This window comes from Malaclemys terrapin, chromosome 20 (genome assembly GCF_027887155.1).
Source record: "Malaclemys terrapin pileata isolate rMalTer1 chromosome 20, rMalTer1.hap1, whole genome shotgun sequence".
NCBI classification, from domain to species: domain Eukaryota; kingdom Metazoa; phylum Chordata; order Testudines; family Emydidae; genus Malaclemys; species Malaclemys terrapin.
Window position 1 is genome coordinate 3,008,129 of NC_071524.1, and position 131,511 is coordinate 3,139,639.

A 131,511-nucleotide genomic window follows, 5' to 3' on the forward strand; every position below is an offset into this window, starting at 1 on the left:
GAGAGAGGCAGTCCCCAGCTCTAGGGGGCGGGATACATTGCAGGCTGAGCCCCAGATGCTCTCACACCCATTGGGAGCTGGCGCTTTCCCCAGCCAAGCTCAGAACCACAAGGTGGGTCCCATTCTCGTCCCCCAACCCTGTCCCCTAATTATTATTGTTTGACAAATCTGATTTTTTCAGCCAGGCACCGGAGCTTGGCTCCCAGACGCCTCTTCCTGGGGGCGTGATTGTTGCCAGTCCCCGGTGTGTGGCTCAGCAAGGGGGCAGCTGGCATGCCCACGGGCCACGCTGTGGGATAGAACTTGCATCCCGACTGGCTTGGCCATGACCTCACGGGACTGTCCCAGGCCACGCCGGGCCCCACTGCATCCGCTGCGTCTCGGGGCTGCCATGCTCTCCTCTCCGATGGAGGCTGCCCGGGGGATACTGGGGTTCATGCCCGGTCACCATCCCCTTGCTCCTTACAACACGGCACCCGCTGCACCTGGCACAGAGAGGAAGGAGGGGCCGATTGCTGAGGACAGGCTCTGTCACGTTGCCATGGGGCGGGGACATGCGGGGGCGTGGGGAGACGTGCAGTGCTGGGGACTTTACCATGTTCATCTTCGGTAGATTGTATTGTTAGTGGCTCCACACCAGTGCCAGGGGTACGGCGGGCGACTGGCTGAAATGGAGTGGCCTCCCAGGGCTCCCTCCCTTTCCCACACCCGCCCCCCGTTTTCCTGGTGCGGTGTTTTTCGGGGGTTGTCCTCTATTTTCTAATCGTGCTAACGATGTCTGTCTCAATCTGAAATAAATGCTCTTTGCCCTACCTGCCTCATAGCCCCATCGTCTTTCCCACAATCCCCAGGCCTGCTGCCCCATGGGCATCACTCAACGTAGCTCCTCCAGCAGAGCTGTCGGCTGAAACCTCCCAATGCTACAGCACCAGAGCTGCTGAGAAATTCAGCAGGCCGCCCGGGAAACGGGGGATTTCCCGCAGGAGGAGGCGAGGTGCCGCAGATGCCGATGGATGGTGGCGTCTCCAGTCCAGTTTGGTGGCAATGGATTAGGGGTGGGGGGATGAACATGCACTAGCCCGGCTGGCTCTACTTACCCCTCCCCACTCCACAACTAGCCCGTCTGGAAAGCAACACTCCACTGGCTTGAGAGGGTTTACATGTGGACGGGGGCTGTCCAGCTGGCTGTCCAGGACTGGAGTAGAAGCAGCCTGGAAGAGCTACCAGGGTACAGGGGAACGTTTCCCCCACACACTGCTAAGTGACCCTGGGTTGATGATGGAGCTCATCTGAGAAGGACGGGTAGGGCTGGTATAAAGCCAGGAAGCTGCCAGCAGAAACAGGCTGCAGTCACCCCGTGGGAGCTTGAGTTGGACCCCAGGGCTGGGCCAGAACACCGAGAAAGAGAAAAAGAAGGACATAGGAAGGAGCACAGGGAAATAGCAACGGGGTCTGGGAGTGAGCTGACCGGGGATGCTGGATAGAGGGTCCCTGGGCTGGACTCGTGTCATGTGTGGGCCCGGGTTCCCCTGCCCGCTGCTGGGAAAGGGGCATAGTCTTAGGTTAGAGAGCAGCCTGGAAAGGCAGCCGGATAGTTGGTCCGGAGAGATTTGGTACCCTGGAAGGGGGAAAACACATAGTAGCCCAGAGGGCCAAGCCAGGATGAGGGAGCAGCCAAGCCCAGATGAGGCCAAGCCCCCAAATCTCAGCACGACACAGGGCCCAGCAAGGCCGGGGCAAAGTCTGCAGGGCCCGGATGCCCCCCCATGGACAGGAGCGACCCCCAGCACGGCTAATCCCCCCACAGCCTCAGCCCTGTGACCCGGATAGGGAGCAGTTCACAGGGCTTTTGTCTCAGGCTCTCGGCAAACTCAGGCAGCGTCGCTGCGTCAGTTACACTTGGTGCAGCTCCGCCCCTCCCAGCAATGGGGCTCAGACTCGCTGCAGACTTAGGCAGCGTTGCTGCATCGCTTACATGCAGGGCAGCTCCCCCCACTCCCAGTGACAGGCTCTGGCTCTCGGCAGACCCAGGCAGCATCGCTGGATTGCCCACACCCAGAGCAACTCCTGCTCTCCCACCAACAGACTCAGGCTCTCGGCAGACCCAGGCAGCATCGCTGTGTTGGTCAAACTTGGGAAGATTCCTCCCCCACACACACACACACAGTGATGGGCTCAGGCTCTCTGCAGACCCAGGCAGTGCCGCTGCATCGGCTCACTTTTTGTAGATTTCCTTCCCAGCCTTAACAAGAGGTAAAGACTGACACCCCCGCCCCCTCCAACGCAAAGAAAGCTGAGCCTCTGGAGAGCAATGGGGAGCCCTGTCCAACCTGCTCACCCGCCCCCTCTGGTGGCTTTGGGAAACCCTGAGATTATGTGTGTCAAGAGGCCTTGGGGATCAGCTGTCCGCAGGCCCATTCTTAGGCATACGCAGTATATGCAGCTGCATAGGGCACCATGAAATTTGGACAATTGCCCCAAATTTCATGGTGCCCTAGGCCAGCTGCGTGCTCCATACACGGCAGCGGCAGCCCCAGCGACCAGCCCTATCCCTCGGCCGGCCCCCCCAGGGGTGTGTGGGGCCCCCGACAACTTCCTCTGCCCTGCCTCTTACCCTTCCCCCCTGCTCTGCCCCCGGCCCACCCCCATTCCACCTCTTCCCCCAGTGACCCCGCACTCACCGGCAGCTGCGGGAAGTGGAGCAACCCAGTTCCAGCCCGCTCTACTCTGCCAGCTCCCAACCGCGGCGCTCCGCTTCCCACTGCCGGTGAGTGCGGGGATAGGATCGCCCCCCGCACTCACCGGCGGCGGGGAGCGGAGAGACGCGGCCGCAGCCCACTCCGCTTCCATTGCCCCGGCCCCAGCCATGTCGCTCGGTTGGGGAAAGGACCGCTCCCAGCTCTCACCGGCAGCGGGAAGCGGAGCACGGCAGCTGGGAGCTGGCAGAGTAGAGCGGGCTGGAGCCGGGCTGCTCCGCTTCCCGCCTCTGCCGGTGAGTCTGGGGGGGATCCATTCCTGTAATAAGATCCATTGCCTGGACCCACAAGCCCCCTTCACCCACCTGGCTTGCCTGGGGGGAGCTGTGGGGGAGAGGCCACGGACACTCATGTGATGGGGGGGGCAAGGGCAGAGATGGATGGAGAGGAGTCATAGATTGACAGAGCTGGGAGTAATCTATGCCTGGGGAGGGAGCAAAACGGGGCCTCCCGCCACATCCATCATCAGGGCAGGGGAGGGTGGCAGCATCGCTTCGGGGCGAAGCCTGTGGGGCATTTACCTCCAGGCCTTCTGCCAGCGCCTGTTCATGCCCCATCCCCCAAGGGCCTCAGAGCTGAAACAAGAGCTTCCGAGTCCCAGCCCCCGCTCTAACCACTAGATCCCATTCCCCTCCCAGAGCCAGGGAGAGAACCCAGGAGTCCTGGCTCCCAGCCTGCCTGCTCTAACCACTAGATCACATTCCACTTCCAGAGACAGGGAGAGAACCCAGGAGTCCTGGCTCCCAACCTGCCTGCTCTAACCACTAGATCACATTCCACTTCCAGAGACGGAGAGAACCCAGGAGTCCTGGCTTCCAGCCCCTTCCCCGTTCAAACCACTAGATCAGCACCCGCCCAGCCCTGCGCCGAGTGTGTCAGGGCTCTGTGCTTGGCCAGATCACCCCTCCATCTATCCAACCCCATATACCCCATCTATCTATCTATCTATCTATCTATCTATCTAACTGCAGTCTGTTTCAGAATCAAAGCCAACTCCTTCCCCACTGGTCTCCAGTTCACCTGGCTCCGGCAGCTCCGGCCTCCAGGTCCTTGTCTCTGGAGAAGGGAGGGAATTTCTGGGGTTTGAGAGACATCCTCAGGAAAGAGACTCCCCGTCCCCCCAGCCTGCAGGAGAAGGGATCCCCCCAATCCCCTGAGGCCTGGTGGGGCCCTCGGGCTGGGGGCACAGGGGATTCCTATGGGGGGCAGTTACTGCCTGTTGCAGACCTTCCCCCCAATTTCCCCGTGTCTCCAAGTGAGGTGAAACTTGGGGGTACGCAAGACAAATCAGACTCCTGACAGGGTTAGAGTAGCCTGGAAAGGTTGAGAGCCACTGTCCTAGAGCAAGGCGCTCAGAGGGCAGACATCCAGCCGGGTCAAGTCTCAGTAGGGGCTTTCCCAGACAGTGGCAGGAAGCCCAGCCTGACAGGGACGGGACTGATCTCCACAGACTCCAGGACAGGATTCTACCCCGGCAGCAGCCAGAGACCTGACCCCAGGAGTCGAGAGAACCCCGGGGAAGAGTCTGGACGCAGGCGAGCCGTGGACGCAGAGTGGGGGCAGCGGATGGAGTGGGACTGGCTTGCTCTCCCAGCTAGGATGCTGGGAGGCAGCTTTCGCTGATATTTTATGTTGACCTTTTCTATTAATAAACGAGCCCCTCCACAGTGGGGTGCTCTTTAATACCGGAAAGCCTGCTTGGATCTGTATATATGCCAGGTGAGGGGGAAATCGAGGCAGGGCTCACCTGCGGCACCATGCCTTCCCACAAGGGGGCGCATGAAAGGGTGAGAGACCCGGAGACAAGGTTTCTGTGGTTCATTGCAGGCTTTCTGTCCAGAGCCAAGGAAGATATTAGCTGTTACAAACAAGCCTCAACTATCTGCAGTCACTGTGACTAGTTCTCTAAAAACATCCTCTCAATGTGCAGCCGCAGCCAAAAAACCTAATAGAGTGTTAGGAACCATTAGGAAAGGGCTAGATGATAAGACAGAAAAGGTCATAATGCCACTATATAACTCCATGGTACGACTACATCATGAATACTGCGTGCAGATCTGGTCGCTCCATCTCAAAAAAGATATATTGGAATTGGAAAAGGTACGGACAAGGGCAACAAAAATGATTAGGGGTATGGAACAGCTTCTGTATGAGGAGAGATTTATAAGACAGACTGTTCAACTTGGAAAAGAGATGGCTCAGAGGGGTTATGATCAAGGTCTATAAAATCATGACTGGTGTGAAGAAAGTGAATAAGGAAGTGTTATTTACTCCTTGTCATAACACCAGAACTAAGGATCATCTGATGAAATTAACAGGCAGCAGGTTTAAAACAGACACAAGGAAGTATTTCTTCACCCAACACACAGTCAACCTGTGGAACTCCTTGCCAGGGGATGTTGTGATGGCCAAAACTATGATGGGGTTCAAAAAAAAAATTAGATAAATTCCTAGAAGCTAAGTCCATCAATGGCTATTAGCCAAGCTGGTCAGGGATGCAACCCCATGCTCTGAGAGTCCGTAGCCTCTGATTGCCAGAAGCAAGGTGTGGACAACAGGGGATGGATGACTCAATAATCACCCTATTCTGTTCAGCCACTGTCAGAAGGCAGGATACCGGGCTGGAAGGATCATTGCTCTTACCCAGTCTGGCTGCTTTTATATACTTTTGCAGCAGATACCAAGCAAAGGATTTTCACAAGGAACTACAACACGTCAACCAAACAGGATTCCTTTCTTAGAGTCATAGATTCCCAGGCCAAAAGGGATCGTTGTGATTATCTAGTCCGGGATCTTCCAGGGGGTACATCAACCCATCTAGATATTTGCCTAGTTTGACAACAGGCCACATAAAAAGCCCTAGCGAAATCAGGACAAACTAACATTTCATACAGACACTCTGTCAGGTCTAGTGGGCCGTGACACGTTTGTATTTTTATGTCTGATTTTGGAAGCAAGGAGTTTTTAAGGGAGGTGAAACTTGGGGTACACAAGACACAAATCAACCTCCTGAAAGGGGTCTAATTGCCAGGAAAGGTTGAGTGCCACTGATCTAGTTCAATCCCCTGTATAAGACAGGCCTTAGAACCTCCCCAATGTGGTATTCATCCAGAGCAAGGACTTGTGGTTGAAAGACATCCAGTCTTGAGTTAAAGATTTCAATCCACCCCCTGCCTTTGTGTAACAGATAAATGGCTTTTACAGATAGACACATGATCCAAATGGACATTTATAGGTGCTAGACCTCGGTACTGATGCAGAAATGGCTGTTCATACAATTATTATAATGTATTCTGATGTTAGGCCATTCCAAACATGCCGGAGCCTTAATTTTAAGAGATACCTACAATTATTTTTATATCAACAATGCTTGCAGGATATAAGTGTCATAGACTCACAGGTCGTGCCCACTCTTGGCCTGTACGGTCCCTGGAGGAACCCCCTTCAGTGTGACAACCCTTCTCGGAGGTTCACTCTCTCTCGGGGGTTAAGCCCCTCCACCTCATGGAACTGCACCTCTCTGAGCCATAGCACGCCTGTCTCTCGCTGTGGGCCCCCTCAGGGAGTCCACTCGCTCTGGACCCCCGGGGCCTCCACTCCCAGAGACAATAATGCAACCCCGTTATCTAGCCCGGAGTGACTCTCAGTCAGCATAAAACAGGAGGGTTTATTGAGTGTCTGAACACAGCACAGGAAACTCTCAGGGCCTCAGGCCTGGCCTCCCTCAGCCCAGCACATCTAAGTCTCGACTGCATCCAGGTGGGCTCTGCCTGCTCTCTCTCCTCAGTCCCGAGACCCCCCCACTTTCCAGCTGGGCATCTGATATCACCTGTCCCCAAGCCCCACCTCTGTCCTCTGTCTTCTATCCAGGTAAACAGGGTCGCCTGGTCCTCCTCTCCTCTCAGCCGTCCGTTGTACTCCTCTGGATGGAACCGGCTGGTCAGGTCACCAGGGTCCTCTCTTCGCAGCACATTGTCCTCTCAGTGGCCAGAATCAGTTGTGACTCCCGAGCTGGGCCTCCCGGTCACCAGGTCACCAGTCACTGGAGTATCCATTCTCCAGGCCATTGGCTGGGGGTCCGGTCCTCTGTAAGAACAAACTCCCTCTCCCATCACCTCATTAAACCAGTAACACCCAGGGAAACTGCATCCCACCCCCTCTGCATGCAAACCATTGAAAAAAACAAGAAAAAAACAAGAACCCCCACCTCTTCGTCACAATAACCACACAGGTTTTCAGTTGCTTACTTAATTATATGAAATGTTCAAGCTAAGGTGATTCTTAAGAAATCTGCCTTCTTTCAACCTTCCTGAGCCGTAAAACCTCAGAGCATTAAATGCAGTCTTTATAACTTCTCCCTTGATCCAACTTTTCTATACTGTTTTCTTTTATGCCAGGGGTTCTCAAACTGGGGGTTGGGACCCCTCAAGGAGTCACGAGGTTATTACATGGGGGGTCGCGAGCTGTCAGTCTCCACCCCAAACCCTGCTTTGCATCCAGCATTTATAATGGTGTTAAATATATTCAAAAGCGTTTTTAATTTATAAGGGTAGTCACACTCGGAGGTTTGCTATGTGAAAGGGGTCACCAGTACAAAAGTTTGAGAACCGCTGTTTTACGCTGTGTGGTTTGAAAGCTGTATAAATGCATCGGTTATTGCAATCTGCACTTTGTATAACATATTTAACGGATGATGTTGTAATTGCAAGTCGTAAGGTTTGTAATCTACGGCAGAATGGTTAAAAAAAAAAGAAGAAGAAAAGACCAACAAGTTGGTTTTATCAAAACCCACACCACAGTTGCCTGTGATAAGCTATCAAGGTTTTATCTCAAGCAACAGCCTTTGCAAAATGTTTGTTTTAGAAAAGTCCTACCTTTAGAAGAATGTAAATATGCAGTAAGGAGTGATGCGGATGAATGCTACCAGAGCCATAAACTCGGTTGTAAAATAGTTTCATTTTACCCTCTTTGCACGAAAAAGCCTCTGGTTTAAACCTATCCAGTTTAGTCTCCTGAGCAGGGCAGTGCTTTAGACTGACTCAGATGGTACGGACAGAGACGGAGGGCAGGGTCATGTACCCATAGAGGATCACCAAAGTAGAAATACAAGGCCAACTCTGTCTCCGCAGCTGTCCTTTCTGAAAGGCCACCAAAGAGCAGGTGTCCTCAAGGGAAGATCCAAATACACAGATGCCGGGGCCAGCAGGGACTACTGTGATCAGCTAGTCTGATCCCCTGTATAACCCAGGCTTCCCCAAAGTACGGGTCTGTTGCATAGAGACCATCCATCGGGTCAAGCCAGATCAATCCACCAGTCCAGCTGGGATGGATTCCGTCTTTGGCTCTATCTCAGCCACGCGTCTGAAAAGTGGGGGGAGGACCTGCCCCGTCTCTCCTCTTCCCCTAGAAGCCCCACCCCCAGCCAAGCCAGAGCAGGGCTGGGGAGCCCAGCCCGCCCGGGAGGGGCCAAAAGCAGCCCCCTGCCCATGTCCCCGCCCCCCGGGCCTCCCGCCCAGGGCAGGTGGAGGATCTGTGCCGCGGCTCCCCACAGCTGCCCACATGGCTTTTACCATGGCCGGGCTGCAGCTCTGAGCTCCCCGCACTGGCCGGAGCCGGCACGGCCAGGGGCTGCTCTCAGAATGCCTGGGCAGAAGGAGGGAAAGGTGCGAGGTCCGCCACAGCAAAATGTGGATGGGCCAGGCCCACCCCCACTTTCAAAAAGTAGGAGGGTTATGGCCCCCCCTGGTTCCGGCGCCTCTGCTCTATCTCCTTCTGACCTCTTAGCCAGGGGCGTGCGGCCAGCTTCAGACACCCACGTTTTACCCTCTGCCAGTCACCCCTCAGGCCTTTTTTCTCCAGCCAGGGCCCTGCAGAGACCATAACGCCCCTGACTGGGGCTTCCCACTGTTTAATGTCGGTTGTTATCCTTGGCGCTTGCCTTGTCTCGCTGGCCCCGTTGTTGATCTGGGTCTGGTTTCCACCCTTTCTTAATGACCCTGTCCATGGCGGCCCAGAAACACCCCTCCTGCCCTCCACTGCACCCAAGAATAGACTGAACCCTTCCCCTCCCCCCGTGGGGTAGCAATGCAAAGTACAGAGGGAAACTGAGGCGCACAGGGCGTCAAAAATATTACAAAAAAATTCCCACTTTATCACAATACATCTACACTGCAGTGTAAACCCAGGTCTGCCTGCGGACTGGGAGTTTTCCGGCCCCTGCCCGCAGGGCACTGAGAATACATCTACACTGCACTATAAACCCGGGTCTGTGGGACCGGAGCTTGTGGACTTGGTGTTTCCAAGCCCACACTTAACCCGGGTTTACAATTGTTGGACCCGGGTCTCACAGCTGTGGTAACCCATCCACACTGCACTTCACAGACCTTCTGACTTGAGTCTGTGGCTTGAGCCACGTCCACACTGCAAAATGACAGGGCTTGGACCCGAATCACAGCAGAACTCGGGCTCTGACCCATCCCTCCCCAGCATGGTCCTAGAACCTGGATCCTGAAGGCTTCCCGATCTGTGTCAGGAGGATTCGTGTGTGGACAGCAGGGGGACTCAAACCTGAGTCAGTGCCAGAGCTTAGTGTGTAGTGTAAACGTTCCCGAAGGGTCCAGCCAGAGCTTACGGTCAAAAAGGAACCCTAATGACTCCGGTGAGCACCGCTGACTGGGCCATTAACAGTCCCATTGGTGATGCTGCAGCGCTAAGGCAGGCTACTCCCTACTTGTCCTGGCACCGCGCTGCACCCTGAAAGCGGCCAGCAGGTTCGGCTCCTAGGCGGGGAGGCCACGGGGCTCCGCGCGCTGCCCCCGCCCCAAACACTGGCTCTACACTCCCATTGGCCAGGAACTGCGGCCAATGGGAGCTGCAGGGGTGGTGCCTGCGGGCGAGAGCAGCACGCAGAGCCGCCTGCTACACCACTGCCTAGGAGCCAGACCTGCCGGCCACTTCTGGAGTGCAGCGCGGAGCCAGGACAGGCAGGGAGCCTGCTTTAGCCCCGCTGCGACGCTGACCGGGAGCCGCCCGAGGTAAGCCCGCGCCCCAAACCCCAGCCCCAAACCACAGCCCTGAGCCCCATCAAACCCAGAGCCCCCTCCTGCACCCCAAACCCCTCATCCCTGGCCCCACCCGAGCCTGCACCCCCAGACAGAGCCCTTACCCCGTCCCACACCTCAACCCCCTGCCTCAGCCCAGTGTAAGTGAGTGAGGGTGGGGAAGAGCGACCACCGAGGGAGGGGGAATGTAGTGAGTGGGGGGCAGAGCCTCGGGGAAGGGGTGAGGCAGGGGGCGTGGCCTCAGGGAAGGGGCATGGCTAGGGTGTTCTATTTTGTGTGATTAGAAAATTGGCAAGCCTACCCCACACCTCCCTCTGCCCCACATTCCCTGACCCATATGGCCCTCCATACTTCCCATTCCCCTCCCCTCCCCCACCCCTCTATATACTCCTGCCCCCCCATTCCCAGCCCCCCAATACCCTTTCCTCCCCCCATTTCTCTGCTCCCCACACTTTGCTATGTAGCCCCCCACACCCTTAGTGGGTCTGAGCTGTGCGGGGGCCAGGATTGTTTCCTACCCCTGCTGAGCTGGGCAGGCAGAGGGAGACGGTACGGGGGTGCCCCAAGTTGCCGTAGGGCGGGTTCAGCCTGAAACACACATGGGGGGACCCCACTGACCCTAAACCTCCCTCCCCCACCCCGTCACTGTCCTGCCCCCAGACCCTCCTCAGCTCCTGCCCCCTCAGTCCCTCAGACAGATGCCCAGCTGGGAAGCAGGGGGGCTCAGGACTGGAGAGAGGGAGCAGGCAGAGCCCACCTGGATGCAGGGAGATTTAGATGTGCTGCGCTGAGGGAGGCAGGCCTGAGGCCCTGAGAGTTTCCTGTACTAGGGTTACCATACGTCCGGATTTTCCCGGACATGTCCGGCTTTTGGGGGCTCAAATCCCCGTCCGGGGGGAAATCCCCCAAAGCCGGGCATGTCCGGGAAAATCGGGAGGCTCGGCCGGGGCCTTTGTGCGGGGCCGGGGGCATGGTGCCCGGCCGGGAGCCGGGCCGGGGTCGCAGTGCCGGGCCAGTCTGGGCCCGCGGGGCCAGGGAGCCGGGCCGGGCCCGCGGGGCTGGGAGCCGAGCCGCGGGGCTGGGAGCCGGGGGCCGGGCCCGCGGGGCTGGGAGCTGGGCGCCGGGCCCGCGGGGCTGGGAGCCGGGAGCCGGGGCCGGGGTCAGGGAGCCGGGAGCCGGGCCCGCGGGGCCGGGAGCCGGGCCGGGGTCGGGGAGCCGGGCCCGCGGGGCTGGGAGCTGGGAGCCGGGCCCGCGGGGCTGGGAGCCGGGAGCCGGGCCGGGGTCGGGGAGCCGGGAGCCGGGCCCGCGGGGCCGGGAGCCGGGCCGGGGTCGGGGAGCCGGGAGCCGGCCCGCGGGGCTGGGAGCCGGGGGGTGCGCCGGGGGTGGTTGGCCAGGGCCCGAGCCGACCCAGGCTGGAGCCGCCGGGGGGCCAGCCTGGGCCGCGCCTCCTCCCCCCCCACACTCCCCCTTACCTGCTTCAGGCTTCAAGCAGGGGAGGGGGCGGAGACTTTGGGAGGGGGCGGAGTTGGGGCGGGGGCGGGGCCGGGGCCCCCGGGAGTGTCCTCCATTAGGAGGCACAAAATATGGTAACCCTACCTGTACTGTGTTCAAACGCTCAGTAAACACTCCTGTTTTACTCTGGCTGAGTTTTCACTCCGGGCTAGAGAACAGGGTTGTATTATTCCCTCTGGGAGTGGAGGCCCTGGGGGTCCAGAGTAAGTGGACTCCCTGAGGGAGCCCACAGCAAGAAACAAGTGTGCTAAGGCTCCGAGAGGTGCAGCTCCAGGAGGTAGAGGGGCTTAACCCCCGAGAGAGAGTGGACCCCCGAGAAGGGATTCTCACTGAAGGGGGTTCCCCCTCCGGACCGCACGGGGCCAAGAGTGGGCCCGACCTGTGAGTCCATGACAGACCCCACTCCCCTCCCAGAACCAGGGACAGAACCAAGGGGTCCTGTCTCCAAACTCTCCCAGCAGAGAAGCCAGGGAGTGAATGGACCCTGGAGACTGAACTGCCCTGTCATCGCTAGGGAGCAGAGCTCTGGGCCCCCAGGGGCTGGGGTTGCTCCGTGTCTCATGCTGTTAGCCCAGGGCTCAGAGGAAACTCTGGCCCCTGTGGAGAGGCATCCAGGAGCCCGTCCCCAGGGCTGCCAGGTCTGACCCACCACTGAGGCCGCGTGGTGAGGACGGGCCCCAGGACTGAGTGACGGGGCCTGTGTCTCACGGCCTGTCTGCTTCCCACTGCAGAGCCCAGCTACCCCAAACCCCACATCTCTCTGCTGAGCCCCAGTGGGGGGGTCTCCCTGTGGGGAGCCGTGACCATCTGGTGTCGGGGGCAGCGCCGGAGCGTGCGGTTCATGCTGAATAAAGAGGGACGTCATTTCCCACCTGTGGATTCGAACGGGTTTGAGGTTGTGTTTCCCATCAGCAACGTGCGCCGGGAGCACGGCGGGAGCTACAGCTGCTCCTATCACAGCAGATCGGAGTCGTTCGCTGTGTCCTACCCCAGCGACCCCGTGGAGCTGGTGATGAGAGGTGAGGGGCCTGGCTCTGTGTCCGCGCTCCAAGCCCTGCACCCAGCTGAACCCTCGGGAGGGGCTCGGTGCCAATGGGATGCTCAGAGCCAGGCTCCACCCTGAGCCCAGCAGAGGGGATGCCGGCCAGGGAGCAGGGACGGAGTCATTCGCCAGCCAGGGGGGAGCAGCAGCGGCTGCTGGAGGTTCAGGGCTGCGGGAGGGGGAGAACAGGGCTGAGGGAGCTGCAGAACAGGGGTGATTTCCCAGGGGGATGCTCCCCAGGCTGCCCCCGCTCTGGGGATGCACAGAGGAGTCGGAGCCCAAGGGCTGCTGAACTGGCACCGTCCCCCAGCCATGAAATCCCCTCCCCCGAGAATGACAGTGATGATCGACGTGGGGGTGGAAGTGGGATCACTGAGTCGCTCTTTCAGCCCTGCCCCCAACGGACGCTGGTTCTATTCCCGCAGGGGGAACCGACTCGACCCTGCCGGCTCCCACCTGCTCGGGCAGCGCGTGGCCAGGTACCGAGGCCGGGGGTGGGGGAATCTATTGAGTCACAGATACAGGGCAGCTTCCCCCAGTGGTTGTCCAGGGGGAGGGACGGAGGCTGTTCTCAGGGGCAGTGACCCCCCTTACCAAGGGATTTGGGCGGGGAGCAAAGCCTCCTGCTTCAGACACAAACCCACCCCTAGATGCAGCCGGAGATTTCCTCAAGGGGCAGCTGGGCCCATCAGTGGCTGGCGGGGGGGTGGCCCTGGGCATCCCCATGAAGCAGCCAGGAGCAGCCAGCCTGGGAGGCGGGATACCAGGCTAGATGGGCCCATTGGCCTGAGGTGGTGTGGCCAGGCCTGGCTGGTGCCATGGCACTGAGTGTGGGGGTGGACAGGGCGGGGGCTGGAAATGCCTTAGACAGACAGACAGACGCTGGAGGAGCCTGGGACCAGTCAGCTTGGATCAGAGCCAGTGTCCACATAGTGTCCACACAGAGCAGTCGCCAGTCGCTGTGGATGGATGGATGGATGGATGGATGGATATAGAGGTGTATGAGTGGCGCAATAGATAGATTGATAGATAGTGGATGGGCCTATGGGTCTGTGGTGATTTTCTGCTCTGGGGGGCAGAAAAGGGGGTGGGTGTCCCTGTGGATCTAGCTGGACGGTGACTCCTTGCCCCACCCTCTGAGATCAGCTGCTGATGCCCCCCTCCCTATTTGTCACCCCCAGATTACATCCGGGGCAACATCGTTCTGCTGGCACTGGCGCTGATCCTGGCTGAGGCTGCCCATGGAGGGAGGAGGGGCAGATGCTAGGTGAGGTGACCCCCCCCCCAAGTATCCTCCCCCCACTCTAACCTGGTGGCCCCAATGTGAGTGAAGCGACATGACGCTGCATCATCAGGATGGAACTGGAAGGACCAGTGCAGCCGAACCCATCTGAGCCGGCCCTGCTGAGCGGCCCCCAGGGTGTCTGGATGGGCCCGGCTTGGCGTGGGGCTGGGGGAGGGGCTGTGCCAAGGCCTCTGTCTGGGGGTGGCGGAAATGGCTAATGACAACGGGATGGGGAACCCGCGCCACGGGGCACCCTTGGGGAGAGCTCAGGGCCCTACAAGGCAGCTGGAGCCGTGGGGACACGGGGTGTCCTATAGGAGAGCTCTGGGCCCTACAAGGCGGCTGGGGCCATGGGGACACAGGGCGCCCTAGGGGCCATGGCTTGTGGCCAGCACCCCCCCGTGCCCGTGGCCTCTGGGACATGCTCCGACACAGCCACGCCTGAGACGTTGGCTCGACCCCCAAGCCTGAGCCGCCTGGGGGTCGTTCACACTGTTGTGGCTGCTGAGTCTGCGAAGCGGCCCGGCTGCGAGCTCACATGTAAAACCCACGGGCAAGTTCCCCAGCTGTGCCAAGGCCCGAGAACCAGGGGAAACTGGGGACGACGCTGAACGTTGTAACCCGGGCGAGAGAACCAGCCACAGACGCTGGGTTGGTCTGAGCTGAAAAGCCCCCTGGCTGCAGCCCCAGGACTGCTGACATCGTGCTGGGGGAAGACAGAAGCTGGAACCAGCAGTCAATAGCCCCAAATTGGCGGGAGGGACTTTGGGCCTAACTGGGGGTAAAATAATGATGGGGGAGGACTAGGCTGACCACTTGCCCCTCGCTGGGTTCCTTAAAAAGGGGAGGGGAGCCCGGCCGAGGTCAGAGCAGGGGGAGGGACAGAGGATTGAGGGGAGACCAGATGGGAGCAGGGGAGCAGGGGTTTGAGGGGAGACAGGCTGAGTTTGGCATGGGGGGAGTTGAGGGGAGACGGACTGAGATCAGGGCATTGTGGGTGGGGGGGAGACAGGGGGTTGAGGGGAGACAGGAGGGTGCAGGGGGTGATGGGGGTGGGTGGGGATGGGCTCCCCTTTCACAGAGTCAGGGTCAGCGGATGGGGTGTGGGTGGGGATTTGTTTTCCCACCAAATTTCCAGCTGAGCTGGGGCACCTCTGCCCAGCTTGGGGTTGGGGTGGAGTGAGGGGCAGGTGACACCCCCCAGCCCCCCATGGCCAAGGGGCAGATTCACCCCGAAATGCTCATGAGGGGGGAACCCAGTTGCCCCCCAAACACTGGGGGAAGCTTCCATTGTCCCCCCTCCCCCACCACTTCCCCTGGCCCCCAGCTCCTGCCCCCTCAGCCCCCCAATGCTCCCCCCACGTTCTCCCACCCCCCATATTCCGCTGCCCCCCGCACTTCCCCCCCTCCCCCCCGCCCAGATGGCCGCCATTTCCCAGAGGGCAGCCTGGCGCCAAGCCCACTGGGGACACTGGGAGATGGCGGCTGTGGCTAGATGTTTAACCTGGTTCATTTTTTCTTCTTTTATTTTTAAGTTATTTTTTATTCACTCCCCTGCGATTGAGTCTGGGTCCCGATTTAGGTTTTACCAGAACCCGGCTATTCTTATATGGTGGTGGTTGCAATGCAGTGGAACCCATTTTATCTTTTAATTTTGCTAGGGCCAAAATTAGTCAGAGGTCACCAATGTAGTTAGAAGTTTGGCTGCATGTGTGTGTTCGTCCTGTGTGCTGCCCCAGCTCTGCGCAGACAGCCGGCACAGCAGACCTCAAGCAATCCGCCCAATGACCACAAGGTTTGTTAAGGAATGAAGGCACCAGGCCAGGTTTATTGTCAATGAAGCACAGTAATAGCACCTGGCAGATTCTACGAGGATACTAAGACATGGATGCCCCTGACAATGGACACAGCTCAGTTAGTGGCGAGACTGTCTATTCCTCCCTCAGCTGGACAAAGATACTCCGTCTGCGATACATCTTTATACCCTGATGCAAACAAGTTAGTACGGCCCCCTGACGTGGCTAGTTATTACCCATTACCTTGTACATGTTAGTTTGATTAAAACATCTTTATTACGTACTGTCATTCTGACCTTATTTTTTAGGAGGGGTCAGTGTGTTCTTGTTATCCTTGGAGAATGTTTTTGCACCATCCTTAATATCGGGATGTTCTGGTATCACTTGATATCGGGATGTGTTTGCATGAGCACTCTGTGACTAGCACTTCTTAGGAATGTGTATTTCTGCATTATTAGCCCCGTTCTTGCCAGATTCTGTGAACAGAGCTCCCTGACCCTCCTGTCCATTAGCCCCAGCGGGGTGATCGCCCTGGGTGGAGGCATCACCCTCCGCTGTATAAAGATGGAATCCAAATCCGGGAGCTGGATGCTCCTGGGGACGGGGCTGAATTCACCATCCCCAGGGCCAGACGGGCAGACGGAAGGGTCTATAGCTGCCGATCTCACTCCAGATCCGAGCCGCCCAACTGGTCGGATCCCAGTGACATTGGGCAAATCGTTGTAGCAGGTGAGGGGCCTGGCTCAGTGTCCTCGCTCCCAGCCCCACCTCCAGCCAGACCCTAGGGTGGTCCCTGTGCTGATGGGATGTTCAGAGCCAGGCTCTGCCCTGAGCCTTGGGGCCCAGCAGAGGGGATGCCTGGCTGGGGCGTGGGGATAGTCAGTGGGAAGTTTCCCAGCGGGGAGGAGGGGAGGGGAAGTGAAGTGGCTGGAGCTTTTGGGGCCAAGGGAGGGGGGATCCCTACCCCCGGGGGGAACTGCAGAGCAGGGGGCCTTTCCCAGGGGGTGCTGCCCCCGCTCTGGGGACATTCCCACCTTTTCCCAGCGGGATGCTCTGGGGATGCACAGAGGAGTTGGGACAGGAGTGTTGGAGGGGGAAGCTGCTGAAGGGTGGAAATCGCAGCCCCTTCCTGGGGGGCACTGTCTGCCCCTTCCCTCTCAGACTCTCCAACAATCCTGTCACCCCAGCCCAACCCCAGCTCTGACTTTCTGTGGAGGAGCCTGTCTGCCTTCAAATTCCTGTCCCCCATCCTGGCCCCTATCCCTTCTGCCCCCCTCCCGACACCCCAACCTATTTCCCTCAAACTCCCAGTTCCCCTAAATCACTCTGCGCCCTGTTGTGTTCATGGAGACGCAATAAAGGGCCCAAGGTGTGACATGCCCCAGCCCCTGCCCCACACTGAACAGGGTTAAACATGGGTCAGGCGGGGTCCAGAGCCCGCAGCTTGCTCAGCCCCACGGCAAACCCCCCACTGACCCCTTGGACCGGCTGTTACAGACCCAGCAGAGCAGGAACCAGGGAAGCTGTGGCAGGCGCCGTGTGAAACGAGGGGTTTGTTCCAGCTCCGGCCCTGGTCCCGTTCGCCGGAGTGAGTCTCTAGCCGGAAAATCCCCCGGTGTCTCCCTGCTGGCCCTGGAGACACTAGTGACTGTCCTGGGGGGCAGAGGAGCCGGTGGAGCTGGGCTGGAGCCGGCGTTGCCGCGGCTGCTGTTAAAGTCCGACCCCGTTTCCTCCCGGGTTGGGGGTTCAGCCGGGGGAGGGGTGATGGTGTCGGGGTCCCTCTCTCCGGACGCTCTGCTCAGGACGTCTCAGTGGAGCAGGGTCCGGATGGCCCAGGGGGGCCAGGAGACGGGGGATGGCAGCCAGGATGGTGAAGCCAATTTCTCTCCCCTCTTGTGGCAGGCGGCACCTGGCTGGGCGTTGGGGCTAATCAGCTCTGAATTGATGCTGCTGCCGGGCTGGGTGAGGGGCAGGCTGAGCTGCTGTAAAAGCGGGAGCTAGACGGGGGCCCTCACATGCCCTCTGCACCCCAACCCCTTGCCCCAGCCCAGAACCTCCTCCCACACGCTGAACCCCTCATCCCCAGCCCCACCCCAGAGCCCACACCCCAGCTGGAGCCCTTACCCCCCCCCCCCGCACCACAATCCCCTTCCCCAGCCTGAAGCACCCCCCACTCCAAATCCCTCAGCCCCACCCTAGAGCTCGCACTCCCAGCAGGAGCCCTCACCCCCTTCTGCACCCCAACCCACTGTCCCAGCCCAATGAAAATGAGCGAGTGAGCGAGGGTGGGGGAGAGCGAGGGACGGGGCTGGAGTGAGCAAGGGAGGGACCTCAGAGAAGTGGCGGGGTCTCAGGGCAGGGGTAGGGGGCGGGGCAAGGGTGTTTGGTTTTCTGCAATCAGAAAGTTGGCAACCCTAGGTGTCCTCAAGTGCAAACTTCCCCACGCAGCTTCAGAGAGCCACAGACCCATTGCTGTGAAGGGGCAGTTTCCCAGTTATCATTAGCGAGTCTGACCTCCTGTATAACACAGGCCAGCCACCCTCCTGAAACGGGGCGGGAAGCCCAGCACTTCTGGTTGAGCTAAAGTATAACTTTATAGAAAGACCTTTGGTCTCTATTTAAAGACGCCAGATGATGGAGAACGCCCCACACCCCCCGGTGAAGCTTCATAGAATCGTAGGACTGGAAGGGACCTCGAGAGGTCATCTAGTCCAGTCCCCTGCACTCATGGCAGGATTAAGTATTATCTAGACCACCCCTGACAGGTGTTTGTCTAACCTGCTTTTAAAAATCTCCAATGACGAAGATTCCACAACCTCCCTAGGCAATTTATTCCACTGCTTAACAATCCTGACAGTTAGGAAGTTTTTCCTAATGTGCAACCTAAACTTCCCTTGCTGCAATTTAAGCCCATTGCTTCTTGTCCTATTCTCAGAGGTTAAGGAGAACAATTTTTCTCCCTCCTCCTTGTAACAACCTTTTATGTACTTGAAAACTGTTGTCATGTCCTCTCTCAGTCGTCTCTTCTCCAGACTAGACATACCCATTTTTTTCAATCTTTCCTCACAGGTTTTCTAGACCTCTAATCATTTTTGTTGCTCTTATCTGGACTTTCTCCAATTTGTCCACATCTTTCCTTAAGTGTGGCGCCCAGAACTGGACACAATACTCCAGTTGAGGCCTAATCAGCGCGGAGTATTGGGAGAAAGCAGTTCATTTAGGGCCCTTCTGCGCTTGGGAATTTACCAAAACAGCTATTTCACGACAGTTATTTCAGTACAAGCCCCCATGTGATCGCTCTTATTCCGAGGCATATAACTATTCTGGAAGAACTATTTGGGTAAATTTCCAAGCGTAGACAAGCCCTTACTATAATAACAACACTTCTCTCACTCTTCCGTAGCACTTGTCATCCGTAGATTGAAAGCACTTTACAAAGAAGATCAGTTTCATTATCCCCGTTATACGGAAAGGGGAAACTGAGGCACAGAGCGGCATTGACTGGATTTTGGGATTCTGGATTCCAGCCCTACTCTCCTACTGGGAGAGAGATTCTGCAAGAGTCCTGTGTCCACTTTAAGGGGCAGGAGAACGTTTGAAAGCACCTGAGATACGTGACTTCCATAAAGCTCGAGGCCTGATTCCTTAGGGTTGCCAGTTTTGGTTGGACGTACTCCTGGAGGTTTCATCACATGATATAGTCTTGAATTAAAGATTCATCTTTAATTCCCAGAGACTCCAGGACAATCCTGGAGGGTGGGCAACCCTATGATTCTTGTGTGCACCTTTTGACAGTCCCAACCCTACAGCTCGGCCTCGCCACCACAATGTGGAAGCAATCCTGGGCTGAACATATGCAGCAATGCCAGATGCTGAGAATGGGCACTGGCAGGGGCACTCCAAAGCCCTGCCTGTCAGACAGAGGGGTGATCAGTGGGAGACAAGAATGTCCTATAAATGCTCCATGCACGAACCATAGGCAGCCTGGCCTGGAACAAGCCTCCCCCTGCCCTGCTAAGGGATCAAAACTAGGGTGACCAGACGTCCCGATTTTATCGGGACTGTCCCGATATTTGCTTGTTTGTCCCGCATCCCAAACAATGTTAGGTCAGGACACTGGACAAACAAGCAAGGCTCCCGCACACAGGCGGAGCCTGGAAGGGCTCGCACCCCCCCGCCCCGACTCCGACCCCTCCTGGCCAGTCGCTTCTGGGCTGGCTGCCCAGCTGGTGCAATCCCGCAGCCGGCCCTGGGGCGGAGGCATCGGCAGCCCCGTTCGTTCCCCTGCAGGACCCGAGCGGGATGGGGGGGCTGGGGCCTGCTGCCCCCACTCCGGGGCCGCCTGCGGGATTGCACCAGCTGGGCAGCCAGCCCAGACACAACTGGCCAGGGGCTGGGTGCGCGCAGCGTGTGCGCTGGGTCCCCGTAGCAGGCCCGGGCTCGGGGGGTTCGCGGGCGCCAGAGCCGCAGCCGCTGAGCACCACGTGCTTGGCCAGCGGCTGCTTCCTCCCCCCGTGGCAGTAGGAGCTGCAGCAGTGGCTGCTCCTGAGTCCCGCTGCCCAGGTGGGGAGAACAGTCGCCGCCTGGCCCCGCGGGCTGCCCCCCTACTCTCCCTCCAGGTACCGCGCCCGAGTCCTGCCTGCTCGGGGCCAGGCCGGACTCACACTCACCCTGGCCCCGCGCTCCCCTGCATCTCCCGGGCCTCCCTCCAGCACTTGCGGAGGGAGGAGGAATGGGGGGTGTGTGTGTTGGTGTTGTTTTTTGCTCTGCCGCCGTTTTTTCCCCCCTCCCCGCATCCCGATATTTGACCTGGGTGATCTGGTCACCCTAATCAAAACCTGCACCCTGCCAGCTTCTCTCTCTCTTCCCAAACCCAGAGAGCAGAGTATGCTGGGAGTTGTAGTCCAGCATACTGAGCAACCCCATGTGCTTGGAAACCAGTTCTGAAAGAAACCCACAGGATGGGCCCATAAAAACCACATGCAGTTTTTTCCTAATAAACGCTGGGTTCTTTGCCTTCTGCTTTCTGAGCCTTTAGGGTTATAACCGGATCACCTCTTAAGCTATTCTCTGCAGACCTGAGGGCTAGATATTTCTTTTTCTTTTTAAATGAAAGCGCATTCTCTCATGATTGCAACAGCTGGGGGTTGAAGGACACTGCTAAATCTGGCAAGACTCGTGATAAAGTCACAGGAGTTGGCAACAATGAAAAGGCAGAGAATGTCTAGGTTTTTTGTGGGGGGTGCGTTGGTGTAAAATTTCAGCAGAAAATGTTGACTTTCTGTTGAAAAACTACAATCAACAAGTTCACACCCAGGACCAGGGACTGTGGTACTCCCAACTCAACTGGGCTTCCACTCCTGCCTCTTATGGGGGCAGGGAAATCACTGTCATCCCACCCAGCTCTATCTGCCCCTTTGCCACTGCTGGCAGAGAAAAACCACATTTCTTCTGACAGAGAAGATGGTTTGCTTACATCAAAGGCATGGGCAGCGGGTGAATCCCCTCTTTGGGGAGGCTAGTCTGCTGGCCTCGCCCCTTCCGCCCCAGGGCCCCCCATGCTATTGGCAGGGCTCAAAACTTCCTCTCAAGTGGAGGATTAAAGCTGATTTCTTTAGGCTTCCTCCCCAAACCACACTGGGGCGAGTGTCTCTTGGGGTGATCTCAGCCTGTTGGCTACGGACAATGCTTCACTCGTCCATCTGGCCTCCGTCCCTAATCTGGCTTCCTCTGGGATGAGATGGGGAGCTGAGGTGCTGGCATGGCATGGAAACTGGCATTTTGGGAAGTGAAAATGGAATGCCCCTGGGCACTGGCTATGGGTCATGCGTCTGGGGCTGATGCTGCTGGTGATTTTTGTCCCTCTGAGACATGGTGAGTAAGACTGAATGAGGAGATTGCATATCTAGGCCAAGTATAGACGCTGGGTCCTTTCCTCCAGCAGTGAGATGGGTTAAAACCCAGCTTCAGCCGGATGCCACTTTAGCTGGGAGTTTGCACACTTACATAGTTACATTAGTGCAGACATCCTCAACGTAGTTAGGACAACGGTCCCCAAACTTTTTCCTGGCATGACCTCATTTCCTGCGACTCCAGACAACACGGAGGATTCTCTGCACAGCATGACCTGCACGTATGGTGCGGCTGAGGTCATGCTGTGTGGAGGATGCTGGTTTGCCATGACCCACCATTTGGGAGCTGCTGAGTTAGGACCTTAGACTGCGGAGACCCTCTTGCGTCTGTCCCACCCTGAACGGAGGATCACTGGCCTGGCAGAAGCACTGCTGAGAAGGATCTGGGAGTTATGATGGATCACAACCTCCACATGAGTCAACAATGCGATGCTGTTGCCAACTCTCATGATTTTGTCGTGAATCTCACGATAATCACTGTTTTCCTTAAAGCCCCAGCTCCTGGAGTCAAGTGGATATGTGCTGATTTCAGCCTTCCTTCTTAAAGAAAAATGAAGTTTCTAGTCTTTGTTGCTGTGGGGAAAGCTTTAAAATGAGACCCCCAATGCATCCAAAAGGCTCAGAAAGCAGAAGGCAAATAAAAAGAACACCACATCTATTATTTTTATATAATCTCATGATTTTAAAGCCAATCGCATGATTTCTGGGGAGCCTGACTCATGATTTTTGAACCTTTGGGGTTGGCAGTACCACAAAAGCAAATGCAGTTTTGGGTTGCGTTAACAGATGCATAGCATGCAAGTCATGGGAGATGATAGTACCCCTCCACTCGGCTCTGGGTAGGCCTCGGCTGGAGGACTGTGACCAATTTTGGTCCCCAGTGTACAGAAAGGATGTAGCGAAACTGGGAAGGATCCAGAGGCGAGTGACAAAGATGATCAAAGGGATGGAATGCCAGCCATAGAGCAAAGGAATTGGGTATATTTAATTTGGAATAGAGGTGACTGAGGGAGGGCACAAGAACCGTCTTCAAATACTTGAAAGGCTGCCACTGAAAAGATGGAGAAAAGTTAGTCTCTCTTGCCACAGAGGGCAGGACAAGAGGCACTGGGTTCAAATTAGAGCACAACAGATTTAGATTAAATCTCAGGAAAAACCTTCTAACCATAAGTATAGTAGGACAATGGAACAGACGCCTAGGGAGGTCCTGAAAGCTCCTTCACTGGAGGTTTTCCAAAGGAGGCTGGAGCCATCTGTCTTGGATGCTTTAGACCCAACAAATCCTGCCTCTTGGCAGGGGGCTAGACTAGATGACCCTTGTGGTCCCTTCTCACTCCATGATCCTATGAATCTAAGAGGGGGACATTTCCACCCCTAAGCATACTGTGTTCATAACTTCCCACTGAGTCCTGGAGATCTTGGCTGTCACTGCTCAAAAGCCCCACAGCCCCAGCACGTTTACAGGGGACAGGTCATAAAAGCCACTTTCTCCCCTTACAAAATAGTGTGGGCCTGTCTCCTCTTTATGTCTGCTCCTCCTCCTGGAGTGCAGGGGTCGTCCTGTGAAAGGTGCTTGTTGAAAAGACAAGCCAGGCCCAGCCCTGACATTGTGCAAACACTGGGATGGGGGTGGGTGGTGTGCGAACTTGCTGTACAGGAGCAGAACTGATCTGGGTGTGATAGCTTATTTCTGCTGGGCCTGGCTCAGCGGAGACCTTCCCCCGCCCCTCAGTGATCCCTCTTTTATAGAGCGGAAGCTGCTCTCCTGCTCAAATTTCTGCCAAGAGATGGATCACCCTGGGGCGTGGCGTCCCTCTGTCCCTCGCACTCACGAGACATAGCCATGTCCCCAAAGCTCGATGCAGACTTCAGCTCTGGTCTTAGTGTAGACGGGGAATTGGACAGCAGCTCCCCTGAACCCCACATTCGACAAGGGGCCTGAATCCCAGGGGCTTCACCCCGGGCAGCGCCTGGATTACTAGCCTCCACCAGGAATGGCTTTCCATGTGCCCACCTCGCTGCACGCCAGCCGGGCTCAAGCACATCAGGGCCAGGTCAGAATCCTTTCAGCCAGCCGGGTGTTTCCTGGCTGGCTCCGTGAATGCACCCGTTACTTGCTGGATGAACTGAATTCTCATTACCAGACTGCTGCATGGGGGGAGATGGCTCCACTTGGGGGTTTCTTCCCCTCCTCTCCGTGGGCATGGGGCGTGCAGCCCACCCCATGAGTCCGACTTGCCCTGAACGAGCCGTGCTTCACTGGAGCTGCGCGTTGTGCTCCCAGCGGAGCCTCCTCTGTCTGTCTCTTTGGGATGGGATGTCCACCCCGCACAAGGCCGAGCGGGTTAAGTTAGGTCAGTTAACCCTGTAGGCTGCACCAGGGGGAGAGCCAGGGCTCCGTAAAGCCTAATGGAAGATGACAATAGATAATGGATTATGCAGGGTGGCCTTTTACTCCAGGTCTGGGGGTTATCCGAACCCTGGTCAGGGATTCATGGTCGGCAGGATGCTGGAGGGTCAGGCCCAAGCTGCCGGGACAATAAGCCAGTGACTTTGCAGGTCCACAGGCAATTAGCCAAGGTTCTTTCTCAGCTCTGCCATTTGTCAGGGTGAAGCTGTACTCTTCAAGGCAGCCTTTCTCTTGGCTTTCTTCTGGGTCAGTGAGCTGGTGCCTTTAGCCCCGGGGGGGCTCTTTGGGGCAGGCTCTCGAACTACAGGACGTGCTCCGCTCCGGTGAGATGAGCCCGTGTCCTGAACGGGCACCGCGGACGTACGTTGCTGCCCGGGGACTGTTCCTTCCTAACCAAATTTCAGTTTCTGGCAGTGCTTAGGAAGGGGCTGTCACTCGGGCTGGCCACGAGGAGAACATGGCTCCTGTTCACGGCCACCCAGCTGGCCTGGGGACGTCCGAGGTCCAGGCGACAGGACGCAGGCGATTGAGGGCCTATAAGTGGTATGTGGAGCCACCTGAGGGGAGGCGTGGCAGGTGGTGGGCCGTAAGCACTGCAGGTTTTAACCACGTCTGCTTCTATCTCCATGTCGATATGGAATGCATCAGAGCACGCCCGCAGCCGGGGATGTGGATTTGCAGGCTCAGCATCGTGCATTGGGCTTGCAAGACAGCGTCTACTTCAGCCGGGGGCTTGCAGCTGGGTCCAGGGCGGGATGTGATTTTGCCTCGGCACAGCAGACGGGGAGGGAACTGGGGGCAGCTCATGCCCTGCTCTAGGGGGACTGCTCTGCCAATGCATCTGATAGCAGTGCTGGCGGGGGGGTCGAGGCCCGCTCTCACCTCAACCCCCGGAAGGCAGGTGGGGAGAGGTGCCTGGAGAACCTCCCAATGTGATGATTGGCTCCCCCCTGCTGTGGGAGCCCCCCAAGAACAGGCAAAGGATCAGTGGGGTGCGAGTGACTGCACTGGGCTGTCCCGCGATGCAGCCCCTTTGAGTAACAAAATCACGGCCTGGTTAAAATGCATCCTACGGGTCCTTGCCTTCTTCCCTGCGGTGAGCACACCCAGCGGCTGAGTTGGGGCAGAGAGCTGCCAGCAGCACAGAGGTCCTGGGTCAAGGGGAGAGCTGCAGGAAGCAGGGTCACTCCAGGGCTCGTGGCCTGTAGCCAGAGCCGGCTCCAGGCACCAGGCACCCAAGCACATGCTTGGGGCGGCACCTGGTAAGGGGCGGCGGGGGGAGCGCTCCGGCGGCGCGGCGCTAGGGGGGCGGGCTCCGGTTGTGCGGGGCTCAGTGAGGGGGCGGCGCGTGCGCGGCGCTGGAAGGGGGTTCCAGCGGCGCTCGGCGGGGGGCAGGGCAGGCTCTGGCGGCGCGGCGCTCGGCGGGGGGCGGGGGCAGGGCGGGGCTCAGTGCTCGGTGGGGGTGCGGCGCTGGAGGGGGATTCCGGCAGCGCTTGGCAGGGGGCGGGGGTGGGCTCTGGCGGCGCGGCGCTCGGCGGGGGGGGGAGGGTGTCGCGGGGCGCGGCGCTCGGGGGGGGGGGGTCCGGCGGCGCTCGGCGCAGGGGGGGCTCCAGCGCGCGGCGCTCGGCGGGTGGGTGGCACGGGGGGCGGCGCTCTGGGGGGGGGGTTCTGGCGGCGCTCGGCGGGGGGGCGGCATGGTGCTCGGCTGGGGGGGCGGCACGGCGCTCAGCGGGGGATCTGGGGGGCGGCGCTTTTTTTTTGCTGCTTGGGGCAGCAAAAAAGCTAGAGCCGGCCCTGCCTGTAGCAGGGGGATCTGTAGAGAACAGAAGACTCGAGATTGAGGGGAAGAGGGGGTTGACATGCTGATTTTGTGCCAGATGGAGGAAATAAAGCTGAAGCCCCGAGAAAAAGGGTACGACCCAACCTCAAGATGAGGTGTCAGACTTGCCTGGTCTGGGGGGGCAGGCCGCTTACAGCTGCAACTCAGCGGAGCTGGGTAACAGGCTCAATTCCTACCACTGGCCAAGAGGCTGCCTTTCCCTGTGCCTCAGTTTCCCCATCTGACCCCCACTTTGGAAAGTGCTTTGGGATTTAAGAGGAAAAGTTCTACCTGTTGTTATTAAATAGAGGGAAGATGACTGACTCCAGTTACTCAATGACTCAGTCAAAGCAATGCCTTGCATTTGTATGGGGGCAGGTTGCCTTGCAAACTGGTACGACACAACAAGGGCTGGGCAGAGATTGTGGTTTCAATTTAGGGTCACTGGATCAAGGGGTTCTCACTACATAGCCTGCTGTGTTAAGAGCAATCCTGAAAATCTAGGGGCCTAGTGGGATTCTCTTGAACATTGGCATGCCACAAGAGGGGCTGGGGGAGACTTCTCGGGGCTACTGTGAAGTTAGTTGGTCAAGGGCTCCTCAGATCCTGCTACGGAGCTGATTTTAATTTTCAAATTGCTCTAAACCCCAGAGTCTCAAAAAAACTGTCATGAAATCTAGTGCGCCACCCAAGGTGTGGGGTAGAGACTAGGGGAGGAGAGCACTCACAGAGAGGAATGGAGCAGTTCACACCCCTCCAAGCTCTTTTGTCAGGCTGTATATGGGGTGTTGTCATCCAGTTGAGAACACCACATTTTGCTGAATGGGCCACTTCACAGCTCTGCCTTCCTCCTAAGAAGCACAGTCCCTTCCCCCTTCGCTAATTTCGCCTTCCAGATGTGCTGCTCACAGCCCTTTGGTTACCCCCTCTATTCTAGCAACGTTGCCTCGTGGATAGAGGATCAGCTCAACCTGGGGCACGGAGGAGCGAAGAGGAGGGCACAGATGGTAGCTTAGTGGTGATGAGATATTCCCAGGAACCCTCCTTGCGCCTCCCCCTACTGCCAACTGCTTCCTCCAAAAACAATGGAAATTCTCTGCCCCAAAACTTTGTTAATGTAGTTAAGTGCTAGCAGCAGGGGCCCTGTGTCCTTCCAGAATGGCGAGTGCACCTTGATTCCTGGGCTTAATATAAGGGTATCTGGGGTCAAGTTTAATGGCCTGTGAGGTGCTGGAGCTCAGACTAGATCATCATATAGTCCCTTCTGGCCTTAAACTCTATGGCTTGGATCCTCAGAGGCTGAAATCAATAGAAATTAGCAGCCTACAATATCACGGAGGGTCTGGGCCTGTGAAACCATGGAATCCAGGACAGGCAGAGCTACGGTAAAACGCATTGAAGGCTAGGAAATGCACAGCTAAGACGTCTGCCGGCCCTGCCCCACAGCCTAATCTCTGTGCTCTTTGAATGGTATTCCAGCCTGCCCTCGACAGACATCACAGCCCTCTACCCCCTTCCAGGTGACATGGGAAGCTGTGGGGGCGGGCGGGCGGGGGGGGGGGGGATACAGCACATGGGATGTGACACTGGGTGGTCCCATGAGAGTCCTTTCCAATCTCAGTAACTGATCACACCCACTCTACACCCTGCTTTATCAGACATTATATTTGCAGTCTGTAGCCAGTTTCCCAGCCCAGCTGGCATCTGGGGAAGGCTGCAGCAGGCCCTGCCTGCAGCTACCCTCCTTCTGGCTCCCTACTCTTCCCCCAACCCCCCAGGACTTCCTTCCTGTTTGCTTACACAATCCTAGCGGCTGGGGATAACCCCCCACACTGTATCTCCCCTCCGTTAACTGGCCTCCTCTGCCAACTGCCTGACCAATGTGGTCCCAGTGAATAGATACTGGTGGAGAGGGTGCTGAGTTAGCCTGACAGGAGACAATGTCAGACCATGTCGTCACTAAAATGCAGTGGCTTCTAGAATTGGCTTAGGGAACCCCAGCTGGCTATGTCTGGCCTACATTTGACCCACCTCACCATCAAGTTGACCGACGTTCCCACCCTTACCCTAAAGCTTCCCAGTAGCGCACCCCGGTGTGCTGGCACGGCTGCAGATCCCTGCAGCAAGACTAGAGCGCTGACTAGAGAAGTGTTGCCTAGCAAATAGAGGACAGGACTCAGGAGGCTGGAGTTCTCCTCCTGGATCTGCTGCTGTGTGCCCTGGGGCGAGTCCGATCCCGTCTGTGTGCCTCAGTTTCTCCAGCTGCGCAATGGCGATCGTGAGACTGAGCTGCTTTGTGAAGTGCTTTGAGATCTAGAGATGATGAGAGCTAGGAGTTATTATTTGCAGTGTGTTGCTGTAGCCGTGTCAGTCCCAGGGTATGAGAGAGACAAGGCGGGTGAGGTAATATAATTTTATTGGACCAACTTCTGTGGGTGAGAGAGACAAGCTTTCAAGCTTACACAGAACTTGTCTTCAAGTCCGGGAAAGGTTCTCAGAGTGTCAGCTTGTCTCCTTCACCCACAGAAGCTGGTCCAACAAAAGGGGATTATTGCATCAGTTTAAATTCACTCTCAGGTTATACCAAAAAACACTTTCCCATGTAGAGCAGGCCTGAATGGAAGTTGAGCCATTAGGAAAATGAGACCCATGGAGTCTGGCTTTCAAGTGCTCAGCACCTTTGAGGCTGGATGCTCCATGAAGTCAACTAGGCATTTTGCTGTTGCTAGCGATTTTTACATGGGAGATGTTCAGATGTTACAGTGATGAGTGGGAGGAGATGATGCTAAGGTAAGGAGGTAAACAGATGTGTGTGGGAATGGGGGGCATGGATGGAGGGGTGGAGAGGTGGTAGGTAGGTAAGTGGGGATGGGTAAATGGAAGGAGTGGTGCGTGTGGACAGGGATGTCTGAATGAATTGGTGGATAGATATGTGTGGGAGTGGATGACAGGTAGGTAGATAGATATGCATGTGGATGGAGGGGGTGGAGATAAGAGAGTGGATGAAGCAGGGTGAGGATGGAGGGAGGGAGGGAAGGAAGGAGGGAGGGCATGGGGACAGGGGGTGGGCGGACGAGGGGATGGGAATTGGGGGATGGATGGACAGGGTGGGGGTGGATATGGGAGGGGTGGACAGAGACTCTGAGATGGATGGGCTAGATTGCTCCGCACTCAGCATTCTGGGCCACTTGTGCAAATCTGGCCCCTCAGCAGGTGCTGAGCCCTTTGGAACAGTCCAGCCCGGCTGTTGGGGGCTGCAGCACGAACATAAAAATGGCCACACTAGGTCAGACCAATGGTCCATCTAGCTCAGTATCCTGTTTTCTGACAGTGGCCAGTGCCAGGTGCTTCAGAAGGAATGAGCAGAACAGGGCAATTATCCAGTGATCCATCCCCTGTTGTCCAGTCCTGGCTTCTGGCCATCAGAACTTTAGGGACACCCAGAGCACGGGGTTGTACCCTGTCCATCTTGGCTAATAGCTATCGATGGAGCTATCCTCCATTTTGTGAACTCCGTTGCTCTCCGTTATAGTTTTGGTCTTCAAAACATCCCCTGGCAATAAGTTCCACAGGTTGACTGTGCGTTATATGAAGTATTTCCTTTTGTTTGTTTTGAACCTGCTGCCTATTAATTTCATTGGGTGACCCCTGGTTCTTGTGTTATGAGAAGGAGTAAATAACACTTCCTTATTCACTTTCTCCTCACCAGTCATAATTTTATAGACCTCCATAATATGCCCTCTTATTCATCTCTTTTCCAAGCTGAAAAGTCCCAGTCTTATTATATTAATCTCTCCTTATAAACATGTTGTTCCAAACCCCTAATCATTTTTGCTGCCTTTCTCCGTACCTTTTCCAATTCTAATATATCTTTTTTGAGATGAGGCAACCAGATCTTCACTCAGTATTCACCATGTGAGCATACCATAGATTAATATAGTGGCATTATGCTATTTTCTGTTATATTATCTATCCCTTTCCTAATGGTTCCTAACATTTTGTTAGCTTTTTTGACTGTCACTGCAGATTGAGTGGATGTTTTCAGAGAACTATCCACAATGATTCCAAGATCTCCTTCTTGTGTGGTAACAGCTAATTTAGACCCCATCATTTTGTATGTACAGTTGGGATTATGTTTTCCAATGTGCAGTGCTTTGCATTTATCAACATTCAATTTCATCAGCCCTTTTGTTGCCCAGTCACCCAGTTTTGTGAGATCCCTTTGTAACTCTTTGGAGTCTGCTTTGGACTTAGCTGTCTTGACACGAATTTTGTATTATCTGGAAACTTTGCCATCTCATTATTTATCCCTTTCCCCAGATCGTGGATGAATATATTGAACAGCACTGGTCCCCCCAGTACAGATCCCTGGGGGACTCTGCTATTTACCCCCCTCCCCTGTGAAAAATGACCATTTATTCATACCCTTTGCTTCCTGTCTTTTAACCAGTTATTTATCCATGAAAGGACCTTCCCTCTTATCTCTGACTGTTTATAATGGCACACATCACTTCTGATTGCTCTCCTCCCTTCCTCAGAGGAGAGTTTACTAGAGAAGAGAGGCGGACAGGGCGGGGTGCAGGAGCAGAGGGATGCCAGGCCAGGGACCCTGGGGCTATGACACAGCGGAGAGGGAAGGGGGGTTGGGGTGGAGACAGATGAATGCCTTTGTCTGGGATTGCTCCACTTAACTGCGTTAGCATCCAAATGGGCTGTGCCCTTAGCATTTCTCTCAGCTGGATGGGGCCCATTGTTCCTTATAGGGCTGGGATGATCCAACCCCTCCCCAGAAGTCAATGGGAATCTGGGATTCAATGAGGAATCTCCCATTGACTTTAATTAGTTTTGGATGTTCTGCACCTTGAGTTGGCAAGGCCAAGGGCTAGGAAGCCAGGGGAGTCACATACACCAGGAATCACATGCTTCATAGCTTGTGCAGGCCAAGCTCCTTGCAGCCCCAGTGGCTTCTTGCATCCTTCCATCCACCCCCATACCAGCTCTTTTGGTGCCACTCCCCCCGCCCGCATGCATCTGACGAAGTGGGTATTCACCCACGAAAGCTTATGCTCCAATACGTCTGTTAGTCTATAAGATGCCACAGGACTCTTTGTTGCTTTTTAAAGGCTCCCAGGATTTCAGGGATTCTCTGCATCCCCCCTACTCCTTGCCAGTAGCTGTGTGTGCTCCCCATTCCCACCTTTCCCTCACCACCCCGGGGCTCTATGTGCCGCCTCATTCCTCCCATACCAGGGTCCCCCATTCTCCCCCAATGGCAGAGGCCATGTGTGCCCCCTAGTCCCCACATACCCGCATCCCCCATTGTCCCTACCCCTCAGGGTCTCTGTGTGCCCCCCATTTCCCTTATCTGCAGCAGTCTCCCCCATTCTTTTCCCATGGCAGGGGTTGCGTTTGCACCCTTATTTTCCCATATCAGCGTCCCCCTGTTCTCCCCACCCTCCAATGGCTATGTATGCCCCCCATTTCCCTTGTCTCCCCTATCAGGGTTGCCCATTCTTCCCCCATGGCAGTAGCTGTGTGTGCCCGTCATTCCCCCATTACCAGGGTCCCCCATTTTTACCTTCCATGCCAGAACATTAAAAACAAAGCACAAGGCCCCTAATCCTGGAGAAATATGCTTAATTTTACTACTCTCTGTGTGTATGTGAAAGAGAGAGCCTGAATTAAGCACGTGCATAAGAGACCCTCACCCTGGATATTTTTCTGAAAGCTTCAGCACCTGGAGTCCTGGGATTCAGTCAGACTCTCAACTTGAATTTTTTTAGAAAGTAATTTTTTTACCCCTTAGAGTTGCTGAGAAAGGCTTAAAAATGTAACCCAAAGTGCCCACTAAGGGCTCAGACCAGGAAGCAAATAAAATGAGCCCCAAACTCATTGTTGTTGTTGTTGTTGTTTAAATCATGAGTTTAAGCCTGTCCCATAACTTCTTTGAGGCCTGACTCCTGATTTTTCAATGTTTGGCATTTGTGGCACTACTAGTGTTAGCAGGTGTGATGCCTTTGTTTGGATTTAACCATCCCCTAAGAGCCTGGATGCTGGCGGTACATCTACACTGCAATAAAAAGACCTGATTCCAGGTCAGCTGATTCAGGCTTGCATCTCGGACTACAGATGTAAAATTGCAATGTAAACGTTCAGAGTGAGGAACCCGTACCCCAGCCCAAGCCTCACTGTCTACAGTTACACAGCAATGTTATAGCCCTGCATGCCGAGTCAGCTCACCTGGGCCAGCTCTGTGTCTTTTATTGCAGTGATGTGCCCTGGGAATCAGGGAGTGAAACAAGTTAAACTGACTTATCTTTTTGTGTTGTACAGAAATCAAAGGGCAGAAATGAGGGGAGGGGGTGTGTCGGGGGGGAGATCACCAAGATTTTAAAAAGCCCCATTAGCTTTAATAATTGCAGAGGCTGTAGGGAACCCAGGGACAGAGTTTTGTTTTGGAAAATATGATTGCTCCTAGATTTCAAGGCCACAGAGGACCATTCTGATCATCTAGTCTGACTTCCAGTATAGCAAATCAGTGGTGCCTGCATCCAGCACATGCTTTCTGGCTGAGCTAGGGCAGATCTGTTAGAAAGAGACACCCGGTCTGGGTTTAAAGACTCCAAGTGATGAAGACCCCATCTCTCACCTCCTCGTGAGATGTTTCTGTGGTTAATGACACTCCCTGTTAGAAACCCAAGCATTATTTCTTGTCTCAATTTATCTAGATTTCTCTTCCAGTTGTTGGATCTTGTTAAACTTTTGTGAGTGAGACTGAAGAACCAGAAATCTCCCGGGTAGACTGTATTGCCAATCCAAAATTGGGGGGAGGGATAGCTCAGTGGTTTGAGCTATTGGCCTCCTAAACCCAGGCTTGTGAGTTCAATCCTTGAGGGGGCCACTTAGGAATCTGGGGCAAAATCAGTACTTCATCCTACTAGTGAAGGCAGGGAGCTGGACTTGATGACCTTTCAAGGTCCAGTCCAGTTCTAGGAAATAGGGTATCTCCACTAATTCACTTTTATTTATTTTATAAAATGTTCAAAAATCATGAGTCAGGCTCATGAGATTGGCTTTACAATCATGAGATTATGTACAAATAATAAATATTGGTGTTCTTTTAATTTGCCTTCTGCTTTTTGAGTCTTTAGGGTGCACTGGGGTCACATTTTGAAGCTTTGTCCACAACCATGAGGGCTAGAAACTTCATTTTTCTTTAAGAAGGAATGCTGAAATCATCACGTATCCACTTGACTCTAGGAGCTGGGGCTTTAAGGAAAACAATCATTATTGTGAGACTCATGACAAAATCATGAGAGTTGGCCACACTGGTAGGTACATATAGGCCATGATCAAGTCACCCTCACCTGGTACCCTTCCCTAAAGTTAGTTAAATAGATCAAACATCTTTAATCTCTCACAGTGAGACAGCTTTTAAAAACCTAGAATTGTTCTTGTGGCTTTCTTTGAATGATCACTGATGCTCTGTTTCACAGCCACCCTTTCATTATTTGCTACGGGCTAGGCAGCAGTTCTGTAGACAAGGACCTAGGAGTTACAATGGACGAGAAGCTGGATATGAGTCGACAGTGTGCCCTTGTTGCCAAGAAGGCTAATGGCATTTTGGGTTGTATAAGTAGGGGCATTACCAGCAGATCGAGGGATGTGATCATTCCCCTCTATTCAACAATCGTGAGGCCTCATCTGGAGTACTGTGTCCAGTTTTGGGCCCCACACTACAAGAAGGATGTGGAAAAATTGGAAAGAGTCCAGCGGAAGGCGACAAAAATGATTAGGGGGCTGAAGCACATGACTTATGAGGAGAGGCTGAGGGAACTGGGATTGTTTAGTCTGCAGAAGAGAAGAATGAAGGAGGATTTTATAGCTGCTTTCAACTACCTGAAAGGGGGTTTCAAAGAGGATGGATCTAGACTGTTCTCAGTGGTACCAGATGACAGAACAAGGAGCAATGGTCTCACGTTGCAGTGGGGGAGGTTTAGATTGGATATTAGGAAAAACTTTTTCACTAGGAGAGTGGTGAAGCACTGGAATGGTTCCCTAGGGAGGTGGTGGAATCTCCTTCCTTAGAGGTTTTTAAGGTCAGGCTTGACTAAGCCCTGGCTGGGATGATTTAGTTGGGGATTGGTTCTGCTTTGAGCAGGGGGTTGGACTAGATACCTCCAGAGGGCTCTTCCAACCCTGATATTCTATGATTCTATGAAATGGAAGTTCTGTTTTTGGAGAGAGTGTTGACTTCAAGGGGGCCTAGACTTTAGTCTGGGTGAATCTGGAGTGAATCAGGAATGACTCCAGTGAGCTCAACAGGGCCAGCCCCTGCTCTGGGTCAAACCAGAGTGAATCCAGAGTGACTCCACTGAGCTCAGTGGGGTGGGACTCTGTGTTGAGTCAGAGTGGACTGATTCCGGAGTGACTCCACTGACCTCAGCGGGCAGGACCCTGCGCTGGGTCAGTCTGGAGTGATTCCAGAGTGACCCCACTGACTTCAGCAGATTCATTAGAGTCACTCTGGAGTCACTCCGGACTGACTCATTATTTGTCCCGTGAGGGAACTGGGTTTCGCTTTCTGTTACAGCCAGCAAGGGAGCCCTCAAGTTTTTTGGGAGTGGGGGGATGGAGCCCCTCCCGCCTCCGGGAGGAGAAAGGAGCAGGGCAGCGGGAATTTAGGAGAAGGTAATTGGCCTCATCTCCTGCCAGTCATTGAGTAGCTGCTAAGGTAATTCATAAACTGATTGGTTCTCTCTCCTGTCTGTCCCACAATTCCTCCCGCCTCCTTTCGAAGCTTGGAAACCTACAGGGCCTACCCTATGTTAATCAAATAAGTTCCCGCCCTCAGGGATGGCTTCGGTGGATGATTGGCCTCCAGATCCGTCAATCACTGACTGTTGCCGTTAGCATGCGGAGGGGCGGAACCTTATTAACGGATCATTCTCAAGCGCCTTTCATGCTCTACCCAGGCGGGCAGGCCTCGCCGAAAGCGGATTCGCTCCCATCTCCTGTCAGTCTCTGCCTATCCCGCCGTCATCGGGCAAACGAGGGAGCGGATTGGCCTGTCTTCCTGTCATTTCCACGCCTCCCCTCTCCGCCCCACCGGCGCTCCGAGTCCCGCGATTGGTGCAACCCCCAGTCGATCGTCCTTTCTCCCGCCCTACGCAGAATCTTAAGGTGACGTCCTCCGCCCCCCTCGCCTCCCAAAGGCGGGTGGATTGGTCGGTTTGACTGACCCTCCCCGTGCCAGAACCGCCCACGGGGATTATTTGAGCGCTGATTGGTTCGAATGCAGCGGCCATTTTTCCCCCCCAGTAGGAGGAGCGACGGCGAAGGACGCGCAGGAGGCGGGGGCCTTATCCCTCTCCCTCTCTCTCGCAGCGTGCGTGTGCGCGCGCAGCTCCCCTTGTCTCTCAGGCTTTGTGCAGCGGGGCCCCGAACGCTCCATCGCCGTTAGCAGCAGCGGCGCGCGCGCGCGGCCCTCCCGGCGAACGTTCCGTCCTCAGCGGCGCGCGCGGCCCTCCCGGGGAACGTTCCACCAGCGGCGCGCGGGCCCCGCGTGCAGCTGGAGCCGGGAGAAGCGGGAAGCGGGAAAGGGGGAGCGGCCGCCATGTCGGGCTCGGCGGCCTCGGCCGAGGCGGGCGGCCCCGGCGGGGAGAAGCGGCCCGAGGCGCTGGAGCTGCTGGAGAAGTGCGGCGTGTGCCGCGAGCGGCTGCGGGCCGAGCGGGAGCCCCGCCTGCTGCCCTGCCTCCACTCCGTCTGCCGGGAGTGCCTGCGGGCCGAGCCGGCCCCCGCCGCCGACGGGGAGGCCGCCAACAACAAAGAGGGACAAGGTGAGCGGGGCGGGCGGGGGCGTGTATGGGATGCCTTGGACCCTGGGTGCCGGGCCGGCGGGAGCGGGCATGGGGGGGCTGTGCAATGGGGGGAGGGGTGCAGGGCCGGCGGGAGCGGGCATGGGGGGGCTGTGCAATGGGGGGAGGGGTACAGGGCCGGCGGGAGCGGGCATGGGGGGGGCTGTGCAATGGGGGGAGGGGTGCAGGGCCGGCGGGAGCGGGCATGGGGGGGGCTGTGCAATGGGGGGAGGGGTGCAGGGCCGGCGGGAGCGGGCATGGGGGGGGCTGTGCAATGGGGGGAGGGGTGCAGGGCCGGCGGGAGCGGGCATGGGGGGGGCTGTGCAATGGGGGGAGGGGTACAGGGCCGGCGGGAGCGGGCATGGGGGGGGCTGTGCAATGGGGGGAGGGGTGCAGGGCCGGCGGGAGCGGGCATGGGGGGGCTGTGCATTGGGGGGAGGGGTGCAGGGCCGGCGGGAGCGGGCATGGGGGGGGCTGTGCATTGGGGGGAGGAGTGCCGGGCCGGCGGGAGCGGGCATGGGGGGGCTGTGCAATGGGGGGAGGGTGCCGGGCCGGCGGGAGCGGGCATGGGGGGGGGCTGTGCATTGGGGGGAGGAGTGCCGGGCCGGCGGGAGCGGGCATGGGGGGGCTGTGCAATGGGGGGAGGGGTGCAGGGCCGGCGGGAGCGGGCATGGGGGGGGCTGTGCATTGGGGGAGGGGTGCAGGGCCGGCGGGAGCGGGCATGGGGGGGCTGTGCATTGGGGGGAGGGGTGCCGGGCCGGCGGGAGCGGGCATGGGGGGGGGTGTGCAATGGGGGGAGGGGTGCCGGGCCGGCGGGAGCGGGCATGGGGGGGGGCTGGGCAATGGGGGAGGGGTGTCGGGCGTGGGGGATGTGTGCAATGGGGGGAGGGATGTAGGGCGAGGCAGGAGGGGCGCCGGGCCCGCGGGGGTAGGCGCAGTGGGGAGGGGCGCAGTGGAGCGCAAAACCAGTTTTGTACACGCGGTGACCAGGCTGGATGTGTAGTTGCCGGGGGGGGGGGGGGGGGGAGGGGACACGCTGCTTATCCATAGGGAGGGGGAGGGGCTGTGCATTGGGGTCAAGGCCTAGGCTGTATGGCGCCCATGCAAGAGGGGGTGGGAGTGCGTGAGGCCAGGCTGGTGGGCGTGTGAATGGAGGGGCGGAGTGAGTCCAGGAGACCTGTGTAGTGGGTGGGGGTGTGACCTCTTCTTCCAGCCTAGGAAGGCCCCTGGAGTGAGCTGGGTGGGGATGGGAGGCCTGCCAGAGGGACCTGCCTGTGGCAGCCCCACCTATCCACTCTTCAATTCCCTCCCTAGGATAGTGTCTTCCCTCAACCCACTGCATGAGCAGAATGCCTGCCCGGCCCCCAGCAGCCCCCTCATTCTTGCCCCCAAAATGCCCTCAGTGCCCCCACCCTGACCACAGCCAGCCCCCATAGTGCCTTAGAACAGCACCCCCAGTCTGTCCCCTCAGTGCCAGAGGAGTGCCCCTGAACCTGTTCCCTCACTGACTCCCAGTCCCCCTCAGTGCCCTTGAGCTGTGGCCCCGCCCCAAATCACCCTCTCAGTGCCTCCACACTGGCCCTCAGCTCCGCCACCCCTACCCTATGGCTGTTTGAGCTGCTTCTACTGTTGCTTCTGGACCTCCCTAGCCCTATTCCCCCCCTCATGCCACTTATCCCAGTGCTTACAGGATTCAGACTAGACAGTGTGAGGCAAGGACATGGGGGATGGTCAGTGTGAAGTGGCTGGGCCTTGGCATTTGGACACAGGTGCCCTCAGGTAAGTGCTGGGTGAAAAAAGTACAGCACCAGAGGGGTTCACACTTCCCTGCTCTTGGGGAGGGAGCCAGGGCTTGCCCTGCCCCTTGTGCTCTGAGAACTTCTTCCAGCAGCACACGGTGACTCAAGTAGATTTCCATGAAGGAGGGAGAGGTTTTCCAAAATTCTAAAAAGATTTAGAAGCTCAAATCCCATAAGTTTTCAGGCCTAGTCTACATTGGGAAGGGTTGGCTAGTATAGCTATACAGTAGAACCTCAGTTATGAACACCTGGGGAATGGAGATTGTTCCTAACTCTGAACAAAACGTTATGATTCTTTCAAAAGTTTACAACTGAACATTGACTTAATGCAGCTTTGAAACTTTACTATGCAGAAGAAAGATGCTGACTTTAGCCATCTTAATTTAAATGAAACAAGCACAGAAACAGTTTCCTAACCTTCTCAAATCTCTTTTTAAAAACTTTTTTTGGGAAGTTTACATTTAACACAGTACTGTACTGTATTTGTTTTTTTTGGTCTGCTGCTGCCACCTGATTGCATACTTCTGGTTCTGAATGAGGTGTGTGGTTGACTGGTGTTTGTAACTCTGAGGTTCTATTGTACTGGCAAACCCTCCTAATATAGATGTAATTGATACCCATTATAACTAAAACTGCACCAGGGGTTTTGCTAGTACAGAAATCCTACCCCCTAACCAACATTACTATACTGCTAAAGGTTTCTAGTGTGGATGTGGGACTGGAGATTGCACCCGAAATGTGCTAGCCACTCTGCTGTAGACAGTGGAAAGGAAAAGTTCAACATCTCTTCTTTGAATCCATTCTCCAAGGAGATTGCCTGTATTTATGGGAAGAGGTGATTTAGGCCTGATGTATGCACATGTTTTGTATCAGAGTAACTTGGGGTGGTGATGATTCTGAAATAAATAACACTGGCACAATTCCCTGGTCTGGATACAGTTATACAAGTATAATGGTGTCTTATCCTGCCACAGTGTGTTCACTTTCATGAATGGGAATAAGCTGTGCTGGTAAAGAATATTCACACTGGGTATAACTGCATCCACATCATGGGGATTATATTGTTTTGTAGTGGCATGATGTCGTGGTTACGTTTCTGGCCCCTTTTTGGCATCTGAGTGCACCTGTTGTATTAATTCGGACAGAATAAATGGCCCCAGCGTGTTAAAGGTATTAAAATGATCCTATCACTGTCCAACTGTAAACACGGTTTGGGGGGTTGTCTAGAAAGACCCTGGCACAGCTTATTCCTATGGCAAACACTCCATTACATTCTTTTTAAGCAGGAGGAGGAAAAACTACTAAATGTAAAGTATTAAGTCTGTACTAACAAAATTCCTTGTTCCTTAAGCTGTAGAGTTTTTATAATGAAAACCCTCTGTTTGACCATCTTTTAGATGGTATTAAAGATGGTAACTGTCCTTGGGGGCAATTGTTTGCTAGGTTGGAGCTGTTGGTAAAGTCTGATCCTGTTTCCTTTAATACAAGATAAACCCATGGGAGAGGAGAACAGCAAAGATTGAAAATGCAGCTTCTCTTTGGGGCTGACTTTTATTTGCAACCTCACTGCTGGAGAAACACAGGCCTGCTCTGCGCAATAAGAACTGGCAAACTTGTATCAGCATCAGGCTAGTTAGTTAGGACATGGCATTGCTTTTGACTGCTTCTCTGGTCACAGGCCTACAGCAGTGTTGCAAAATATGTAGCTTTGGCTAAGCCAGATTTACTAAACAGAGGGCAAAAGGAAAAAATACGGTGGGGAAGGAAAAGGACACATGAGTGGGAAGGTGGACAGCAATAACCAAAGTCTTACAACTCAAATGGTGCTTGGGTTGAAATAGTTGGAGGTGGGGATGTCATTTTGGTGTCGCTCTCTGGCCTGGTCTGGTGAGGGCATTGAAGGCCCAATGGTATCAGAATGGGTCCTGGGGCCCAGGAGACAGTGTGGGAGTAGCAGATATGATGATAAAGTTTGCCCCTTCCATTCCATCTCTCTCAGCTAGCTAGCTGACTTCTCCCTCCCCAAAGTCTTTTTTAAGGATCCCAAAATGGAATGAATGATGAATGTAATATCCTATCTTCTCTCTGTTTTGTCACTAGTTAAGCCTGAGTTCCAACATGCCAATTTTGGTCTGATTTTCAGTCCATGCTACTTGTTTATCTAAGGTGATCTTTAACACAGTCTTTGAGTTACAGCAGTAGACCATCTCACTTTAGTACCTTTTCCCATCAACATTTGTTGCAAGTTTATAAATTGTTCCAATCCGCTATTTCTACTTTCTACTGTCAGGCTCACACTTAGGGGTAGGTCTGTGAGACCCCGATTATTACAACACCCCCTTTCAGGTTACTTATCTTGGGATGGAGTTTTGCAGTGCTCCCCTCCTGGATCGGGCCCTGGGCTGCAGTAACCCTGTGTGTCTACCATTCTTACCCTCAGTTATTTTATTGGTACGATTGGTAGTCCAGGCTCAATTCGTTTATTGATCAGAGATAAGCACAATACAGAAAGGCCAGTACGTTACCAACAAGCCTGGAAGACAGTCATAGAAGCATTGATGCAGTGTTGTAGTCGTGTTGGTCCCTGGATATTAGAGAGACAAAGTGAGGTATTAGCTTTTTTCTGTCACCAACAGAAGCTGGTCCAATAAAAGATTTAGTTTATACTCTTGTGTGACAGCTCAAAAGTTTCTCTCTCAACAGAGGTTGGTCCAATAAAATATATTACCTCACCTATCATGTCTCTCATCTAAGTGTTCAGTGTGTCCCAAAATGTGAGCACAATCTGTGTATATGTATGTAGAGTGTGTCTCATACTGGTAGAACACTCCATCCAGAGTACCCAAGGTTCCAATTCTTACCAGTTTACCTTCTTTTAACATAGTACACCTCTACCCCGATATAATGCGACCCGATATAACATGAATTTGGATATAATGCAGTAAAGCAGCGCTCCAGAGGGGTGGGGCTGCGCACTCCGGTGGTTCAAAGCAAGTTCGATATAACGCGGTTTCACCTATAACCCGGTAAGATTTTTTTGGGCTCCGGAGGACAGCGTTAAATCTGGGTAGAAGTGTATACCAGGAGTCAGCAAAGCTTAGGTGGCCTTTTTGAAACCAATTTTGTAGGTTGGCTGGAGGCAAAATCATCAAAGCTAATTGTTCTGGCATTGTCCCATAACAACTCTGAAGCATTTGCTGAGAGGTGGCTTATCTTGAGCAGTTCTTTTCTTTCCTGCTTGTTTTTCCAGACAGACTCCTTTTGAGTTAAACTAATGTAGTCCTTCAGAAAGTGTCCCAGTAACCAGTCTAGCATACACTGCACATAAATAATTTCAGAGCAGCTCCATGTCCACCAAATAGCTAAAGCAGCACCACTCTTGTGTGCAGATGAAGCCTTGGTCTTAGATATCCCTAGACATCCATTTTTGACCATAAATTAGCCTCCCAAGTCTGTATTTGGGTGCCTAAGGCCTAGGCTTTCAGAAGCAAAATAGTGATTTAGATGTTTTAAAATCTTGAGTGTCTAACTTGATGACACATTTCTGAAGGTGCATGGTTTCCAGAGGGTGGGAGATTTCCAGAGGCCTCTAAAGTGTCCAAAGGAGCTCACAAGCATCATGAATCAGCTAGTTGCTTTTGAAAATGCAGGCTTTAAGTGGCCTTTCTAAAGTACAAATCATTCTTTTATTGAATCATTTTGGGGTCATTTACCTGTTTCCTCCCTCTATTTAACACAAGTGAGCAGTGCATATGTACATGCCAATACTCCTGCATATCTGGATGCTGAGTGGAGTACTCAGTAATAGTTCTTATCCTCTTCTATGGCTGTTTTGAGTTGGTTTCTGTCACGGAGTATTGGGGGACTCAGGGCCCTGCACCCCCGGCTTCCTGCGATTCACCATGACTCTCAGCCAGCCAGTAAAGCAGAAGGTTTATTTGGATGACAGGAATACAGTCCAAGACAGGTCTTGCAGGCACAGACAACAGGGCCCCCCTCAGTTAGGTCCAGCTTGGGGTCCCAGGGCATCCCAGCCCTCCTTGGGAGGTCAGAGCAATCTCTGCCTCCCAGCCATCTCACCAGCCAGCTTCCAAGACTCTGCCTTCAGCGACCCCTCCCACAGCCTTTGTTCAGTTTCCCGGGTCAAGGTGTCACCTGGCCTCCAACCCCTTCCTGGGTTCTCATGTTACATGCTCAGGTATTCTCCTTCGGGCAGTCTACCATCCCCCAATGCAGACTATCCTAGCCACACTCCCCTGTCAGCATTCACAGACCACAGTAAGAACAGTCCCAGTTCGTCACAGTTTCCTTTGCAAGTTTCAAGTCCTAGGTATACAGGATTGAGTGTTTACTGTTAACAGGTCTGGATGGAGTCCTTTGAAGGTGAATTGATTTGTGGATATTGTTGCAAAGCCCCCAAGCTGTTAGGTCAAAACCAACAATATTAGGGCTTCTTTCTCTGTACTGTATAAAGAATGAGGCTATCTTAACTCTCCCTTATATCTGATGGCATATATCCTTCTTGATCAGTGCTTGGGTGGTGAGTAGGGATGTAAAATATTAACCGGTTAACCAATAAGTATTAGTCTTAGTGTTAATATATTGCAGTTAACAGATTGGCGGCAGCCCTGACCAGGACCCCTATCATGTTAAACGGTTAACCAATATAACTTTAATAGTTTAAACAGGTTCTTTTTTAAACTCTATTTACAGCCCACTGGTGAGTGGGTGTTGTCAAAGGACATAGGCTGAATAAAGCAACAGAGGGTCCTGTGGCACCTTTGAGACGAACAGAAGTATTGGGAGCATAAGCTTTCTTGGGTAAGATCCTCACTTCTTCAGATGCAAGTGAAGAAGTGAGGTTCTTACCCATGAAAGCTTATGCTCCCAATACTTCTGTTAGTCTCAAAGGTGCCACAGGACCCTCTGTTGCTTTTTACAGATTCAGACTAACGGCTACCCCTCTGATAATAGACTGAATAGCAAGTGGAGTTTCCAACTATGCATTCATTCAACAAAAGGCCCTCTTAGGCACTGGTGCAAAGGCAAGGTGTTAGTTTAGTTGAGAGGTGGGGGGCTAGTGCTTCTGAGAAATAGCTGGTGTGGGTCCTGTGACTGGTGTTGACTGATTCATGCCTAAATGTCCTGGTACAGCTTTTTTTTGTATAGGGGAAGCTTCATTGGTGCAACTTTCACCCTGCCTGTAGTATTCACGTGCTGCTGTGCAGACCAGGTAAGCTACTGGTAGCATCCCATTGGCAGGGTTTGAAGCATTTCTGTACTGGTCTGGCAAGATAATCCCCTTGAAATTTGAACCAAATGCAAATTGGTGAATTGTTTACTTGTGCTTCCTGCATAAGTTACAAGGCTTCAAAATGGGATTTCCGGCACACAGGAAAACGCTACCTTAAAGCGGTGGTAAAGGAAGGATTGCTGGGGGGGGGGAGAGTGTAATGTAATGGCGAGCTATTTGAGTCCTCCATTCTCTACTGAAGTCAGGTGGGGATAGTGTGACCAGATGTCCCAATTTTATAGGGACAGTCCCGAAATGTGGGGCTGTGTCTTATATAGGTGCCTATAACCCCCCCACCCCGTCCTGATTTTTCACCCTTGCTATCTGGTGACCCTAGGTGGGGATGATGATGGGCCATTCTTTCTTACCCCACAGAGGTCATGCTTTATGTGGAGAAAAGTCTCAATGTTAATACTGGGAGGGTGTCAGTCTGAGCAGGGCATGTTCAGGGATGTCCTGTAATAGTCAAGGGTTGGTCTGTATTTCTTCTTTCTTCTTCTTCCATCCAGTAGTCAGATGGAGTAGCAGTCTCCTTCCTGAGAAGAGGCCAGTAGGGTGTAATCATATCAAATCTAATCCAAGATTTAAGCCAGTTATGGTGAAAATCCAAACCTTGGGTTAACAGGAAAGAATAGCGATCATGTTTAGGAAGTGGGTAAGTGACTGAAGGGCAGGCTTACATTTTTGCTTTGCTTCGGAGATCATAGCTATGAGAGTAGCAAAAGAAGCTTGGAGAAAGGAGATAAGGTAACAGGATATTGCTTTGGTTCACAGGGAAATTGTGCAGACTCAGGGAGTCTTTCTCTACTCCTGGCAGCTCTCTGAAGCTGTACTGCTACTGAAATACTGTTTCTGATTACAATCCTGCAGTTGTCCAGCATGTTACCATGTTTTTTTGAAACTTTTAAACATGGTTAAAGCTATCTGAGATGAGAATTTGTGTGCCTTCAAACTTGCCGAAAGGAAATGCTTTTTGGTGGGGTGAAGATTGTGTTGAAATCTTGAGGGAGATAAGGCAGAAAGAATGGCTTGAGGAGGAGTTAGAGAAATGTGGCTTTAGTGCATGGAGTGGCTTTTGCAACATAAACTGTAGAACACAGGGGCAAGAGTGAAGGTTGAAGGGGAGGAGGGATGGTGGCATATGAGCACATGGAGTTAAATACATTGGCACCATTTTTTAAAGCTGATATGCCAAGAAAGCTGTGATGGCTGCGCTCTGTGTTGCTTATTAAAATAGCCTTGAATGCATTTAAAAAAAAAAAAACCCTACAATTCAGGTATCTTGTCTACTTTTGTGTCTCACTATTTAGATCCAGTAAAGCCCTGATCTCTTTCCAGTTGTTCAAGGTCAGCTAGGGTGACCAGACAGCAAATGTGAAAAATCGGGACGGGGGTGGGGGGTAATAGGAGCCTATATAAGAGAGACCCAAAAATCAGGATTGCCCCTATAGAATTGGGACATCTGGTCACCCTAAGGCCAGCACCAGTATAACTAAAGCTGTTACCAAACTTCTGTATTGGTGACCCCTTTCACGCAGCAACCCTCTGAGTGTGACCCCCCCCTATAAATATTTTAAAAAGTGTTTTTAATTTATAACACTATTATAAATGCTGGAGGCAGAGCAGGGTGTGGAGGTGGAGAGCTTGTGACCCCCATGTAATAACCTCATGAGCTCCTGAGGGGTCAACCCCCAGTTTGAGAACCCCTGAACTAAAGGCATGTTTAAATCAATGTAGTTAAACCTATAACTATGTGGACACTTAAATCTATTCAAACATGGTTTAGCTTGTTTGGTAAACTACAACCAACAATCAATCCAGTTATCCTTGCAGCAGGTGGCACTGTTTTAACTGAGTCAGGATTTAAACCTGTTTAACCATAACCAATAGGACTTCTGTGTGAATAAAGCCCTTAAACTTCCCAAGTCTTAGTTTTTTGCCTTTTTAATGTAAACAATAAGCAAATGGTTCATAGAAACTCTCAGCTCAGGGCTGAGGGAGCGCCATATCAGACCTTATTCCTGATGCCCAACCTTTTTTCAAAATATGAATTTAATGTTTTAAAACCATATTCTTGCAGCTAGATAGAAGTGGCCTGTTTTGTCTGACCCCTTTCCCTGAGGTGCTGAGCATCTTCAGCTTTCTGCTTCAGGGGAGGTATGGTCTCTTGAATTTCAGATTTCTTGTGTTTTAGGAGCCTAACTTGAGGAATCCATGAGTGGGGAAGCTTGGCTAGTTCTAACAGAACAAGTAGACTAAACACTTAAAATAGAACACCACATCTTGAGGCCTTTGTGCATCATAAAATCATTTTTGTCACCTTTTAAAGTGCTGGGGTGGGTGGGCTTGTGGGGGAGGGGGATTTGAGAGGGTCTGGAAGAGCGAAGGGAGTAGTAGTAAACTGTTGCTGGGTTACAACTACTTTTATTTACGGTGCCTTGCTGTCTTTGTTCCCTGTGAGGGGGTGTGTAGTGCTCAACTGGACAAGAAAAACGGAACTTGACCAAGTCCCAATGACTTGATTGTGCTCACATTCAGCAGTTCCTGGCAGTGCTGCATGTGCTGCTTGGGTACAGATAAGAGGGATTCAAGCATATTTTGGTTATACAGAGGAGATTAATAGATTGCCTCTCCTGGGCTGTGATGCAATTCCTCCAAGGTCCCCAAAGCAACTCTTCTGATATCCTGTGGCCTCCATGCCTTTATGGAGGAGAGGCCGGCTTCATTCCTCACTTGGGAGCAGATGTCTCCTGCTAATTACTCCTCTGTTTTTGGAGATGTAGAGGGGAGGAGATAGTAGCTGATTGATGTACCTGGCAGAGTGGAATGGGCTAAGATAAGAGGAAGAATTAACAATCCTCTTTTGAAGTGTTTAGCAACCTTGTACACCCTCCCTCAAAAGGGCGCTTTAGATTGAAACGGTCAGCTTCCCACTCTGAGCTGGAAAATAGCTAGAGATTGTAAAGCTTGATTCCAGCAAGGGCCCTGGCTGGTGAGCAGTCCTTCAAACTCCACCAGTAGTTTTTATGTTTACAAGTCCATAAAGTGTGAACTCTTTTGCTCAGCACAAGAATCTCCCATGAATCTGAGAGCTGCTCCTTATGCTGCTTGGGCCTTTTGATCTTGAGAGTAGGTAATTTGTAGACACAGGTTTCCATGGAGTGAAAAGATCAGGCCTGGAGGTGGGAATTGGCATTCCCTTCCCAAGTATTTCCTGGGAAACCTACTCAACAGTATATTGTTTTAGATGATTGTTTCAAGGAGTCCTATGAAGCTCAGTGCTTTCCCATGGTTTACATTAGTCATGTCTCCTAGACCAGTTGCATACAGTCCCACAATAACACACAAACATCTGTGTTAATACTGTGGGCTCCTAAATTACTTCGCCCTGATCTACACTACAGAATTACTTCAGTGAATTTGCCTTTGAGTGATAGTTGTACCGACATAAGTGCTTCTCCCACTGATAGCTACTGCTTCTGACAAAGATGTATTAACTAAGTGGCCAGGAGACCTCTCTCTCATTGGCTTAGAGCAGTGATACTCAGACTGCATCTCATGGCAAGTAGCTCTTTACTGTCTCCTGCAGCTCTTTGCAGCACATTAAAACACTAATTATTAACCAATCAGGATGCTTGAGCTGTTAATCATTTAAGTTATTAATTTGTTTACTGAGAATAATATCTAAATAAAAACTAAATATTTCCCCTGTCACACTGTTTAAATAATTTGTACTATAGTAAATGAAACTGAATTCATACTATTGGGACTCTTTTGGGTCATGTTGATCGCTAATTTGACTCCTGAGTATCCTTGGCTTAGAGAGTTTTCATTAAAGTACTTCAGCGACTGTGTCAATAGTGTTTTAAGTACAGACATGCCCGTAAACTGAATTCAGTAACGTATGTCCAGGAAATTACCACATCTATCTCACAACTATCCTAAAGTGAATGCAGTTATATCAGCATAAAGGCACAGTATTCTGGTATAGCTACACATTTAAGGAAAGAGAATAAGCTCTACAGGGGATAAGGCACCCGTATACAGATAGACCTGCATCCACACTAAGGGCTATACAGATTTAACTGGTAAGAAAATCACACCCAAACAGTTAAACTGGGGTGAAAAATTATGTAGACAAGGCCTTAGTTAAAACAATGCAAATCCCTAATTTGACTTAAAACTGGCTTTCTGTTGGTTTATCCCTGAGTTGAGAGAAATCAATGCGAGCCAAGTTTAAATTGATTTAGGAGGTATTTTGGTCCGATTTTCATTGGTTTAATTAGATGTTTAACTTTGAATACAAAATAGATAAGGCCTCTGAGCCCCCTTGGTGATTTTTTTTGGTGACCCTGGAATCACACTTGCCTATTAAAATGTTTTTTGTTCCCTTTGTTGCTGTTTGACAGTCCCACACAAATGGGAAACTCTGAAAGTTTCTACACAGTGATGTCAAATGAACAAAGTCTACACACTGGGAAAAATAGGAAAGTATTGCATTTTTCCAACTTTTCAGTCCTGGTAAATGTTTCTTTTAACAACAAGTAGTGAAAAATGTTCAGAATCTGAAGATCAAGTTGTAGAGGAAATACCCTGATTTGTATTTTGTGGCAGGTAGGGGAGGAGGGAAAAACAAGGTCCCCTGCATGAAGTGAACATGAAAGGGCTAGACTTGGTGGAAAGTCATTTAGTCCAGTTTTGTTACATGTAAACCTTTCCCGCAAGTCTGTAGCAGTTATGGAATAAGTTTTGAAGATCTTGTATGTTGACATGTAATTGCTTGTCTGGCTGCAAGTGTCAATGTGTATTCTGGTAACTCCTAGATCCAGAATTAGGATTGTGACTTGCTTTGTAACTGTGTAGATTAGCTGTTCTGGTGATTACCCTAGAGCAGGGTTTCTTAACTGTGGCCTGTAAGGGGGCACTGGCTGTGTTGTATCCCATGGGTTTAGGGGAAAAAATGCAGTTGTGCTGAGCTGGGAAAGGAGCAATATGTCTCCGCAAGCTCTACCTGCCCGCAGACCTCGGGGGGGGGGGGGGGCAGTATCTGTGCTGTAGAGTTTGTTTTGGTGTCCTCGTGCACTGCTGCTGTAGAGTCTGAACTGTGATATGAGGCAAGATGGCTGTGTTAAGGGAAGCTACCCCGTATATTGGCAGTGCCAAACTCAGAACACCATCATCCAGAAATTACCTGTGATGCCCTACCATGATGACAAACCTTTGCAAGTATTATGGGATTAGGGTGAATTGCCATTAAAAAACCAGAGGGTTTTTTCAGTTCCTGGTGGGGAAAATTCTAAACACTGATCTAGACGTATAGAGCCCTGCGTGGATACAAAAATCTGTATCCGCATCCGATCCGCATTTGCAGGGCTGGGCTGAGGCTCCAAGGCACACTCCTCTGCCCCTTCCCCCGCCGGCGCCTGGTCAGGTGGATGGTCTGCCGCGGCTCCCTGGCATGGGCTCCATGCTGGCCTGGGCAGAGGGGTGACCTCTGGGGCTGCTCAGGCCTCCTGCCCAGGACAGATAGTGTCCCCCAAGGCTCCCCACAGCTGACTGCCTGGCTCTTATATCTACATCCACGCTATCCACAAGATGCGGATATCCGCAGATATAAAGCAGATCCCTGCAGATTTGCAGGGTTCTATACGTTTATTTTTTTAAATTAGTGTTGCAGTGGCAGTTTGTCTTCAAACTATTTGTGTGTAAAGTCATCCTTGGTGCTGAAGCGCGGAGCAGACTTAGAACAGACTGACTTGGTTTTACATTGTCAGAGCATGAATAGGCAAAGGATTTTGATGCTTTTAAAAAATGTCAGGTATCTCTCTCCACATTTCCTCCTGCCCATCCTAAGAGGTTTTTTTTTAAAAAGCTCACCTTGTGGATATGTATAACCTTTAATGAGGAAGGTGCACTTTGCTGAGGTTGGGAAGAAAATCTAGGCATTAGTCTAGTTTGAAAACTTGCTATGATCATAGAAAGTGCTGGATTGGATCAGATCCAGGGTCCATTTTATAAGTTCCTGTCTGACAGTAGCTGGCAGAAGATGTTTCAGAGGAAGGTGTGAAGCTTCCTAATCCCTGATAGTTAGAGATGAGCTTAAACCTTGAAGCATGAGGCTTAATATCTCTTCACAAATGTGTTAAATAGTCTAACTGGGTATTCTTAATCATCTAGATGTCCACTCCCTCCTGAATCTTGCCTAAGTTTTTGCCTCAACGAGCGCTCTAGGATTCTGCATTGCAACTACCAATGGTGTCCAGTCTTGCTTTCCTGTAGTTGCTGCTGCAATATGTATGTGGAAGGTTCCTGATTGGAAGTAGTTAAAAATTACAACTTCTATAGGCCCGGTGCGTTTGGCATTGGAGAGAGGTCATTGGCCCCATGCATGCGGTCACCCAGATACACTATAATGGAGGTCTTCCTTTGTCATTGAACAGACTTCCAGATACATGGACTGTGCAATTTTTTCTATACTAAAAAAAACATAGTAAATATTTGCTGCTTACAGTAGTGCAGTCTCAGCTCTGCACCTATATCATCTTCCACTGAAATAGATACATGTGTTATGATCTCAGCAGTGTGCAATTGGATTCCTCCCTTAAATACTTGAGCAAAAATGTTAATGCAACAGTAAGTTTGCAAGTTTAAGGGCAGAAGGCCTGAAAATTCCAACTTTCATGTTTGGACAGACAAGTCGAGTGAGGTAATATCTCTATTGGATCAGCTTCTGCCGGTGAAAGATGTTTTCGAGCTTGCACAGAATTCAAGTCTGGGAAACGTACTCAAAAGGTATGTCTACACTGCAGTTGGCATGTGCCAGCTGACTTGGGCGAAGGGGCTGTTGTGTAGATATTCGGGTTTGGCTTGGAGCTAGGCTCTAGGACCTGGCGAGGTAGGAGGGTCCCAGAGCTCTTGAGCCCAAACATCTACACTGCAATTAAAGAGCCTCATAGCCCGGGGTCAGCTGGCACCGGCCATCTGTGGGTGTCTAATAGCAGTGTAAACATACAGTGGCAAGGCACCTGTTTTCTCTCACCAGACTGTTTCCCCCTCTGGCAATGGGGGGTCTGGGGTAATCAGCCCCACTCAGGCAGGGTTTGCCTTCCCCCTTCTGTCCCCTTTGGTCATATTTTCAGGGTACCCCTGAGGGTCGGTCTAAGGAGTGATCCTCCACCAAACAAAAAGGAAACCATCTTATAAACCCAGGGGGTACCTTTCGCTGCCCCCTCACTGGAGCAAGGTGTCATCCGGTTGGTTGTCCTGGAGTGTCAGTCCTTCCCTAGCAGGCACTCAGGTTTGGCTGTTGCCCTTATGGGAAGGAACAGCCTATTTCTCTGCTGCCACTAGCCTGGCAGCAGCTTGTCTGTCCCCCCTTTGCTCTCCCCAGGAGCGGGGTTTGTAAAGGCCTCAGGCAGCCCTTAATTGGATGCAGGTGTCCCTAATTGACCTGAGGTAACCTCTTCTCAGCTTGTAGGAAAAAGGGCCTTTAACATTCTAGGACTAATATATTGGCCTTCCAGGACCCTCTTGCAGCTATCCGGCCTGATTTTGTCACATATCTCCTCTTCCTGCTCAACACCATGGGGTTGGGCTGCTTTGGTTGAAAAACAGTGCACCCTTGACAGGCAATCAGTATTGCCATGCCTGGTCCCTGACCTGTTGCACTCTGAAGTGGAAGGGTTTTAATGACAGGAACCATCTCGTTACCCTTGCATTTATTTTTGCTTGGTGCATCTGTTTCAGGGGGGCATGATCAGTGATGAGGGTAAGCATCTGTCAGAGAAGGTTGTAATGGAGGGTTTCCATGGCCCACTTTACCACAAGGCATTCTTTCTCTACCACAGCATACTTTTGTTCTATGGGCAGGAGTTTCTTACTAAGGAACAGGATTGTGGGTGTTCTTCCTCTCCTACCATTTGAGAAAGCACAGCTCCCAACCCAACCTCAGAGGCATTGATTTGCAGTATAAACTCCTTCTCAAAGTCTGGGGCTACTAGCACCGGGTTACTGTAGAGGGTGGTTCTCAGGTCTGTAAAAGCTGCTTCAGCTGCACCAGTGCTTTTCACTGTTTGGGCTGTGGGCTTTCATCAGATCCATCAACGAGTATGCTCTGGTAGCAAAGTAGGGAATGAATTGCCTATAGTACCCAACTATTCTCAGGTATGCGCTGAGCTGTTTCTTCCAGATCAGTTAGGGCCAACTTTGTATCACCTCTAACTTGTTCAGTTGGGGCTTTACTATGCCCCTCCCCATGTTGTACCTGATATATTTGGCTTCTGCTAGCCCTATTGCACATTTGGAGGGATTCAAGTGAGACTTGCCTTCCTCAGGGTATCCAATACTGCTTCTACCTTTTCTAGGTGCGTCTCCTAGTCTGGGCTGTGGATGATATCATCCAGGTAAGCAGCTGCATACTTGCCATGTGGACGCAACAGACGTTCCATGAGCTGCTGGAAGATTGCAAAAGGGAGGAGGACCGTGTACTGGTAAAATCCTTCTGGTGTAGAAAATGCAGTCTTCTCTTTGGCTTTGTTGGCCAGAGGGATTTGCCAATAACCTTTGGTCAGGTCAAGGGTGGACAAAAATCTGGCTTTTCCCAATTAGCTTGTCTGTACGAGGTATGGGGTAAGCATCGAACTGGGACACCTTGTTTAATTTTCGGAAGTCATTGCAGAACCTCATGCTGCTATCTGGTTTAGGTACAAGGATGATTGGACTGGACCATTGACTATGGGATTCCTCAATGACTCCTAGCTCTAGCATTCTCCTAACTTTAGTCCTGATCTCCTCTTTTTGCCTCAGGGATCTGGTAGGGCTTAATGTTCACCTTTACTCCAGCATCTGTCATGATATAATGATCAACTTCTGTGATCCTGCTTGGCTTCTCTGAGAACACATCCGTTCATATTGATAACTTCTTGTTGTTCAGGGGTCAATTCAGAGGATATTCCCACCTGTCCCTGATGTTTATTTTCTTGGGGTGGCATCTCCAGGTTGAACAGAGGAACCAACCTACGTCTCTTGCCAGGGCGTCAATAGGTTCATGGCTATCCTCTCAAATGGGACTTCAATAATTGGCAGCGGTACTATAGGGGCCCTCAAGTGTGGTCGGGGCCGTGTAATTGGCACTCTGGGCAGGAGGCACAATATCGTCTGACCTCCATAGGATTTAATGGAGGGTCTTACCTATCCCTAGGTGTACTCCAAACAGATGACTGTGATCTAGGTCCAACGCTGCCCTTTGATGCCTTCGCGGTACCAAGAGTTGCTTCATTTCTTGCTCTTGCATTTGAACTACTCTATATAATAGGTCCCTTTTTTATCATGGAGTATAGCCCTAGGCCTTTGGTTTTCCCCTCCACTGGGACCCCATTCACTGGCCTGATCCTGCCCAAAATTCTCCAATGAGGGTCTAATGTGCCCAAACTCAAAGGGCTACTTTTGTTTCCCCCTCAGGGTTGGTCTCTCAGCTTCTGGCTCATCAACCCTCTGCATCATTCCCCTGCCAGCCGGACATGATTTCTTCCCTACAAGTGCAGCCTTTTGGTTCTGGGCCAGAATCCTGGCTCCCAACCTCTTGTGTGCCCTCCTTTCTCACCTAGTCTTCCAGGGCTAGAGAACAAGTCCTGGGCTAATGCACAGAAGACGGCTAGTTCCTGGGGTCATTGTATCAATAATCCCAGGGTTACTACCCTCTTCTGACTCATCTCTGGGGAGTAGGCCTTCAAACCCTGGGAAGTCTTGTCTTATAAGGACCGCATATGGGAGTTCTGGAACCACCCCCACTGTCACCCTTGTGGTATTATTCTCCTGGACCTCAATTTGTACAGGGATGGTTGGATAATTGACAGCACCATGTACACAGGTTATTCTGGTGTGCTACAGCTGGATCCATCCCACTAGTTTCCTTGAGACCAGTGAGACGGCACTTCCGGAGTCTGCTAATGCAATGGTCTATGTCATTCATCCTAACTGGCCACATGTATCTGTGGGGCCATCGCCACTCCCACAAGGTTTATCAAGCCCCGAAGATCTTCATGATCTCATAGATTGCACTTCATGGGTTCCTCCACATTAGGGCACTGGGCAGCTATATGCCCTACTTCCCCACAAGCATAACATCTATATCCTGCTCAAAGGAAAACCCTGCACAACACCTTCAGAAGACCAGCCTGGGAGCTTAAATTCGTAACTTTTAGACAATCATGAACTTAGACTCTGGTTTTATGGCTCAGTACAACAATCTATAACCCACTAATCCAGTGGCTCTCAACCCTTCCAGACTATAGTACCCCTTTCAGGAGTTTTATTAGTCTTGCGGACACCCAATTTTCATTTACTGAAAAACTATTTGCTTACAATATCAGAAATAAAAATGTAAGTCTCACAGTGCACCATTACTGAAAAACTGATGACTTTAAATATTGTACTTGCATGTCAGTGTATAGAGACATATAAACAAGACATGTGAAATTTTAGTTTGTGCTGACTTCGCTAGTGCATTTGATGTAGCCTGTTATAAAACTACACATGTATCTAGATAAGTTGATGTACCCCGGGGGTACATGTACCCCTGGTTGAGAACCACTGACCCTCCCTGTGCCCTACAACTGTAGGGGTGTAACAATCTCTGTTCAACTTTGTGTTTAGCTGTGGCACTCCAAGTACCATTCCCAGACCCGAAGAAGAGTTCTGTGTAAGGTCTAAAGCTTCTCTCAGCAACAGAGGTTCGTCCAATAAAAGATGTTACCTCTCCCACCTTTTCTCTCATTTCATGGGACTGACACTACAAACTGTTGTCAAGCTGTTGAAAATCTGCCCTTTTCGCTTTGATGTCTGCTCAACTCTCTGCAAACACCATAAATGCAGCTCTAAAACACTTGATTTATAGAGCCTTGCCTGGGAACTATTTTTAATCCTGTTCCTATCCCACCCTGCAATACCTACTCCTACATTTTTTTTCTTGCATTTTTATCCTGCTCCCACCCACAAAAACTTTAGATCCCGCAACAGATTCCCCGGTGCTACTAAAAAACAAAGGTCGGTTAGTAAATTTTATATATAAACTGAATTCAGGCACAATTTTTACCAGTAAAAATAAAACGGCGTAATAAATAAATAGTTTCCCTGTTAGGCTCATCTTGATAAACTGAGAGATTTTGTTTTCCCACAAGTACTGCAGTCTGGGTTTTTTTGGTCCACCCAATCCGTACCACCACAAAGGAAGTTTTACCTGTTCCCGCTAATATGGCAGCCAGTCCTATGGGACCTGCGGGATTCCAGTCCTGTGTTGCTCTATGCCAGGGGTGGGCAAACTTTCTGGCCCAAGGGCCACAATGGGGAATAGAAATTGTATGGCGAGCTATGAATTGTCACAAAGTTGGGGTGTGGGCTCTGGGGTGTGGCTGGGGATGAGTGTAGGAGGGTGCTTTGGGCTAGGACTGAGGGGTTCAGAGGGTGGGATGCGGGAAGGGGTGCAGGTTCTGGCTGGAGGTGCAGGCTCTGGAGTGGGGCTGGGAATGAGGTTTGGGGTGCAGTTGGGTATTCCAGGCTGGGATTGAGGGGTTAGGAGAGCGGGGGGGGGGAGAGAATCAGGACAGGGCGTTGAGGCATAGGAAGAGGCTCAGGGGATGCAGCGCTTTACCTCTAGCGGCTCCCGGGAGCAGTGGCATGTCCATTCTCCGGCTGTTATGCGGCGGTGTGGCCAGGCAGGTCTGCATGGTGCCCCATCCGCAGGCACTGCCCCTGCAGCTCACATTGGGGCGTGTAGGAGCCGGAGCGGAGCCATGCGGTAGCTTCCGACCCTGTGCCCCATCTGGAGCACCAGAACTAGGCCGAGCCGCGTGGTCTGGCCTATGCCCCAGTGTCCCGGCCGGAGTGGGGGCCAGCTTAAAACCACTGAGCCGTAGTTTGCCCACCCCTGCTCTATGCACTTATGATAACAGTTGATGGGTGATTCTTAAATTCAAAATTAAATTACTTTATCAAAATTTTCACAGCTAAAGTCACGTGAACATAGATTTTTTTGATTTTTCTTTTTTGTTTATATGTAACTATGAAATGCCTGCATGCGGTTATGATCACCAGTAGTATTGAACAAAATTATTGGTTGCAGTTGGATTTTAGGATGAAATCTGAACAGCTGTGTCCCCATAGTTCTCCAACCTGGGGTGCCTTAACACTGCTTTGCTGTGAGAATAACAACTTAGTCTGCTCTCTCAACCTCCAGCATGTAAAGGATTCCCAGCTGTACTTTGAGTGCTGTGGCCAGCCACTCTTGAATTACACCAGCAAATTCCCAGTCCCAGACTTTCCCCCTGTAATGTCTATCTTGTACTGCCCAGCCCTCTCCTGGACAACACAAGCTCATAAAGTCTGTCATTTTCTTAATAGAAAATGATATGCACAAATCCTGTTATCCCAAATGGAGTTTCGCAAACACTTCAGTCCAAGAATACTGGTTTAGATAAAACAATTAAACAAGTTTAACTACAGAAAATAGAATTGGTGATTACAAGTAATGAGGTATAAAAGTCAGAATTAGCTGCATTTTACCTTTTATTTCTTTGTAACCAACATCTAACTTAACAAGCTAAGTGATTTCAAAGCAAAAGTCTCTCACCACATGTTTTAGCAGACTTACCGGATGAATTCCTTTCTGCCAGGATCCCTCCAGAATCCAGTATACCTTCAGGTGTTGCCTGAGTGCCGTGAGTAGAAATGAAGGGAGAGTTCTTTTGGTGTCTGTTCCCTTATAGTTTTTTCTTTGAAAATCATTTCCAGCTGAGGTTCTGGAGACAGCAAGGGTGGGGGTGGGGGATGGGAACCTCCACTGTTTCTTTGCCAAAATGTAGGTTTCTCGCTCACACCCTTTTTCCTGCCAAAGAATGACTGCTTAACAGGTGATAATCCATTTGATTTTGTTTACACCTACCTGAGGCATTTGTTTGCCTTTTGTCTCTGAGGAACTGGTTTGTGCCTGTTGGAACGTCTCAGCAATGTAACTTTACAGTGTTGCCCTGCTATCAGGACGATCAGCAAATTTGAGTTTTTCAAATTATACCTCACAAGGCATCCTTAGTACAAAATTTCAGTCTTGTAACACGGATGACTTAAGTTTAGACACCAAATGAGTCACATGGAGCAGGGCACCGCTAGATTTTAAATATGGGTGCAAAAAGGCAATGTCAAAGCCAGAAAGGAAGGACCACTGTCATTTAGGGCAAGTCTACACTTAAAATACTACATTGGGTGATGTAGTGCTTAAGTGAATATGCTCCTGTGCTATTGGGGGAGAGCTCCTTAATCAATCCTCCTGCCCCCTGAGGTGGTAGGTTTGTTGGCAGACTGACACAGGTCTGTAGTACAGAATTGGCCTTAGCCTGATCTCTTGCATAACAGGCTGGAGAACCTCTCAGTGGTTTTGAGCCCAGTAACCAGTGATTGGCTAGATTGAATCTCTTAGAACTTGTGTATAAGTGTGTGCGCGCGTTTACTTAATTGAAGATCCTGTTAATATCAGTATGGGCACAGTAACCTTTGCATCTATTTTGGATGGTTAAATTATAGCCTAGATCAGTTGATACTCAGACCTCAGTGGTTCAGGAGCCAAATTAGCATTACTTACACAAAAGAGCCACGGTCGTGTGAATTCATTGTTTCATTTACACTATTACTATTTTATCACATTGGTTAATAATTAAATCAGTGTTTTAATATCGTGCTGCAGAGAGTTGCAGGAGACACATTAAAGAGCTGCTTGTGAGCCTCAGTCTGAGTATCACTGGCCTAGGTCCTTCCCTACGCTCTAACTCCACAAATGTAGCCTGGATGCTGTTTCTTTGCTTGGACTACTTAGGGCATGTGTATACTCGGGAAAGTTTAGTGCTCTTCAGGGAGTCACACAACTTGGCAGTTCTTTACCCTATCCTGAAGTCAGCTGTGAATGTCTGCTTTAGCTGCTGGGTGAAGGATAAGGTGGGGGTTGCTGGTGGAGTTGAATAGGTTGAGTGAGCGGCACCAACATCTGCAGTTGTTGCTTAATCTGTATAAATGAGTTTGCAGATGAGGTGCAGCCCTCCAGCTTTGGACAGCCAAACTGAACACCACATGGATGCATGCCTCTCCTCCATTCAGTGTGTGTTCCCCCAGGTTTCCTACAGCGACTTATTGGTGCACTGGGTTTATTTTTGCACTATTGTAGCTGTACTAGTGGAAACCATTTGTTTAGACATGGTGCATCAGTGTAAAAGGCTTGTACCCATGCAGCTTACCGTGGCTTGAGTCACTAGTTGCACTGGTGCTGCACATGTACATGGGGGGGGGGGGGAAGGGAGTTTGTTCCAGTGCAGTTACAGCAATGCCCTGAGCCATACTCTGCTGTTACTTGGATGCATTTCCTTGGGGAAAAGTCTGGAAGCCAAATGCTACATGGCTTTTCAGCTTGTCTTAATGTCTCTTTTCAGGCTGGAGTGGGTAATAGGTGCTCATCTGGCTACCTATAGGGATGGAAATAGTTTTGTGGTGTTGAGACTGGAAGAGTCTGGGGACATACTGAATTCTTGCTGAGAGGTGGGAGGCTGTTTTAAGGTGCTTTGTGCACTAAAGATCTGTTAAATGCACTGACTCTAGCACTCAGCCACCTCTTCTGGCTGGCTTTTGTGACTGCTTCCTTGTGCTGGGTTTTGGAATGATTTTGTATACTTGGGGTAAATAGAAGGCCGGCCTAAGGCCTTATCTTCATTCACAGTTCTACTGGTTAGACTACAGGGGTGATTCTAAACCAATTTAGTTAAACTGGTGCAAAGCACTGTAGGGACTCTTAATCTGATTTAAACTTATTTATATTGACTTAGCTTCAGGATCTACTTAAACTAACTCAATACAGGCCTGGTTGAAATCGGATTAAGTGTCTACACCCTGCTCTGTGCTGGCGTGAGTAAATCTGTTTAAAACCACCACTGTCATCAAACGGATGCAGCACTGATTATAGATGAGGCTTAAGGCCTGAGGAGGGGGGAGTGCATTTCAAGCCAGCTCTTTCCCATTTGCTGCTGGGCCTCAATTTCAGTGAGGGGGACTTCCAGATACAAGCAGAGTCTGGAGGTCTAACTCAATGCAGGGGGCTGCAATGGCAGCCCGGCATCTGGCTTAACCATCCCATTGAACAGCTTTGCTAATGGGCTAGAACAGGCTCCTCTTCTGAGAGGGGTTTAGGAGGGACAGGTCTTCTGGGGGAAACATCCAGACACCTGTCGCTGAGTGTATCCTGTAACTTGTAGATCTTTTTATAATTTGCATATTTTTTGGGCGGCTCTCCCCAGGAGTGTTGCTGATAGCTCCTAGGCTGCATAGTGTACTTTGGGGGGAAAGGGGGGGAGAGCGCAGAGGTAACTGCCATTTTAAGTACAACCATAAACGTTTCTCCCCCATCCCCCTTCTCCATGGAAAGCTTCCACTCTTCTCTCTGAACCTAGAGCGGGAATTCTGGCAGAGCTGTAAGTGTGAAGGGATCAGTCTCCAGTAGCTAGCATCCCTATTCCTCTAGTGCAGCCTGTGCTCTCAAATCTGTTAGCTCCCGGAGCCGCCTGCTAGCCTGGGCGACTGGCCTGCTTCGTCCTGATAACTCAGTTGCTGTGGCTGAGCAACATCCCTGCATGGCTGCAGGCAGGAAGTTCGCCATACCACTGGAAACTGGCCCTTCCACATACCCCGCGGTCTCTTCCGTTAAACCCTCTCCATCTCCATCTACAGTAATGCCACAGTAGGCAACTTGATGTGTTTAATTCCCAATCCCACTTTCCCAGTAAAAGTCTGGCTCCTTCCTTCCCAAAAATCTTTTGCTTCTTCCTTGCAAGTCTAAAATGAGGGGTGGGGGAGGAAGGGAAAGGGGGAGTGAGGCAATACAGAGTCTACTGTCCAAGCTTGACTGGCTATCAGTGGATGCTGTGATCAGGGTGAGAGCAGTGTCTGGGAAGTTCAGGGTAACTCCTCCCTAGAGTGCAGAGCACTTCTTACATGGCAGCTGGCTCAGTGCCACAGTCCACGTGCTCCCTTTCTGTCTTCTGGCTCTCTATTGTCTGCAGTAACCATGCTCCCTTTGCGTTGAGAAGCGGTGTGGCAGGCAGTTCTGCTGACACCACGTATTTCCTCTGGGGGCCTTGGTCATGCTGCAGCTGATCTTGGGATCACAGGGAGCTGCTGATACACACCCAGGCGGCATCTTCCCCTCCCTGTTTACAGCAGGGTAACACCTGTTAGCGGTCTCTGTAAAATCATAGTGGAGAGACAGCACTGTAGTGCTTAATGTCCCTGCCTGTTAAACTTGCAGTGTTACTAGTAGCACATAGGAGCCCCTGTCATGGACCAGGGCCCCACTGCGCTGGGCACTGTACAAACCTAGAACAGAGTCCCTGTCCCTAAGAGCTGATATAGTGTTGTCACCTAGCTGTGGCAGTTGTCTCCACTAGGACTACACAGCGAGATGGCTAATGGGAATTAATTATCCTGCTGTAAACACACCTTTTTATGGCAGTGAAGACAGCCACAGATGCAGATGAACAGGCTGTAGGCTGTTCCCAAGTTGGTGATGACCCCTGAGAGGAGATGCAAGTGAAAGTGGAGCAATGTGGGGAAACTGGGGTGCAGGTGAGTCAGCGGCCTGGAGAACACTGGTGAGGCAGAAGCTGGCCTAGATCCTAATGGTGGAAGGTTTAATTGAGTGGGAGACTTTCAGTGAGCCCCTGGCTTGTCCTAAAGGGGTAAAATGTAAACACTTCCTACGTGTCAATGCCAAAGCTGATCTGGGAGGGGGACACCAATATCCATATTTTGCAGAGGGGTAATTGTGGCAGGGTCTCCTGACTCCCAATTCTTGAACTGCAGTGCTTCCCCCACCCTTATCACCACACTGACCAGAGGGCAAGAATGTGAACCTAATCTGGGCCACAGCCACAGGTGTTGCTTAGCAGTGGGAGTTGCAATGAGGCACACCTGGTTACCTTGATCACCTACTTGTCAGTCCCATTGTACTCCCAGGGTAGTGCCCTTAAACAAGCAAATGCCTTGGGGCCCTTTTTGTCAAGATCTTAACATCTGCCTTTGGGCTCGCAGCAGGAAATGCTCCTTAAACAGTGATAACGCTTCTGCTGGTGGGCGTGTTGCAGAGGAAACAGCACAAATTCCTAGGGCACTAGTGATGCTGGGGCTTCCTGCATGACACTTTTTTTCTAATGGAGAACTGGATTTGTTCAAATACTTGAGCTTTCAAGTCTATTTTAATGCTAAAACCAAGCAGACTTGGTGTGTTGCTGTCCTCTGAGCCTGTCTGCTACCTTGTACTGAAGGAAGTGATTTATTTTCTTCCCCTGCTTTGTAAGGGTGGTTCAAGTTTCTGCTTGTCTTTTATTCCCAGTGTCTTTAGTGTCTGAACTAAAATAACTTTCTCCTCCTGTAACTAATGCGTGAGGATGCTTAGCGTGTGTGTCTCAATGAAACCTGTTAAGGGATATGATGGATTCTGTCCCTTGAAACCAGACGTCTTAATAATAAAAAAGCCTCTGATTCAACCATGCGAATGAGCTCAATTTAGTGAACACTGGGAGAGATACAGTTACACAAAGGCTCAGACTAGATGATCCATTTTAGCCTTGAGACCTGTGAAGACAGACACGGTTCCCCTCATAGTGCCTTTATACCTCCCAACATTTAAGAATTTTTCAGACTGGGCCATCTTAATTAACTAAAAACCCCAAAGCCCCATACTCTTATACATCAAGGAAACAAGAGGGCACAAATCCATCTGGTCATATCTTCTATGGATCACATCTTAATATAGCTAAAGTGGCTCTTAATTTCACTGTTTTTAAAGAACGTCAAGATCTTTGGATGAAAGGCGAAATGTAGTTGAGATGCGAGGCGCTGGTGCTGAAGAACTGCTCTAGAATTTGATGACCCTGGTACTTGCATGGTTTAGTTTAACGCAGTGAAAACAAGCGGGAAGGGAAGAATTGCTCTAGATGAACCACTTCTCAGGAAACACTTAAGATGTCAAGCCTGGGAAATCCAAAAGACTGCAGCAGTTTGAAAAAGCAACACACTGGAGAGGGAGGGAAGTTCGAGGAAACAAGACTGGCAAACAGGACCTCACTGAAGTGACTGAAGAGGTTAGGCCTGCCTAGTTCAGGGTGGCAGGATTAATAGGGCTTGGGGTAGGATGTCTTTTTTTTAATTTTTTTTAAATGGTCTTGCTCTGAAGTTCCTGCTATTAAAATGAACAGTTGGTATGTTTCTTCACTGGATGCTGCTGTTCCCTGTGTCCAGAATGGAAGAAGTATAGATGTCCAAGCCCAGTTGGACATGTGATAAGCATGGTTGATATATAGGATGTGGTGGCCTAGGGACTGAGTGATAGAATTGTGGAATCCCACTCCAGAGGAGATAAAGGCATGAGGCCAGAAGGATCTGCTCTAGGAATTACACTGCTCTACAGCCAAAATGCTTCTGAAATAAATGTAGTCAAACTTTACTAATTCTGGGTCACTGAGAACGAAAATGATGCTTAAAATTGTTGATTGGCTCTAGTTTTCAAGATATGCTATTGGGTCAGTATATATGACCCTTGACTTGGGAATGGTGGAGGATAAGTGAGTTATAAAGGGAAGGGATCTCAATTTAAACCAGAAATGACTAAAATACATCTTTGACTGGATCTATGAATAAATCTATGACTGGGTTTGGACAGTACTTGCTTTTTAGGCAAAATAATGAATGGTGCAATCTGAAGCTGCTATTGGGTCATACATGAATTGCATCATGTTATTCCTAGAAGTCATGGATGATGCAATCATAACGAAGCTTACATGACTCTGCGGAACAAATTGCCCTATATCAGCTCTAGAAATCATACGGTGTCGGGCTCTTATTTGTCAGTGTTTGATTTTTCAAAGGGACACATTTCTGTTTAGCCAAAGTGAGCAGAGGCCTCGTACTTGTGTGAACAGTGCAGATAACTTCTGCTATGTTTGTGGTGAAGTGACTTTTGCATCACAGAAGCACAGTATAACCACTATGGTTAAGAAAGCCTATCACCTTTATTTTGGCTGCAAAATTGGAGATCAGGACAAGAGGTGGGCCCCACACATATGCAACGCTTGTGCAACAAATCTTCGCCAGTGGTTGAACAGGAAAAGGAAATCTCTGCCTTTTGCAGTGCCAATGATTTGGAGAGAGCCAACAGATCATACCAGCAATTGTTACTTCTGCATGGTGCCTCCAGTTGGGAAAGGGGTGTCAAAGAAAAAGTGGACTGTGCATTATCCAAACATTCCATCAGCTATATGCCCAGTACCCCACGGAGAAGGACTGCCAGTTCCTGATGCACCAGAATCATTCTCACTTGAGTCAGAAGAGGATGAAACTTCTGGTCCTGAACCATCAATGTCACAGGACCCACATTTTCTCCCATCCTCCTCCTCTGAACCATACCTCATAACACAAGGTGAACTGAATGACCTTGTCAGGGATTTGGAACTACCCAAGAGTAAGGCAGAGCTGTTGGGCTCCAGACTACAGCAGTGGAATCTCCTGGCAGGTGATGTTAGGGTTTCCATGTTCTGTGACCGTCAAAAGGATCTTGTCCCATTCTTCTTCATGGAAGGTGATCTTGTAGCCTGCAACAACATCGATGGTGTGATGGCAGCCCTCAACATCGTTCACGATCCAGATGAGTGGAGACTGTTCATTGATTCATCGAAGACAAGTCTTAAAGCTGTTTTAATGCATAATGGCAATGTTTTGCCATCAATTCCAGTTGGTCATGCAGTCCATATGAAGGAAACCTATGACAACATGAAACAACTTTTGAGGTGCATAAACTATGACCAACATCAGTGACAGCTTTGTGATGATTTGAAGGTTGTTGCTCTCTTGCTTGGTCTGCAGACTGGATACACAAAGTACTGCTGTTTTCTCTGCGAATGGGATAGTCGTGCAAGAGATTCCCACTACATCAAGAAAGATTGGCCACTCCGACAGTCCTTGGAGCCTGGGAGGAAGTGTTCAGCATCCACCACTTGTTGAATCAAGGAAGATTTTGTTACCACCCTTACACATCAAGCTGGGTCTGATGAAGAACTTTGTCAAGGCCATTGACAAAACACAAGCAGCTTTCAAGTACCTCCGTGGAAAATTTCCAAGGTTAAGTGAAGCGAAGATAAAGGAAGGTGTCTTTGTTGGTCCTCAGATTAACGCTATCAGGGCAAATGGAGCCCATCAATGCTTGCAGACTATTGCTGGACAGTCTCTGAGAGTTTCTATTGTATGCGGTTTCCAGGGTAATCCTTGTGCTTGGGCGCATTTCCTCAATAAGCCATTAACATTGTTTGGCCTTTTTACTGTTGTACCTGAAAGGCTGCTTGTGGGTGTTTTCATCCTACATGTTTCAGTAACACATACGTAGCCAAACTTCATACGATAGCACATACAATCCAACAAGATATTCATGTCTAGCAGATAAGACTTTTAGAATACTTCAAAGCATACTTTGTACAAAACGTATCCTAATTACAGGACCATGGGGACTATTGGAGTGCCAGGGTGTCTCAGGTTCCTTCTGGTCTTGGAATCTATGAATGAATGAAAAGGGATAGGGTGCAGCTGGCCTTGCCACTGTAGTACTGGCAGCTGACTCTCACGTGATTATTAGAGACCCCAGGTGGGTAAGAGCGGTTGGACCATCTTCTGTTGGTGAGACGAGCTTACACAGCTCTTCAGTAAACTCCAAAGCTTGTTTCTCACCCATAGAAGTTGGTCCAATAAAAGATGTTACCTCACCCACCTTGTGTCTCAACATCCTGGGACTCACATGGCTACAACAACTTGGTTAGTGGCTAAACACTCTCATGTAGCATTGTACAAGTTTGAGGATTCAGATTTTAAAAAGTGGTTGAATTCCTCTTCTGCCATTATCTTTAGCAAGTTAATGAGTTTGCTTTGCGCACATAGACCCCATGTGATCCTAAGATCGAATGGTCTGGGGGAAACTCAATAGTAGGGGCAGCTCCTTGTATGAGCAGGGGATAAAACTTCAACTGGTTCTGACATGCATGAAAAATCGAACTAAAATCATGGAAAAGCCGAATGGCATTGGCTTTGGTTCCATGCTCCACAATCTAAAACAAGTTGAATGCTGTGTTTCAGAATGGGAGTTGGGCATGTTATCACTGGCAGCTCCCAGACTTGGAAATGGGATGTTGACAAATTTATTGTCAAATTGCTTTGTCAGAAGTCTTGTGTATAGACTTTCTGCTCTAGTTTAATACTTAGAAGTGTCTTGAAATGGGGAATTTCAGGTCTATAGTGGGGGAGATGTTTCAGCTTTAACACCTGCCCACACTTTTGAATGCAACTTTGTAAGGAAAAGGAAGCTTTTTGGGTTGCGCTGCTTACAAAGGACCCTGTACAAATTGCCACATTCAGTCTGTTTCTATGACTATCGTGGGACAAGATGATGACCACTTTGCTTTGGCTGCTCTGAAGGGTTTGTCTTGTTCCTGGTTGGCATTACTGCTGTTGTATAGTTCTCAGCCACAATCATTCCCTTCAGAATCTAGAGACTGAATTTAAGGCCTTCTTCCCACCTGAATTTCTCTGGAGCTGCGTCTCCATGGCTGCCACATCCACAGCTCATGCCCAGGTGGCTACATACAGCATGATTTGTTTTGCTGAGCTGCGCAGGTCTCCTGGAAGTTTCCCATCCCACCCAGGATGTGCCAAGCTGAAGTTATCCTTCTACTGTGGTAGCTAGATAAAATGGGGGAAGGATTAGCCAGGATACCTTACTATATACTCCAATTGCTGTGTCTGCGTTACACAGCACCTGTAACCTTCACGGTTTTAACATAAATGCACTGAGGAATTCTGCCTCTTGACATCTTTATTTGGTGACTCTTCCTCAGTGTCCTTTCCCATCAGGGGCACTTTTCTAGATAAACTAGGAACTGAGTGTTCTGGATGGGTACTTCCCAAGCCATCGGATTCATGCCAGATACTGAGTTGATTGTGGCAGACGAGCTGTTCCTTCATCCAATTCAGCCACCCACGCCGGGCTGGCTATGCAGCAGAGCCAAACAGAATAATGCACAGGCTGGAAAATAGTTGTAATGGACGTGCCACTGCTGTTGGGTAGTTCTCACCACTCCTTTCTCCTTAATCTTGGCACTGCCTTCCTGTCGTCTCCCCAAAGGGGGGAAGTTATGCTGCTCAGTGGAGGAGCTCCTGTTATAGGACAAGGTGTGATGCTGAGAAGTTGAGGCTTGGTGCCTTTTCAGTTGGTGCAGGCTTAGCATGTGTTAAATGGGTAGGCAACCTATGGCATGTGTGCTGAAGGTGGCACGCGAGCTGATTTTCAGTGGCACTCACACTGCCCGGGTCCTGGCCACCGGTCTGGGGGGCTCTGCATTTTAATTTAATTTAAAATGAAGTTTCATAAACACTTTAAAAACCTTATTTACTTTACATACAACAATAGTTTAGTGATATATTATAGACTTATAGAAAGAGACCTTCTAAAAACATTAAAATGTATTAGTGGCACGCGAAACCTTAAATGGGAGTGAATAAATGAAGACTCGGCACACCACTTCTGAAAGGTTGCTGACCCCTGGTGTAGACTCTAGACTCTTCAGGCATGTTAACACCTGCTTCTAGCTAACATGTTCTAATGTTCACCTGTAAATCCTGCTGTGGATGGGCTCCAAAGGGCATGCTGAGGTATGCATAGGAAGCTTTGGAGCCTTTACTGGGCTAAGTAGCAGAATGGCTGCTTGTGGGGTTGGCTGTGTAGCAGGTTGGGGTTGGTTGTGGAGTGGCCCATAGTAGATCCAGGCACAGGAGCGTTTAGGCTGTCTGCCTGTTCCCATGGAAACCTGCCTGGGGCACTTGGCTTGCTATGTGGATGCAGTCAATGGAGATGGCTGAGATTAGAATCTTGCAGCCGACTGTAACTATGCAAAGAGCATGGCTCTTAAATACTTTGTTAGGCAGAAGGGTCTGGCCAGGTGCCCCATTGCAGTGTGGTGGTGTTGAGAGCTGGGTTTTCAGCTCTCACACGAAAGATGCAGGATTCCTTAGCTAAAAGGGCTTAGCATCTGCTTAGACTGGAAACCTGTAGAGTTTGAGAGTTTATCTATTAGCTGTATTGTGGGAAATCTGTTTGCATAAATCTGGGAGTATGGTTTGGCTAACATGTTCCTGCTTGTTTTCCCTGATAACCCCCATTACATTAAACAGCTTCGTACCATAAACATTCCAATAAGCAGGTCAACGCTGTTCATAACCCACTATAGGTGCTTAGATGCTGTGATGATGGGTGCTGTGGAAAACAGTGGCATAGTGTAGACACAAATTTTTTTTGTGCCTCTGCAGTTTTGAAAATGGGCATATCCATGCATCTCAATTGCCGATAATGCTTTGTACTCATGCTAAATGTTGTGGAAACTTACTAGTATAATTATGTTGCTGTAACCTGTTTTGTACATGCAGAATGTATATGATGTATATTCTGGTGAGGTTTGCCAAACGTATTGTGCACTAAATAGATGTCTCTGGTCTACTAATATCTGGAATGTTTCTGCAGAGATAGGTGTGTAAGGGCTGTGGAATTTAATGTGCTGTAAGGAAGGGGAATATAAATATGAGCAACAGTGAGGATATAACAGCTGCAAGACTGTTTCCCAGATTGGTAATGTAGTCAGCTTTCTGTGCTGTGCTGGTTATCTGACATCAGCTCGATAAAGGAACTGAGCCCTTAATACAGAAGCACCTCAATGTTCCATGAGCCCAAACTCCAGGCAGAACCAAAAGTACCAGCTTGCCAGTTCCTCATGAGTAACCCTATAACCTCTCCATTTTAATGGCTGCTCCCCCACGGGGAGGTGGAGACTCATGGGGGGTCATCTTGCTCGCTGGGGGCAAATTCTGCTGAGTTCTGGGCATTTGAAAGGAGGCTGGCCTGCCTCTACCAGTCACATTGTGCTTCCCCCGTTGTCTTCTGCTCAGGTGCTGTGGGCACAGAGACTGTGCCCTCTGACATGACAGTTGGGAGACTTTTTGGGGAAGGGAAATGGCTCCATCTCCAAGTACTCTGGCTGTAAGATGTCTAGGATCCCTGTGGCTGGTGTTTGGCGAGGATGGAGGCCCCTAATGTTGCGGCGCTTTTGGGCTGGAGGAACCTAACTAGTGGGGGGAGGGGGAGGAGTGCCTAGTGACTGTTCTGCTCATGGAGCATGAGCAGCTGCAGAAGATTTTCCGTGTATGATTCAGAGATCCCACCAGACAGCCCGTACATCCCACATCCATGCCTGCAGTGGCCATTGAGAGATGGTGCTAAGTTTTGGTATCTTTAGCGTTACCATATTTCCACAAGCAAAAAAGAGGACACTGGCGGGGGTGTGTGTAGAGGAGGCACCGCGCCCCGCCCCATCCACTCCCTCCCACTTCCCACCCCCTGATTGCCCCCCTCAGAAGCCCCCCCGTTCCTTGTCCCCTGACTGCCCCCTCCTGGGACCACTGCCACTAACTGCCCCATAGGACCCCACCCCCTATCTAAGCCGCCCTGCTTCTTGTCCCAACTGCCCTCTCCTGAGAACGCCCTACGACCCTACCTGTCCCCTGACTGCCCCGACCCTTATCCACACCCCCACCCCCAGACAGACCCCCGGGGACTCCCATGCTCTATCCAACTGCTCCCCGCCCCCTGACAGGATCCCCAGAACTCCTGATCCATCCAACCCCCTCTACCTGCCTTCCTCGACCCCTCTCCACACCCCTGCATCCCTGACAGCCCCCCCACAAACTTCTGACCTATCCAACCCCCCCTCCCTGTCCCCTGACCAGGGCTGGCTTTAAAGAGCCCAGGAATTGGGCTGCACTCTGGCCGGAGCTCCGGCTGGGGTTGCGGGGCTTGGGGTTGGGCCGGCGCGCTTGGCCAGAACCAGGGCCCTGTGCTGCTGGCGCCGGCACTGGGCCGGGGCGGGCCCGGAGCTGGACCTCTCCTCCTCACGCCCCCCAACTTACCTGCTGCTGCCTCCCACTTGCCCCTGCTTCTTTTCAGACTTCCCACGAAGATCTGATTCGCAGGGGAGGGGGAGGAATTAATCGCAGGGGTGGGTGGAGCATTCAGGGGAGTGGCGGAGGGGGAAGACAGCTGCGGGGCCGGACAGCGTGGTAAGGCTGCAGGGGATACGGGGAGCCGGGAAGGGGCTTTGGGTGCCCAGCGGCGCTTGGCTGCTGCTTTTCTGTCTATAAATAGCTGACCGGGGGGAATCCCGGACACTTTTAGATTTTTAAAAATGCCCCCCGGATGGCTATTTATAGACGGAAAAGCCGGACATGTCGGGGAAAGCCCTAGGTATCTTAGCCCCAGTCTACTGTACAGACGTGTGTTGGTATATAACTAGGTCACTCAAGGGTGTGGATTTTCAGGGGTGACTGACAGTTGTATCAACCGAACTCCCAGTGTAGACAGCGTTCTGTTGACAGGAGGGCTTCTCTCCCCTCAACATAGCTACCACCTTTCAGGGAGGAGGATTAACTACACCAGGAGTGGCACCCCTAGGATTAGCTACATATCTGCTGCCGCTTCCTGAGTACGTGACGCTTTCTTCTGCTCCCCTTACCTTGCAGTGGTGGACTGCCCTGTGTGCAAACACCAGTGTTACCTCAAGGACATCGTGGAGAACTACTTCCTGAGAGACAGCGGGGCGGAGGCAGCCACAGACAGCAAGGATGCCAACCAGGTAGGAGTGCAACCTTCTACCCCTTCCTCCCCAGAAGGGCTCTGACTGACCCCCTCAACAGAACACAGTTCTGCTCCCCACCCTCTTATTCCCAACTTGCCATGCAGACCAGGCTGTGGTGGGGGTAGCTTGCAGTCCCTCTGGCCATAGATCAGCTCAGTTCTCCTGGTAAAAGGAAGCCGTGCAGAGCACCTGGCCCTTCCTTTCCTGACACCGTGCTCCACGCTGCTCCTGGCTGCCGGGGTCGGAAGGGGCTGTCTCATTGGGGATGTTGAGGTATCTCCAGTGTATGCCCTGCCCAAGGCAGGCAGTGCACTCGTCGGTGCTTTGTCAGGCCCCTTTTGGAGGTGGCAATTTGTTACAGTAGCACCTATAGACTGCTGTGCTGGGAGCTGTGCAGACACAGTAAAGATACAAGCTCGGCCCTCAGCATTTAATTATAAATAGACCAGACGGGTAGGGAGGGGACAGGATGGGAGACTTTTGGTGTGTCACAGCAGGACTTGGCTGTGAGCAGAGCCCTTGGTCCTGGGCCTTGATTCTTTGACACTCACTCCCTCTGAGATGACCCATGATCACTGTTACCTGTCTAGCTGCCCCTGGATCCCCTCTCTGAGAGCACCCCCTCGGGCATCCAGCCTCAGGATTGATCTCCCTGACTTCCCCACTCCTAGATGGTCTCCTTGTGCACCAGCCGTGCTTACCCAGCAGGTCCAAACAGACCAGTGCCTGCGGTTCTTCAGTTTGCGTGGTGAATAGTGACCCGAAGCAAACAGCTGCTTTAGAACAAAGTGCATCAGTGGGAACGTGGCAAAGCATGAGTCTGTTTAAGTGCATGTCTGTCTTAAATAAAAGATCAGGCCAGGCCTGTCTTACCCTGACCTCTGCTCTCTGAGGGCTTGTCTGCCCCGTCATTGAGGGCCTGTCTTTTTATCCAGCCGAAGGCAGTTCAGCTTGGCCAGCTCCTCAGGTGGTGGAAACCAGAACTTCAAAGTAAATAGCCTAGGGGTTACCTGGAGCAGTAGTCAGGCCATTACCCAGGGTTTTCAGAACTCAAAACTGTGGTAACTTAATTGGTTTTCTCCAGCCGGTGTCAGGATTAAATTGATGGGGACACAGCTCCTCTGTCAGCTGAATGATTGGTACAAACGAATGCTTTCATCCAAAGCTCCCTTTTTGTGTCTCAGGCACTCACGCATATGCCATAGCAATGGTTTTAGAGCACACCAAGTAGTTTACCCAAAGTCTGAGATGGTTTTGAGTGATCAGTAGCTGGGGTTCCGGGGGCCCTCCTTCCATCCAGCTTAGGGTTGCCAGTTTTGGTTGGACATATTCCTGGAGGTTTCATTACCTGACATAATCTTTAATTCTTGGAGACTCCAGGACAATCCTGAAGGGTTGGTAACCCTAGTCCAGCTGCTGGGGAGAAGATGTCAGTCACTGCTCAAAGAAAAGCTCCTTCGAACTGCTCCAAAGTGTGTTCTCTTATAACCTTTGATAACCTTTTATAGCTGCTAACTTAAACAAAGCACAAACTCAGTGACTCCTAATGGGTCACCATTGTAACCCCCTAGTGGGTCACCAATTCTTCTAGCTTCAGTAAATTGCTCATTATCCCTTATCAGCAAAGCATTTCTAGTCATAACAATAAAACTTATGTCAGGGGCACTCAGAACCGAGGTCGGTTATTTCTTCCGTTCTCATAGTCCATTAACTCTGTCCCATCCTCCCATTCTGCTGAGCAAAACTGCAAACGTGCAGCTGTTTGGCCTTGCCTCTGAGTCTTATCTGTGGTGTATTTGCTTTTCAACTAAAGGTGGCTAGCCACACAAAATAGCTGCAGTTAGGTCAAGTTCAATTCTCTCATTACAAGAGCTGCCTGCTTGAATGAAGCCCTTGTGTTCATACAATCATCCTCTTAAACTATAAAACTAACACGGCTGCTACTCTGAAACCTCTTAAACTATGTCGACACTACAAATGTCCACATCCCCGAGTGGCGTAAGTTATCCCGACCTAAGGGCCAGTGTAGACAGTGCTCTCTCAGCCCTTTGCAGATGGGAGAGCCGCTCTCCTGTCAGCTTACAACCTCTTCACCCGAAGCACTACAGTGGTGCAGCTGTGCCTCTATAAACAATGTAGTGTAGAAAGGTTTGGCGCTAGCCTTGACTATAACTTTTCTCTGCCTTAAGCCTATTGCACAGCTGCAGCTCATCTCCTTCCATTCAGTCTGAGTTGGAGGACTCCAGAGCTGTGCTCCCAGGGTCATCTGCTCCATGCAATACCACGGGTGCCCATAACTGCACTGGGAGCCAGGAACGCTGAACACCCTTGGAAACGAGCCCCAGTGTCTATCCTTGCCCTGTGCCTAGGCTTGTCTCTCCAAGGTTGTGGCGTAATTTGTGGGGCTGGTGTGTTCCTTGGTGCTCACCCTTTCTCCTGTCCCCCAGTGCTGCACCAGCTGTGATGACAACGCCCCTGCTACCAGCTACTGTGTGGAGTGCTCAGAGCCGCTGTGCGAGACGTGTGTGGAAGCCCACCAGAGGGTGAAGTATACCAAGGACCACACGGTCAGATCCACAGGTCAGTACCCTGCCCCACTCCTGGCAGGGGAATGCTGCGCTAGCCTGGTACTGCCTGCCCCTTGAAGAGGGATAGGGTGGTGATTGGGGTCATGGAGTGGAACCACTTCTCCTTTCCCACCCAGAGTGCCGCATTTGGGTGTCTATACGAGAGCTGGTTTAAACCGGTTTGAAACTGATTTGGCTAAATCTGTGCAAACCCTTGTTTAGGCGATCTATGTTCTGTTCAGCTTAACCTGTTGTTGGGTGATACAGTCCACTCTTCAGAGGGAATGAGAGCATCCATCTGGGATTGTACTGCTTTAACTGAATCGGTTTGAATTCTCCCCTTTGGGAAGTGTGCAACTTCCTCATGTAGACAAGGCTGCAGAGGCAGAAAGCTAAGTTCCCACTGGTGAGGGCGAGGACTTTAATCTGATAGGCCCCATGCAGTGCCCACTCCCTGGCAGCATGGGCTCTGCTGCCCATGGCCTGCACTGGAAGCCTTGAAGAGGGGATCTGGGAAACAGGAGAGATCTGGACATGCAGGCTGTAGTTGGGCATGTTGCACGTGATGGCTGAGCAGGCTTCCCCTTCAGCTCTGCCCCTTAACCTAGACCTGCAGCCCCCCTGGATCCACTCCAATGCACAGCTCTGCCACTATCCCTCAGTCCCCCCCATCCGCCTCCCCTCACTGTCCTGCACTGCTGGTGCCCCTCACTCCCGACCTGCAGGCCACTCTAGGCTGGCTGCTGTGGTTGGGGTGCCCCTGGGGCCCTGGCTGGAGGAGAAGAGTAATGCTCGCGTTCTGTTCTAGGCCCGTCAAAGTCAAAGGAGGGTGAGCGCACAGTCTACTGCTCCGTGCACAAGCATGAGCCCCTGGTGCTGTTCTGTGATACCTGTGACACTCTGACCTGTAGGGACTGCCAGCTCAACGCCCACAAGGATCACCAGTAAGCATGCACGCCCGCTGACTGTACTCTGCTGTGAGCGAGTAGGCCGCTCTCCGCTACCCCTTCCCCGTCCGCTCTGGGACAGGGTTGCGCTGCCCCTACCTCTGCCTGGGATACTAATGGTGTGGCTGGCCTGGCCCATGCTCTCTCCCCAGCTGAGCTGGAGATGTGGGCACCCACTGCCAGTCTGTGCCGTGCTTTCTTCCAGATGGGACAGCTGTAGCAGACCTCTCTGCCAGCCTGTGCATCCTTTCTCCTGGATGGGATGGCTGTGCCAGACCTCTCCGCTAGGCACTGCTCTCCTCTGCCACGTTTCCTGGCTGCTGCTGGGGTTGAGGCAGCTAGACCAGCCCTTTGTCCTGTGGGTAGGTTGGGTTCTGGTGTTCCTTGACCTGTTCTCACCTGGGCCCCTGTGATGGTTCTCAGAGTAGCCAGAACGGAGTCATTTTACACCCCTGCCTCATCTGTTACCATCAGCCTGTCAGCCACCCAAGCAGTCTCCTCTGGGCTGTACCCACCTGCACTTAGTGCAGTAGGGGTACCCCGGCTTGTGTGATTCAACTCAGGATCAGTGCCTTACATAGTTCTGCAGCCCTGAGATGTTTCTAGTGAAAACAAATTTATTATCAGAGTCAGGAGATAGTGAGGAAATAAACACACAAGGCTACACACCCAGCAAAATACAAACACGCTTCCTAGAGACTCGACTTAACAGGCTAACTTCCTGTCTTAAAGTTCATCTTGCCCCAGACTTCTGTTCCAACCGAGGTGGGCAGGGTGTCCATTTTCATGAAAGTGAACACAGTGCCCGGTTACTTCCTGTGGAAGACAAGATGTGTGTGTGTGGGGGGGGGGGGAGGTTGTCTTCTGTTTCCCAAATGTAGCCCAGCAAACCTTTGCCCTGTATCAAGATGAGGTTCTCTTTCCCTGCTGTTTTCTTCCCTGTTGACTGCCTATGTAAGCATGTCTGTGTTTTTTTTAGCTTACAGTGATTAATTTACTTGCTGGTCAAGACAGCCAATTAAGGTCCCTTGTCTAGCAGGAAACCTGCTTCTTTGCTGTTGCTGTGATACAGAATATAACATATTTTAAGGGTGTATGTACATTTCACAACACTAATAACCAGTCAGTGTGGCCCTGGCTTTCGTTTGAGACTTCCTGTGAGGTACTTAAGTGAGCCAAAATGTGCACACCAGAACCAGGAGATTGTTCCAACCCCTTGGCCCGCTGGCATTGAGGGGTTCATGGGTCACAGCCCCTGCACCTGCTCATAGCTGGCCAAGCAGAGAACATCACTCTCCATTTCCATCCCCACAGATACCAGTTCTTGGAGGATGCTGTCAGGAATCAGCGCAAGATGCTGGCTGCACTGGTGAAGCGCCTGGGGGACAAGCACGCCAACCTGCAGAAATCCACCAAGGAAGTGCGCACCTCGTATGTAGCCATACTGAGCGTCCCGACCTTGGGGAGGGGTCCCTGCCCATGCTGCTGAGCCCCAAGGAGGGATTTCTCCCACCCCCAAAGATGTGCAGGGAAACCCTTTCTTGTGACGGGGGAGGAGGGGATTGAGAGAGCTTTTCTGAGTGCTGGTCCCTATGTGTATGCATGTGCCTAGTGTCACGGAGTATTGGGGAACTCAGGGCCCTGCATCCCCGGCTTCCTGCGATTCACCATGACTCTCAGCCAGCCAGTAAAGCAGAAGGTTTATTTGGATGACAGGAATACAGTCCAAGACAGGTCTTGCAGGCACAGACAACAGGGCCCCCCTCAGTTAGGTCCAGCTTGGGGTCCCAGGGCATCCCAGCCCCCCCCCTTTGGGGGGGTCAGAGCCATCTCTGCCTCCCAGCCATCTCTCCAGCCCGCTTCCAACACTCTGCCTTCAGTGACCCCTCCCACAGCCTTTGTTCAGTTTCCCGGGCCAAGGTGTCACCTGGCCTCCAACCCCTTCCTGGGTTCTCATGTTACACGCTCAGGTATTCGCCTTCGGGCAGTCTCCCATCCCCCAATGCAGACTATCCTAGCCACACTCCCCTGTCAGCATTCACAGACCACAGTAAGAACAGTCCCAGTTCGTCACATCTCCCCCCTTCGAGACCGAACTGAGCAGGGTCACTTTAGCCAGTGACCCGGGGAAGTTCGAACCTGCCCCCGCATCCCTCCCATTCCTTGGTGAGAATTACACCAGGCTCCTCCAGTTTCACGCCCCCCCTTAGGTCGGGGGTGCTTGATGGCACTCGCAGTTCGCATGTGGGAAGGTTGATGCGGCCTGTGCCCTTTTCCCACCCCCATACCTCTGGGGTTCCAACTGGGCTGTGGTCTTCTCCCAGCGCTCCAGTCTGGAGGTCTGTGCTTTGGGCTCTCTTGGTTTAGAGCCGCCCTTTTAACCTTGGCCACCCTCCAGAAAGGATCCTTTATGCTGGGCAAGGGTCCTAAAGCTGTTTTCCCCTTGTCCCAGGCCTTCCTCCCCCTCTGACAGGGGTCACAGGATCCGCAGTACTGTCGGACAGTAACAAAGACCCCAGGCCAGTAAAAGCTCCGTAGCAGCCTCTGCTGGGTACGCCAGGTTCCCTGGTGCCCTGAGAGGAATGTCATGGGCCCGGCACAGCAGCTGGCGGCGATACTTCTGGGGTACCACCAGCTGCCTCCTGATCGCCCCTGACTCCATTTTCCCTGGGGGAGCCCATTCTCGGTACAGGAACCCCTTCTCCCACAGGAACCTTTTCCGGCCACCTCGTCCCATGGTCTGTACCGCATTGAGGTCGGCCAGGTCCCTTATCTTCCGCAAGGAGGGGTCTCTCTGCAACTCGGCCTGGAACTCAGCAGCTGGGACAGGGATTGCCACCTGCTCTTTCTCGCCCGCTGGGTCTGAAGCTGCAGCCTCCCTGAGCCATGTCCCTGGGCGTTCCCTCCCGACCAGGTTAGGGTCCTGCGCCTCAGGCAAGGCACCCTCCCCAAGGCCAGGGCGCAGTGCCCCTCGCCGGCTCTGACTGCGGGTCACAACCAGTGCCCTTTGGGGGTTGCTTGGCAAGTTCTCCAGGTCCCCCCCATCAATACCTCAGTGGGCAAATTCGGGTGTACCCCCACATCCTTGGGGCCCTCCTTGGCCCCCCACTTCAGGTGTACCCTTGCCACGGGCACTTTGACTGGTGTTCCGCCCACCCCCGTCAGGGTCAGGTAGGTGTTGGGCACCACCTGACCTGGGGCCACCACCTCGGGCCGGGCCAGCGTCACCTCTGCGCCCGTATCCCAGTATCCATTGACCTTCCTCCCATCCACCTCCAGGGGAACAAAGTTCTCTCTCCGGAGGGACAGCCCCGCGCCTACCGTATAAACCAAAAACTCTGAGTCTGGAGCATCCAGCCCCCTAGAGGAGCTGGCCTGGAGCTCTCCTCCCTCCTTAGCAGGTGGTACTCTGCCAGCCCCCCTTCCTGGGAATGCTGCCTCTTGCCCGGCTGGGTCTCTACCCAGTCAACCCTCTGTGGGCTTGGTCTGCTCAGTCTGTCCCTGAGCCTGGGGCACTGGGCCCGTATGTGGCCTTTTTGGCCACAGTGGTAGCAGCCCATGTCCCATGGGTCCCCTTGAGTGGGTCGGATGGTCCTGACGCTAGATGTTCCCCTTTGGTGGGGTTTTTCTGTATTTTCCCACGGGGAGGTCCCAGGGTGACTCTCTCTGCGTTGTGGTGGGACTGTTCCTTTGGAACTCCTCCCTGTTATCTCCTGACTGACTCTTTACAAACTCATCGGCCAACCGGCCTGCATGTCGCAGGTTCTCTGGCTTTCTGTCCACCATCCACAGCCTCAGGTCGGATGGGCACCGCTCATACAGTTGCTCCAGTACCAGCAGTTTGACCAGGTCCTCCTTCGTCTGGGCCCCATCAGCCCACTTGATGGCGTATCCTTCCATGCGGACGGCTAGTTGCAGATATGAGATCTCAGGGGTTTTATCCTGACTCCGGAACCTTTCCCGGTACATCTCAGGAGTCAGCCCAAACTCACGTAGCAGGGCCTTTTTGAATAGTTCGTAGTCCCCTTTCTCTGCCTCTTCCAGTTGGCGGTACAATGCCACGGCTTTGGGGTCCAGTAAGGGGGTAAGGACCCGGAGTCTGTCCGCGGGATCAACCCGGTGCAGCTCGCAGGCAGTCTCAAAGGCCTCCAGGAAGTCATCCATGTCCTCCCCCCTCCTTGCGTGGGGCCAGGATGCACTTATCAAAGCTCCGTGCAGTCCTGGGTCCCCCCTCACTCACCGCAGCCGGGGGTTCGCTGCCCTTCAATCTTGCCAGTTCCAGTTCATGCTGTCGCTGTCTCTCTTCATGCTGTCGCTGTTGTTCACGATCCTCCAGCTCTCTGTTTTAGTTCTTTCTCCCATTCCAGCCAATTCCGCTCCACGGATGCCGAACGTCGCTGGGAGGATCCTCTGCTGGCCGGCGAGCTTCGCCGGGAGGATCCTCTGCTGGCCGGGGGGGTCACGGCGCCCTCGGTATTTGCTGGGCTCCTCCCCACCCTTCCCGTAGGCATAGGAAGGAGGGGTCTCGGGAAGCCCTCAGCAGCCGGCTGACCACTCCCAGCTGGGACAGACACTGGTGCCTGTGCTGCATTTGCCAGGCTGCTTCCCTGAGACACAGGGATCAGTTCATTCGCGCGATCTTCCGCCTCCAGCCGGGCAATGAGCTGTTTTTTGGTGAGCCTCCCACTGCGCAGCCCCCTCTGCTTGCACAGCTCCACCAGGTCGCTCTTAAGCCGCTTGGCATACATCTTCCTGCTGGCCACTCACGGGCCTGTGTGCTCACAGCTCCCCACAGTTCCCAGGGGGACCCCTAGTGTGCCAGCCCTTCTCGAGGTCACCACCTCTCTGCCAGGGTCGAGTTGCAGACTCCTCCGCCCCTGTGACCACTCGCTGCGATCCCCCTGGGGGACCCTGTTACTGCAAAAGTCCTTCTCGCTGGTCACACACTCCCAGGGGTAATAACAGTCTCTCTCACTCTTCAGCACGCCTGGTCCCCGTCAATCCCCCTTCGTTTTACTGCTCCCCAGTCACTTACTGCAGGAAGCGCCGTCCACGGGGTGCAGTAGATCCCACCACTGCCACCAGTTGTCACGGAGTATTGGGGAACTCAGGGCCCTGCACCCCCGGCTTCCTGCGATTCACCATGACTCTCAGCCAGCCAGTAAAGCAGAAGGTTTATTTGGATGACAGGAATACAGTCCAAGACAGGTCTTGCAGGCACAGACAACAGGGCCCCCCTCAGTTAGGTCCAGCTTGGGGTCCCAGGGCATCCCAGCCCCCCCCCCCCCTTTTGGGGGGTCAGAGCCATCTCTGCCTCCCAGCCATCTCTCCAGCCCGCTTCCAACACTCTGCCTTCAGTGACCCCTCCCACAGCCTTTGTTCAGTTTCCCGGGCCAAGGTGTCACCTGGCCTCCAACCCCTTCCTGGGTTCTCATGTTACACGCTCAGGTATTCGCCTTCGGGCAATCTCCCATCCCCCAATGCAGACTATCCTAGCCACACTCCCCTGTCAGCATTCACACACCACAGTAAGAACAGTCCCAGTTCGTCACACCTAGGACCAGAGTATCTTTGCCAGCAATGTCCATGTCTGCGTCGCCGAACAGACTCCTGTTGACTTCCTGCATCCCCTGTGAGCCAAAGAGGGGGTCGTAACTGGCAGGCAAGGTCAAGACAGAGGCCTCCACGGCTGCTGTTAAGCTGGGGAGGAAGCAGTTAGGATTGACAGAAGGGTGCCCACTTCCAGAGGGCAGTTTGGGCCCAGGCCTGTGTCAGAGGCACTCCAAAGGGATGGGACGGGAAGCTGTGCTATTGCAGAACCTCTCCCAGCCTTGGCTGGCTGAGATGCAGAAAGCCCTGGGGAGGGGAGCGGGTGTGGGTGTATGGTATACTCAGCGTGTGGCTCTGGCTGGCTACGCAGGATCCGGCAGGTGACGGATGTGCAGAAGCGGGTGCAGGTGGACGTGAAGATGGCCATCCTGCAAATCATGAAGGAACTCAACAAGCGGGGCAAGGTGCTCGTCAATGACGCACAGGTGAGTGCATATTGTGGAAGGCCCTCCCAACCCACCTCTGGAGCAGACCCCTGACTCGCCCTCCTGCTGCCCTTGCAGGGGCCTTGAACACAGGTGTGCAAGGAGTTCCTCTGAGTGCATGTGGATCTTAGCACTGAAACCTGCTCACTCCCTAGGAGTAGGGAGTCAAGGAGCTGTCCCCCTTGGCTCCCCCTCATTGTCACGGATCAGTAGGATCTGTGCTCCATCTCCGCTTTTAAACAGTCCTTTGGAGGAACTCTTCCATTGTGCCAGCCCCCAAGGGGTCCGACTCTCACCCTCTGGCCCACCCCATGAGCTGTGCCCAGCGCATTCAGCTGAGAAGTTTCCGAGCAGGAATCTGTCCTGCATTGGCACCAATCCCTACTCAGTTCACAACCGTGCATATCCTTCATTAAAATATCAGGCCGTTCCCACTTCTCCACACAGGCTGCACTGCAGCCCGGGGCATGTGGCAGCATTCTTCTGGGGGGGGGGGGTGGAGAGAAGGTCTCTGTGCTGTTGCTGATGGGGTGCTGGCACCTGGCTGTGTTGCAGAAAGTGACTGAGGGGCAGCAAGAGAAGCTGGAGCGCCAGCACTGGGCCATGACCAAGCTGCAGCGCCATCAGGAGCACATCCTGCGTTTCGCCTCCTGGGCCCTGGAGAGTGACAACAACACTGCCCTGCTGCTTTCCAAGAAACTGGTGAGTGACTAGACGGGCAGGGGGATGGGGTGCAACACAATGGGGCCCCATCTAGTGGCAGGTCAGACCCTGATCTCTGGCTCAGCTGTAGTCGCTGCAGGGTGCTCTCCAGGCTCGGTTCCAGTGGAGATCTTCTCTCCACTTGGCTTTCTGAAAGGGGTGAGGCTCCTGCAGGTGTTGGGCAACATGTCACAGCTTAGGCGCTGCACCTGCATTCCTCCTCTGTGGTCCCGCAAGGGGACACCCACTTCAGGCTCCACAGCTGTCTGCTCTTGTGGGCGGAGACCCACTTCTTTCCCTCCTGCCCAGGGTATTGCCAGGCTGGGCAATTCCCTGCCTACACTGTAAATCCCCCTGGCAAGTCATAGAATCATAGAATATCAGGGTTGGAAGGGACCTCAGGAGGTCATCTAGTCCAACCCCCTGCTCAAAGCAGGACCAATTCCCAACTAAATCATCCCAATGCCCTAAGCAGGCCAATGCCTGCACTTTATCCTCAGTGTGGTTGTCCCTGGTTAGTTACCACTCAGCTCTGAGGAAGCACACTTATTCCTAAGGTGAAAGCATTGTAGAAAACCTATGAAAGAAATACAAAAACCTGCATGTGTGCTGATAAGCTTTAGAAGCGATCATCTGGGAAGGCTTCTTGCTGATGATCAGTCTTTCAAACCCCAGCAAGGTCCGTGTCTCCTCCCCCCCCCCCCCCCCCCCGGGGTTACAAGTTCATAACTGCTTCTGCTGAGAACAGGCACCCCTATGAATAACTTGCTGTCCTTTATATAGCTATGGTCTTTGACCCGAGATTCCATGAGCAGACAATCAATAGACTTGTACTTTCCTCAGGGCATAGCTAGATAAGTTGTCAGGGTGATTAAGCACTGGAATAAATTGCCCAGGGGGAAGTTGTGGAATCTCCATCATTGGAGACTTTTAAGAGCAGGTTAGACAAACCCATGTCAGGGATGGTCTAGATAATACCTACTCCTGCCATGAGTGCAGGGGACTGGACTAGATGACCTCTCACCCTTTCCAGCCAAGATGGTCAGAGACGCAACCCCATGCACTGGGTGCCCCAAGCCTCTGATTGCCAGAAACTGGGACGGAATGATAGATGATCACTCATTAATTGTCTGTTCTGTTCATTCTGAAGCACCTGGCATTGACCACTGGCAGAAGGCAGGCTACTGGGCTAGATGGACCATTGGTCTGATCCATCTGGCCCCCCTTATGTTCAGAAGGCTGGGTATTTGCATAACTGCAGGAGCTCATGACTAAGGCTAAGATTGTGTCTCAGAGGTCATGGAAGGCATGAAAACTGGGACTTACAGAACTGACCTTTTCTGCTTCCGCCACTGGGGCGGTGGCCCTGGAGCTCCGAGCTGCTGTGGGAGGGTGGGTGCAGGCTAGGGAGGTGGCTGTTTTAGGTGCTTCTCTTTAAATGCACCCTGGCCTGTCAGTCTTCTGTCAGTTCTTGGATTGAGTGGATAACCCTCTCTTCAGCACAGAGCTGATTGCTTGGTCTGACCTGGCTCAGAACTGCTCAGCTGAGGGTTACCTGCATTGTTGCAGGGGTGGGAGTGGCATTAATTACCCTTGTTGACTCCTCCTATGGGAGGAAACATCCCTATCTGACCCATTCACCCAGAACCATTGAAGCTTCCCTGTTTCCATAGCATTGTCTCACTGGTGAACAAACCTGTGACGATTAGTGGGAGGTTGCGACCAGCATGCCCTCTTCTCCCCCCCCCCCCCAAGCTTCCGAGAGTGGGATCTCCTGGACACTGCATGGAGATCCAGAGTCCAATCACTTTGAGATGTCTGGGTTTCCTGGCCGCACCAGGGTTACATGGGAGGAGAGGACAGGAGGAGTGGACCCAGGTTCCTGGGTTTCAGCAGCATCGTTACCCTGGGTGTGACCATCTGTTCTCCCCCCCCCTCCCCCCAGATCTACTTCCAGCTGCATCGTGCCCTCAAGATGATCGTAGACCCCGTGGAGCCCCAGGGGGACATGAAGTTCCAGTGGGATCTTAACGCCTGGACCAAGAGTGCGGAGACCTTCGGTAAGCCGTGGGGCTGGGGGTCTCTGGGAGACTCACTGGCTTTGAGACGGTGCGGGCATGTGACGTGGAGGGAAGGGGATTGCAGAGATCCCAGACTGTGTTGACCTTTGTATTTCCCCCCCCCAAAGTTGTGCGCTATCTGTGCTGGGAGCCCAGTGCCCCGGCTGTCCCTCCTCCCCGGGGGCTGGGTCTTGGCTGGTGAGTGGCTTGTGGCAGGACAGCAGGGGACCACTGTGTATGCAGGTCCCAAGCCCAATGACATGAGCCCTCCTGTCCCATAATGTAAGAGCCAGGGATGGTGTAGAAGTGGCTGATTGTGGGCGGTTGCCACTGCACCTGGGGAGCCTGGCATCCGGGTTCAGCCAACACCCAGGTACTACCCCTGCCCTGTTGGGCACAGCTGAGTGGATCCCGTGTGGAGGGGAGTCAGGCAGAGCAGCTCTTGACCACGCTTCTTGTAGCTGAGCTGTGGGGCCCAGTCCTGCAGCTGCTTTCTGAGCATTGGGATCCACCTGAAATGTTTCTCTCCCCCCTTCTCCCCCCCGGCACAGCTGGGCCAGCCAAGGGTGGGGAGTGCTGTGGTGCGATGTGGGCATTAAACCAACGCACGGGGCGCCCCCGCTGTGCCATGGGAGCAGATCCCAAATGGCTAGCTTGCCTCAATGGCTCCTTATGCCATCAGTATTTCCAGGAGCTGTCATGGGACACACCCTGCTTGTTGTAGCTTAGACATGTGTGGCTGGGACTGGGTACGCAAAGGACTCTGGAAACCCAGAGGTGGACCTAACTCAGGCCTGGGTGCCCTGTTCCCTGATCGTGTGCTTGTTTAAATGCCCCCTAACAATGCCCATCCTCTCTCCAGGAACAATAGTCTCAGAGCGGAGCGGCACCCTGCAGGCCGCGGCCCCCAACGCGCAGATCCAGCGTGCCAATGCCACCGGCCCGGCAGCGGCAGGAGGAGGGGTGAAACAGGTCTCCGGCACTCCCCAGGTACTGGCTCCTCTTAAGAATGTCCCTCTCATGGTCCCGAACCGGCCCGAGGCTGCTGTCTCCCAGAGCCAGCCTCCGCCTCTGCAGCCACCAGTGCAGCCCGCCCGGATCCTCACGGCCCCCGTGGTTAAGAGTGGTGCCGGCACCACCTACGTACAGCCCATGCAGCTCCACTTGGTGCAGCCCCGCGGCCTCCTACAGATGAACGGCCAGCAGCAAGTCATGGGCCAGCTGGTACTCCTGCCCCAGGTCAATGGGACTCAGGTGGGTGCCACGCTCCAGCAGCTACCTGGCAGATGGTGGGGGAGCCTCTCTCCAATGGTAGCAGCAGTGGGGTGGCCCATGCACCAGGCTGCGCCCTTTCCATGGGGGTAACAGGCACTTCTCCCTCTCCCTGCAGGGTGTGCAGCAAGTCTCGATGCAGTCCACCATTGTCAGCAAGGGACAGCTGGCCCCAGGAGCCCTACTGCAGCCCATTGTCTCTTCCAACAGCCAGGCAGACTGCTTCATCAGTGAGGGTAGCGCCCTGGCATCCTCCGCTGTGCAGGTGAGCAGGGCCAGGAGAAGCCAGACGGGCACGGCAAGGGGTGTGTCAGGGCCTGTGCCTACGCTGGCTCCACCGTCACTCTGCAGGCTTGTGCTAAGCACATTACAACCCTCCCCCAAGGTTCTTGGAGGGTGTCTTGACAGTAAAGTAAACCCCGCAGCTGGCCCATGCCAGCCAACTTGGGCTGTTTCATTGCTGTGTAGACTTCCAGGTTTGGGCTGGAGCCTGGGTTCTAGGATCTTCTGTGTTGGGCGTATCCCAAAGCTCAGGCTCCAGTGCAAGCCTGTACATCTACACTGCAAGGAAACAGCCCTGTGAGCCCAAGTCTGCTGGCCCTGGCCAGCTGTGGGTTTTTCTTGTCTGTGTAGACAGACCTACCCTGAGGGTCCCCCTTCGGTGTCCTGCCACTGCTCCACTGGACACTCACAGAATTTCTGGAGCCTCTATTCCCAAAGGCACAGTACACCACAACTTCGAAGGCAGCTGTGCTTAACACACAGCAACTAAATTTGTGTTTAGAGAAAGCAAGTACCAGTTCATTTGACACAAGTGATACAAATGCTAGAGAACTATGGGAAATGAAGGGTTACATATGAAGTAAAAATCACAACACACATTCTAGGGCCTAAACTTAACAAGATGAAGTTTATTAGACAGGAGGGTCTCTCTCCCAAGTTCTTCTCCCAGCATTTAACAGCTTGATGCTGTGATCTTTGTTTTCCCAGAAGCTGGCAGTGGGCTTGCTTACTTCCTAGGTGAAGGATGCAAAGTGAGTCTTACAGTGCAAAAATCCATGGTCATCCCTTGCAAATAGGGTAACCCCAGCTGCTTGTATTTTCCAGTCTAAAATCTCCCCCCAAGTTTGCAATTAACTTTTTTCTTAGATGGTAAATAAGCATTCATTGTGCAGTGTGCAACAAACCAGTTAACTTATGTGTAGGCAGATGGAGACAAACATTTTCAGCTTGTTTATCAACTTCTAGTGACAAGCCCCCACTCAGACCGTAAGACCATAATTTTACTCCTTAGGAACATCTGCACCAAAAATTTCAAAATTCTGCACACAATCTTTGAAAAGTTTGCAAAATTCTGCATATTTTTTGTCAAAATAACACAATATAATCATGCCAGTTAGTTATTTTGGTAATTTATTTCAAAATATCTGAGCAAGTATGTCTGTAATACAGACAAAAAAAAGATTCAGGAAATGTTTTTTTGACAAATAGATTCCTTACTAGGCATATTATTACAGAATTTTGTGTAATTCATTTAAATTACAATACAGAAGTGTTTTTTTTTTTTTTTCTTCAAGCAGTGTCCCTGTGGATGCTCCACTTTAGGTGTTTGTGCACCCCTGCACTTCTAGACTTGTAGGGGACTATTCCCATTCCTTCTTTGTGAACAGCCTCTCTGACATGCCTGGTTCTCAAGGTTTTAAATGCTGTCTGATCTGTAGATTGTCAATACCAGTCTCAGATGGTCACTCAGTGTGTTTGTTGTCTGGGAGAGGCCCACATTGCCCAGAAGTGCCACCACTGCAGAAAGCGGACAGCAAGAACTAGAAAAGCTAGGGATCTCCAATTAAAACTTATGATGCTGGAGAAATCCCTTCGACCGGCTTCTGATCCTGAGCACAGGACCCCTCCCCGCCAACACACCCATGGTGGCATTGGACATTGGATCCTCTTCCAAAACAGCTGCTAAGGACCCAGTTCTGCAGAAACCCATGAAATAGCGGTCTCATGCCTTGCCTCAGAAAAGGCAATCTCCGGCCACCAAATCTGGGTACCATTGGCACCCAGAGCCATGGAGCAGCACGATGGCACCACCTGTTGCAACCAATACATTTAATCAAGTCTACAGCACTAGCAGCAATCACAATGATTTCTAATCAAAAGCCTGCCTCCTCCGTCGACACCAAGCATGCCTGTGCTGCAGCAATTTGTTTGCCAGGCAGACCTCTTCACATCACATCCACTCCAGGAGCGCCTCTCTTCGGTACTGACGGTAGCCCCCAGAAGCCCTTGAGGAGGAAGCAGAAGCAATTGAAGAGCCACCACAGGGTGGCACCATCCCATCCACCCACATCTTTGTCGCCTGACAAAACAATAATGCTGCCTCCTCCGACATCAGGCGATGACTTTAAATCCTTCCAGGAATTATTTAAAGGAGTGGCTGACTCCCTCAACATTTCCTTGTCAGAGCTGCTGGAGAGACAGCATGAGCAGACATATTCTCCATACATCTCCTCCTGCTAAGATTGCACTACCCATCAATGCTGCCATCATGGACCCAGCCATAACTGTCTGGCAGATGCCAGCTACAGCTCCACGTTGTGAAAGATCAGACAAGAAGTATTATGTCCCAGCTAAGGGAGCCAAGTTTTTGTTCACTCCCCCTCCCCCCACCCCTAATTCATTGGTGGTGGCAGTTAATCAAAGGGGAGAGCAATGTCTAACTAGGACCACCCCTTATGATAAAGATTGGAAGTGCCTAGACCTCTTTGGCAGAAAGGCCTATTCCTCAGCAACCCTCCAGTTTCGCATAGAAAACTCTTCTGCATTACAGGCAAAGTACACACATTTTTGCACAAATGACAACTTGTATTGAACATCTTCCAACAGGTAAAGAACAATATAAAGCTAACCTAACAGAAGGCTTCCCCAGAATGGCCTTACAGGCTTCCTTGGACTCCACTGACATGGTGGCCCGCTCTGTTGCCACCTCCATAGTCATGCAGCGGGCATCCTGGCTCCACCTTTCAGGCTGCCCCAAGGAAGTTGAGGCGACGGTAGAGGACTTACCTTTCAAAGGTCAAAAACTGGTCGCAGAAGGCACAGATGCAACCACACACACACACACACACACACACACACTCTCCTGTGACACATTGAAAACCCTAGGAATATATGCCCCTGTGAACAAAAAGAAACAGGGCAGATTTTATACCCAGTGCTTCTGCACTGCCCTATCTGCCCAACCTCAGATGACATGACCAGCACCACAAACATCAGACGAGACGCCAACAAGCCCCAAAGCAGTCAGCAGTCTCTCAACCATCCACTTCCAGACAAGCATTTTGAAGTATTGGTCGAGGGCACGAGAGCCTCACATACTCCACTGCCAAAGTTCCTCATCTCTTGCCCATTTGGGGACTACCCAACACCCTTCTACCTGGTCTGGGCAACCATTACATCAGACAAGTGGGTTCTGGAAATTATATGCAAGGGCTCTTCTATCCCTTCTCCTCTATCCCGCCTACCCACCCCCTGGCCCATCTCATGAGCACCTGTTAAAGCAGGAAGTAAACCACTTCCTACAACTAGGTGCTGTAGAAGCTGTACTTACAGGGGGAGCAGGTTTTATTCATACTACTCTCACTCAGAAGAAAACAAGTGGATGGAGGCCCACCTTGGACTTGCGCAAGCTAAACCATTTGTCAGAACACAGCACTTCAAGATGATAACCCTAGCAACCATAAATCCAGCATTGGAGAAAGGAGATGGGCTGTCGGCCCTCGACCTACAAGCTGCCTATTTTCATGTCACTATTCATCCCACGCCCAGAAGGTTCTTTCAATTCACGCTTGGGAACCTCCACTACCAGTACAGAGTGCTGCCATTCGGATTATCCACAGGTATTCAAGGTCCTTGCCGTCATGCAGCATGCCTTCTCAGACAAGGTGTGATATTTCCCTTCTTAGATGACTGCCTCCTAAAAGCTTCCACGTACCAGGCTGCAGTCAAAGGCTCCTTCACCTCACAACAACCTTATTTACAAAATTAGAATTACAAATCAACATTCAGAAATCTACCCCACTTGCCTCCAGCATTTATAATAATAAATTAAACACACCTTTTTATATATTTATTAGGGGCGTTGCACTCAGAGGCTTGCTATGTGAAATGGGTCACCAGTAAAAAAGTTTGAGACCCACTGTCCTAGGGCATATGCCGGGCCACCACGTTTGTTGTGAAGCATGCCAGGCTTCATATGAGGTGTCTAGACAGTATGAAGCCAGGTTTGTATACTCCCCCACAAGCACTCCATCCACAGACTGACAGTGCCCAGTGGGGTAAAAAGACTCATTCACATGGTGGACAAAAAAACATTTGTACAGGTGTTCCATTCTGACACACCCCATCGGTAATGATCACCAAGGACGCCTCCCTTGTGGGATGGAGGAGCACACTTGTCCAAGAATACCATCCAAGGCTGGTGGTCCCTTGCGGAATCCACCCTCCACATAAATCTATTGGAACTCAGGGCGTTTCGAAATGCATGCTGCCACTGATATGCAACAACTGTCCAGATCCTCATGAACAACTTGGCCACTATGTTCTACATAAATTGCCAAGGCGGGGCCCCATCTTACCTGCTCTGTGCAGAAGCAGTTCACTTTTGGGAATGGTGCATCTCCAAAAGCATAGATCTCAGTGCAGTCTACTTACTGGGAAGCCAGAATGTCACAGCAGACAACCTAAGCAGACACTTCTCGCAAATGCACGAATGGGAACTGGCCCCTGGAATCCTGAAAACTATATTCCTCCAATGGGGTTTTCCCTCAATAGACCTTTTTGCAACATATCACAATGCCAAATGGCCCCAATACTGCTCCCAGGCAGGGCTTGGACCCAATTCCCTGGGGGATGCCTTCCTCATGAAATGGGAAGCCCCCTTGATGTATGCCTCCCCCCAACTCCACTATTGAGCCGTGTACTTCTCAAGATAAAAAAGGACAAATCCAGAGTAATCCTCAAGTGCATCAACATGGCCCCAGACAAACATGATTCCTATACCTTAATCAGATGGCCACAAGACCACCATGAACCCTTCCCCTTGTGCATTACCTGCTGACGCAGGACATGGGACGCCTCCGCCACCCCAATATTCTGATTCTCCGGCTCAAGGCATGACTAATCCATGAATGACAAACCAGGGAAGTACAGGATATCTTACTGAACAGCTGGCGACTGACACGGAAAACATAGGTGCACAAGTGGAAACGTTTTTCCATATCGTGCAGGGACATACAAGTTTCTCCACAATGAGCATCACTACCCACAATACTGGAATACATGCTGATGCTCAAAAAATCTGGTCTTTCCGTTAGTTTACTCAGGCCTTGTGTACGTTAAAGGGAAAAGTCTAAGCTATGCAATTTGAGTTGTGAATAGCATAACTCAAATTGACGTAGCTTAGATCTACATACCGTGGGGTCCACACTACGCTCTCCTGTCAACTCCCCTTACTCTTCTCAATCCAGTGGAATACAGGAGTCGACAGGAGAGCAATTGGTGGTTGATTTAGTGGGTCTTCACTAGACCTGCTAAATCGTCCATCAATGCATCTGATCACCGCTCTGGTAAGTATAGACAAGGCCTCAACGTGCATTTATCTGCCATTACCACTTACCACTCTAAGATAGATGAACTCACTGTCTTCGCCCACCCTCTAACTAAACGCTTTCTCAAAGACCTACAGAATACTTAACCCACACTAAGACTCCCCCAACCCTTATGGGGGACCTCAACCGTCTTCTCGGTACTCTCATGGGCAAACCCTTCGAGCCATTAGCTACCTGCTCGCTGTTACACTTATCCATGAACGTCGCCTTCCTAGTGGCAATCGTGTCGGCAAGGAGCGTGGGAGAGCTGGGTGCCCTAATGGTAAACCCACCCTGTACCATATTAGTCACGGACAAGGTAATCTTACATCCACATCCGTAATTTATACCCAAGGTTGCTGCCTTCTTTCATCTCACCCAACCCATCTACTTACCTGTATTCTTCCCAAAGCCGCACGCCGACAGCAGGGAAGCGTTCCTTCACATGCTGGATGTTTGTAGAGCACTTGCGTTCTATATAGAAAGAATAAAGACATTCAGAAAATCATCCCAATTTATATCCACAACAGAACGTTCCCAAGGCCAAACCATTTCCAGACAGCGACTCAGGATAATCTGATCAAGTCAGATCCATTTCACCAAAAACATGATCTGGAACCTCCTTCTGTACTTAGCACGCACTCTACCAGAGCTATATCCACACGAGTAGCTTTTCTCAGTCGTACCTGTCATTGACATTTGTAAAGCAGCTACTTGGGCATCAGTCCATACATTTACCAAACATTATGCTTTAGAGCAACGTTCAGCTGCTGATGCGTGCTTCAGCATTCAGGACCTCCGAAGCCCCTCCTCTCCAAAGAGGGGCACTGCTCTACAGTCACCTAAAGTGGAGCACTCACAGGGGCACTCCTTGAAGAAAAGGTTACTCACCTTGTGCAGTAACTGAGGTTCTTAGAGATGGTTGTTCCTGTGGGTGCTCCACTACCCCTCTCCTCCCCTGTGCTTTGGGGTTTCTCTTCGATCCTCTTGGGTAGAGAAGGAAGTAGAGGGCGGTTTGCTGTGTGCTCTGCGTAGCCGCTCAGAGTGGCGTGAGATGGCTGCTGAGTGTGCATGGCCAACCGGGGCACTGCTACTACAAATCTCTGACTAGAAGTGCAGGGGCGCACAAACACCTAAAGTGGAGCACCCATAGGGACAGCCGTCTCAAAGAACCTCAGTTACTGCACAAGATGAGTAACCTCTTCCTGCTCCTGTCAGAAGCAGTGTAAGGGCTTGGGGGAGTCGGGGGTAACAGAGGAGCTGAGAGAGGGAAGCAGCCTAGGAGTGAACCTGGAAAGCTTTGGGTGTGGGTGGGAGTCTTTTTTTTTTTTTTTTTTTTTTTTCTTGGGGGATGAGGGGGGATTGTTAGGGTTTTGGGAGGCCTCCTCCAGGTAGTCCCTGGCTGACTCCAAGCCTTTCCCATTGTCAGGCACGACTGCCCCTGTCACAGTACCCCTCATCCCCATAGGTCTCTGCAGCCCCTGTCCCCAGGCTCAATGCATGCTCCAGTCTATCCCTCCCACTAGCCATTTTGAACCCCAGTCTGTGACACCCCCAAGCAGCCCTGTGTTCCCCACTGTGTCCTAAACTGGCTCCGTTGGCAGGGTGCTGTGATGAACTTCTACGCCTGGGGAATTCTGCAGCACTGGGCATAGAATTTTGTACTTTCCTGCATAAAAAACATTTTGCTTAAGGGCTGCAATTCTGCCTTTTGCCCACCAGAGTGCACTGTTGTGCTAGAACAGCTTGCATGAATGCAGCTGGTTGTTCTGGCACCACATCGGCCTCTGGTGGGCAACCGGCAGAACTGCAGTACTTAGGCAAAAATTTCAGGCGGGAAAATACAAATTCTGCATGTTCTCAAATGTGTAGAATTTCCCCCAGGGAGTAGTAATTTTCAGTCTACAGACAACTCTTCGCGCACACACACCTCATGACAGTTAAGATGAGACAAGATGGTAGAGGTAATCTTTCGTCCAATAAACTACGCTTCTTGTAAGCTTGACTGTCTCTCTAATAGAAGTTTGTCTAATCAAAGATACGACCTCACCCAGCTTGAGTCTCTGATATCCTGGGACACCAACACTGCTACAGCAGCACTGCATACGACCAGTTGAGCAGTGGGAGACAGGCTTCCAGTATTAACCTGACATGACTCTGGCAAGCTAGTGTATAGGTACCAGACCCAGGAGATTCCTGTAACTGGTCCATTTCTCATGGGGTGCTGAGGATGGATATATGCCGGTACCCAGGGTTGTGTGGCCCCTCAGCACTGCTTGCTGAGAGCATGAGGGAGTTTTGTCTGTGATTGCTATCGATCATCCCCCTGAAATAACAAGCCTTTGGCAACCTACTGCTGTCCAGACAGATAGCGATGGGCTCACACCAATCCCCAGACACTGGGCATGTTCAGCTCCTTATTCACTGAACACTCATCAGATCACCAGGCCTGCTAGTACCATCCACCAGCTTGTAGGATGCAGCTCTCTGGGCCAGCCCTTTGCTTACCACCACGGCATGTAGGCCAGATCTACACAACAGACCTGTATCCGTATAACTACATCACTTGGGGGTGTGAAAAATACACACAACTGAGTGATGTAGTTATACCAACCTAGCCCCTCCGTGTAGACAGGGTGCTGTGGGAGGGCTTCTCCTGCGGATGTAGCTACCCACCTCTTGGGGAAGTGTCTTCTCTTCCTCCCAGAGATCACAAACTTTTGATGTTCGCCTGCAGACATGGGAAACCCCGGCAGCTGCTTCCTTCCTGTTTAGTTTCTCTTTTAAATTCTCACAAGCCTTCACTTGCATCCAGTCCAGACTGCTGTGAAATACACAGTACTTAATTTACGTTTAAACAGACAGCTAGATATGCTACGTGACTGAGACAACCGGTTTGTCACTTTTTGCTGCTGACTAATACCTCAGTACAGACTTCAGGACTATATTCTCAGCAGGCATTCATAGCACTTGTGCATTCGTTCACGGAGATATTGAGCATCAGTGCAGACACCAGTTGTCATTGAGACCTCAGATGCATGTACCAGAATCACGCCACCCCTCTGCACCCCTTTGTCAGTTGGCATTAAGAGGTTCTTGGGTAGAGTGGGCCGGCAGCTGGGAATGGGGGGGCGATCTGGTTGAATTCTCCTTGATGTGTCCTCCTTTTCATTCCTTTGCAGCCCATGGACACCCAGGAGGAAGGCATTGGAGACCTGGGTAAGAGACTGTGGGGAGCCCAGGGGGGAGAGCAGAGGATCACCCTGTCCTTGGAGCTCCTGGCTGGCCCCAGAGCGATGTGTTGGGGGGCTCATCAGAGGGTATGGCATGGCACGGCACCGTGTGGGAGTAGCTCCCCCCTGGGCAGCCGTCTGTCCTATTGCCCTTCCAGCGGCCCACACCCTCCGCAGGGATGTAGTTAGTGTCTCATCAGGGCTGAGCATTAATGCCCCACTGAGATTAATTGGGGAGACCCACCAGCCATCATTCCCTGCAGACTCAGGCGGGCGGCAGATTGCTGGAAGGCTGCCTTCCCGCCCATGCCGGGGTTAGAAACTCTTCTGGCTCCTTTGGGATTTCCCGTGGCAGCATGGCTGGAGATGGGGGGGGGGGGGGGGCAACCAGGCTGGGGGGGGGGTGGGAGAAAGGCTGCCTGACTAGTGTCTGGCTTCTCTCCCCAACAGACAGCACCGAGGCCCACGTATCGGGAATGAAGAGGTAAGTCAGCTGAATCCTTGCCCTGGTGTCTGGGGAAGGAGTGGGGTCCTTGTCATGGTGGGGGGAGTGGGGCTGTATTTGTCAGCTTGCTGTATGCTGTCCCCCTTCCTCCTTTGGATCCCCTGTTGCTGTGGCCTCCTCCACCCGGGTGTGGGGCAGGGGTCATACCTTGACGATGACATCCCCCCCCCCTTCCCGGTGCTGCATTGCAGGCCCAGACCCTCGGACGGCAATGTCATGCGCAAGGTGCCGCGGGTGAGCCTGGAGCGGCTGGACCTGGACCTGACAGCCGACAGCCAGCCGCCTGTCTTCAAGGTCTTCCCTGGCAACAGTAACGAGGACTACAACCTGATAGTCATTGAGCGTGGGGCCCAGCAGGCTGCCGCCCAACCCCCCAGCAGCATCTTGCCTGGAGCCATAGTCAAGGTTGGTGCTGCTTTGGGGTACCTGGTTGGCCTGCTCTAGGGGGCCAGTGTGAGGCTATGTCCTGGTGGGTGGTGCTGGGCTCCTGGCCATGTGGAAACCAGCCCTGGGGGTGTCCCTGTCCCACTGGGAGTGCGTTGCTGGGCTGCTGGGAGCCAACACTAACCCTGTGCTGTCCCCCCAGGAGGAGCAGATGGAGGCAGCAATCGATTATCCGGCAGAGGATCCCAGAGACACCAAGCCCGTTGTTCTGCCCCAGGACGTCCTGGCCGCCGAGGGCTCCGTGTCTCGCCTCATCTCCCCCAGCGGCAGCATCGGCTCCAGTCTGGACGTGACACCAGGCCAGAGCCAGGAGGGGGCCATGGAGGCAGCCAATGCTGCCCACTGCAGAGTGTGCCGGAAGGCAGGCTCCGTTGTGATGTGTAACCAGTGTGAGCAGTGCTACCATTTGGACTGCCACCTCCCGGTGCTGCAGGAGATCCCCAGGTACCTATCCCCTTCCCCAGCCCTGGAATGGGAGTGAGGTCTAGTGGTTGGGGAAGGGAGGGGCTAGGAACCAGCACTCCGAGGTTCTATCCCCAGGTCTGGGAGGGGAGGGGGGTCTGGTGGGGTGCTGGGAGCCAGGACTCCAGGGTTCTATCCCCGGCTTTACTATTGATGTACTGAGAGAGCAAATGTCCTCTCGGAACTGGAGTCCCCTGCTGTCTGGCTGGGAGTGTGGGGGGCAATGCTCACTCCTCTCATTTGCCCCCCAGTCAGGAGTGGAAGTGTCTGCTGTGCCAGGAACTGCCAGCGCCCGGTGAGGAGGACGGCACCAACTTCTCCGCCTCGGAAGATGAGGGCCCCAATAAACTCTCCCCCTTGGAGCAGAGGGTTCGTGTGTCGGGCTGGGGTCCAAGTGACTGGGATCGGTTTGGAGAGCAAATCTCTCTCTGCCTCAGAGCACTATGCAGGGGGTGGGCGTATGGGCAGAGTGCTCATCCTCTGCTCTCTGGGCTGGCTAGCCTCATGCTGTCTGGGGGGGCACATGACTGGGCCTGGCCTGGTGCCCTGGGGCCTGGCCTTGCTCTTGTATGATTCCATGGAGCCACAGTTGGGGTTGGGGTGCTGGGTGGCGTCTGGCGTGGCCCTGAGTGGGAGGGGAGGTCGTGTGGTCCCTGCTCTAACCCTGCTGTGTCCCCCTTGGCCTGGCAGAAGTGTGAGCGTGTCCTGCTGGAGCTGTTGTGCCATGAGCCTTGCCGGCCTCTCCACCGGCTTTCGACCGCCACGGTGAGTTGGGGAGGGAGGCTGTGCTTGATTCACTGGGGGTTGGGGGGTACTTGATGCTGTGTGGGGGATGTGCTCACTTCATGGGGTGTGAGGGGGGTGCTGAAGGTGGGGGGCTGCCCTTGATGCATGGGTTGTGGAGAGCCCCAGGCATGAGGCAGTCTCACTAGTACTTGAATGCTGGGACTCTATTCTGGGGAGAAGGTTTCTGGCATGTGGGTTGGCGGGGAGAGGGGCCATAGGAGATAGGGAGGGCAGAGGCCTCTGGCCGGTGTGGCCAGGCCTGACCCCTGCCGTTTTCCCCCAGGAGGGTCAGGACACCATCGACCTGACCCTGATCCGAGCCAGGCTGCAGGAGAAGCTCTCCCCACCCTACGGCTCCTCTGAGGAGTTTGCCCAGGATGTCTGGCGGATGATCAAGCAATTCAACAAGCTGACGGAGGTGAGGGGTGACCTGGGACCCTCCTTCCCCTGTTGGCGGTGGGGAGAGAGGCATGTCCCTTCTGGGGCATGTCCTGATTGTAATGAGTCAGGCAGGGTGGGTACAGGGCACACCCCGGGGGTGGCCAGAGCTGAGGCACCTTGCTACCACCTGTGCTTAGTGTGTACCTGAGTGAGGCTCAGCTCCCCAACTCCACAGGCCACCCCAGCCCTCCGCTCTCTGCCTACGTGGGCCCTGCTGACTCTCTTCAGGCCAGTGTCCCCCTGGGTACCCACGGTTCTCAGACCTGCTGCTGGCACCTTTTCCCTGAAACGGCCTCCCTGCCTCCTGTTTTTTCTTCCTGTAACTTTCCCCATCTCTTCATCCGCTTTCAGCCCAGTCAGCTGTGAAGCACATGGCCCCAGTGGGCAGGGGAGAAGCAGCATCTCTCCTCTCCTCCCTGAGAGGAGCATGTTCACCCCCTTCTGGTGACCTGCCTTCACCCCTAAACCTTGAGTGCAGAGTTTCCACCATAGACACAACTCCCTACATACATCTTGCTGTGACCAACGGACTGATGGGGCTACTGCCTCCTGGTAGAGACCCCACCCTTGGGTGAATTGTGTGTGCACCCCAGGGGATCCTGTCAAACGCTGCTCTCTGCCGGTTAGCACTAGCAGGTTCCTGGGTCACAGTGGAGGAGTGTCCTGGTTCTGGGGGACATAGGGGTGGGGAGACTCTGGCTGCTATGGGAGCAGGCCACAGGCCATTTTGGATGATGTGGGGGCATATCCCAGATTTGGAGATTGTGGGTGTCTCGCGGCTGTGGCTCCTGACCCCCGGCCTCTCTGTGCTCCCCTCCTCCAGGACAAGGAGGATGTCCAGTCCATCATTGGGCTGCAGCGCTTCTTCGAGGCCAAGTGGAGCGCCGCCTTCGGCGACCGGAAGTTCTCCTCGGCGCTGGTGGAGCCCATCCCGCTAGATGAGCAGCGGAGCGAGAGCGGCAGCAGCTTCACCCACCGCAGCTCCCCTGCTGGCTCCCTGGGCGAGGCCCCCGCTGCCTCGGCAGGCGCTGGGGAGGAGGAGTGAGGGGCTGGCCTGCATCGACCGGAGCAGCCGCCCGGCGTCCCGCAGGCAATGACCAAAAGCGCCTGGGACTTGCCTCTTGCCCCGGGTCGCGTGGCGGCAGCGGGACGTCCTGCCCCCCACTCCAGTTGAAATTTTTGTTGATGGGGAGCCCTCTCCTCCCCATGCCCGTTCCTTTGCCATGAAGTCTTCACACACGGTTTGCGTTGAGGGTCACACACCCACCTCCCCCTCTGGTGCTGCTCTTTGCCTTGACTGCAAGTGGGCGGCGCACACAGGGTCCCCCCATCTTTCCTCTGGGATTTCAGTGCAAGGTGGTTGGGGGAGCTATCTGCTGGCAGGGTCAGGTCAGAGGGTCGTGGCTGGGTTTAGTGGAGCACTAGGCATTGGGCCCTCATCCCTGCCCGCGCTGGGGACCTAGCCCAGCGCCTGGGCTCACCTGCCCTGATTGTGGGGTCCTGGGCTGAAGTGCTGCTCTCTGCTGCCATGTGCGTGGGATCTTGGGGTGGTTGTAGGGGGCTCTGGGGGGGCAGGTGGCTCAGTGAGGAAAAAGGCTGGCGGGGTTGGTTCCCAACAGCTTGTCCTGCTGGGAAGCTCCCTGGGTTTGCTCCATGTTCATCTCAACATCCCTGGCACAAGCGCTCCCCTTTGAAGCTATTCCAAGCCACTGTCAGCTCTCTAGCTGCGTCCTTCTCTCCCTTCCCCCTGCTTGCGATGCCAGTGTGCTCCCTCCCCTCGCCCATGCCAGGGGAAGCTGCGGTTCAGTGGTTTTGTAACTGACGCCCGAGGCAGGGCCATTCCGACTCCTGTACCTGTCCCGGCAGGGCAGCCGCTTTCTGGCCTGGTTCTTTTTGCTTCTCCAGCGTGCAACGGGATCCCAGGCTGGGCTTCGCTTGTATATTTTAGATGGCTTCTTTCATGTCCCCGATAACCGTTTGCGACCTGTGCGATGGAAACTTGTTTCTCTGAGAACGGAATAAATCTTGGGTTTTATGTACTGCTTTGCCTGGTGCCTCATCCTTCCCGGGGCCGGGCCAGCCCCCGCAGGAGGGTGGGGAGGGAGCCTCATCCAGCCCTCCTCTGGCCCCATCTCCTGGCTGTGGCTCCACTTCTGGTCCTTGGGTCCCAACCGTGGCTCCGCTCCCAGTCCCACCCATGGCCACAGCTCTGCTCTCGGCTTCAACTGTGGCTGTGGCTCCCAACCATGGCTGGGGGGTTGGGGGGTGGAGCACAGACAGGATTAAGGGGGACTGCTGATCTAGTGGGTAGAATGCTGGGGTCTCCTTTACCTGCTGGGTGTCCAGCTCCCTGCCTCAGTTTCCCCAGCTGTGCAGTGAGGACCTTGGTGAAGTGCTCAGACTTACTGCAAAGAACTAGTAATTGTTTGGTGCTCTGGGGCTGGAGTTGAGGCACCCAAATACCATTTTTAAACCTCTGCTGGTCCCTCCCGCCCCCAAGTTGTGCAGCAGCTGAAACTGGTCCACAATGTTCTGTTGAAGTCCAGAACTTCAGTCACCTCAGAACAGAAATATAGTGGAAAATGCCAACTGATCTACAACTCCCTTCTGGCTCTGTGGGGGCGAGTGTCCCGGACTCCCTAGTGGCTTTACATCTACTATCATGCACCATGGTCCCTCTCCGAGGGGGGTTGGAGACTGGGGCATCATGGGAGTTATAGTCCAGTCTTCTGCTGAAACAGTTGGCTTCCATGGGAAATTTAGACACTGACAGAAATGGAGGGGAGGATTTTAGTTTTGCAGCCAGCTCTACCACAACACGGTGTGAAGGGCTGAAATCCCTCCTAAGCGGGGTTGGTGTGCACACCAGTCAAGGCCAAAGTGCTGCTGTGCAAACCAGCCATGGTGCTGGGAAAGCATGCTGGCTCCAGTCTGTGTTTCAAACTGAGTTGCTGTGGGATGGACCCTCCCAAAACAAGTACTTCTTCTTCGAGTGCTTGCTCATATCCATTCCATTAGGTGTGTGCGCGCCGCGTGCACGATCGTCGGAAGATTTTCTACCCTAGCAACACCGGCGGGTCGGCTGTGGAGCCCCCTAGAGTGGCGCCTTCATGGCGCTGAATATATACCCCAGCCGACCCGGCGCCCCCTCAGTTCCTTCTTACCGCCCCTGACGGTCGTTGGAACTGTGGAGCGCTGCTTAGCTGTTCTCCACTCTCCCTAGCTTTGTTGGTTATTAGCAGTTATAGTTATAGTGTTTATAGTTAAATAGTTAAATAGTTTTAAAAAAGTTGTTATAGTTGTTCTAAGTAGCTCAAGTTTCAGAGTAACAGCCGTGTTAGTCTGTATCCGCAAAAAGAACAGGAGTACTTGTGGCACCTTAGAGACTAACAAATTTATTAGAGCATAAGCTTTCGTGGACTACAGCCCACTTCTCTAAGTAGCTCAGGGGATTAAGGGGGTCGTCTCCCCCTTTCTTCCCCGGCCGCGGGGCCGGGCTCATGCCCAACGCTCCCGGCTTCAAGCAGTGCGCCTCCTGCGCGAAGCCTATGCCCACGAGCGACCCGCACGACTCCTGTCTGAAGTGCCTGGGAGAGTCACACCAAACAGATAAGTGCAAGATCTGTAAGGCCTTCAGACCAAGGACCAAGAAGGAGCGGGACTTTCGGCTCAGGCAACTCCTGATGGAGGCGGCACTTAGCCCGGACACTCCCTCTACGGGCCAGACCCCGGCGCCTAGCACCTCGGTGCGCAGTGCACCGGCAGCACCGGCTTTGACGACCACGCGAGTGGCGTCAGACAAGCCTCCCCGGCACCGGACCTCGTCGGCACCGCAAGCAGTGCCTCGGCGCCGATCATTATCCCCGGGGCATAAAAAAGCCCATAAAACGGGGACGTCCGTGCCGAAGACGCCAGCTCCCCCAGTGCCGGGGGTAGAGCCGCGTCCGCCGGTGGAGCAAAGGAAACAGGTGCCTCCAGCACCGTCGACTCCGGCACCGAAGCCGTTGAGTCCGGTGCAGATAGCGTCTCCACCGAGGCCGGCGGTGATACAGTGCCTACCGTCGACTCCAGAGACCTTCGCGGCGGCGAGAGACTTAATAGCTCTCACGGAGCCGGCACCGCCTCAACCACCGGCACCGACTGCACCGCTGACTCGCCCGGTCCAGTCGAGGGGGAAACCGGCCTTGATGCGCCCTCCACAAGGATTGGAACCTCGGCACCGCTCCAGGTCCCGAAGCAGGTCCCCACGCCGCTCGCAGTCCCGGCACCGAATATCATCTCGGCACCGGTCGTACTCGCGGCCAAGATCTTCTTCGCGGCACCGCTCTACGTCTCGGCACCGATATGATCGTCGGCACCGATCAACGTCGAGACGTAGCTCTCGGCACCGCTACGGTCGACGCTCGACGTCGAGAGGCCGCTCCCGGCACCGGGCATACTCCAGGTCCTCGTCGAGGTCCAGATCCGACTCCCGGCACCGACGAGGTCATCGGCACCGGTCGCGGTCCCGGCACCGATCGCCGGCACCGCGTGGAGATAGAACATCCCCGGACCGGCACCGTGCGGCACCGCATCCCACGGGATTCGTCTCGACGCACTCGGCACCGCCATGGCCATCGAGATCGGTGTCCCGCTCCTCTGAGGAAGTATCGAGATCGGCATACCCCCCTCAGGGTCAAGCCGAGGAGCAGGACATAGGCCATTGGCAGGAGGTAGCAGAGGACCCTGCTCATGGCCCATCTCACTGGTCGTTCTGGACCCCGTGGGCGTACCATCAGGCGCAAGGGGCTCCAATTGCGTCGACCTCTCGCTCCGGTCACTCCGTCAGAGGGACCCCGGAGTCCACCATCTCTCGGCCTCCGCCAGGGGGCATGGAGGCCTCTGGGTCCACACCACCTGACACCCTGGACCCAGGCACAGGTGATGCTCCAGCCCAGGAACAGGGAGACCAGGACCAGCCCTTGGATCCTGTTCCACCGCAGGCATCTTCCTCTTCTTCTCCCGATGAGGCAGTGGCGGGCACATCGTGCACAGGCCCGCCTCCAATAGATCTTCGGGCTCACCAGGATCTTCTGCGCAGGATGGCCCGTAATATGGACCTGCAGGCGGAGGAGATAGTGGAGGTTCACGACCCGATCGTGAATATCCTTGGAGCGGATGCCCCATCGAGGGTAGTGTTACCCCTGATCCGCACGATTCAAATGAATGCGGATACGATATGGCAGACTCCTGCCTCTATCCCACCCACAGCGAGAGGGGTGGAAAGGAAATACTTTGTCCCGTCTAAGGACTATGGGTACTTGTATACCCACCCCCAACCGTGTTCACTGGTGGTGGAATCAGTGAACGCACGAGAGCGCCACGGCCAGCAGGCTGCAGCGCCTAAATCAAAAGAGGCTAAGCGGCTCGATTTGTTTGGCCGTAAGGTTTACTCAGCCGGAGGGCTACAACTTAGAGCAGCGAACCAGCAGGCGCTGCTGAGCCGCTACAGTTTCAACTCCTGGAACTCTATGGGTAAGTTTAAGGAGCTGATTCCCCAAGAGTCCAGGGAAGAGTTTGGAGCCATGGTAGAGGAGGGCAAGAAGGTGGCTCGGACCTCCTTGCAGGCCTCCTTGGACATAGCAGACTCAGCTGCGAGGACCCTGGCTTCGGGTATCGCTATGCGTAGGATCTCCTGGCTTCAGGTCTCGGGTTTGCCTCCGGAGCTGCAGCAAACCCTACAGGATCTCCCCTTTGAGGGACACGGATTGTTCTCAGACAAAACGGACTCTCGCCTGCAGAGCCTAAAGGACTCGAGAACAATCATGCGCTCCCTGGGGATGCATGTTGTGGGCCCTCAGCGCAGGCCATTTAGGCCGCAGCCTCAGCGCTTCTACCCCCCCCCCACCTCGTCAGAGACAGGACTCGGCCAGGAGGCGAGGGCGAGGTGGTAGAAGAAGGTGGACCGGCCCTCAACCCGGCCAAAACCAGGGGCCACCTAGACCACCTTCAGGCCCCAGGCAGAACTTTTGAAGGTGCGGTCGAGGACGGCGCCCCAGTCATCCCCCAGGATCCAACCCCCTCCTTTCGGGATCGCCTCTCCCACTTCCACCGTGCTTGGTCCCTTATAACTTCGGACCGTTGGGTCCTCCGCACGGTGGAGAGGGGATACGCTATCCAATTTTCTTCTATCCCCCCCTCCCACCCCCCTTCCCCGTCCCTCTTCAGGGACCCTTCTCACGAGCAACTTCTTATTCAGGAGGTTTCTACGCTCCTGGCCATGGGGGCCATAGAGGAGGTTCCAGTAGAGTTAAGGGGCAGGGGATTTTATTCCCGTTACTTCCTGATCCCCAAGTCCAAAGGAGGTCTGCGGCCCATCTTGGACTTGCGCGGACTCAACAAATTCGTAGTAAAGTTGAAGTTCCGCATGGTCTCTTTGGGGGCCATTATCCCTTCCCTCGATCCTGGAGACTGGTTCGCCGCCCTCGACATGAAAGACGCATACTTTCACATCTCAATTTACCCACCTCACAGACGCTTCCTGCGATTCGTGGTAAACATGGTGCACTACCAATTTGCAGTCCTTCCCTTCGGCCTATCCTCGGCCCCAAGAGTGTTCACGAAATGTATGGCTGTCGTGGCAGCGTACCTTCGTCGGCAAGGGATACAGGTGTTCCCGTACCTAGACGACTGGCTGGTACGCGGTCGCACCAAGGAGCAAGTTCAAGCTCACGTCCACATAATAGTGCACACATTCAACGAGTTGGGCATCCTACTCAACAAGGACAAATCCACTCTAGAACCTACCCAGAGAATAGAATTCATAGGCGCAGTTCTAGACTCCAGACGTGCACAAGCCATCCTGCCAGACAACCGATTTGGCACCATCATGAGCCTCATTCAAGGGCTCCAGGCGTTCCCAACTACCACGGTGAGGTCGTGCCTTACCCTGCTGGGCCACATGGCTTCCTGCACGTACGTAACCAGGTATGCCAGACTTCGGCTTCGCCCACTTCAAACCTGGGTGTCTTCAATATACCGTCCACATCGGGACAGCCTGAACATGGTGGTCACGGTCCCGATCTCGGTCCTGACCTCCCTCACCTGGTGGCTAGATCACAATGTGGTCTGCGAGGGGATGCCATTTCACGCCCCACAACCCTCTCTGCACCTGGTCACAGACGCTTCATCTCTGGGTTGGGGCGCCCATCTCAACGAACACCATACCCAGGGCCTGTGGACTGCATCCCAGCTAGCCCTGCACATCAATGTTCGGGAACTGATGGCGGTGCGCCTGGCGTGCCAGGCATTTCTCAACCTCCTACGTGGCCGATGTGTGTTAGTTCTCATCGACAACACCACGGCCATGTTTTACATCAACAAGCAAGGAGGAGCACGTTCGTCAATCCTATGCCAAGAGGCTATTCGCCTGTGGGACTTCTGCATCGCCCACTCAATCCACCTCACGGCATCGTTCCTCCCTGGAGTCCAGAACACTCTAGCGGACCGACTCAGCAGGTCCTTCCAGACGCACGAGTGGTCTATCCGTCCGGACATCATACATTCCATCTTCCAGAGGTGGGGGTTTCCCCAGGTAGACCTGTTTGCATCCCGAGACAACAGGAAGTGCCACGTGTTCTGCTCCCTACAAGGTCGAGCTCCGGGCTCCCTCTCGGATGCGTTTCTCCTTCCCTGGAAAGACCACCTGTTTTACGCCTTCCCTCCGTTTCCTCTGGTCCACAAGGTACTGCTCAAATTGCGCAGAGACCAGGCACAGGTAATTCTGGTCGCTCCAGCGTGGCCGAGACAACATTGGTACACCACACTGTTGGAACTCTCGGTTCAGACACCGATCCCGCTTCCGTTGTATCCGGATCTCATCACGCAGGACCACGGCCGGCTGCGTCACCCCGACCTGCAATCACTCCACCTCACGGCGTGGCTGCTCCATGGTTCACCCAGGCAGAGCAGCAATGCTCGCACTCTGTCCAACAGATTCTGCTGAGCAGTAGGAAGCCCTCAACACGCACCACGTACCTGGCCAAGTGGAAGCGGTTCTCCTGTTGGTGCGAACAACGAGCCACGTCCCCGTTGCAGGCACCCATTCCTCTCATTTTGGAGTATCTCCTCTCCCTAAAACATCAGGGGTTGGCGATATCTTCAATTAGGGTTCACCTGGCCGCTATATCGGCCTTTCACCCAGGGGAACTCGCGTCCTCGGTATTCTCTAACCCGATGGTCGTTAGATTCCTCAAGGGCTTAGACCGGATGTACCCACAACAACGTCAGCCCGTCCCGACGTGGGACCTCAACCTGGTTCTCTCCAAGCTCACAGGTCCTCCATTTGAGCCACTGGCCACCTGTTCACTTCTGTACCTATCCTGGAAGACAGCCTTCCTCGTAGCCATCACCTCAGCAAGGCGCGTTTCTGAACTCAGGGCGCTGACATCCGAGCCCCCTTATACAGTTTTCCATAAGGATAAAGTGCAGCTTCGTCCACATCCTGCCTTTCTCCCTAAGGTGGTTTCTCCTTTTCACATCAACCAGGACATCTTTCTCCCGGTCTTTCATCCCAAACCACATGCCACTCGCCAGGATCAACGCTTGCATTCCCTGGACGTACGAAGGGCCCTGGCCTTCTATATTGACCGCACAAAGCACTTTAGAAAGACGACGCAGCTCTTCGTTGCAGTGGCCGACCGAATGAAAGGCTCACCGGTCTCCTCACAGCGCCTATCCTCCTGGATTACGTCTTGCATCCGGACTTGCTATGACCTGGCAGGTGTCTCAGCACCGCACCTCACCGCTCACTCCACGAGGGCCCAAGCCTCCTCGACTGCTTTCCTGGCACATGTTCCGATACAGGACATTTGTAGAGCGGCGGTTTGGTCATCAGTCCACACGTTTACAGCTCACTATGCACTAGTGCAGCAGTCCAGGGACGATGCTGCCTTCGGATCAGCGGTTTTGCACACGGCAATGTCTCACTCCGACCCCACCACCTAAGTTGGGCTTGGGAGTCACCTAATGGAATGGATATGAGCAAGCACTCGAAGAAGAAAAGACGGTTACTCACCGTTGTAACTGTTGTTCTTCGAGATGTGTTGCTCATATCCATTCCAAACCCGCCCCCCGTCCCCACTGTCGGAGTAGCCGGCAAGAAGGAACTGAGGGGGCGCCGGGTCGGCTGGGGTATATATTCAGCGCCATGAAGGCGCCACTCTAGGGGGCTCCACAGCCGACCCGCCGGTGTTGCTAGGGTAGAAAATCTTCCGACGATCGTGCACGCGGCGCGCACACACCTAATGGAATGGATATGAGCAACACATCTCGAAGAACAACAGTTACAACGGTGAGTAACCGTCTTTTCTGTAGTGGGGGAAAGAGTGAAACTGACTTAAGTCCAGGCTGGCATAGAAATAGGTAACTCGGGGATTTTAGTTTTAGAAGTTACAGGTAGCAGTAAGGACAAACACAGGATTTTGAAGAGGATTTAAACCGGCTCCTCCCAGGAACCTGGTCCCCTGAATTTCTATGATCCCCTCAGGGAATTTCCAAGTAGCCTCTGGAGCATCTGCCATGTTCCCATCTCCCTGGCATAGTTCTGGGTCTTGGGGCAATTTCCCCCAATTTCCCATCCACCACCTTCCCCCTCAGAGCAGCTGTCCCTGCTTTGCCTGCATCTACCCCTACCAACTGCATGATACTCTGGTGTCAGGGTGGCTGATGGCACAACAAAGCGTGTGAATGTCTAGCTCCAACCTGTGCAGGTTTAATGATTTCCTACAGCTGCCACAAGTGGGCAAATGGATGCCCCCTGCTACTGATGGGAAAGGCAGGCCCCCATACTCATCCTTTGGGCCAGAACTTCAACTTGGGTTTTGGCGCTGTAATCCGCTGTACTGCAATCCCCCACTTGCTGCTGTCTGTATAGCAAAAAGCTGGAGCCTGCTCCAGAGAGCTTACAAGGGTGCATGTATCTCAGTTCAGGCCAGCTGCTCCTGTCCGGCTCCTGGCTCTTCACCAGACTGGGGGGTCTTCCTCCTGGCCAGAGTGTTTCCAGGCTGCACAGTTACCTGCCTCCAGTGTGAATTCCCCAGTGCCTGCACTTCGCTTTCTCCTCAGAGGCTATAAACACGGTTAGCTACTGCCCAGCTCTTTCTAAGCAAATATATTTATTAAGTGAAAGCATTGCACAGAAAACATTTTAAACCAAAGGGCCTACAAGCGGGCCTCTTACCAGAGATCAGCAAGGGCTCTGTCTAGGGGTCAGTCCACCAACCCCCACCAGGGAGTTTTCATATTCATCCAAGCCTTGGCTTGGACCAAGCACCCTGCTGCATCACCCACTCCCTCTTTTATCCAGTGTGGTTTTCTGCGGCTCAGAGACCATTGTGATGGGTTCCTCCCCCAGTTGTCACTAAGAACTGGGGTACCACTGAGCTCGACTGACCCATCAGCCTGGGCTTCCTTTACACAGCTGTTGTGACAGGCTCTCAAGTCCCCTTCCAGCACACACAGAGGTAGGGCCGCACCCAGCTCCAGTTTCACACCCATGCCGAGATTGGCTTTATGTGGGAGAGCCCAGCTAAGCAATTGCTAGTGCACACCCCCTCCCCCGGACTGTACACCCAAAATTGTATCATCTGCTGCACAGAGAATTACAGCATAAGTGCATGAAATTTGCTCCCTCAGTGTGGAGGAAGAGATGCAGTTTTCTGCCCCTAGTTACAAATTCCACAACCTGGTTTGAGAGAGAACAAAAACAAGTTAAAAAGCTCTAGATTGTATGTTATAAGGGATAGTAAACAGATCCGAGTAGATTACTGAGCAAATAAAACATGCAAACTAAGCTTAAGGTACTAAAGAAACTGATACAAGTAGCAAATTCTCACCCTAAATACTGTTTTAGGCAGACTGCAGAGATTCTTGCAAGCAAGTTGCTTTTGCTTGCAGCTTAAAACTCCAGGTATTTCTTTCTCAGACCAGATACCCTTCCAACCTGGGCTCAGCTCTCTCTTTGTTTCTGATTTTTCCAGTCATCCTGGGTGGGGATTCAGTGAAGAACTATCCTGATTATATCACTCCCCATCTTTAAACAGATTTTGCATGGGGCGGGAACCTTTTGCTTTCAAATTTAGTTCCCATACCAATCAGTGGAAAAGTACTGGTATTCCAAGATGGATTCCAGTACCAGGTGACATGATCACATGACCCTGCAGCCATAACTCAAAAGTTTATTTGCAGCATCTACAGGAAGCTGAGAGATTAGCATCTTCAAAGACCTATTGTTCTTCGAGTGATTGCTCATGTGTGTTCCACATTAGCTGTACGTGCCCAACACATGCACTGGTGTCCGTTTTTCCCCTAGCAGTATCTGTAGGGGAGCGACCCCTGGAGTGGCACCTCCATGGTGCGGTATAAGGGGCGCTGTGCACTCCCCCCACCCTCAGTTCCTTCTTGCTGCCAGTGAAGGTGCTTCGGAACTGCTCTGCTCCAGCTTTGCTGCAGCTCGTCCCCAGAACGCTTGTTCGCTCAGTGTATGGTACCTGTCTTTAGTAGTTTAGTTTAGTTTTGTTGGTGCGCCTGGGCCAGGGCATGCCCTGCGCCCTGGGTTTTAAGTTGTGTTACACTTGTAGGCAACCGATGCCAGTGAGTGATCCGCCCATGGACTGTTTATGCTGTTTGGGCAAAACCCATCTCAGCGATCGCTGCAAGATTCGCAAGTCGTTCAAGCCTCAGACCGAGAGAGATGTTGGGCTCTGGGCCATCCTGATGAAGTCGGTATTGAGCCCAACTCTGGCGCGCCGCTCCGAGTTGGCACCAGGTACCATGGTACCAGTGAGCGACAACCCCTGGTGCCATCTACCAGTCGGCACTGCTCCCTGTCCGCGGGGCACGCCAAGAAGGCTAAGAAGAGACCTTCGCCGCGGCACTGGAGCAAGACTGGCGGGGAAAGGTTAGACCCATGTTGGGCAGTCCTCGGTCCCCATCGGCCTCTAGGCCTCCGACTCTTGTCGACCGGAATAGCCCGGCCCATTCTGAGCAGGCTTGTCTGGATGCCCTCCATGCCAGAGGGACGTTATGTCCATGCCAGTACCAGGAGCACCGCCAACGTTGGCCCCGCAGTCCAGAGGCAAGCCGCCACTGGGATCTCCGCAGTTGCCCCCAGCTCGGTACTGGTGACCGGAGGGACCGTGACGGTCGAGGGAATGTTCCCGACACTGTTCGCTGCTCAGCGACCGTCCCATGAAGGTCGCCGTGGATCCCCACCATGTTGTCTGGCTGGGTTCCGTCTGATAGACTCCAGGCACCACTCCGCCTCGAGGAGCGGACACCGACAGGACCGAGCCAGACGCCGCTGAAGGTCCTCGTCTCAGAGGGACTATTGTAGCCAGTCGCGATACAAACGTCAACGCCATTCCCATTCGTCGTCTCGCTCTAGGACCCCGCCATGGCACCGCTCCTGCAGCCACAGGCGTCAATCGCCAGCGCGTCACCACCACGGATCCACCTGCCGGAGACGATCACTGAGCAGCTGCTACTGGCACTACTGTTCCTCCACGTCGGGGTCACGGTCTCGTGGTCGGCATCGCTCCCGGGGCCTCCGCTCCTCCCAGTCCAGGGACACCAGCAGGTCATACGTGACCCCGGCCTCCCTTCGTAATCGTCCATCGATGGGTCAGGCCAGCCAGGCCAAACAGCTTGCTCCGCCGGTGCCACAGCAGATGTAGTGGCACTGGGCCCCGTGGCCCCCGACGCAGCCCCCCGTGGGGCTCGCTCGGCAGCAGGAGCCTCGGAACAGCTGTTGGCCTCCTCCTGGCCTCCGAGGAAGGAGTCGGTGGAACGTGCATCTTCGGGACCGTGCCCGGAGAGCGACCAGGTGGTGGATCGTCCAGTGCCGGTGGACACGCAAAGTACCGCACCTGCCTCCTTACCCTTCCCTCATGAGGTGATTACGGCCCCTCCGTCCCACAGGAGGACTCTAAAGCCCATCAGGAGTTATTGAAAAAGGTGGCATCAAACCTCAACCTTCAGGCAGAGGAGGTGGAGGAGCCCTTGGACTCCCTTTCTAATGTCCTGTCTGCCTCGGTACCGGGCAGGGTGGTGAAAATTTCAAATGCCTTGTGGCAAATCCCAGCCTCACTGGCCCCCATCTCTAAGAGAGTGGAACACAAGGGGCATGAATACCTATACACCCACCCTGCTCCTAACTCCCTGGTGGTCGAGTCGGTCAACCACAGAGAATGGCAAGGCCAAACAGCCCCTACTCCGAAAAATAAAGATTTAAGGAGGCTGGATTCATTTGGGAGAAAAATTTATTCGTCCTTGAACTTCCCGTTACGGTTGGCGAACCATCAGGCTCTCCTGGGCCAGTCTGAGTTCAATCTACAGGGCTCTCTGTCCAAGTTTGAGGACTCCTGCGAGGAGCAGGACAGGAAGGAGTTCAAAGCGCTGGTGGAGGCGGGCACAGCGGCTGCCAGGGTGACACTGCAGGCAGCGTCGGATGCGGCAGACACAGCCGCGCGGTCCAGGGCCTCGGCGGTGTCCATGAGATGGGTGTCATGGCTCTTGCTCTCTGGGCTGGCCAGCGAGGCGCAGACGTCCCTGCAGGACCTCCCGTTTGACAACAAGGCTCCGTTTGTGGAACAGACGGATATAAAACTGCACGGCCTGAAGGATTCCCACACTACCCTTAAGACTCTTGGCCTCTATGTTCCGGCTCTGGCTAGACCTAAGTTTAAGCTGCAGCAGGCTCCCACCCAGGCCACCCACTCTAAATATGAGCCCCCTTATAAAAAGTCACGGGACTATAAAAAATCCCCACAGAGACTGTCTGTCCCCCAGCCTGGGTCCTCCAAGGGCAAATAGGCAGGGAAACGGCAGTTTTGACAGGACGCCCGGGGGCAACCTACCAGTGCTCATGAGGTTGTGTTTTTCTCCTGGAGGGGTCGTGGCTGACCTCGGACCGATGGGTCCTCAGCACCATCTCTCGGAGCTACACCCTCCAGTTTACCTCTACGCTGCCCAATCACCCTCTGCCCCCATCCCTCCGGGGGGACCACTCTCATGAGACTCTGCTCGAGCAGGAAGTGGGGTGGCTCCTTGGCCTAGGAGCGTTGGAAGTGGTGCCTGCGGAGTTCAAACGCAAGGGGTAGTACTCCCGCTATTTCCTTATCCCGAAGGCGAAAGGGGGGCGTAGGCCCACCCTGGAGCTGCGAGGCCTAAACTGGTACATGGTGAAGCTCAAGTTCCGCATGGTCTCCCTGGCCTCCATCATCCCCTCCCTGGATCCCGGGGCCTGGTACACTGCCCTCGATCTGTAGGACGCGTATTTCCACATCCATATATTTGAGGGGAACAGACACTTCCTCCGTTTCACGGTTGGGCAGGAATGCTACCAGTTTACGGTCCTCCCGTTTGGCCTGTCCACTTCCCTCAGGGTATTTACAAAGTGTATGTCTGTGGTGGTGGCCTACGTCAGGCGCCGTGGGGGTCCGGATCTTCCCCTATCTGGACAACTGGCTGGTCAAGGGCAGCTCCCGGTCACAGGTGTGGGACCACGTGGTGCTCCTTCTGTTCATGTGCCCTACTCTGGGCCTGTTGGTAAAAGACACCAAGTCCACATTAGTCCCGGTACAACATATAGCGCTTATTGGGGAGGTCCTGGATGCCACCCCTGAAAGGGCTCATCGACATAGTCACAAGGTTTCCACAGACAACCGCCAGAGTGTATCTCCAGCTCTTCGGTCACATGTTGCTGTGCACATATGTGGTTCATCACGCCAGCCTCAGGATGAGGCCCCTCCAGCTGTGGTTGGCCTCGATGTTCTCCCAGGCCGGAGACAGGATGGACAAGGTCCTCACTGTGCCCAAACCAGTGATCACCTCCCTATGATGGTTGTCCTCCCCGGGGACATCATGTTCAGAGGCAGGTCCCCATCCATGGAACTGGTGTCCGACGCATCGGACTTGGGGTGGGGAGCCCATGTGGGAGACGTTCAGACCCAAGGTCTGTGGTCTGCACAGGATTTGCCCCTCCACATAAACATCAAGGAGCTCAGGGCGGTCCGGCTGGCATGCTTGGCCTTCTGCTCGCACCTGGAGGGCAGGGTGGTCAGGGTTCTCGTGAACAACACGGCCTTGATGTTTTACATCAACAAGCAAGGCAGGGCCTGATCTTCTGCCCTCTGCCTGGAAGCCCTCAAGCTGTGGGACTTCTGTATAGCCCACAACATTTGCCTACAGGCCTACCAGGTGCCCGGAACTCGCAGGCGGATCGCTTGAGCAGGGACTTCTCCTCTCAGCCCGAGTGGTCTCTTCACCCAGAGATGGTGCCCAGACTTTTCCAAGAGTGGGGAACTCCCCAGGTGGACCTGTTCATGACTCGGCAGAACCGTCACTGTCCCCAGTTCTGGTGCGGGGGGCGGGGGGGGGTCCTTCCTCCTGTCCTGGTCAGGCTGGTTCCTCTATACCTTCCCCCCACTCCTGCTGATTGGCAAGGTCCTGGAAAAGATAGACGGACAGGGCCCGGGTCCTCCTGATTGCCCCGGCATGGCCCAGGCAGCATTGGTACGGGACCCTCACGAGCATGGCGGTCGTCCCGCCATGGCCGTTACCGTCCCGCCTGGACCTGCTCTCCAAGGACTGCCTCCTCCAGCCCCACCTAGTGGCTCTCCACCTCCCGGCATGGCTGCTCAATGGTTCGGCTGTGAGGAAAGGACATGCGCAGAAGAGGTTCAGCACGTCCTCTTGGAAAGCAGGTGACCCTCCGTGCACCGAACCTATTTGGCACATTGGTCTCAGTTTTCCCAATGGGCGGCTGAGCGGGGCGTTTTCCCCCATGGGCTGCCTCGATCCAGCTCACCTTGAACTACCTCCTTCACCTTGGAGCCCAGGGCCTGGTGCCGACATCCATCAAGGTGTACTTGGCGGCCATATCGGCCTTCCACCCACTGGTGCAGGGGCACATGGTATTTTCCCATGCTGCTACTGCCCAATTTCTCAAGGGATTGGATCGTCTGTTATGCCTCCAGTCCTGCAGTGGGATCTGAACTTGGTGCTGGCCCAGCTGACAGGCCCCCCCCCCCCCCGTACACGGTGTTCCATAAGGATAAGGTCCAGCTCCGCCCACATCCTTTGTTCCTCCCGAAGGTGGTCTCTGCCTACCACCTGAGTCAGGACACTTTCCTGCCGGTCCTCCGCCCCATGCATTCAGCGAGGAGCGCCGCCTCCACACGCTGGATGTAAGATGTGCTCTGGCTTTTTACCTGGAGAGGACTAAGCCGTTCAGGAAGTCTTTGCAGCTGTTCATCGCCTTGGCCAATGGGGAGGACACAGCTGGAAGGCGCTGTGGCCGTCGGGGGAAGGGGGCGGCCGTGGGGACGACACAGCTGGAAGGCGCTGTGGCCGTCAGGGGGAAGGGGCGGCCGTGGGGAGGACACAGCTGGAAGGCGCGGCCGTGGGGAGGACACAGCTGGAAGGCGCTGTGGCCGTCGGGGGAAGGGGCGGCCGTGGGGAGGACACAGCTGGAAGGCGCTGTGGCCGTCGGGGGGAAGGGGGCGGCCGTGGGGACGACACAGCTGGAAGGCGCTGTGGCCGTCGGGGGGAAGGGGGCGGCCGTGGGGACGACACAGCTGGAAGGCGCTGTGGCCGTCGGGGGGAAGGGGGCGGCCGTGGGGAGGACTTAGCACCTCTCCAATTAGATCACCCCGTGCATCCGTACCTGTTATCACCTGGCAGGAATCCCTCCGCCGTCCATCCTGAGGGCACACTCGACTAGGGCACAAGGCTCGTCAGCTGCCCTTTTAGCCCATGTCTCCATTCACTACTTTTGCAGAGCTGCCACGTGGTCTTCAGTTCACACGTTCACCTCGCATTATGCGATCGTCTCCCAGACCAGGGAGGACGCCAGGTTCGCCAGAGCTATGCTCCCTCCCGAGAATTTGTGAACTCCTTCCTACCTCCACCAGATATAGCTTGGAATCACCTATTGTAGAATACACATTGAGCAATCACTTGAAGAAGAAAAGACCGTTACCTTTTCCGTAACTGGTGTTCTTCGAGGTGTGTTGCTCATGTCCATTCCACATCCCACCCTCTGTCAGAGTTGTCTGGGAAGAAGGAACTGAGGGTGGGGGGAGAACGCACCACCCCTTATACTGCGACAGGACCCCAGTGTGCTAGGTGCTGTACATTATTTATTAGGGGTATTATGGTAGAGCTAGAAGCCCCTGCCCTGTCCCAGAGCCCTATTGGGCTGGGTGCTATTCAAACCCTGACCAAAATGACAGCCCCTGCCCCAGGCAGATTCCAATCTAAGTGGAACACACAAGAATAGATGCTATAGACAAACAAACAGCCGGGGGAGAAAAAGGAGACAGTGCTGGGCAGCACGATGGGCGGGGGTCTCAGCACACCCACCACCGTCAGATCCGCACTGGCCCTGCAGAGCCATGGGGCTGGTCTCCACAACACCCCCCCCCCCAAGCTGGTGAGCAGACCCCCACTCCACAAAGGTCCCTTCTGGCCCATAGTCTATGAACCTGCACTGTCAGCCCTCCGTCCCTCCTCGTCTCTTCACTGCAGCCACAATCACTTTCCTGGCCAGTCGCTTTGATCGGGTCACCCCTTGCAGCCTGATTTGGGGTGTGTTAGTAATGTTGATTTAATTTATCAACTTAATCTAATTTAATGTTAATTCATTTTTAATTAATAATATTTCATTAGTATAGGTTTAGGCTCCCCAATCTGTCTGTTTGATCAGAAGATAAAAGTTTGTGTCTCGAATCAGGCTCCACAGAATGTATAAGGGACCCTCGGGGGTGTGACAGATCTAGTCATGAAGACTTTTTATTAAAATGAATGAAATAGTAAATGGTAAAACAATTAGAATTACGGAGTTACAATTGTATCACTGTTATTCAAGAGATACACATGATAATACAATCTTATGTGCTGCAAACTTTGGTTAATACTCACCACCTTGTTTTGATAACCTGGTGTTGGAAATATACAGGACCTCACCTCTGGTGGTTCCGGTTTCACACCTCTTGCAGAGGAAACTAATGCAAAGAGCTGTCAAAGCTACTTCAGAATTTACTCTCTAGCTTAACTAAAATAATCTAATACACACACTGAAAATAAAGTTTAGGGAGACCCAGCTTAGTAAAGTTTGAAAAGAAAGTAAGTAGGGCCTATTACTGGTTAATAGCCGTTGCAGATAGATAGTATCAATACGTAGCTGAAGATGAAGATAGTGAAGAAGAGTGCAATAGCATCATCGATGACCTCTTTTATAAGGAATAAATGCTGGAAATCCTTCCTCCTATGCCCACATTTCATTTCATTCCTTCCCTACAGAACTGTTAGGGTACACTTACCCCATAGCCTAATACATGTGTGCGTATGGATGACAGGTATGTGCGCACTTGTGGTGTACTTGTTAAGTCTGTGGGTACAACTTTGAAAAAGCCCCTTTGCCTTCTCCATTGTCTATTGGTTTAGGTAAAGATCTTAGACAGAGGCATAGGTACTATTTGGGTATTGGATAAACGAGATAAAGGTGAATTCTACTTTCTGGATCCGAAGAAGTGGGCTGTAGCCCACGAAAGCTTATGCTCTAATAAATTTGTTAGTCTCTAAGGTGCCACAAGTACTCCTGTTCTTTTTGTGGATACAGACTAACACGGCTGCTACTCTGAAATCTACTTTCTGGGTAAAAGGGCCCAATAGAGATATGCTAACTTTGCTTTAACTTAACATGCAGGTTTTTTTGCCTGTAGGTCTCTTGCATTACAACCAAACATTTTTAATATAAGTCTATAAACCTGTTACAATACATCAAATACTTAAACTTATAAGAAAAGAAAAGATAGCTCTATGCAGGCAAGCAGATTAATCCTTAGGATACACCCTTGCTCCTTCTCCAGGCACCAAACATCAGTCGCTTGGCTTCACTTCCAAGGCGCTTCAGGGCCTATCCCCACCCAACCGACCCTCTCTCATTCGCTGTTGAGACGTCGGCTCCGGCCTCCAGCCGGCCTGAGATCCCAGCCTGCATCGCCCCCCTGGCACATTTTCAGACGAGCCCTGCGGTGCTGTCTCCCTGCTGTCCATCACGCTTGGGGGGGAGCTCCCCGTGACCCCCCACAAACCCGCCCCGTTATCCGACACCCAACCCCACCCTAAAATTCCCCTTTGCCGCCGTGTCTACAAACAACTCAACACCGGGTAGGGGGCTGATGAGCTGAGACCTCTGCCTGCCACACGGACCAATATTGTCTCCCTGTCCCTCCTGTCTGCCTGTCTCCACCTGGTGTCTCGGCTTATACTCAGATTGTCGGCTCTTCAGGGCAGGGACCATCTCCTTGTTCTGTGTTTGTACAGCACCTAGAACATCCGGGTCCTGGGCAGGAGCGCCAGAGCCTGTGTAGAAATGGGGGCCACCGGTGCTGGAACTGTGGCTCCACCCTTGCTCTGCCTCTCCTCCCCGAGGCCCCCCCCTTGCTCCCCTGAGGCTCTGCCCCTTGGTCAGGTCAGAAGCCATGGTAAGAGCCACCCAGGATGTCTGGGGTGCTCTGGGGAGCCCCAGACCCGCCAGCTGCCCTGGGTTGGGGGACCAGAGGAACCAAGAGCAGCTCCCAGCCGGGTCCCTGCCCCCAAGGGAGGAGGATGGTCCAGGGCTCCCTGGGCGGCTCTTACCACAGCCCAGCTCTGGCTTCCAGAGCACTGGGCACGCGTGTGGCCCTTTCCCCCCGTTCCCCTAGAGCACAGGATGGCATGCAGTCCCCAGCCCTGGAGCGCATGGCCCTCCCCCCACTCCTCAGAGCATTGGGTGGGCACGTGGCCCCCAGCCCCAGAGCATGGGGCAGGCGGGCGGAAGGTACGTGGACCCACCCCCAGCACTGGAGTGGCGAGTGGCTCACAGTCCCCCCTCCTCCCTGCCCTGGAGCACTGGGCAGCGCGGCCCCAGTGCCAAGAGCTCCCCTCCCCCCGGCACTGGGAAGCCCCAGCTATGCCATGTCCTAGCCGCCCCAGCAGGCTTCTCTTCCTGGAACAGGAGCAGTCCGTGAAGAGGCGGGCAGGGGCAGAGCAGGAGTGGGAAGAGTGTCACACCCCAGTGGAGTCCCCGGGGAAGTCAGATCAGCATTGTATGTGGCTAACGCTGTTGCAAGCATCGCAAAGCATTTTGGGGCGGGTCAAAGGCGTGTGAGTGGGGAATGGAAGATTCCTTTACAGAAGTACAAAAGGCCAAAAGTTGGGGGGGGGAGGGAGAAGAAAAAGAAAAGAGCAGAGAACGGGTTAACTCAACACTGCAATTAACAAGCTCAGTCTGAAGATAAGAGAACTCCAGGCCAAGGCCAGCTGCTAGCCACCAAGACAGAAGGGGAGGAAGTCCAACCCCCCTCCCCCCGACCAGCTGTGAGAAAAGAAGAATTAAGTGAGAGACAGAGCTGCGAAGATAACAGCGAGACCTGCCAGGTCTGGGTGAGATGTGAAGGGGGCGGGGGACACAGAACCCCTGGGGGGTTGGGGAAGGTGGGAAAGGGACGACACGGACGCTAGCGTGGGAGGAGATCGAGGACTAGGGGAATAGGAGACACACAGGGTGATGGGAGGAGCCCAGGTTCTGACCCTCACCAGAAGGGCTCAGACCCACCCACCCATGATGCCAGGTGCAAAATGCGGCTTCTGCAAGGGCCGGAGCATGCCCAGTGGTTTACAAGCCAGCGAGTTAATGCACTAGGTCCTTTCGCTCAAGCACCCAAAGCCCAGGCTCTGGAGGTTCCCAGTTCAGCCCCCATGGGCGTCACTATGCAAGACTGTCCTTCCCTCCCCATGGAGCATGCACCTGCCTGCCCATGGGGATCTCCAGCATGCAGGCCGGTGCACTTGACAGGGAGGAGAAATGGTGCCTGTGGGGCAGGACGCTTAGCATAGCAGGGGGACCCTGATTCCTGGCCCGATGCAGCCAGTCCCGTCAATGAGGCTGAGACTAAGCCAGCCCTCACTGTGGCATGAGCCCTGCTGCAGGGGAATCAGGCAATGCCCGATAAAATGGAGAACGGGGATGCAATAAGCAGGGAAGCCCAGGGAGACGCAGGGACGTTGGGGGACCCTGAAGGGAGGAGAAGACGCTACGACAGGACCATGACATCAAGGAGCTGGTGGACGTAAAACCCTGTGAGCAGAAGGCACCGGGGAGTAGGAAGCCCCTGACCACGTCTGGGACAGGAGGTCAGGGCCCCAGCGAGGGAGAGCTGGGCGGACTGGCTGGGAGATCAGACTGGGATGGAAGAATCATAGAATATCAGGGTTGGAAGGGACCTCAAGAGGTCATCTAGTCCAACCCCCTGCTCAAAGCAGGACCAGAAGCGGACGCCAGAGCTAAGTGTGGACTTTTTGTGTCATTGGAATGGATTGAGCTTGGGACTCTGGGTTGTTATAAGCTGGTCCCGATATTAAACCAGCCCCCGGACAAATTCGACTTAGGAAGAATTTTTTAACAGGTGATTGACCATCGGAGCAAACTCCCGAGGGCGGTGGTGGAGTCTCTGTCTTTAGTCCAACACAAGTTCGGGCTGAACACAGGGGAATTGCCCTGTGCTATATAGAAGGTCAGACTGGATGGGCTGATGGTTCACAGGCGCCAACTTTTGTCGGCGCTGGTGGGTGCTCGCGCCCGCCCCCGGACCCGCCCCAACTCCGCCCCTCCCTGCCCGTATAGGATCCCTCCCCAAATCCCCGTCCCAGCCCTGCCTCCTCCCCCAAGCGCACTGCATTTCCCCTCCTCCCCCCAGGCTTGCCGAATGAAACAGCTGTTTCTCGGCACAAGCACTGGGAGGGAGGGGGGAGAAGCAGGACCAGCGGCGTGCTCAGGAGAGGAGGCGGAGGCAGAGGCAGAGGTGAGCTGGGGCGGGGTGGCGGGGTGGGGAGCTGCACCCACCAATTTTTCCCCGTGGGTGCTCCAGCCCCCACGGAGTCAGCGCCTATGAGATGGTTCCTTTTAGCCTTAAACTCTATAGATCTCCAACATAAAGCTAGAAAAAAACGTGCCCCTGCTGTGTGCGCGGATGGGGCTAGGCCCCAGACACTGGACGCTAATAAATTTACAGGCCTCCTGAGGTCCTAGATGGTGCTTGTGATGTTGCACCCCATAATGCTTTATAGAAATATGCTTATGAGTGTAAATAGGACATAACTGGAATATGTTTTATGCTAGATACGCCATGTAACATATCTCTGCAAAGGTTCTGATCTACTGAATATATCCATCCTCTTTGTATGCATGTGTCGTTTTTATATCTGAAGTTATGAGCGTTGTGTGCTTGTATTTAAAGTGTTTGCTGTAGGAAGCACATAAGACAGATTTGGTCAATATAATGTAAAGGGGTTAGTCAAGTAATTGGGAGTATTTCATTACTTGAACAATGGACCTTGGAAGATGCCACATCTGAGCTTTCCTGGGAACGTTCAAACTAACATGTAGACAATGGCTTCAGCCTGCAAAAAGCTGAATCATTCATAGACACGTGACTTGCCCAGGTGACTGCAAAACTTCATCTTGTAGAGGGGATTTTACACAGGAGAAGAGAGGGGTTTCCACCCACAAGAGAGAGTCTATATAAGCCCCTGGAAACCCCTCCATTTTGTCTTCATCTGGCTCAGAAGATAACCTCTCCACCCCAAAGAGATGCCTGAAAGAAAGTGGAACAAAGGACAGTAACTATGGTGGTGTGAGTGATTGCTGGACTCAGACTAGGAAGGAGTCTAATCTGTCAAAGAAGCTTATTGGAACATCTCTGAGGATGAGATTTACCTGCATTTAGTTTCCTACTGTATTAGGCTTAGACTTGCATGTTTTTGTTTTATTTTGCTTGGTAATTTACTTTGTTCTGTCTGTTATTACTTGGAACCACTTAAATCCTACTTTTTATATTTAATAAAATCACTTTTTGCTTATTAATTAACCCAGAGCAAGTATTAATACCTCAGGGAGCAAGCAGCTGTTCATATCTCTCTATCAGTGTTATAGAGGGCGAACAGTTTGTGAGTTTACCCTGTATAAGCTTTATACAGAGTAAAATGAATTTATTTGGGGTTTGGACCCCATTGGCAGCAGGGTATCTGAGTGCTGGAGACAGGAGCACTTCTTAAGCTGTTTTCAGTTAAGCCTGCAGCTTGCGTGGAACATGGTTCAGGCCTGGGTCTGTGTTTGCAGCTGGCTAGCGTGTCTGGCTCAACAAGGCAAGGTACTGAAGTCCCAAGCTGCCAGGGACTCAGAGGTAGTCCCAGCACATCAGGTGGCAGTCACAAGGGGGTTTCTGTGACCCAACCCGTCACAGTGCTTCCAAGTTCTGTGCTGTCCCGATATTCCTTGGTCTCCGCTGGAATATGGCTTGGTGAAGCACTGTGCTTTGCAGGAAAAGAAAGGATAAACTAAACAAGACCCAAAGCTGAGTCTCCATGAATGAGATCTCTGTGTGTGTGTGTGTTCCTGTGCCTGGAGCAATGCCCGCAGAATAGCTGCTGGACTTCTCCACCCTGCAGGAGGGCTTAGGTTACCGAGAGCGCGACCATTTCACAGCTGGGTTTTGTTTTACGAATATCAGGCTTATTGGGTCTTTTCTTCCTTGCTTTTCTTGAAGCCTCCCTTGGAAGAGCTACGGAAGCAGATATTTTCTTAGCCCTTCAGCCAAGGAGCAAGGGCCGGGGGATGTGCAGGTTAGAGCTTTACAAATAACCTTCAACAAAGACATCTTTTCTCCCTACTGTGTCTCGGGCGTTTGAGTTAAATGAATGTTTAATTGAAAACAATCCAAGGTTTCAAACGGCCTAAAATCAAATCAGATTCTGTCTCAGTTAATCGGATGCCATTTCCCTGGTCACAAACCATACAGCCTTTCAGGAAAAACAGGGCAGGGGAGAGGTGGCTCTATGGGGTGTGCTGAAGCAAGTGACTCATCGACTGCTCTAAAGTAACAAGGGACAGACCCAGAAATAAGCAGGAAATTCTGCACCTCGGCAGCGGGATACTGAAACCTGGTGAGAGGATTCCCGCCACTGGCATGTTAAAAATCAGTTGTTATAACCTATTGAGGAAGGATCAGGAGCACAAAGGGGGAAGGAATGTCAAAAATGGCATTACTTGTTTCTGAGTCACTGGCAACTCGGAAGCAAATGATCTTAAATGCTTACGTCTCAATGTCCGAAAAGGTAACACGCAAGACGGGCTACTATTGGGGTTGGCTAGAGATGCCCCCCTCCCTCCCCAAACCATTTAATTTTTTTTTTGTTACAGTTTTGACAGATATCCATGTTTATTTTAAACTAGTTTTAGATTTTTATTTGTTTGAATGTTCAGAATTGCAGGAAATTATGCGGGAGAGGGGGAGAGTCAGACAATTATTTAACATCAATACATGCTAAAATTCAAAAAGTTAACGCTTTAGAAACCATTAAAACACAAGTTGTCAACATCACATGTCAAAATGTACAAAGGAAATATCTTTCAATCAACAACTCATGCTTTACTATTCATTCGCTAGTCTATTTGTAAGAATATAAGTGCGGCCATACTGGGTGGGACCAATAGTCCATCTAGCCCAGTGTCCTGTCTTCTGACAGGGGCCTGTACCAGAACTTCAGGGAGAGTGTACAGAACAGGGTAATTATGGAGTGCTCCACCCCATCTTCCATTCCCAGCTTCTAGCAGTCAGAGGTTTAGGGATGTATCCATGCCCATAATGGCTAATGGCCATTGCTGGACCTATCCTCCAGGAACTTCTCTCATTCTTTTTTCAACCCAGTTGTACTTTTGGCCAGCACCACATCCAGTGGCAACGAGTTCCACAGGTTAATTGTTCACTGAGTGAAAAAGTACTTCCTCTTGTCTGTATTAAACCTGCGGCCTATTAATTTCACTGGGTGTCTCCTGGATTTTATATTGTGGGAGAGGATAAATAACACTTCTCTAGTCACTTTTCCCACACCATTCATAATTTGATAGATCTCTATCCTATTCCCCCCTTAGTCGTCTCTTTTCTAAGATGAACAGTCCTAATCTTTTTTGTCTCTCCTCATATGGAAGCTGTTCCAGATCCTTGATCATCTTTGTTGCCCTTCTCTGAACCTAGTCCAGTTCCCCTACATCCTTTTTCAGAAGAGGTGACCGGAACTGGACACAGAATTCAAGGTGTGAGTGTACCATGGATTTACATAGTAGCATGATATTTTTGATCCCATTCCTAATAGTTCCTGCATGCGGGGTAGTTGTGGCCATGTCAGTCCCAGGATGTCAGAGAGACAAGGTTGCTGAGGTCATGTCTTCTTATTGTGGAGCTGGGAGCACCTTTCCCAGACCTGAAGAAGAGCTCTGTGTGGCTTGAAAGCTCATCTCTCTCACCAGCAGTTGGTCCAGTAAAAGATATTACATTACCCATCTTGTCTCTCTAATCGTTCTTACCGTTCTATAGCAAGCTTACTTCAAAAGTCTAGATTGCTGGATTTTTTTGGCTTTAAGAAGATCTCAGGCAGCATTTTGCTTACGTTGCCCATCTAAATTTTGATTATTGTCGATGGAAATATTTTTTTTATCTACCCCCACCTCGGGTTAGTGAAATCGCCATTTCCTGACACAAAGCTAATCCTTCAACGCCTCATTATAGGTGACCATTTCCTAGATCCAACCTGGGACACCTCTAGGTATTAGACCTTCTCTTGACATGTCAAGAGGACTTGATAGCTGCTTTCAACTACCGGAAAGAGGGTTCCAAAGAGGATGGATCTAGACTGTTCTCAGTGGTAGCAGATGACAGAACAAGATGTAATGGTCTCAAGTTGCAGTGGGGAAGGTTTAGGTTGGATATTAGGAAAGACTTTTTCATTAGGAGGGTGGTGAAACACTGGAATGGGTTACCTAGGGAGGTGGCGGAATCTCCTTCCTTAGAGGTTTTTAAGGTCAGACTTGACAAAGCCCTGGTTGGGATGATTTAGTTGGGGATTGGTCCTGCTTTGAGCAGGGGGTTGGACTAGATGATCTCCTGAGGTCCCTTCCAACCCTGATATTCTATGATTCTATGACTTGATCACAGAACAAAACATGGATGGTCGCTGAGGTACAAATGAGCATGACTTGATCACATGTGTGATGTGCAAACAATACAGGGCCAATTTCACCAAACTGAAAACAACTAGGAGCTGGGAGGAAGAATTTAAAGAGCTAAAAGGCCTGTGATGCTACCCAAGGTTGTGGGGCATGTTGCTAGCAGTTGACCTTAGCGCGAGGAAACTTGGTCTGTGCCTGCCGGGAGCCGGTCCCACAACCCCAATGGCCATGAGCAGCGCTAGCTCTCCCCTCTCAGCCTACACAGTTCCGTTGTCCCTTAGTGGTAGACACACTCCAACCCCCAAACCCAGGGAGGGTCCAGCCCCTTGTTGCAGTACTCACAGATTCGGGGCCCCCCAAAGAAGCAGGGCACCCCAGCTTACCAGTTCCCCCCTCAGCTCACCGCTCTGCCTAACACACCCCACTTGGGTACATTCACAGCGAAAGCAAGGGAAAGTTTGTTGGACAAAAAGAAGAGACTCAGACAATGGCAAGTAGAAATACTGGAACTCCCATTGGCTGGGAGCTGCAGGGGCAGTGCCTGCAGACGGGGCAGTGCACAGAGCTGCCTGGCCGCACCTCCGCATAGGAGCTGGAGGGGGGACCTGCCGCTGCTTCCAGGAGCTGCTTGAGGTAAACACCGCCTGGAGCCTGCACCTCTGACCCCCTCCTGCACCCCTGCCCCAGCCCGGAGCCCACTCCCACACCCTGAACTCCTCATTTCTGGCCCCACCCCAGAGCCCGCACCCCCAGCTAGAGCCCTAACCCCCTCCCGCACCCGAACCCCAATTTTGTGAGCATTCATAGCCCTCAAGTCAAAAAGTTTGCCCACCCCTGTTCTAGAGCCTAATGTACAGCGCCAAGCACAACGGGGTCCTGCAAGGGGGCTGATTTAAGGAAACAATTCTTAAACTTGCTAGGATTAATGACCTGTCGTGTTAGCACAAGGCCTAGTGGGGGCAGTTATGCTGAAGGCTGAATACTTTAGATCTAAGGAGATGACCTGCCCCAGGTCAGATATTTTGCACTCTCCTGAGCTACCAACAGACAACCATGAACTGCTCCAGTGCACCACAGGATTCTGCAAGACGGGAGTGCTGGGGGCCTTTAGCAATTAGGTTGCCATGCCATGGCTAAGCCGTTAGACCACATTTACATACAGGAACTAAGAAATAAGTGATGCAAATCATGAATATTAATGCTTAATATTGTGAACTTCCCAAAAGCCTCATATGGATCAAGCCAGCTGTTTACCTTATTATAATCAGGGTTAAAGATCAAATACGGTTCATAGCGGTGCTGTTACCACAAGAAAGGGTATAAAAGCCACTTCCCATTTCTTTGGCTTTGTCGGATCCTAGAGACAGAGTAAACGGAATCAGGACCTCCCTTCTGGTTGGCACTGCTCTCTTCCCCCTCCATCTCTGCTTCCAGCGGGCTCCGTAAGTTGTAAGTATGCGCAATGCAGGACTGGAAGTATGAGCCATGCCAGAACCTACTTTACTGTGCTTATTCTACCCGTTCTGTGTATTGATCCTTGCCCAGGATATTGTCTGTATTAAATACCGTTTCTGGGTGTGTTTCATCAGCTTCTCAGTTAACTATAAACAGGGCCGGCTCCAGCTTTTTTGCCGCCCCAAGTGGCGAAGAAATAAAAAAAAGAAAAACCCGATTGAGCTGCCGCCGAAGAAGAAGGGGAGTGAAGGACCCGCTGCCGAATTGCCGCCGAAGACCTGGACGAGCCGCCCCAATGACGGATGGACGTGCCGCCCCTTTCTATTGGCCGCCCCAGGCACCTGGTTCCTTCGCAAGCAGAGGCAAGCAGCCGCCTAGGAAAAGAACCTGTTATCTGTGATTGGAGCACGTCACCCACCGTACACAACCTGTGTAATCACCGTTCAGGCTGCCAGAGGCAGAGATAAGAGAGTTCTGCCTGGCCGATGATCTTGAACCATGCGACCCTGGAAACCACTGTGGCTCTGTCTCCATCCCTTTGCTCTAAGTTCCTGGTGTGGGAGTGTGTGTGTGTGTGTGTGTGTGTGTCTCTCTCTCTCTCTCTCTCTCTCTCTGCAAAGGCCGGTTCTTCCCCCAGCCAGCTGGCACCTTTCCCCTCGGTTCTCCAGCTGGGGCTTTTGCCTGGCTTCCCTGCAGAGAGGTGGGAAAATCCCCTTCCTCTTGTTTGTTGGTTGCTAGCCCGTTGTCTTTCCAGCTTCTTCATTGATCTGGGTCGGTTTCTGCCAGGCCTTTACTGACCCATTGGTTCCATCCCAGACAGCGGCGTCACCTGACACCCCGGGTCTCTCACTCTGCCCTAAGAACTGTTTATACTCCGTGTAGAGCAATGTAAAGCAAAGAGGGAAACTGAGGCACACCTACACCTATTACCAAAATTCCCTCTCCAATAGTGCTGGGCCAATTGAATCAGCTGGGGACCAGGGACCATTGACTGCAAGGCAGTGATCTTGCTTTACACCAGCTGGGGGTCTGGCCTCACATTTCCTTGATGGGGACGAGTATTTATCTGGGCGCTGACTGCAGAGGCCCCATAAAGTTTCCTCAGGGTGTGTGGAATGTGCCAGCCCAGGGAGGTAACTTGCCAAGCTTTGATCTGAGCAGTGACTCACCCGCCCGGCGCTGCTTTCCGGCCGGGAGCAGGAGGAAGTTCTTAGAGCCCCTGTTCAGCTCCTCACCCTGTTCCCTGCCCCTAGATCCTGGTGTCTGTGGCCAGCAGCCCCCACCCTAGAGCCCCTCCCAGTCTGCCAGGGGCCACACCAAGCAGGGCTGAGAGCCTGTTGCACCAGGAGTGAGTGTGAGCATCTGTCAGCAGAGACACGGACCCTTCACCACCCACCATGGAGCCCCAGGTGAGCCCCCTTCTCCCCAACACCTCTGCCCCATGGAGCCCAGGGGAGTCCCCACCTGCCCCCAAATTACCCCTACCCCATGGAGTCTCAGCCCCCTGCCTCCCACCTTCCCTGCCCCATGGCGCTCAGGGGAGTCCCCTCTGCTCCCCACCTACCCCTGCCCAATGGAGCCTCAGGGGAGTTCCCCCTCTGGCCTCTAGCTACCCCTTCCCCATGGACCCCCAGGTGAGCCCCCCCCTTCCTCCAACACCCCTGCCCCATAGAGCCTCAGGGGAGTCTCCTCTGATCCCCACCTTCCCTGCCGCATGAAGCCCCTGGGGAATCCTCCCTCCCCCCACCTCCTCCTGCCCATGGAAACCCTGATGACTCCCCCCTGTGCCCCACGGTCTGCTGACCTATGGAGCCCCACAGGGGGTCCCCTGCCCCCTCTCCTATCGGTAGCACAGCAGGGGCTAGGGGATGTGGGTTGGTGGCTCTCGGTTGTGCCCAGGGCTCAGGGGCGCTGACACTGCGGGGTCCTGTGCAGGTGCCGGGACGGATGCCCAGGGCTGGACTCCTGCTGCTGCCCCTTCTCCTCTGCTTCGGGCCAGAGACCGCCGGGAGCATTGACCCGGCCGCGCTCAAAAAAATCGTGGATCATGTTCATAAGTGAGTGACCAGCCTGGGGTTTGTCTCTGTCCTTCCCTGCCCCTGTACCAGCTGCGAAGAGCAGCAGAGAATGGCCCTGGTTGGATCCCACCAGCTTGTAGGGATGCCCAGCAAGGTCGGGGGGCCCAACTGAGCCCGGCTCTGCCCCGCTCCCTCCTGAGAGCCAGGGGCTGCTATTGTGCCAGGCACTAGAGACACCTAACGAGGGCAGAGAGCACCCAGCATGCCAGGGATGCACTGAGCCCTGCATTAGATTATGTCTCGATTCTAGGGGTGATTCTGGGGCTGCAGGGGTAGGTGGATCCCAGAGCTGGGATGGTTTTTCAGGGCCTTTTCCCCTTTTTTCTCCCTTTTACTTGGCATCTCCTGGCTCAGTCGCAGGAGCCGGTGCCCCCTGACCCCTCTGTGTCCTGCCCTCTTTCAGTAACGGCGGAGTTAACAAGCAATATGCTTTCGCTGTCTCGCTGCCCCATGACACCTGCCGCAACCCCCAGGATGTGGCCACCTATCTGCCCATGGCCCAGCTAACAGACATGAGAAAGAAGATTGACTCGTTCGGTGCCCTGTACAACCAGCCCAACGGGAACATTGTGGCCGCCCGGCCAAAGGAAGTGAATAAACCGAAAGGGAAATACACGGAGCACAGCGAGTGGCGTCTGCTCTCCGGCCCAAACAGCCTTGTGGCCCAGCTCACGGCCAGGACCTATGGCCAGAACAGCTGCCTGATCTTATTCACCTTCAATTCGCCCTGCTCCACCAAGTGTCTGCGCGAGGCCGGGCGCTCCAACATCGTGCAGATGACCAGCGACGCCTTCTCGGCCATCAACAACAACTACAAGGCCTTCGTGTTCCAGAAGATCTTCCACTATGACATGAAGCCTGAAGTGACCCGGAAGGACCTGCTGGATGCCTGGCACCGGCTGCGCGATGTGCCCCTGCTGCGCTGCGACAACAACGGCTGCCAGGACTGCGCTTCGGTGGCCCCCGAACACAACCCCTGCCTGGCTGGGAAGAAGTAGATGATGGAGTAGAGCCAGGAACCACGTGCGACTCTTTCTGCCACTGGCCTCTCTCGCTGCCCATGTGCTTCTGGATCGCTGAGTGTAACAGAAACATGTCCCAACTGGGCATCCAGAACCCCACTCTGACCGGTGCTCCAATCTAGAACCCTAATCCACAGGTGTGCTCCAATCTAGAACCCTAATCCACATGTGTGCTCCAATCTAGAACTCTGTTCCTGGGCATGTGTTGATTTAGAATGTGATTTCCCAGTATGTTCCAACCTAGAACCCCTTCCAGAGTGTGCTCCCATCTAGAACCCCATGCATGGATGTGCTAAAATCTGCAATCTGCCCCATTGCTGTGTGTGCTCCAATTCAGTACCCCATTCCCATCTTCGGTTGTGATCCAGCCTAGAACTCCATCCCTGGGTGTGCTCCAATCTGTGATCTAGAAGCCTGTCCTTCTCCCCAGGTGTGCTCCAATCCAGAATTGCCACCCCCTAGTGCACCTCAAGCTCTATTCTAAACCTTCATCCCCCACAGTGCGTCAAGCTCCAATCAAGAACTACTTCTGCCCCTGCTTTCCTGCCCTGGCAGTTTAGGACTTCGGTGCTCTTCCTGGTTTGAGCCAGACATGCTAGCCTGCTGCAAACCCAGACCTAGGTCTGGGCCACACCCCCTAACAGCTGTAGGATTGACTGAAAGCAGCTTACAAAAGTGTTCTTATCTTTAACACTCAGATGGCCAACTCCCAATGGGGTCTAAACCCAAATAAATCCGTTTGACCCTGTATAACGCTTATACGGGGTAAACTCATAAATTGTTCACCCTCTATAACACTGATAGAGAGATATGCACAGTTGTTTTCTCCCCCAGGTATTAATACATACTCTGGGTTAATTAATAAGTAAAAAGTGATTTTATTAAATACAGACAGTAGGATTTAAGTGATTTCAAGTAGTAACTGACAGAACAAAGTGAATTACCAAGTAAAATAAAACAGAACACCACTGGCCATCACATACAGCCCCCAGCTAAAACCTCTCCAGCGCATTATCCGCGATCTACAACCTATCCTGGAAAATGATCCCTCACTCTCACAGACCTTGGGAGGCAGGCCAGTCCTCGCTTACAGACAACCCCGCAACCTGAAGCAAATACTCACCAGCAACTACACACCACACCACAGAAACACCAACCCAGGAACCTATCCCTGTAGCAAACCTTGTTGCCTACTCTGTCCCCATATCTACTCTGGCAACACCATCAGAGGGCCCAACCACATCAGCCACACCATCAAGGGCTCATTCACCTGCACATCCACTAATGTTATATATACCATCATGTGCCAGCAATGCCCCTCTGCCATGTACATTGGCCAAACCGGACAGTCCCTCCGCAAAAGAATAAATGGACACAAATCGGACATCAGGAATGGTAACATACATAAGCCAGTAAGTGAACACTTCAATCTCCCTGGTCATTCTATTACAGATTTAAAAGTCACTATCATTGAACAAAAAAACTTCAGAAACAGACTTCAAAGAGAAACAGCAGAACTAAAATTCATTTGCAAATTCAACACCATTAATCTGGGCTTGAATAGGGACTGGGAGTGGCTGGCTCATTACAGAAGCAGCTTTTCCTCTCCTGGAATTGACACCTCCTCATCTATTATTGGGAGTGGACTACATCCACCCTGATTGAATTGGCCCTGTCAACACTGGTTCTCCACTTGCGAAGTAACTCCCTGCTCTCCATGTGTCAGTATATAATGCCTGCATCTGTAACTTTCACTCTATGCATCTGAAGAAGTGAGGTTTTTACTCACGAAAGCTTATGCCCAAATAAATCTGTTAGTCTTTAAGGTGCCACCAGACTCCTTGTTGTTTTTGTAGAACACACAAGTCTATATCTAAGAAACTGAATACAAATAACACATCACCAGTTCCAGTAAGCTTCCTTTTACAGACTAGTCTCCTGCTAGTCTGGGTCCAGCAATCACTCACACTCACTGTTGTTATTGTCCTTTGTTCCAGTTTCTTTCAGATATCCTTTGGGTGGAGAGGCTATCTCTTTAACCAGCTGAAGACAAAATGGAGGGGTCGCCCACAGGCTTAAATAGACTTTCTCTTGTGGGTGGAGACCCCCCTCCTCTCTCCTATGCAAAGTCCCAGCTCCAAGATGGAGTTCTGGAGTCACCTGGGCAAGTCACATGTCCATGCATGACTCAGTTTTTGCAGGCAGAAGCCATTGCCCAAATAGTATTTTGAATGTCTCCAGGAAGACTTCTTATGTGGATTGGAGCATTCCAAGATGCATTGTACCTTAAGTGCTTCTTGACTGGGCACTTAACTTTGCAAATTCCTTTCTAAAGAAGTTGACCAAATGACTTACAAAGCTTACTTAGAAATCAAGCAAGTATACAGCCAATATTCATAACTTCAAGTACAAAATGAAATATGTGTACAAATAGGATGAATAGATTCAGTAGACCATAACCTTTACAGAGATAAGTTACATGGCACATGTAGCATAAAACATACTCCAGTTATGTCATATTGCCATAAAGCATTATGGGATACATCATCACCCTCCCTCCCATGGACACACCCCATTTGTCTCTGATTCTCACCGAGGAAGAGGATGGTGAGAGCAGACGCCATGATGGGGGCAGCAAGGGGCCTCTCAGCATTGCCACCAACACCCTGGTGCACAGTTCCACCAAGCCCCGAGCAAGGAACTCAGCTGGTGGCTCCAGCTACAGGAAGTCGATGATGTCGCATCTCTTCCTGTGTCCATCACACCATGTCTCTAATCTGCAGGTGAAATCTAACGTGGCCAAAGTAAGCAGAGGTCCCGGCAAAACCCTGGGACCATCAGCCTGATCAAGCATCATGCAGCTCACAGCTTGTCCGTGTCTCTGTAGGGAGGGGAGACTGGTCACCCTTGATGTACCCTGCAGCCTTGGGGAAGGTGCACCAGGCTAGGAGCCAGAAGGCCACAGGGTCTGGTCTTCAATCGTCAACTGACCACTATTTCCATGCAGATTCTAGCCTCCCTCCCCACCTTTTACAGGCAACCCATGTAGGTAACATTAATATGTGATCATGCAATTAAAGAATGGAGTCACAATGTATGTGCACGAGGGGGCAGAGTTGAGATTGTTCAGGAAACCTGAACATAAGAACGGCCGTACCGGGTCAGACCCAAGGTCCATCCAGCCCATTATCCTGTCTGCCGACAGTGGCCAATGCCAGGTGCCCCAGAGGGAATGAACCTAACAGGTAATGATCAAGTGATCTCTCTCCTGCCATCCATCTCCACCCTCTGACAAACAGAGGGTAGGGACACCATTTCTTACCCATCCTGGCTAATAGCCATTAATGGACTTAACCTCCATGAATTTATCCAGTTCTCTTTTAAATGCTGTTATAGTCCTAGCCTTCATAACCTCCTCATGCAAGGAGTTCCACAAGTTGACCGTGTGCTGTGTGAAGAAGAACTTCCTTTTATTTGTTTTAAACCTGCTGCCTATTAATTTCATTTGGTGACCCCTAGTTCTTGTATTGTGGGAATAAGTAAATAACTTTTCCTTATCTACTTTCTCCACATCATTCATGATTTTATATACCTCTATCATATCCCCCTTAGTCTCCTCTTTGCCAAGCTGAAAAGTCCTAGCCTCTTTAATCTCTCCTCATATGGGACCCGTTCCAAACCCCTAATCATTTTAGTTGCCCTTCTCTGAACCTTTTCTAGTGCCAGTATATCTTTTTTGAGATGAGGAGACCACATCTGTACGCAGTATTCGAGATGTGGGCGTACCATCGTTTTATATAAGGGCAATAATATATTCTCCGTCTTATTCTCTATCCCCTTTTTAATGATTCCTAATAACCTGTTTGCTTTTTTGACCGACTCTGCACACTGCGTGGACATCTTCAGAGAACTATCCACAATGACTCCAAGATCTTTTTCCTGACTTGTTGTAGCTAAATTAGCCCCCATCATATTGTATGTATAGTTGGGTTTATTTTTTCCAATGTGCATTACTTTACATTTATCCACATTAAATTTCATTTGCCATTTTGTTGCCCAATCACTTAGTTCTGTGAGATCTTTTTGAAGTTCTTCACAGTCTGCTTTGGTCTTAACTATCTTAAGCAGTTTAGTATCATCTGCAAACTTTGCCACCTCACTTTTTACCCCTTTCTCCAGATCATTTATGAATAAGTTGAATAGGATTGGTCCTAGGACTGACCCTTGGGGAACACCACTAATTACCCCTCTCCATTCTGAGAATTTACCGTTAATTCCTACCCTTTGTTCCCTGTCTTTTAACCAGTTCTCAATCCATGAAAGGACCTTCCCTTTTATCCCATGACAACTTAATTTACGTAAGAGCCTTTGGTGAGGGACCTTGTCAAAGGCTTTCTGGAAATCTAAGTACACTATGTCCACTGGATCCCCCTTGTCCACATGTTTGTTGACCCCTTCAAAGAACTCTAATAGATTAGTAAGACACGATTTCCCTTTACAGAAACCATGTTGACTTTTGCCCAACAATTTATGTTCTTCTATGTGTCTGACAATTTTATTCTTTACTATTGTTTCAACTAATTTGCCCGGTACCGATGTTAGACTTACCAGTCTGTAATTGCCGGGATCACCTCTAGAGCCCTTTTTAAATATTGTCGTTACATTAGCTATCTTCCAGTCATTGGGTACAGAAGCCGATTTAAAGGACAGGTTACAAACCCTAGTTAATAGTTCTGCAATTTCACATTTGAGTTCTTTCAGAACTCTTGGGTGAATGCCATCTGGTCCCGGTGACTTGTTACTATTAAGTTTATCAATTAATTCCAAAACCTCCTCTAGTGACACTTCAATCTGTGACAGTTCCTCAGATTTGTCACCTACAAAATCCGGCTCAGGTTTGGGAATCTCCCTAACATCTTCAGCCGTGAAGACTGAAGCAAAGAATCCATTTAGTTTCTCCACAATGACTTTATCATCTTTAAGTGCTCGTTTTGTATCTTGATCATCGAGGGGCCCCACTGGTTGTTTAGCAGGCTTCCTGCTTCTGATGTATTTAAAAAACATTTTGTTATTACCTTTTGAGTTTTTGGCTAGCTGTTCTTCAAACTCCTCTTTGGCTTTTCTTATTACATTTTTACACTTAATTTGGCAGTGTTTATGCTCCCTTCTATTTGCCTCACTAGGATTTGACTTCCACTTTTTAAAGGAAGTCTTTTTATCTCTCACTGCTTCTTTTACATGGTTGTTAAGCCAAGGTGGCTCTTTTTTAGTTCTTTTACTGTGTTTCTTAATTTGGGGTATGCATTGAAGTTGGGCCTGTATTATGGTATCTTTAAAAAGTGCCCATGCAGCTTGCAGGTATTTCACTTTAGTCACTGTACCTTTTAATTTCTGTTTAAGTAACCCCCTCATTTTTGCATAGTTCCCCCTTTTGAAATTAAATGCCACAGTGTTGGGCTGTTGAGATGTTCTTCCCACCACAGGGATGTTGAATGTTATTATATTATGGTCACTATTTCCAAGCGGTCCTGTTATAGTTACCTCTTGGACCAGCTCCTGCGCTCCACTCAGGACTAAATCTAGAGTTGCCTCTCCCCTTATGGGTTCCCGTACTAGCTGCTCCATGAAGGAGTCATTTAAAGTATCAAGAAATTTTGTCTCTGCATTTCGTCCTGAGGTGACATGTTCCCAGTCAATATGGGGATAATTGAAATCCCCCACTATTATTGGGTTCTTAATTTTGACAGCCTCTCTAACTTCCCTTAGCATTTCATCATCACGATCATTGTCCTGGTCAGGTGGTCGATAATAGATCCCTAATGTTATATTCTTATTAGAGCATGAAATTACTATCCATAGAGATTCTATGGAACATGTGGATTCACTTAAGATTTTTACTTCATTTGAGTCTACATTTTCTTTCACATATAGTGCCACTCCCCTCCCCGCCGCACGACCTTAACTGTGGCATTTCCTGGTGCTGGAGGTTTTGACTCCGCAGCCTTCCCTCTCAGCCTGCACCATGTGAGGAGCGGGCGCGATGGGGAACGCCTGGGTTTGCTGCCCCATGCGCCATAGCTGAGTGGTGATGATGGCTTAATGCTATAAAGTTTTAAGGGTCTTTTCTGTGAATGTGAATTTAATAAACCAGGTTCAAAAGAAAAGCCGAGAAAAAGGAATTCCATCCTGTGCCCACAGTGGGTCATCAGCCAGGAGAGACCCAGGGACCAGCTAATGCTCCCGCAGAGACCCTGCCCCCCGAGCTGAAGGAGACACTATTAGTGGTTATGTGGCCAGGCCCTTAGGCTACATCTACACTACAGGGGGGAGTCGATTTAAGATACGCAAATTCAGCTACGTGAATAGCGTAGCTGAATTCGACGTATCGCAGCCGACTTACCCCGCTGTGAGGACGGCGGCAAAATCGACTTCTGCGGCTTTCTGTCGACGGCGCTTACTCCCACCTCCGCTGGTGGAGTAAGAGCGTCGATTCGGGGATTGATTGTCGCGTCCCAACGGGACGCGATAAATCAATCCCCGAGAGGTCGATTTCTACCCGCCGATTCAGGCGGGTAGTGTAGACCTAGCCTTAGAGAGGGACATGACACAGGCTTTGTTTATACAGCCATTGGCTAGTGCAGTGGTTTTCAAACTCTTTCTGGCAACCCAGTTGAAAAAAATTGTTGATGCCCGTGACCCAACGGAGCTGGGGATGAGGGGTTTGGGGTGTGGGAGGGGCTCAGTGTTGGGGCAGAGGTTAGGGTGTGGGGGTGAGGGCTGCAGGGTGGAGCCGGGAATGAGGAGTTTTGGTTGCAGGAGGGGCTCTGGGTTGGGGGGGCTTAGGGATGGGGCAGGGGCTTGGAGTGCAGAAGGGGGGGATGAGGGGTTTGGGATGCAGGAAGGGGCTTCAGGTTTGGGGGCCTGTGGGCTGGGGCTGAGGGGGGGACTCAGGGTTGAGGCGGGGGATTGGGGCGCAGGGTAAGGTCATGGCCTTACCTTGGGTGGCTCCCAGTCAGTGGTGCAGCGGGGGTGCTAAAGCAGGCTTCCTGCCTGTCCTGGCACTGTGGACCGCACTGCGCCCCGGAAGTGGCCAGCAGCAGGTCCAGCTCCTAGACGGAGGTACGCAAGCGGCTCCGCATGGCTCTCACCCGCATGCACTGCCCCCCCAGCTTCCATTGGCTAGTTCCTGGCCAATGGGAGTGCGGATCCGGTGCTCAGGGTGGGGGCAGCGTGCGGAGCCCTGTGGCCCCCTGCCTAGGAGCCGGACCTGCTGCTGACCGCTTCTGGGGTGCAGCGCGGTGTCAGAACAGGTAGGAACTAGCCTGCCTTAGCTGGGCAGCACCACCGACGGGACTTTTAACATCCTGGTCGGCGGTGCGGACCAGAGCCGCCGCGACCCAGTGCCTTCCATTCAACGA

At 52.6% G+C, this 131,511-nt stretch overlaps 2 protein-coding genes across 2 annotated transcripts; both read left to right on the forward strand.

Moving 5' to 3' along the window:
• Positions 1-34,976: 34,976 nt before the first annotated feature.
• Positions 34,977-95,488, forward strand: TRIM28 (tripartite motif containing 28). Its single transcript, XM_054009787.1, has 18 exons — positions 34,977-35,432; positions 68,229-68,341; positions 70,792-70,924; positions 71,720-71,855; positions 73,173-73,289; positions 77,779-77,893; positions 78,449-78,595; positions 80,541-80,655; positions 81,518-81,645; positions 82,046-82,192; positions 90,761-90,797; positions 91,262-91,295; positions 91,508-91,721; positions 91,903-92,204; positions 92,474-92,591; positions 92,913-92,987; positions 93,292-93,426; positions 94,273-95,488. Exons 1-18 carry the CDS (start codon positions 35,210-35,212, stop codon positions 94,492-94,494), a joined length of 2,511 nt encoding a protein of 836 aa, XP_053865762.1. The 5' UTR covers positions 34,977-35,209; the 3' UTR covers positions 94,495-95,488.
• A 26,759-nt stretch (positions 95,489-122,247) lies between these two features.
• LOC128826329 (uncharacterized) lies at positions 122,248-124,140 on the forward strand. Its single transcript, XM_054009578.1, has 3 exons — positions 122,248-122,402; positions 122,929-123,050; positions 123,475-124,140. The coding sequence occupies exons 1-3, from the start codon at positions 122,391-122,393 to the stop codon at positions 124,067-124,069; spliced, it is 729 nt and encodes a 242-aa protein (XP_053865553.1). The 5' UTR covers positions 122,248-122,390; the 3' UTR covers positions 124,070-124,140.
• The last annotated feature ends 7,371 nt before the right edge of the window (positions 124,141-131,511 follow it).

Bases quoted from the DNA above. Each gene is read 5' to 3' on its own strand.
- TRIM28 (XM_054009787.1), top strand. From the start codon at position 35,210: ATGTCGGGCTCGGCGGCCTCGGCCGAGGCGGGCGGCCCCGGCGGGGAG. The intron at 70,925-71,719 runs GTCAGTACCCTG...GTTCTGTTCTAG, and splicing joins CCACACGGTCAGATCCACAG to GCCCGTCAAAGTCAAAGGAG. The intron at 90,798-91,261 runs GTAAGAGACTGT...TCTCCCCAACAG, and splicing joins GGAAGGCATTGGAGACCTGG to ACAGCACCGAGGCCCACGTA.
- LOC128826329 (XM_054009578.1), top strand. The intron at 123,051-123,474 runs GTGAGTGACCAG...GCCCTCTTTCAG, and splicing joins ATCGTGGATCATGTTCATAA to TAACGGCGGAGTTAACAAGC.